The following is a 144,179-nucleotide window of genomic DNA, read 5'->3' as shown; positions in this document are numbered from 1 at the left end:
ACTAGTTTCTTTTGAAATGGGTTTACATCCTGAAAAAAATAGGGCAAAAAAATCTCAACACTAAGATTTGTATTCTCTTCAAGATATGAGATTACATTGCATCAAAACAGAACAACCTAAGTTTAGTAAATATTGCTTTCAGTAGAAAAAAATTGATTTCTGAATTAAAACAGCTGATTGTTTATTGCAGACAGAAACAGCTGTGGAAATTATCCTCACGCCCAAACGTGACAGATAAGGAGATGGAGATTATGAGCTGTCCTAGAGACGAACGTATCAAAATGCTCCTTTGGGAGGTGAATGAGACACAGAAGGGGAAATGGCTCTGAGGATTTGACCACTTAAAAACAAAAGTTATTCTCAAAAAAAGATTGTTGAAATTTTATGAATTTTAATATAAATGTAAATATAAATGTATATATTTACATTATACTTATGACATATATAAAAATATAATAAAATGTATATACAAAATATAAAATAAATGTAAAAATTCACATTGTATCTATGGAAATATGAAATTTAAGTTTTAATGCAAATATAAATATTATTAAAAGAAAAAATATATATTATGAGATGTATTGATGATCGCTATCTTGGTCAATAACTCTGATTATTCCAATGGAATTTCTAAGTGTGTTAGGGAAATGGGTAATAAAACAACCAAGATTTCTATACAGAGGGTAAAACTGAGTGTAGTCAATTACTCTTGATGTGGTAGAAAATGGAGTTTTAAACATGCTTTACATATTTGTAGGATATAAAGAAGTTTCATTCAATTCCAGATATCTTGGAGAAAACAAAAAGAATTTCAGGAAGACTTGAGAAGCACATCAGACTGTAGGAAAAGTGTGAGAATTAATAGCAAGAAAGCCTGAAACAGCAAAACTGAAATTGTAACTATGATGACAGTCGTGATATATACCAGCTATATTTATTTTCATGATATTAAAAGACAAAATGTCTCATATGGAGTAAGAAACATGATATTTACTTACAAAGAGATCTAAGAAAACAGGACATAGAAAAGATAAAAATGAAAGGACTAGCAAATATATACTAAGCATATGCAAGTAAAATAATGTATTGCTAAAATAAATTGGAAAATGTAGAATACAAGGCAAAAATCTGATCATCTCCAATGAAGACAGAATATTTATGACTGTTTTATAAATATCATGGCGTCAACAAGAAATATTAAAAATGTTAAACTATAAGCATAATGGAGTTCTCTTTTTCTGACAGATCTAAAAAATAAACCATGTAAATTAACAGCAGAAGACTAGGTACTGTAATTATTAGGCTCAGTTCAGAACTTCGTACAGTGTAAAGGGAATACACTTTCTTTCAAAGTACAGTACTTCTGGAACATAAACAAAAATTGGACTCAAAGAAAACATGAATAAATATGCCAAAGTGGGAATTGAATGTAGAAAACATTCCTTAGCCATAATAAAACTAGCAATTAACAACAATAAAATAAAAAAGAATTGGTTAGGATAATTTTGAAAAAAATATCCATTTCTTGATTCAAAGAGAAAATAGCAATTGCAGTTATATACAAGGTAGGCACTAACTATAATAATACTGTGTTTTAAGCATATTATTCAGTAGAAATTGTACTCCAAAGAAAGCTCATGTTTAGAGATCTTACTATTAAACTAAAAAGAATATATATGAATCACAAGAATATATATGAATAAATTCAGTTTTTTCCTGTAAAAGCAAAAAAGATAATGCTAGGAGAAATGAATAAGCATATATAATATCAGAAATTAAATTAAACAGAAGTCAGAAAACATCAGAATTAGGAGAGGATTCCAAGAGCTGATTTTTGGAAGGCAGTCAAAAAGGTACACACACATGGACATAAAGTAAAATTCATGTTCAAGATTAAGGTAGCAAGACAACAATTTTGAAACATTGCTTTAGAGGTCTCTAAACACTGCTTTCCATGCAGAGAGGATGTGAAAATCATTTCCATGCACAGGACAGAAGATTGGTGAAAAATCACGCAAGCGTTCAAACGAGCTGTTTCTCTTTGCATCCGTGCGCTTGAAAGCGTGGAATGGGCGAGGCTGGCCATCAGGTAGAATGACTTACAGATCCTCTGAATCTTCAGCGAGCAAGTGTCCTGGCGCCACCACAAATGACACTTTCAGGTCTACAGAAACTGGAAATCTGACCCAATCAGAGGAACTGGGTGGAGCTGCAGCCTCGGTGGTTGCACACGTGCCATCCACAAGCAGAGTCCCCTCTGAGGCGCTTCCCAGAGCTCTCAGGAGGTTCGATCCCTGAGCTACTCAGCAGGAGGATGAAAAGGGAGTTTGCAGGAAGGACTGACTGTCTCGGGGCTTTACTTCCGCCTGATTCACGTGGTGTTCGTTTTGTCACAGGCACCTTGAACTAGTATCAACTCTTTGTGTGACAGTGACTGTTGGATCGTAGGTTTTGCTTCGGTAAAATCCATTATGGAGGAAATCAATTCACATTGTGTGGACACAATGTCCAGTGCTCAGCACTGGGGCAGGGACCAAACCCTTCTGCGACCAGTCATTTCTGCTCCTGATGTGCTTTCATCTTGCTCTGGGGGACACCTGGCTCTTTACTGAGGATGCTCTTTTTCCAGAACCTTCCACAGTGAGGGTCCTTTGTCTCTCCTGGGCCTGGAGGAAGCACCATTGTCTTCTTGTTCCTCAGTTGAGACTTGAAGACCTCTCTCCCTCATCCTTCCTAGAACGTCCAGCTTCCAATACCGTGTCGTTTCATTATGTGGCCCCTGCACTTTGGTCAATCCCTCACTTCTCAATAATTTTGGTGCAGATCTTTCCAAGACCACCACTGCTTTAGTTCTGTGGTTTCGACATACACGAAGGGGAGCTTCAGAGCTGTTGACCCCTCCGCCCCTCTTGTCCTCTTTGTCAGCCATCTCTCCCTTGCTGCCCCTGTCACATCCAGACGCTAGTCTCTCCCACCAGCAGCTGCTGACCTTGTGCTCATCCCACCAGGGACCCTCACACCAGCATCCTTCCCCTTTGCAGCCCCCACCCCCCCGACCACTGAGTCCCGGGCATCTCTTCTTTCCGTCGCCTCTGATGCCCTTCGCCACCTCCAGGTTTCCTCTCTCCTCTGAAGCTTGATTCCACGTTCAGTCGTTAGCATCATTTCCTTGTCACTTGCTCTCTTCATTTACTTCTTGCTTCTACTTATCCCCGGATGGGGTGGGGGTAGGGCAGGGCAGGTGCCTAGCCTGGCCTTCTTCGTCCAAACTACAGAAAATTATTTGATGAAAAAAATGTCAGCAATTTCGAACGTGGTACTTAACTGGTACCATTTCTGATGCAAAGAAGAGACGTTAGTTCAATAGGTGTTTTAGAGCATTAGGGCTGATTCTGTCTTGGAACCTGGGCAGAGAGCGGTATAGCCTGAGTCAGTCTTTTACAACCTAAGATCTCTGCTCTGCCGTAAACCCTGCAACGGCTTCCTACTTCACGTGGAGCAAAAGCTCGGGTTAAAATCATTGTGTGGTCAGCCTCCCCCACATCTCTTTACCCTTTGCTTTCATCCCCCACTACCCTCCCCTCATTCTTTCATCTGGAACCACGCTGGCCATCAGGTCAGTTGCACCCAACGCTGCCCCTGTCGCCTGGGAAGCCCGCCCCACACTCACCCCACAGGTCACATACCCCCTTCTTCAGGTCTGGTGAGGCTGGCATCCTCAGTGGGGACTCTTACTGCCCTATTTAACTTGCTCCTGCCTCTGTCCTTCACCCCTGGTTCTTTCACCTGGCTTTTGTCCTTAAACATACCGTATGACTTACTGGCTTAAGATGCTTCTATTCTATTCTATTTTCCTTCCCTCCTGCTAGAATGTAAGCTCCATGTGGGCCAGGATCTCTGTCCATTGGATTTGCTGCTGTATCCCAAGCACCTAGAAGGGCGCCCTGTACACAAGAGGTATTCAATATCTGTTTGTGTCAAGAATAAATGAAGACTGGGTTTTTGAAAGGAGACCTTCTGTGGCCCACTGAGGTCACAGCTAAGTGAACAGGCATGTGGCATGTTTAGTATATGGAGTATTCGTACAATTTTTTTGTCTGTGTAGAAATAAAATGTGTCTCGTATCTATCATGATTCCTGTAGAAAATGTCCCCAAGATATGAATATTCAGAGTGGTTTTCTCTGGTTGGTGGAAAAATGGGCAGCCTTCATCTTTTCATGTATTTATTTATTTACTTATTTATTTTTGCAATGAGCATAAAGACAATACGACCCACAGAAAGCTGTCTTCAGGAAGAGCTCTAATTCAATGCTTCCTTTGTATGTGTTGGCCCCTATACTGGGCGTCCTACCCCAGCTGCACCAGAACCTCTGAGGGTCTCTGGGAATGTGGGCTCTAGGAAACTCTATTTAAAATAATCCCCAACATAATTTGGATGCAGCCCATCACCTCCAGAGAAAGTATTCAGGTTGAAGTTTGAGTCAAGATCTGTGGGGACATCACACGGTACTTTATTATTACCCCTGCCTCTGAGCTGCCCGCAGCATGCGCTCACTTTGGGGCCAGTCGCTGTAAAATCTACAACAGAAGGAACCCACAGCACCATCCCTTTCCTCAAAAGCCCATTGAAATCCTTGGTTTGTGCTGATCCCTTAGCACTTGGTCCACCGCCCCTTGCAGGCTTCATTACCACTTACATAAAGAGGTTTCGTCTGAATAGCTTAGGGAAGCTTGTCTTTGTAGCCCAGATACCCAGCAACCAATAAACATGTGATGATGATGAAAACTGGACAACATGCTAAGGAAAATGTTTTAAAATGGATTATGATGGCTGTCAGAATGGCTATTATCAGAAAGACAAGAAATAGCTAGTGTTGATGAGGATGTGGAGAAGAGGAAACCTTTGTGCACTGTTGGTGGGAATGTAAAGTGGTGAAGCCATTGTGGAAAACAGTATGGAGGGTCCTCAAAAAACTAAAAACAGAACTACCCTATGATCCAGCAATTCCCCTTCTGGATATTTATCCAAAGAAAACAGAAACTCTAACTTGAAAAGTTACCTGTACCTCCATCTTCATAGCTTCACTATTCACAATAGACAAGATATGGAGGCAACCTCAGTGTCCATCAACAGAAGAATGATAAAGATGTGGTTACATATTTACAATGGAATATTATTCAGCCTTAAAAAAAAGAATGAAATCTTGCCATTTGCAACAACATGGAGGGACCTTGAGGGTATTATGTTAAGTGAACTAAGTCAGGTGGAGAAAGACTGTATGATATCACTCATATGTAGAATATAGAACACTAATAAATGAACAAGCCCAAAAAGAGGAAACCAAACCAAACAAAAAACAAACATGCAGATATAGAGAACAGAGCAGTGGTTACCAGAAGGGGAGGGATGGGGGGGGAGGGAGAAATGGGTAAAGGGGATTGGCTGTAGGGTGATGGATGGAAACTAAATTTTTAGTGAGCTCACTGTAGGGTACACAGAAGTGAAATATAATGTCGTACACATGAAACGTATACAGTGTTTACATTCACCGTGGACTGGAACACAGAGAAGGAAGGCTATCAGTGTGTGTGTGTGTGTGTGTGTGTGTGTGTGTGTGTGTGTGCGCGTGCGTGCAGGTGCGTGTGCACACGATGGCAGGGGTGGCAGGAGAAGGAGACAGGCAACCCTTAGGCTAATTTATGGGCAAGATGGAGAAGGCTCAGCGTGGTGGGTCTTCTGAAATGTAATTGGCCGTGAGATAAACAAGTTCATATTCAAGGCTGCGCAGAGGCAGCCGTGGAAGCTAATGGCAGCCGTGTGATCAAAGGCATTGAGTGTGGTCCCAGCCAGCTGACGACCTCGTGTCCATGGTGACAGCCTCTCCTGCCATTCCTCTCACCACCGAGCAGGGACTCTGAAATTCGTCTTTACAAATTCTCTTAAAAACTGATTAAAATAGAAAGTGACCCAGCTTTTCTTCTCTTTTTACTTTATTCCAGTTGACAGGTTGAAGAAAAAGTCTTACATGTAGATCCCTGATTCATACGGAACCTAGTAATATAAGTAATTTCTTCACTTCTTTGAGTCTATTATTAGGGTTAACAAGCCTAAAATGGGAGTCACAGATGCCTGATTAATGACTGAAGTTTTCTCCAGCGCAGAGGCATGTTAGGTGGGCCTGAACCTGAGGATGACACGCCTCCTATGCGGGGCAACATCAGGCCGACGGCTGAGAGTGTTCAGCAAATCTTACAGTGGACACGGCCAATCTTGCTGTCCCCTGTACCCACAGAGCTCTCATGGCTGGTCTTGTTCCCTTGACAGTGAACCTCCCTTGGGACAGCTCCAGGGTTATTGTATTAAATACCTTTTCTTCCCCTAAAAGTTTTCCATGTGTTTGTTTGTTGCCTCTCCAGCTGTATAAGCTTTGGGAAGTCACAGCTACCGGTGGGCATCTACCAGGTTTACACATTGTCAGCTCTTCTAAAATACAGTAATCTACCATAGAGACTCGAAGTCATCACCAAACTCTAACATGTCACTCTTTCCACTAATAAATATATTTAGTGTTTGCTATGGTTGGAGTGTCCATGTCCCCACAAATTCACAAGTTGAAACCTAACCCCCGATGTGATAGTATTAGGAGGTGGGGCCTTTGGGAGGTGATGAGGTCATGAGGGTGGGGCCCCCATGATGGAATTAATGCCCTTATAAAAGAGACCCCAGAGAGCTCCCTCACCCCTTGCTCCAGGTGAGGACACAGTGAAAAGACTCTGTCTATGAACCAGGAGGAGTCCTCACCAGACACCCAATTTGCTGGCACCTTGATCTTGGACCTCCAGCCTCCAGAACTGTGGGAAATGAATGTCTGGTATATATAAGCCACTCGGTAGATGGTATTTTGTTAAGGCAGCTAAACAGACAGAGACAGCCTTTTAGGACTGTCATTAGCACTTCACACAGTGCTGTCATCTGAGGTCTGCTCCCAGCTTCTAGAAACTGTGGCACTCCTGGTTCAGCCCCTTTACCCCATCTGCTAAGCCAGCAACAGTGGGTCAGGTCCTTCTCACCTTCCAATCTGTCCTCCTTCTTCTCTGTTTCATCTCTCAGACTCAGATGGTAAAGCTTCTGTGTTTGTAAGGAACCATGTAATTAGGTGGGCCATCCGGGTAACCCGGGTCATCTCCCATCTCAGGGTCTATACTTCTAACCATACCTGTAAGTCCCTTTTGCTGTGTAAGGTAACAAACTCACTGGTCCTGGGGACTAGGGTGACTCTGACTCTACACCCTCCTCTTTTGCTTATAAAGACCCTTGTGATTACATCCTTGCCCACCTGGATAATCCAGGTTAATCACCCTATTTAAGGTCAGTTTATTAAGTACCTTAATTTCATCTGCAACCAGAATCTCCCCTTGCCCACATCATAACATAGTCACAGATTCTGGGATGTTTTATAAATGAAGAAATGGAGGTTCAAAGTGGGTGACTGACTTTCCCAAGACTTGTTGGGGGACATTACTCTGCCTTCCATCCCTGCCTCATAGTGAAGAAGTAACAGTGAGTGGCACAGGGTCTTCCGGGATGACCATGTCAAGCGACATTCAGAAATACGGGCTCACAGACACCAGTTTGGACACTTCAAGAGGTGCCAAGGCCCCGGCCTAGGCGAGACACCCTGCTTGGATGAACCAAAGTTAGCTCCGGGGGTTCTACTGTGGTTCAAGGTTTTCCGTGCAGCCCTGTTTCATGGAGAGAAAATAAATATGGTTTTTGAGAAGGAAGAGAACATTTATACAACCTTGTGCTTTTTAAAATCAAGACTACTGGCTTCAGATGGTATTGGCTTCAAAAGTCTACCATAAAAATTACAAAATTAAAAAAAAAATTCTGTGCATATCAGAGACTTCAGTGGAGAAAAGCACTGTTCTGTGCAACAAGGGACAGACATGGGACTGGCCCTCTCGCCTTGACCCTGGACAACCCACTTGAGGATGATTATTCCCACCCTAGAAACTTGGCTCTGATCATGTGGAGGCCTTGATTCCCAGGAGAGCAGCACTTCAGCCAGGCTTCGTGGAAGTCATTACGTCTCAAGGGAAGCTTTGCCTCAGGAAGGTGAAATTAGACCGTTTTTATGTGCTAATGACCTATTTATTGATTAAAATTAGTAACATGACAGGCCCTGTATTGTCAAGCTCTTTAAATAAGCTATAATGTCTCATGTACTGAGGACTACATCACCCTTCCTCTCTCTCAATAATAGACTCTCCATCTTGACCCGAGTCTTTGATGTGTTCATTGAGGAAATTCAACCGGGTCATAAAATAGGTCACTTTTAAAAATATATGTTTTCCAGGTCAGAGTTATTTTAAAAAGGCAAAATCGAGGTCAGACACATGAGCCATTGTGCAGTTCTTTACTTTAGGATTCTGCCTCTGAGAATGTGGCGACCTAAATTTCCAAAGTTATTTACGCGGCAACATGCAGGCCGTCCCCATCCCCTCCTCATTTGCATACCATGGAAGGGTAACTCCAAAGGCAATTCTCTTTTCCTTAACATCCTTTTCCCAAGGAGATGTTGTCACATTACAAGCCTATTTATTTATTTCATTCAACAAATAAAACAATTCCACATGCCAGGCACTGGGCTGGTTGCTTGTTCTATCAGTCAGAAAAAGAAATCATCTCCAAAAGAGACAGTAGGCACACGCGAATGGGGTATTTGAAAGAGTGTAATAAAGGAACCATTTTTAAAAGTGTGGGCAGATTGCAAGGAAAAAAAATCAAACAAAAAGACAGTCAGAGCCTTGTAAGAACAGGGCCAGTGAGCACCTAGATGTAGAGGTCTGGTGGTCAGGGTTAAGGTAACCTGGAGTCAGTCCACCTGTGTGGAGAAGGCCACTTGCTCACTGTGACTGTCCAGGAAGTTCCCACATAGAGGGGCAGAGAGAATGAAATCTTGCTATGGACCAAATGTCTGTGTCTTCCAGTTCATATGTAGAAACCTAACCTCTGAGCTGATGGTGTCAGGAGGTGGGGCCTTTGAGAGGTGATTAGGTCATGAGGGTGGAGCCCCCAGATGGGATTAACGTCCTTATTAAAGAGACCCCAGAGAGCTCCCTCCCCCTTTCTCCAGGTGAGGACACAGCTGAATACATGGTCTATGAACCATGAAGAGGGTTCTCACCAGACACTGGATTGCTGAAACCTTGATCTTGGATGTCCAGCCTTCAGAACCATGAGAAGTGAATGTCTGTTTATGTAAGCTGCCCAGACTATGGTATTTTTGTTACAGCTGCAGGAGCTGACTGAGACATCTCTCTAAACTTGCTCCCCTTCCTTCTTCCATCTTCTGGTGCCTCCTTCTCCAGGTCCAGCTGGAGGCCAGTGAGAAACAATGCAGGTCAGCCCCTGGGACACAGAGAAGGGTGGGGAAAGGTGGAGGCTGCCTCTGGAGGGAGTAAGGAGAAACCACCAATCACAGGATGCTGCTAAAAAGTGACCAATCATGACAGTCTAGTGATGCAATAGACATGCACACTAGTAAACACTGTATCATAAAATCACCAGCACCAATAGATATAACAGAAAGCTTAGGTTTTAACAACAGTTCTGTGGCATAGCAGTGTGTGTGCTAATTTACTGTCCTTTGTCACTGCAATGTGATAGGGTATGTTTGGGAACAAGAAAAGGACCAGAAAAATGGAGGCAGCAAGTTCAGAAAAAATGTGAAAAGTCTTTTTAGTGCCAGCATACACCAAGAAAAGGCGTTTAAGAAGAATAAAGCAGTAATGGTATCAGATGATGCATTGGCTTGAAGTAAATCAGTTAAAATAAACTAACTAAAATAATTTTCACATAAGCAGAAGCTAACCACATATTAAAAATATGATGAAAATTAAGAAATCCAGAATCTGATAAAAATGAGGGCTATAAGTATTATAAAATACTATAAGTATTTAGTCTGGTTTTCTACCAGTAAAAACAAAACAGAGTAAAGAACTGAATATATTAATAGTATCCTACAGATTTACATTTTGCCATAACTCTGGAGGTGTAATTCAAGTGTCTTGGTAAGGAGAAATGGTTTCAAAGGAAAATAAAACGAAAAAACCTTAGAAGTATTTATTAAAAATCCGGATGATCCAAATGGATTAATACTTGTTTGTAATTCATACTCTAAAAATATCTTACTTAGTGTTTGTAAAACATCCAGAGAAGAAATTTGTAGCAAAGTTCAGGTGGGCCAGTTGGACAGGTGTTCATTATCACACTGTTTGCATCACCCAAGAACGGTTCGTTCTGTTTGTTAGACTTTTCTGTGTTGATTCTTACCTTTCCTGTTAAACTCTAAGTTTCTTGAAGGCAAGAATTCTGACTTATTCCTTTAGTGCCGAGACTTGTAGATGCTAAGTGCCCTGTAAAGGTTTATTGAGCCAAATGAATTGTCCCTGAGTGTTTACAGAGACCAGGCTCCAGAATACAGTGCGGATTCCTTGTTGGAGGGCGGAAGCTGTCAAAAAGACGCACACAATTCTTCCAGAGTTCTTCAAGTAGCTGGCAGTGGTGGAGAGAAATGCGCTATCATCAAAAACACTTTGACAGTGATGTGTGAAAGCTGCTGTATCCAAGGCAGGATCTGATGGGACTTACAGGGTTGTGCTGGTAAATAGAAAGTGATGTGAAGGAAAAGAACGGGGAACCTGCAGGAGAGACAGCTGAAGTCTATCATAAATGCGAACATAGATGAAGATACGATGCATCGAGTCAAGAATGATAGCTGGAGAAGGAGAATAAGAAAGCAGTTTCCTCATATCCCAGCTCTGACTGAGGAAAAAAATGGTAAGTTATCCAGCAGCTATGAGGAGAAAATTGTGTAAAGATCCAAGGGGAGTAAAGGTGAATTTAAAAGAAAAGAGTTTATAAAGATGCCACATTAAATATTTATTATGATTATTCTAGCCAGGAGCTAGAAAACTCATTCCAGCCAAATTAATCTATCATTCTATTGGGTCATGGCAGTAGCTTCCAAGAGATTTTAACAAAAGAGCCATGGTCATGCATAAGTACAGCCCGGATTCCTTTTTATTAATCTAACACATTGTATTTTTAGAGCATTTCATAATTAGCAAAATGTGTTTTTTTTCTCCAGTGCCACCTTTAATCCTCATGATAACCCCGTGAGAAGGGTATTGTCTTTATTTTAGAAATAAGAAAATGGAGGTGCAGGAAGGAAAAATGAGTCACATTTAGTATTCATTTTACAACAAAAAAAAATGTGGTTCTGATGACTGTCTATTGATTTGTTAAAGCCAGCCATAAAAACAACTAGGGCTTTTGTTGATATTTCTTACAGAAATGTAATGCAGAAACATCTTTTTCTCGTATCAAAATGATGGAAAATAAATCTTCTTTAAAGAAAATGAGTCAGAACCCAAGAATATTTTTGAGACTCTCATTTAGAAACCCAATACCTAGGGAGACAGTATGACACAGTGGTTAAATACAGACATAATACAGAGACGTAATCTAAGATCACAGAGACCCTAGTTTGAATCTGGATTTGTCATAATTGATTCTGTATCCTGAATCACTGGACGTCTCCAAATGTGCCTCCTCAGCTGTCAAATGAACTTCCTGATATGTAGGTGAGGCTAAATGTAAAGAGCTTAGCAGGGTTCTAATGCACCATTCAATAAATATTAGGTAATATTATTGTATTGTTATTTTCAAACCTTTGTGGAAGAATATTATAATGACCACCCCTGATGAGTTGTGCCTCCCTGTGTGGCCCCTCCTCCCCATACTGACCCTGTACTTGGCCATGTGACTTGTCTTAGCCAATAGCAGAAGAGCAAACTTGAAGCAAGCCTATTCTTATTTTTTCCTGTCCAGCTTTCATGAGCTGTAACTGATGAGTAACAGTGTGTCTGAGGTGTACAGTGTGACGATTGGATACATGTGTATGTTGCAAAATATTCACCACAATAGGGTTAGTTAACATAGTCTTCACCAGACAGAACTGGCATTCTGTTGTCGCTCTTGTTATGGTGAGAATATTCAAGCTCTACTCACAAAGCAACTTTCAAGTATATAATACACTGTCGTTAACTGCACTTTTGAGCCCTGGGATTTATTCAACTTGTAACTGAAAATCTGTTCCCTGTGACCAACATCTCCTCATTTCCTTCAGTCTCCGCCAACCACCAACCAACCCTCTGTTTCTGTGAGTTCAGTGTTTTTCGATTCTATGTACAGATGAGATCATACAATATTTGACTTTTCTGTCTGACTTATCTTACTTAGAAAAATGCCCATTATATCAGTTATTATTTGCCAAATATATTTAGGTATTCTGATGTTGGGTGCATTTATATTTATTACTGTTATAATCTCTTGATAAACTGACCTTTTCATCCTTATATAATGACCTTCTTTCTCTCTGGTTACGGTTTTTGACGTAAAGTCCGTTTTGTCTTATATGCATATAGCTACTCCAGCTCTCCTAGGACACCATTTATGTACAACATCTAGACTTTCTTTTTCTATCCCTTCACTTTGAGTCTATGTGTGTCTTAGAGGCTGAAGTAAGTCTACTGTAGGCAGCATACAGTTGGGTTTTCTGTTTTTTAATCCATTCAGCCACTCTATGTCTCTTGATTGGAACATTTAATCCATTTATATTTAAAGTAGTTATTGATTGGTAAAGACCTACTATTGCCATCTTAATTGTTTTCTTGCTGTTTTGTAGTTCCTTTGTTTTCTTTCTCTCTGGCTGTCTTCCTTTGGGAGTTGGTGATTTTCCATAATGTTATGCTTTGATTTGCTTCTCTTTACATTTTTTTTGAATCTTTGTGGGTACCATGAGGCTTTAGCTAAAATGCTAAAATATCTCTAAAATGCCATGTAATTATCATTTCTTTTGATGTCATAATTTACCCCCTTTTATGTTGTGTACTCATTAACAAATTATTGCAGCTATAGTTATTTTTTATACTCTTGTTCTTTAGCCTTTTTATTAGAATTAAGTGGTTAACACATCACCATATTACAGTAGTAGAGTATTATGAATTTGACTGTATACTCACCTTTGCCAGTGTTTTGTATATTTTTGTATTTTCATGTTATTAATTAGTATTCTTTCATTTCAGCATGAAAAATTCCTTTCAGCATTTCTTGTAAGGCAGGTCGAGCAGTGATGAACTCCCTCAGCTTTTGTTTGTTAGGGAAAGTCTTTATCTTGCCTCTATTTCTGAAGGACAACTTTGCTTGTCTTCCTTCCCCCACCCCTTCCTCCCTTCCTCCTTCCTTTTTTTCCAGCCGTCCTTCCTTCCAGCCCTCCTTTCTTCCTTCTTTCCTTCCTTTTCCCTCTTTTCCTCCCTCTCTTTCTAGCTCCCTCTCCTCTTTTTAAAGAAATCTCACAAGCAAAATTTCAGATGTGACTCATTCAAAACAGCATAAGGGATGCACTCCTCTTCTCCATGGCAGTAAATGCAATGATTAACATAATAAAATTATTCATCTTTGTCATCATCGTCCAGATTAAATAGCCATATGAACACAGAAACAGCACTTTTGTGATTAGGTTGATTGGTATTTATGATCCTTAATGAGACATAATACAGTCGTTTGCACAAACCATGAACATATCCTCAACCCAAGTTGTCATGACTCCAAGTGGAAATTACATGGGGTAGAGATGCATCATAGCAGTACTACATATTGCAGTAGCAGGATGTCAACAGCTGCCAGAAATTGAATGCATCCTTTCATAATTGTCATTTGCTTCTATTTGAGATCTTTGGATCTATCCAAAAATACCTTAAAAACTGTTTTCAATTCACCTTTTTATTTTGAGATAATCATAGATTCACATGCATATGTAATAAATATTACAGAAATCCCATATACCCTTTACAGAGATTCCTTCAATGAGAACACTGAGCAAAGCCATAATGTAATATCACAACCTGTATACTGGCATTAATATGCTCAACTGACCTTGTTCAGATTTTCCCCATTTCTACTTGTACTTATTTATATATGTGTATATTTAGTTCCATGAAATGTTATCATGTGCCTGGGTTTGTGTATCTACCACAGAGTCAAGATACATAACATTTCCATCACCGTAAGGGTCCCTTGTGCTGTTACTTTATAAAAGCATCTACTTCTCTCCTCCCAGGCCCCTGCTACCCTTTCACCCCCGTCTTTAACTCTTGGAAACTACTAATCTGTTTTTCACTATTCAGATAGTGGTTTAGAGTAGTGATATCTCTATCACAGTGATATCTCACTGTGGTTTTAGTATTCATTTGCTAATGGCTAATAAAGTTGAACATCTTTTCCTATACTCATTTGCCATCTGTATATTCTCTTCCATAAAATGACTGTTCATGTCTTTTGCATATTTCCCAATTGGATTTTTTCTTTCTTACTGTTGAGTTTTGAGAGTTCTTTATATATTGTAGACACTTGTCCTCTTTAGATGTGGTTTGAAAATATTTTCTCTCATTTGTAGCTTGTCTTTCATCCTCTTAACAGGGTCTCTTATAGAGCAAAAACTTCTAATCTTGAGGAAATCTAATTTATCATTTAAAAAAAATCAATTTTGCATCTGGTGTTAACTCTAAGTACTCATTGTCTAGTTCTCAGTCCCCCAATTTTTTCTGCTTTTTCCCTAAGAATTTTTGTCACTTTACACTTTACATTTAAATCTGTGATCCACTTTGGGTTAATTGTATAAATTGTGAGACTTAAGATGACATCATGCCATTCATTTTCTTTTTCTTTTTGCCCGAGACTGTCCAGTTGCCTGAGCATCGTTTGTTGAATAGCTATCTTTCCTCCATTGTATAGCATTTGCACCTTTGTGCAAAATATACCAACAAATGTGGTATGTCTGTGTGTGTCTGTATCTGGATTCATCAACGATCAATCATATCAACCATAAATACAATAGAAACTCTTTTATTCCTTCCTTTCCTATATGCATACATTTTATTTCTTGTTCTTGTTCTATTGCAGTGGCCAAAACATGCAGTACTATCAATACATTGACTCAAGAATAGTGACAGGGAGTATCGTTGCCTCATTCCTGATGTTAGGAACTGATATGCAGTCCTCATTAAGTTTAACACTTGCTGTAGGTAGTTTTTAGTTGCTTTTTACCAAATTGCAGTAGTTCCCTGCTGTTCCTAACTTGCTGAGAGGTTTCTGTTTTTGTTTTTGTTTTTGTTACCAGGAATGGATGTTAGACTTTGTCAAATATTTTTGTGTGTGTCAACTGATATGACCATATTATTTTCCTTTTTTAACCCATTGAAATGGTACATTACATTGATGGTTTTCTAAATATTGAATGAGCCTTGCATACCTGGAGTATATCCCACTTGGTCATATTGGTATGTAATTATTCTTCTACTCTAGTAGATTTGATTTGCTGATAGTTTGTGGAGGATTACACCAGTCAGTAGTTTTCTTCTTTTGTACCGTCTCTGTTTGGTTTTGGTATCAAGGTAATATTGGCCTTTTAAAGTGAGCTGTTAAGCGTTTCCTCCTCTTTATTTTCCAGGAGATATTGTATAAGATTGGTGTAAATTCTCATTTAAATTGTTGGTAAAGGTCTCCAGGAAAGCCATCTGGGCCTGAGGTTTGATGGGAGTATTATAATCAGAAATTAATATTTAATGGTTTTAATTTTTTAAATTTTTATAATTTTTAAATAATTAGAAATCAATTTTTAAACTATTCTTATTCAAGTTGTCTATTTCACTTTTGTTAAGTTTTGTAGTCTGTTATTTTCAAGGAATTGTTTTTTTCTAAGTTGTCAAATTTATTAGTGTAAAGTTTTTTGTAATATTCTCTTATTATTGTTTTAATGGCTACAGGTCTGCTGTGGTGTCCCGTGTTTTACTCCTGCTCTTAATAATCTTTAGTGTTTTTTTCTGTCTTGCTAGAGTTTTATCAATTTTATTTGTTTTTTCAAAGAATCAGCTTTTGGCTTTATTGACTTTAACGTTTTCTTGTTTCAGTTTCAGCGATTTCTGTTCTTATGTTTATTATCTCCTTCTTTCTGCTTGCTTTGGGTTTAATCTCTTTCTTTTTTATTATTAAAAAAATTTTTTGGTCTTCTTTTTTCAAACTTTTAAATTTGAACGAGGCTATTTCCTTTCCCCCTGAGTTAAAACAAACCCAACCTGTTCCCAGGGGCATGAGTGGCAGCCATGTTTCACATTAGAAATTTAAGCATCCAGCAGTAAAGTTTTTATTGAGCAACAGCTAGTTATTCAGCACAGTTTCTGCTTCATTATGTATGTTGGTCGACTGGATCCAGAGTTATAGAATGGCCAGGGTCTGTAGTAGCACTAATAATAAATTTTTAATTAATCATTTGAACATATAATTCTAATGTGTAAAATTGAATTTTTATGGCCTTATGGTTATTCTTCGACAGGTTAATTAAATTTAATATTTCATATTCAAACTAAAGTGCCATTAGGGAATGTGTGGATTTTATCATTTATAGGTTATTTCTTCCAACACAGAACTAACTTGGATTGGAAGACAACTTGAAGATATGACTCAAACTTTTCAGTATCTTCTTTATCTTTTTCTATGTCCCAAACTATTTTTGATGGAATTAATCTGTGAATAAAATGCATATATTAGTTTGAAAAGAATCACTCAATTATCTATGAGTAACTGTGGTGTTTTTATCACATTTTAGTTCCCCTATCAGAACCTTAAAATTAAAAAAAAATAGCTACAAATACTATACTTCAAATTACATGTAATTATTTCCTCAAAGAAACATTTTTTCTCAATGATTTATCTAAATACCTGACTCCACTCAGAGTTCGCTGAGAAATGTGGTATTTTAAAGGCCATGAGTACTAACATTATCTTGAAATGACATTAGGGAATGGGTAGATTTGATCAATTACAGGTTAATTCCCTCCAATACAGATCTTACTTGTATCAAAAAACCATTTGAAGATATGACAGCTCAGTCTGATGTTTGAAAATGTTATCCTTTACTGGACATATTGTATTCATTCTTTTATTAACCAACTCATTTGTTCCTTTATTTAGTACATAAAGGAATTAACAAAGAGGGAAAAAGCAGTTTTTCAAACAGACAATATCATGGCTTTCATAAAATTTACTGTCTAGTGAGGGAAGTAAAAACAGTAAATAGTTCTTAAGTGCTCAGGATGTGTAGACACTGTTCTAATTTACCAACACTTATTAACTCATTTCTAATCTTATGGCAACCATATAAAGCTGCAATTATTATCTTCATTTTAAAGACTGGGGAATTGGGTCACAGAGAGCTTTTAAGGGGCAGTTAATAGACTTACGCTATTAAGCTAAATGTTATGAATACATTAAAATTGGGTATTTATAAAAAACCATGTTGCAATGGGATGTAAGGATTTATTTTGTTTAGATGTCTCTGTTACAATCCCTGTCAAGGCTTCAGCAGCCTCTCCCCACTCCTTTGGCAGTTTCACAAGGAATGTAATGAGTACAAACCTGCAGTTTTGTAAATGCATGGGAAGCAAGTTACACCAACTACTGTTGAGAAGTCCTTCAGTGCTTCACTTTACACGTGAATCTTCTGCTGATGGGCCCTGGTTTCCTCCCCATTTGTCCTGCACAAAGATATAAGTATGTACATACATGTGTATATAGGCACATGCACCAGTTTTAAAGCAAGACGAATTTAATCTAATCAGACAAAAGCACAAATTCATGCTTGCCAAAGAAAAACAACTTAAAAAAAGTGAACTTTGTAGCTTAAAGGAAAAGAGAAGCTAGTGGGAAATTATACCTGTTTATGAATGTCCCATAATCTCAAGGCAAGCTATAGAAAAGCAAGTGGAGAGTTTGTCCTTCGTTAAGAAATAATTCTCCTACGATTGCTTGTTTTGTCATCTGCAAAATTAGGCAAATACAATTGGTTTTGGAGAAAGATCATGTGTCAATAAAGGTAGGAAATAAACTCTTGATTTCACGGTTGGCCTAAGAAAAGGACCTTTTTTCCCTAAGTCATATGGAAGGTTTTTATGCATAAACAAACAGAACTTTATCAGCAGAGTAATGTAAATTTGCCAACATGGCTTAAGGGACCTCATGACATAATTGGGAAGTGATGAAATTTAATTCGTAAATTATTAGTGAATTTTCCATTCAATTCAGTAATAATTTACTGTCTCTTCAAGGTCCTATCAGACAATGTGGGATACATGAGAATGGAAGAGAGAGTCTATGCACCAGATAAGGCTATGGTTTTCCTGGGGGTCCTGAGCAATTACACATAGGCTTCTCCCTGTTGCCAAAGCTCCTGTCCAGGGATGCAGGAAGAACACCTCTTTCCAAGTATCCTGATGGGCCAGGGCTTCGAAGTGGCCCCAAACCTGGAGGACATTCTCAGCAGGACAGCTCCACCCCACAGATCTCTCTGGCTCAACCTGTCCTCTGCCCCCTTTTCCTTTCCCTCCCTCACCTGAGCACGTGGGTCATCACCTGTAGGAAATGATGCAGATGCTGCAGATGACTGACTGTGCTTATCCTTCATTTCCTTTCACTATTCTTCCTGGTCACCTGTTGTCACCTCTGATCCTAGTGAGGGCTCTGTACCTGCTGTGCCCTTGATCATTCGATAGGTGTTTGTTAATATCAAGGTCTAATTTATGGATGAGAGATGTTTGGATTTTCAATAAACAGAGGAGAGCTAACTAATGTAGGTCTCTATAGCTACTCAAAACTATGAATAAAACCATGAAGCAACTCAAGACTCGGTGGTAGATATCCAGTGTGTGTGTGTATGTGTGTGTGTGTGTATACACACATATATATACACACACACATTATATATTTACATATAATATGTATATGCAACACATACATACAATATACAGAGCTATGTAATATACAATGTTATATAATAGTATATATTAATAATATACAACATATAGCTATATAATATATAAAAATAAATGTTATATATAAAATTATATATATTATACATAATATATAATAATAAATTACACCACTGTGGTGACTTCAGTCCTCAGGTAGTTGTACTTTCATGTAAATGGAATCATATAATCTGCACAAGAGGTCTGTAAGGTCCATGGATGCAGCTATGTGAGATTTACTTATTAAAAAGTTGCTACCTCCACAATAAGGAAAGAAATAATTGTTTAGAAGGAGCTATCTATTTGTGTAGCTTTCTACCATCTGCAGATTTCTTAACAATGGGTGAGAAAACCAAAAACCAGGATCTGCTCTCCCTCCCACCTCCAACTCCAGCAGGTTGGGGAGAGCCCTCCTCATTAGGAAGGAATTCAGGGTCCTCACTGCATCATGGCTGGTCTGCATCCGAGCTGGGACCAAAGAGAAGGTGCCTCCATCCTCCTGAATAACTTGAGGAACTTGCCTTGGATGTTTTTTACTGTGATGTTCACTTGTCTTCAATGAAGGTAAGGAACAGGTTGTTTTTGATAGTTCACTCTTACAAGTTTATTGTCTTGTATGATTTATCATCTTATACAGTTTATTTCCCTATTAGGGCTGAAAGGGGATTATCTTTGAAGTTTAAATTTACTCTGTTTCTTTATTTGGTGAGTTTATTCATAACTAAATGAGATGTGCTAATCCCCTGGAAGAAAAACCAAAAACCAAAACACAAATATCAACTTTAACCCCTGGGTAATTGTTTGTCTTTTATGTTGTTCGGCTCTGTAAATAAGATTATTTTAGTTTTGTACTTCCCTCGGTCTGGAAATAGACTGTCTTTAAGATGAAGTCATGTTTTTCTAAAATAGAAAGTTGACACCATCTACCTATAGAAATACAGAACTCACACTGGGTGATATAGATATTGGCCAATTCAGTGACCCATTTTTCCTTTTTGGTGCAATTCTTCTGCACTTATTTGGAACTTCTAATGAGGTTATCAACCAGCTGGCCTCAACTTAGTAAAATCCTCCTTTGCCTTGATTCATCTTGGTGCTGGTGATATCTGTTATAACGCTGAAGTGTGAGAGAGAGAAATAAGTTTTAGGTTGGTCCAAAATGTCTGAGGGAGCCTTGTGATATTTCATAGAGGTGAATGATGGCACGGTTCGTATTGTGTCATTTCATTCCTTTTTTATTGTTTGTATCCTCGGCATAAATCTTCAGTCAGGACATACTGCTTATCTTTGCATATTAATTACAAATTATGACAAGTTAATAGAGTACCTCATAATTCTGGAGACAGTAGTAAATCTCTTCTCAACTCTTGGCTGAAGATTTCCTGAGGTATTAGTTTTACTTCTTAGCAGATATATGTGAGTTTTCTGCCAGCACAATAATCCCATGTCTATGTATTTGTGGCTGTTGGTTTGCTTCCCAGGCTTAAAAAAAAATGAAGCAATTGCATGCTAGAACAAAATATTATGTAATATCATGGAATCTTCTTTCTGGAAAATCTTTAAAAATAAGTTAGCTTTGGGGCTTCCCTGGTGGCGCAGTGGTTGTGAATCTGCCTGCTAATGCAGGGGACACGGGTTCGAGCCCTGGTCCAGGAAGATCCCACATGCCTCGGAGCAACTAGGCCCGTGAGCCACAACTACTGAGCCTGCGCGTCTGGAGCCTGTGCTCCACAATGGGAGAGGCCGCAATAGTGAGAGGCCCACGCACCGCGATGAAGAGTGGCCCCCGCTTGCCACAACTAGAGAAAGCCCTCGCACAGAAACGAAGACCCAACACAACCGAAAATAGAAATATATAAAAATAAATAAATAAATAAGTTAGCTTTGTTATGTCTTTACTGGTTTATGTGGAATTGTCTGAAAGTGTACTATGCCATCTCTTTATCAATAGCCCATTGAATTCAGAATTCTCGGTATTAATAGGGTATGTTTTATTAAACATCATAGTTGTTCCGGGGGTTGTTAATTAAACATCACTAATTTCTTATTGCCCCAATATGGGGTGTCACCTTTGACTAATTTTAAAATTCTCTTGAGCGTATGTCAGTCCTCACCTTGAAATACTTTTGCTTGCATAACAGGTAGTTCCATATATTAGGCAATAACACTGTCAAACTAAGTAAATGTTCACCCTTTCTTCCTGAAACTATTTTCTTTGAACTTTGATTTCATAGCTCAGGTCTTTCACAATGTAGTGAATTGTTTCTTACTTCTTTATTTTGAAATCATTATTATTATTTTTTGCAGGCTGCTAGAATCAGAAGGCATGGAGCAGAGAGAAGTTAGAACTTATTTGTGATCTCACTAAAATTAAAACATCCATATCGCTCATCTTCAAAATTCTCTTAATGGGCTTTTTCTCCATGTGATTCATTGTATCATGTTCTAGTGAGAGTTTTACTTTTCTTGATGACAGGGAGTTGAGATCATCAAAGTAACATCGATCTGTGCAGGTGCCAAAGAGGGACTCACAGGGGAGGACAGGGGTGTAGGAGAAAGAGCTTTCTCAGCATCAGAAGAAGTGATTATGTCTGTAATCAGATTGCCTGTTTACGTATTTTATTAAGCAAACACATGTAACAGTATATGCCAAACACAGGCCTCGGCTCTTTAAATATTAAAACGTTCATCTTTATATTTTATTATCACTGCTATGCATAAAATGAACGGAGTCCAGAATTGTTAAGTAGCTGCCCAAGGTCACACAGCTACTAGTTTGGAGAAAGATTAGAATCCAGCAAGGGCTTCAGAATCCGTGAGCTCACCTGCTGTGTTACGTTCCCTGACCTACCTTTTCTAACCTAGAGAGTGATCGTTCTAACTGGGTCAGTGGACTTCATAACAGGTGTACCTATATTCCTTCCCCCTACCAAAAAGAAAATCAATACTGAGTGTTGCAGAAGAAAATGTTACTACTAGGCTGAATGTATTTACAAGGCAAAGAGAGGCACTACAGATGAAAACCTTTTTTTTTTTTTTTTTTTGGATTTGTAACTGGAAAAGGTTTTCAAAGAAGTTCTCAATCTTTCAAAATGCTTTCAGTGCTTTTCAGCAGGTACTGAAAGTAAGAAAAATGAAGCTGATGAAATTATGTTGATTGCATTAATGCCATCGCCTCAGTGCTGGTCTCTCATAAGCCATAACCAGTATCATCTAGGGGAAGTGAAAAAAACACGAGAGGACCAGAATTCATTATCTGAATAGACTTCATCCATACCCGGTGTTCCATTCCATTAAAAAATGCTACCTTTTCTCTTCCTTTGTGATAGAACCAATAGGAAAATATATTGATATAGTCACATATATCATGTCACTTTATTTTTTTTCTGATAAAAGATTCTACCGAAGTTACAGCCACCAAAAAGTTACAATTTCCCTCATGGTTTTGAAACTTTGCTCAGCTATCACTGATTTACTGGTAAGTATGAATAGAACATTTTAGATAATTAACTGTAACTTCTGAGATGGCGAAATGTTTGAAACTCCTGAGTTGCACTCATTTAATTTTCTGGGTTGAGGATTGGCACCTGGTTGGAAGTCAGTTTTCCACCTGGTTGTGTAAGGGACGCATAGAAAAGGGGACCCGGGGAGGCAGAATATCTTCTGTTGTCAGGAAGCTCTTTCCTACGTCAGGACTCTTCCTATTATTGCCAATAGTAATATTTTTAAGTTCTAAGAAAGTCTTAGTCAGCCTGGGCTGCCCTAACAAAGTCCCACAGACTGGATGATTTTTTTTTGTGTGTGTGTGGTACGCGGGCCTCTCACTGTTGTGGCCTCTCCCATTGCGGAGCACAGGCTCCGGACGCATAGGCCCAGCGGCCATGGCTCACGGGCCCAGCCGCTCCGCGGCATGTGGGATCTTCCCGGACCGGGGCACGAACCCGTGTTCCCTGCATCGGCAGGCGGATTCTCAACCACTGCGCCACCAGGGAAGCCCAGACTGGATGATTTATAAAGAACAGAAATATATTTCTCATGATTCTAGAGGCTGGAAGTCTGAGATAAGAGCGCCAGCACCATCAGATTCTGGTGAGAGCCCTCTTCCCGGTGTATAGACATCCGTCCTCTTGTTATATCCTCACGTGGGGGGAGGGAGGAGAGAGACAGAGAGTGACAGAGACAGAGAGAGACCTAGAGAGAAAGAATGAGAGAGAGAAGGAGTCCTCCGATGTCTCTTCTTATAAGGGCACTGATCCCTTCATGGGGGATTCCACTCTCAGCCCAATCACCTTCCAAAGGCCCCACCTCCTGACACCATCACTTTGGTGGGGGAGGGTTAGTGCTTCAATATATGAATTTTGGGGGAACACAAACATTCTGTCCACAGCAAAGTATTGAAACCTTTTGACTTTTCTTTAGTTTTATAATTTGTGGTTTCAACGCAGAACCATAACTTTTGGAATCCTGGCCAAGATACAAAATCCTATGTTTGATTCATGTTCTTATGTTTAGTTTCTTTTCTAACAATAAGGAATATTCCAGGTGTTTCTTACTCCATACCTTTGTACTTTCCATCTCCCATGAGCGGGAAGGGTTTTCTGCAGACATGTATTCATGTGAGTGAGGAAGGATGGTGAGAAAAACAGTGGAATTGAGGTCAGAGACCCTGGTTCTCATTTGAAGTTGGCGATGTACCAGCCAGTATTATTTATTCCCTCTTGAAGTTTATTTTGCCTGCCTGAATTTTAAAAGTAATACACATCCTGTTCACCTCACAGGGTTGTGATGGGAATCAGAAGAAATTGTGTATGTGCAGCTGCCCTGTAACTGAATGTCTAAAATGTGTGCCTGCAGGTGTTCACACATAACATGTGTACGAGTCACATTATTAGTGTTCTGAAAGGATGCAAGAAGCCTACTCATGAAATAAGGTGATCTAGCAAGACAAGGACCACAGGGACAGAAGTGGGTACAGGACAGGAGTGAGGAACACTCTTCATCACCTCCTCCCCACCAGGTGACATCAATGGCACGGTCCTCCTTCTCTGTCGTGCAGACCTGGTGTCTCTGTTTTCCACCCAGGGAGTACAGACCTTGTCCGTGGCTGTTCTAAGCCAAGAATCATGACACCAGATCCTTATTAGTGGCCAGAGAAGGAAACCTGAGGGGTCCAGGTCTCCTGTGGGCTTCTGGGAAAACACGTCTTGGTCCTAAGATGGAAATCCTGGAAGAGGCAGTGTTACCCATGGACCTAAACTGTGGATATTAATTCAGAGAGTTACCTAGAAGAATACCCAAGAAGAAGAATAGTCATTATCTTTGGTTGGGAGGGTGATACTTCTAATGATTTCTATTTTCTTTTCAGTACTTTTTGATACTATTTGGATTTTTATAATGAACACACATCACTTTTATACAACTAATAACATCCTTTTAAAAATTGGACAACTTATAAAGACTAAATTTTTGATTTGAGGATTTTTATTTAGAACCTTTCTTTCTGATAATAAATTTGGAAAAAATAATCAGTGGGTTGTTCAGGCAATTTATAGTTTGAAATAATAAAACCATATAATTTGGATACGTGAGAATTCTGGCCTTTTGTTCTGTATCACAGGGGGAGTGCGTGGATCTAATTCAGTCCAAAGCAGTATCATATTATAAGGACAAGCCAGGTTTGATCAACAATCAGGACACAATATGAAATTCATCTTATTGACCTTAAATATCTAGATGACTGGAATGTGGTCCAATTTATTTACTAAATCAAGAGATTGTTTTATAGCAACATTTTGTCTGTGTATTTTAAGCCCAGCATTTCTGATAATTTATTTTTAAAAATTACCTCATAAATATCATGTCAAGTATTTTTTGTCGATAGCCCACTCATCTTGATATATCTTCACTTGTGTCATGGGCACAGGTGTGCTGTAAATTTAGACGACATCTTTGAAAAATTTCTAATTACCATGGGAAATAACCAACATTCACAAAACTGGTTCATCCTCTGATCTGTTTGGCCCATAATTATTGGCAGGCACTGCAATCTCTAAGTTATGTCACTTTCTATTTCAGTAGGTCTACACGTGCCTCTTTTTTGTAGGAGAACAATTACTTTGGAGAGAGGCAGATCCATTTAACCTAGCTTCATTACTTACCTTCCCTGTAACCTTGGGCCACTTATTTAATGTCTTTGAGCCTTCCTGTAAAATATTGATAATGACACCATTTTAAGATTGATGATAATGTACATATTTTGTCTGAAAACTGTGTGTGTGATCAATAAATACTAGCTATTATTCCTGCAAAAAAATGAAACTGATGATGGAATGCTGGATTAAAATCAAGAAACAAGACTTGAGTAAAGTCTTGTCATTTTTTAGACAATGAAGAAAATGTCATTTAGGCACAAACACGCATCTTCTTTGAAGCAGGAGATGGTGCTTCCACTCACCTTCTAAACACGAGTGGAGCAGTTAGGAATAAATGAGATGGTCAGGGGGGGATGCATAATCCCATCTGAGAGCAAATCATCTTTTCACAGGGATTGCTGATCATTTAACAATGCTTTTTACACATTTCTCTGTTGATAAAACCTGTGGGTTTTCATAGTTTCATAGAACACATGGAACTGCAACCTAGTCCTCCTGAGTTATGTAGTTGATTTCATGTTCTGTTGTGTTTTGGACAATTGTGTCATTTTCGTTCTCTTTTGGGATAGCAGATCTTACCCTGCAGGAGCTGGGGGTGTAGACCCCGTTTGATACAGAACAGTGTCTTAGAAGCATCTCTCTTCCCAGCCTCTGTTTGACACTGACTCTTATTTTCATTTGGATGCACCCAGCACCAACAATGCCCTTCTACTGATACGCATAGACATCACCTGTAGCTCCTTCTGTCAGGGCTGCCCATCCTTGCTTTTCCTTTTCCCACTCTTACAGGCTGCAATGGAGTCATGGCTGCTGGAGCTCAGTGACCCAGGTGGACCATAGGTACAAAGTCAAGGTTGATGGTTATGGATCACAAAATAGAAGAACTAGGGAACATGGAGCTGATGTACCAGCCTTGGACGGTATCTCCAGATTGTTTTTGCCACGAGAGGTAAAAGAAAAGAAAACATATTTCCTATTTGGTTGCTGCTGTTTGGGGTTTTCTGTTATATGGAGCTGAGCCGACTCTTATTTTAAACAGATCACTCCTTCACTGCATGCGATTATCATTCCTAATCATCATCACTGTCTCCGGGTGTCCAAGAACATGCCTTATGTCTCATTTCCTCAGCATTTCCGTGATGACACTCTATTTATAAATGGACCTGTTGGGACAGTCAACCTTGCCTTCTCTCCTTCACTGTCAAGAGTGAAGGTCTCTATTGCTCAAGATAAATTCTTCTGGTTTTTGACTTTGACCCTTTCTATTTTCCTTCGGGCACTGAGTTGCCTTCTGTCTCTGTCTCTCTCTTTTGCCCTTTCTTTGGATCCTTTTCCTCTATTGGGAGACATGCATGGCGCTCTAATTGAAGCAACAACAACAATGAAACACTCCTTTAACCCCGTTATTTTATTTCTCCACTTACTCCTCAATCTCTCTCTCTTTTCAAACTTCTGGAAACAATTGCAATCTTTGTTTCAAAGCACTCTCACCCGCTTCAGCATGACTTCCATCTTCACGACTCAGACAACCTGTTCTTGTTGAGGAGACCAGTAGTCTCCTAATAGCTGGACCACCTGGATGGCAATCTGTTCCTATTTTACCAGATGTTTCGGTAGCACTGGATACTATTAATCACTTGATTCATAACAATATTGGTAATAATGACGTGAATATAAACAATAATAATGATATTTAAAAACGTGATGATTACCCCGTCACCTCTCTCACAAAACCCATCACCCCAGTCTAATCATGATAAAGTCATCAGACCCATCCCAAATGAGAGAAATGCTACAGAATACCTGGCCAGGTACTCCTAAGAACTGTCCGGGTTGTCAGGAGAAAGAAAATATGAGAAACTGTCACAGCCAAGACAAACCTAAAGACACATGGATGATTAAATGTAACACAGTGTCCTGGATGGGATCCTGGAACAGAAAGAGGACACTAGGTAAAATCTAAGGAGATCTGACTAAACCATGGACACTTCTTTTTTTTTTTTTTTTTTTTTTTTTTTTTTTTGGCGGTATGCGGGCCTCTCACTGTTGTGGCCTCTCCCGTTGCGGAGCACAGGCTCCGGACGCGCAGGCCTAGCGGCCATGGCTCACGGGCTTAGTTGCTCCGCGGCATGTGGGATCTTCCCGGACCAGGGCACGAACCCGTGACCCCTGCATCGGCAGGCGGATTCTCAACCACTGCGCCACCAGGGAAGCCCTGGACACTTCTTTAAAATGATGTATCGATATTGGTTCACTAATTGTAACAAATGTACCATACTTATGTGAGATGTTAATCAGGAGGAAATGTGTGTATGAGGCATATGGAAACACTATGTACTATCTTTACAAATTTTCTGTAAATCTGAAACTGTTCTAACTTAAAAAGTTTATTATTTTTCTTAAATCTGATGATATAAGGCTTCTGGATATGACCTCCTTTAGCAAAAGCCTGACTGGCTTCCTCACATAAGAAGATTAATGTTACCGAATTGGGAATGCGATTGAAGAGGTAAAATCAAGAGTATATATATATTTTTTGTTCCATAAATGATTTTTTTTGTGTGTGTGTGTTATCAGCTGATTATATATATCAGAAAAAAAATGCTGATTAAGTTAAAATGCACAAATGGGGAGTAAAAATTATGTAATTTCTTTTGTTTTTTTCTTTTAAAGAAGGAAACATTCTTCAAGGAAACGTAAGAATTGACATTAGAGTCTAATCATACTTTATCATGTACATGCATATTTATAATAGTTTTAAAAGGTGGATTATGCAAATCATTTTAGGGACATACAAAAAAAAATGTAGATTATTTACCAACCAGAAAATCATGCATTTAGAAACATGTTGAAAAGCTTATTCTTCAATTGAGAGATCATAAGTGCTCATCCTAGTTGGACTGGTTGATCATAAATAAAGCACCATGGCTGTGTGCTTTATTTAGACAAAATATGCATAACATTCTTATGCAATGAGAATCTAAATGTGCACAACAGCAGCCAATTTCCAATGTTAAATGTAATCATTGTTTTAAATTTCCTGCACAACTTTCTTCAAAATAATCAGCTCTATTCTTGGAGATGTTTCTAGGATTTCTTCTCTAGAATATGGGAAAACATTTACTCACTTAAGGGAAATATATATGGGGATACATTTCCAATGAGTTCTGCTCCAGGGTTTCCCACCTGTAGAGTGTTCAATTTTCCTTTCTGTCTTGTACCTTTCCCCCTGAAGCCCAGATACCCATGGGGGCTGGGGAGACAAGACCATGGCCAGCTCTGGGGAACTATTCTTAAAACTATCCTCTCTAGCACATTGGCATTTGCTTCTTGGCTGCCTTGAACATTGGTTGGTATTCCCTGGAGGTGATGCAGGGGTGGAGGCAGGAGATCTTGGAAGCAGGTGAGGCAGTTAGCTGGATGAGAGCTCTTTTAAGAGTTAGGGGAGGGGCTTTCCTGGTGGCACAGTGGTTGAGAATCCACCTGCTGATGCAGGGGACACGCGCTCGTGCTCTGGTCCGGGAAGATCCCACATGCCGCGCAGTGGCTGGGCCTGTGAGCCATGGCTGCTGAGCCTGTGCATCGGGGGCCTGTGTTCCGCAACGGGAGAGGCCACAACAGTGAGAGGCCCGCGTACCGCAAAAAAAAAAAAAAAAGAAGAAGACAAAAACTGGGACATATATATAAAAAAAAGAAAGACAAAATTTTCTTTTCCTTTTAAATATTAGGTTTATTTCACCAGTTTGTAAGTATGTATTTTCAAATTAAAAAGAAAATTTAAAGGAATTTACGTAATAAATGTTTACTGGGAAATTAAGATCGGACACTATAAATTTAAAAGGCATAAAATATGCTTTTTGCATTTACCAGTTATTGTTTTAGGCCTGTGTTTCAGTGAAAATCTCTTCCTTAGCTATTTAGAAGCAACTTAAAAGCAATTTAGAAGTTCTTCCTGTCTCTTGCCTTTCAAATGAGATGGTGCTATCTCAAATTTTGTCCATCTTTCATCCAGATGTTATCTAAGTATCTTGAGTTGTGTGTGTGTGTATAACATTGTTATATATATTTTATATTAATTTAAGAAGTGGTAAACTCTTTAGCTACTTGAAATCACAAAAAACTTTAGAGAGGGTTAAAAGTGATTTCATATTTTTTGATAGATTTTATTATTTCTAGCTGTAAATGCATAACTATTATGGCAATTATTAGAAAAATCATTATATATGAATTAAATTATTTGAACTTTTCTGGAGAATCTTAAATAAATATTGTTTTAGTATATCTCTGATTTCCTGATGGATCTTTAGTAATTCAATCATCAGTTAAGATTTAATCCTAAATCCATGAAGGAATTATAACTAGAATTTGATTGTTATGTGAATACATAAATAAAGGAATTCTGACATATGTTATATACATACTTTGTATTTTCTAAATAGGTACTTTTTGTCCTTTGAACTTGAGGAGGGTAGTATGGCTATTAATAACACACGAAGTGACCACTTTGATTTTGGACACAATTCAGTATTTTTTCCAACTTGGACAGATAAAAACCAAATTGTCATAGACATTGTGATAAATAAGCTGAGAGGAATGGAAGAACATAAAGTTTGTGGGTAAGTGTCTAAAATATGTCCCTGTTTCTCAATATACAGAAAAAAATTCTAAATGTGAGTGATCTTCTTGTAAACGAGCTCACTGTGAAAGTCTGCTTTCCCCACGACAACACTGGCATTGATTCTGAGGTGCCTGCCCCCTCCCCACCATTAGGACAAGGTCTGCTCCCACCAGACACAGAGGTGAGGAAGGGGGAGGCTGGCACTGCCCTGCACTGTGGGTTCTGTGCTTACACGGAAGCTCTTTCATAGTTTCCTTGACTCACAGCCAATGCGAGTTCTATTTCTGAGCTCTGGACGACAAAATGGCATTGACTAGCCAGTAGCCAACACCAGAGATGGATAGAGATGCTTGTTCCAAGATCTGGGCTGCCTGGGAGGTCTCTGTGAGTCCACACCTGTGACTCCCACCAATATAAGGAAGCAAAGAATTCACAATAGCCATGGAGAACATCACATAATCGCGCAGCTATTTAGTGGGGAGCTGGAGAAGAAGGGTGTTTCCTGCATGGTGAGTGGAGGATGGGGCATGGAACTCCACTCATAGCAACACAGAGAAGCCTGGGGCACAGTGGTTGAGAGGAAAAGTCTGCAGCCCCCAGGCTTGGAGTCCATAGAGGAGGTTCAATTCCACCTCACTTTTTTCTTTCTCATTTTTTTAAAAAACAACCCCCTTCTGTTAAAAAGAGTTCCTCTGCCATCTTGAGTATACATTTCTAAGTCATGTTCCTTTTCCTAGAGGATTACTTGCCATGTAAACTCAGACACAGGAGAGTCATAGTGATTTCTGTCCTATGAAAAGTGAGTAAGATAAGGTGTGTATTAGGCACTGGTGCTACTAATCATAGCTCTGATAATTCTAGCATCCCTGGCATAACTGAATGTAGTTCTGATGCTCACTTGTGTGTTTTGTCTTTTAATTGTCTTGTGATTTTCTGTTGAAAGCTGGACATGATGTATTGGGTAAAAAGAAACAGGTACTTGTTCCTGTGGAGGTTTAGGCTTGTGAGTTTCTACTCTGGTGAGTTGTGATTCTCTGTGTCCACGTCTGTCTCTCCAATACTGAGGGCACTAGTTTTCCCTGTGACCTCAATTCTTTGCTGACTCTAAGAAGAGTTGTTGATTTTCAGTTTGTTCAGCTTTTTTATTTTTCTCATTGTAAGGATGGAGTGATAATTTTCAAGCTCCTTACATGTTGGACCAGAAACTGGAAGTCAGTGAGTGAGGTCAATTTTGTATGAAACAATTGTGGTCACTCCTTAAGCAGGGGTGTAAAAGGCCCTTGCCATAAAAACATAATAGCTGGTAAGGACACATTTTGGTAGACACATTAAACAGAGACTATACATATAGATACATGAACAGATTCATTTTATTCTTCTCTCCAACACTGCTCCTAAAGACTTCCCAGATAAGTCACCTATTGGTAATATGGAAGCTGGTTAATGTTAGAGAAAGAAAAATAGTAGGTGTTGATAGGTAAGCAGAAGTTTATTTTTGAACAATTCTGTGCTATTTTCTTTTTAGTTTGGCCCTGTAAACTTTGAGAGGAACATTGAAGAACATTGAGCACCTGGGACACTTCAAAATTTGAAGACTACGATCTTGGAGACATCAGCAGAAATCTGGAGGTTGTTCCATCTGGGAAAGGTAAGTCTGGTTCTCCATTACAATATTATCGAATTATGTGCTCCTCCAGAACAGAGTAAAATCTAATTGCAAATACAGATCGTTTTGCCTGTTACATAGTGTCACTAATACACATAAGTGATGATGGTGAATATTTAGCCCTATTATCATTGCCTAGCACAGTGCCTGGCACACACTTGCTAAAGAAAAAAAAAGACTATTATGTAAATCACACTGCCTGGGTATTCTTTCATTGCTCCAGAAAATAAAACTTGAGGACATGGTCTTACATCAGTACACTTAGTTGAAGTTAATTATGAGAAATAATCCTTCTGGTCTTTCTGAAAATGTTTGCTGGGAAAAGTCAAGCACTTTCTTTCCTGTCAAATATTTAAGATTGGAAAGACTTAATTTTAATCCTACTTGAGAGTGCTTGGGTCAACTATAAAATTATAATATTTAAAAATCACTTCAAAAGACTTTTCTCTTAGGAAGATTATTCTGCTAGGCTTAAAAAAAGAAACATATCATTATTGGAAGGATCCTTCTATTGTTATACTCTCTCCATAGCTTTGCTAAAGACCATTCACCTTGTCCCAGAGATAATCCACTTGTAACGTTCACTGTTTCCCTAGCTCTTACAGTAAAAGATGAGTCCATTTATCCTTAGTTTTTTTTTTTTCTAATGGTTTCTTTTTAAAAAGAAAATTCATCTTTAGAGGTGGAAATATCTTTTCCTTTAAATTTAAAAAAAAGGGAGCAGGCCAATAATGAGACCTGAAAGCAAAAGTCTGGTGTCAGAATGCTTGCTGAGCATCTGATAAAGGTGCCTCTGAAGGAGTTAAGTAATACAGCTCTCATAATTAACCAGTAGATTTCCAGAGCCAGCTCTGACCCAAGTTCAAAGCCAAGACAAGTTAAAGTTAGTCAAGTGCAAAAAGGCTTCAATTAGTCCATTGAAAACCGAGTGACAGACCAAGTAGAAGAATCTAGCTGACACTCGTCCCCTCCCTCCCCCCCTCAACCCCCCCCTGAGCTTTGGTGGGAGCTGCTTGGAAGAGAATTGCCATCAAGTCCTCACTCTGGAGGGACTTCAAGCTCCACTGCCCCACCCCACATGCGCGTGGAGCTGCTAATGAGAGAGGCCAGCCGTAAGGGAATGCAATTCCACGTAGACATTTCCACCAAAATGGATTATTTCAGCCTCGTTGGTCACAGATTCTGTAGTTTTCCAGTGATTCATCTTACTATTAATAATGTCAGAGGATTTTAGGCCCTTGAATTAAATAATGACAAATAGGAGTCAGGGCTGTGTATTTCAGCATGCAGCACTGTCAGGCCTGATAAATCGGATCCCTGAAATAGTTTGTAAAGTCCTGAATTGATGTGGCCATTGGTGAGGGAGAGAATTAATGTTACGAAATAGGCCTGCAACCTAGATTGGATGAAAGCTCAGGAAAGCCTTTTATATAAATGCCACGTCCGTGTAGGAAACGGTGGCAACGGGAAGTGAGTCACACTGGAAAATAATGTGGTTCTGTGATCTTGGGGAGGGTGGTCAGCAGCGGCAGGGGCTAGGGGACCCAGGGCTCTCGGGAAAGGGGTCACTGGTTGCTCATTTATAATCTGGAGAATGAGGACCCCTGCTGCAGACAGGATGAGGTCTTTGCAAAGAGGAGGGATGCCTTCAAGCTCGGCAAGGCTGTGTTGACAAGTTTCTTGTTGAAAAGAGGCTTTGTGAGGTCCTTTCTCATCCCCCTTCCCAGGTTAGGCTCCATCAACACAGCTGCCCAGAAAACCCTCCTTGTCCTCTGATCCATGCTATGTGTAATAATCATCTCATTTGGTCTTACAGAGAAAAAAAAATGCTCATTTCTCTTTTTCTAAACATTTCTGTAACCAATGACATTTTTGGAAATGCTCAGATCACAGGAGGAACAGAGAGCTTTGGGAATGTGCTAATTCATGTATACTATTAAGATATTATTTCAATTATCAGTGATACTTCCCTACACTTTAAGGTTCGATTCCAATTTGCTTGATGTTGGAAAAGGTCAGTCTTTCAATGTTTCCCTAATGAGGTCATCATGGACTTGATTAACCAAGTAGATCTTTGAGTATCTTCGGGACGTGGCAATACTCAGCTTGCTATGATTTATCCTCTTTGTTCTTATCCATTTAAGAGATTTTTATCCATGTTTCATCTTGAAAAGATTAAAGCAAATAGACAGACAAACTAAACCCCTCACCTTTTGGTCACTTCTCACATCTCTATGATATTTTTAAAAAGTAAAATGTGTTACATTTTTGTTAAAGTGGGTTGATCTAGTTTGTCTTTTACCAAGTTTTTATGTATACCTTATTTGACAACATGACAGGGCTTTGGGGTTTCATGAAAGATTTGCTCTTTTTGGTGGGACCATTGGGGGATTTTTAAGAAAGAAAGAATCAGGTATGATTATAACTAGGTGCTTCATTTCTCTTAAGATCTTAGCAGAGTACTTACGGAGACCAGAAGTAGAACCATCGTGAGAGATAGTCTCCATAAATAAAGTCTTGTCTTAATTAGAGAGCTGTGATTATACTTTTTCTCAGTGCAAAGAACCCGGAAAATCAGAGCATCGTTAGGCAGAGAATTCCTGATGGGAGGGCTGACCCACAGGAGGCTGGATCAGATTCTTCATTTGTGTGTTTTTCCATATATCTGATAAAGGATTCCCATAAAGCCCACCATGATTTATCTGTGATTAAAATAGGAGGATGAGCAGGGATTTTAACACATTCTTGGGAAGAAAGCAAGAGTAAAGATACCAGGAATTTGGCTTTGTCCTGGAGAGATAGGGTTCCCACCATCTTGGTTCCCCAGCTTGAAGATGGCCAACCATGGTCAGCCACAGTCCCTTCCCTCCCCTCACCTCCCCCGCCAGCCTTCAGCCCCAAGGAGGAGTCTGTAGGGACAAAGACTTGTTCCTTCTTGGTTCCTTTTTATTTTCATCATCTCCTCATGCTTCATTTTCACTTTTTAAAAACTAAAAGGCGTTTTCCCTCATGACCACGTTCAGGTACTTGGTTGGATTAGAGATGAAATCAGAGCTCTAATTCTCAACAGATAGTACTCTTCCAGTCGTAGGGAAGCATCCCACACTTGCTTTGTCACGACCAGCAGGGTGATCCACTCGCCCCGGTTTGCCTTAACCTATACTGGGTTTAAAACCGAAAGCCATGTTCCTGCCCACGTGGATCGGTCACCCCAAAGTGTAAACGTTTCCCTTATTTGCGACTTGTGAATTGCTTTGAATTTGGAGGACCACCGGCTTAGCTTTGTGTTATTTTGGCCAGCCTTTATATGTGTTGGGTAGAGTTGTCCTTTTAAAATCATACTGTGACATGTAAAGGTGCAAACTGCTTACTTCTTGTAATGACGGAGTCCAATGTGATTTAGCTTCTCCATGACCAGAGAGCGTTGTCACAAACAACACACATGACTGTACAAGGTTAACGTGAAGTCTTGCTCTGGTGTGTACAGTTCTCCAAGACCCACCCCGAGGGTCAGCTGTTCACTCCTCTTTTTACCGTCAACAGCCTCATTGCTAATTTTCTGTCATATTCAGTGGGGGATGCTAATTGAAGAGGGCTCAGGTAGGCAGACCAGTTCTTCTCTGCGGGAAAAGTGTTCATTTTTTTGTGGCAGATCTTTCATCCTTAGAGAAGCTTTTCATTTGCTTCCTAGCTGGTGGATATGTTCGAGATGATTGGAGCTGCTAGGAGTCTCATTTCCAAATCAGCTTAATAATCCTCAACTATGATTTACTTAAGGTGAAGATAATCACAATGATCTGGGATTTAAAATCTTAGAGAGATACAGGGTTTGGGCAATTTTTCTCTATCTGAGTTAATTTGGTTCAGCTGGTAGAAGTCACTATCCGGTAAGCTTTTCTTAGTTAAAGTAGTCATCTCCTCAGATGTTTGTGAGCTATGCGATAAGCTGGAGAAAAAAATCCTAAAGAAAAGGTGATGCAATCAAATATATAATTTTCTTACCTAGATATGCTACTTGTGATGGAAAAGCAAGGGGATGTCTACTCTCTGCTTGTCAGTGATGTAGATTTCCCTGATCTCTGAGGGCAGGGCTGATTACAAGTGCCATCGTTGGGTGAAGATGGAGCAGGCTGGATTGAACACCGTCTGCGCTGATTGCTCTAACTGGGCTGCCGACCCCAAGTGATGTTTTACATATTCAATCTGAAGCATGTGGTTAGGTTAACGGGAAATGCTCATTCTAATGCTTCAGAAGCAAAACTCCTGATCTTTCTTGACTCCTTTTCCCCTGACTGTGGCAGAGTTCTCTAAATTGGGAGTAATCTTGCATAACTCGTGGGCTCCCTCCATGTGGTCCAACCTGGTGTGGTAAGGATGAAATGTGGCTGTGAGGATGGGGTTGTTAACTGTAATGGACGTGCCGTGTCAAGAGCAATAAAGCTGCGGGGGACACACAGATTTTGAGGGCTGCTTTCATGAACACACCTAGAGCCTCAGTTGATAGCACTTGTGGGAGTGGGGCACAGTAACACAGGGGAGGAGGAACAGCAGCCCGAGAGGCTTTCTCAGGAGGGAGCAGACATCTGCTTGTTCCCGCCAATTAATTAAAGACCAGATATGCTCCCAGTAGCGTGGGATGGACATCAAAGAAGTTTCAGCCCCTTGTTTGGGAGGGGTTGTTTAATAATTTAGAAGGGAGTTAAGATTTATACATATTTATATAAAATAACCACAAAGCTAGAAAAAGACAGCATATGAAGTGGGTAGGATTTGTCACACAAGGGAGTTAATAAGCTCAAGGAAAGTGGCCCCCAAATAGATCCTCCATGCTCAATATGAATAAAACCCAAACAGCATCTCGTAGCCCACAGTCCCCTGTGGTGTAGCCATTGACTGCATCTCTGATTAATCTCACCGCCCTGTCCCTCCCACACATCACGCTGCAGCCACATCAGTCTGCTCACATGTGTGAAGATTTTCCTGCCTCAGGACCTTTGCACATGATTTCCTCCATGTGCTTTCAGCACTCCTTCAAGGGCCCACTTCTTCTCATCTTGAAAATACATCTCAAGTTTATACCCAGGGGAGGTATTCTCTGCCCCTCATTATACTCACACAGTTCAGAGAACATAGCAGTCTGTAGCTATTTTATTCCCTTTACATGCTTTGTGTTTTAAATACTATGTAAAATATATGAGGAAACATCTGTTTTTTGTGGGGTTTTTCATTTTGTAAAACTAAATTGAGCACAGTGCCTGGGACATAGTAGTTACTCAGTAAATATGTGTTCTTGTGTGATATTATACCATCTAGAGATTCATCTGGCTGAAGAAACATGATTTAAAAAGGCAAGTATCATGAGGAGGGTACATACCTTTACTGGACTTTATTGTGGACTTAATCAGATCCATTTTTCTGCCAGCAACTGAGATTGCTTTCATTAATACCATGAGTAGGTATAACTATGCATTCTTAACATTGTTCCCTCTTCCCTCTTTCCATCTTCCTTAAACAGTTTTTGGAACATAGATTTTATATATATATATATATTCTTTTTCTATTTTTTAACATTAAAATAAATAAATATGGTCTTACTATAAAAATGCAAGTTATAAATAATAGGATATAAATTGTAACAAAATACATATGTATAACATAAAATAAAAAGTCTCCTTTTTATATCTCACCTCCAAACTCTGACCCCAATTTCACTTGTTCCTCTAAAAAGTGGCAGTTGCTGTTATCAGTTTGGTATATATACTTGCAAACAATTTTCAACTCATTTGTAAGCTTCCTATTGAATCCCTGTATTACTATCTATTTTATTGATTTCTGCCCTTTTCTTTATATCTCCTATTCTCTATTTTCTTTGGGTTTCTCCTGTTCTTTGGCTGTATTCTGAAGTTAAATGCTTCACTCATCAATTTCCTGCCTTATCTTCTGTGTGAGCACTGAAGACGAAATTTCCCAAGTGTGCTTCAGCAGAGCACCACAATTTTTTATTTTTAAAATCTTAGTCCAGTCTTAAGTACTTCTCAATGATATTATGACTTCCTCTTTGAGTAGTGAAATACTTATAAATGGGTTGTAAAACTTTTAAATATTTTGATTTACTTTTAGCTCTTTTGTGATTCATTCCTCAATTAATTGCACTGTAGTCAGAGAATGCTATTTGTATTCTTTGGGGTCTATTGACACTTGCCGTGTGTCAATTTTCAGAGGTGCCAAAATGACCTTATGTTTGCTAGTTTTCCACTGGATAGAGATATTTAGTTGCATTTGTCACATCTTCTCTATCTTTATGGATTTTCCTTGATCTATTAATTACTGAGGGAGGGATATTATAAAAGCTTCCACCAGGAAGGTGCATTTTCAACTTCTCTTTGAAGTTGTATCAGGTTGGGTTTTGTATATTCTGATGTTTCTGGTTATATCCGAGTTAGAATTGTCACTTCTCAGTGAATTTAACCGTTCTCAGTTGTATATGGAGAAGGAGGGGGAAGTGGCAGCTCAGACCTTGGGCTCCAGTGACCCTTGGGCTCTTAGTGACCTGGAGTCCAGTGCCAGCTACGTCAGGCAATCGCCATGCAAGCCTGGACAAGCTCGCTATCCTCCCAGCATCTCAATTCCTTCCTTTATAAAATAAAGAAAACACTAGTTCCAACCCTCATGCTGTCCTTGTGAAAGTTAAATGAGTCACCATATGTACATCACTTAGCAAGGCCTGGCTAAGGCAGACATCCTAAGAATGCTAATTACTACTGTGACTATTACTAGTATCACTACTAATTATTACTATTACTACTGTTGCTACTACTATTACTACTACTCCGTCTGCTGCTGTTGCTCTGTCACGACTCTTTTTTAACTTTCAATGCTGACTTTTGCATCTATATCTATGTCTGATGGAGCTAGATTTACTAGCAGGATCACTTTGATTAGAATTTACCTGGTACATATTTTTCAATCTTTAATATTCAATCTCTAAGGTTGTTTTTTCTCTTTACTTTCAACCCAGTAACTTTGTCTTTTGTGAGTGGAAATCAGGAAGGTTTATGAAGCTGAGCAAATCCAACAACCCCTGTTTTCTATCTATTTAAGCTTAATCTATTAAGGTTCACTGTGTTTGGGTGACAATATTAGTTTTACCAATATCGGGGGTCTCTCCCAGTGGGAGACTGATTATGCCTCCCTGCTTGTTGAATTTGGGGGTGGCCTTGTAATTCACCTGAACCAAGGAATATGGATGGGACATAAGAGTTTTTGTGCTGAATTGAGGGGATGTGGTTGGACATTTCAGCTAGAATAGGGGGTGCTGGAAAGATGGTTGGTTCTTCAGCTTCTGCTGGAAGGGGTAGGAGAGGCCCAGAGGTCGGGCCAAACAGGAGGATACAACCTTGCCTCACACTGGGGTCAAGTGGGATGGACAGAGGCAAAATAAGTCCCAAATCTTCACAGGTGAGAATAAGACCTTAATAATGCGGGACCACTAACTGAAGACATCTTTGGTTATGTCTATTTTTTCTATTATCCATTTGGAGTTTATTTTCATGTATGGTATAAAGTAGGGATCCAAATTCATTATCTTGTGTGTGGATGTCCAGTTGTTCCAGCACCACTTAGTGAAAAGATTATACTCTTCTCAGTGAATGATCTGAGCACCTTTTTGAAAATCAATTCACCACAGATATAAGGATTTATTTCTGGACTCTTGTCTTCCATCAGTCTTTGTGTCTATCTTATACCAGCATCACACTGTCTTGATCACTGTAGCTTTGTAGTTTTGAATTGGCAATTATGAGTCCTTCATCTTTGCTCAGTGTTTTCTAGATTGTTTTTGGCTATTCCATGTTTCTTTCATTATCATGATAATTTTAGGATCAGTTTGTCAATTTCTGTAAAAACAAGCAGTTGGAGTTTTTGTAAGTATTGCATTGAGTCTGTAGATCAATTTAGGATGTAACTTCTTCTTAATATTGTTTTCCAATCAATCCATGAACATAGGATGTTTTTCTTTTTGTGTCTTCTTTAATTTCCTTCAACAACACTTTGTGGTTTCCAGTGTGTGAGCCTTGTACTTCTTTGGTTACATTTATTCTTAAGTATTTTATTGTTTTGACGTTATTGTAAAAAAATTGTTTTCCTAATTTCAATTTCATATTGTTCATTGCTCGTGTATATAAATGCCACTGATTTTTAATGTCAAACTTGAGTCCTGCAACCTTCCTAAATTCACTTATTAGCTTTAATAGTTTTTTTGTGTGTGGATTCCATAGGATTTCTGTATAGAATATCATGTCATCTGCAAATAGAGATGATTTTACTCTTTCCCAATCTTGATGACTTTTATTTCTTTTTTACCCTGCCTAAAATCCCTAGTACCATGTTGAATAGAAGTGATGACAACGGACATTCTCGTCTTGTTCCTTAAGGGGAAAACATTCAATCTTTCATTATCATGTGTGATGTTGGCTGTGGGTTTTTGTAGGTACTTTACATCAGGTTGAGGAAATTTCCTTGTATTCCTAGTTTGTTGTATAGTTTCACTATGAAAGAGTAGTGGGTTTTGTTAAATGCTTTTTCTGTGTCTACTGCAATAATCTTTCTTCCTTTTTTTTTTTACATTATTCTATTAATATAGAATAGTCCCTAGCTCACTGTCCTCCTTTTCATCCAAAATTCTACTTCTCTGTCCAATCTGGAAATGTTGGCGATCGTCAGGGTTCATGTATAAGCTCTTTCCCATTTCACTTTTACACATTTACCTTCAGTAATTTAATAAATTCCCACAGCATTAAAAATATCTACTCACCGGCTCTTCCAGACTAACTTACATTTCAGCCCAAATGCTTCCTCTGGTCCAAACCCATGTACCTGGTTCCTGCTTGGGCTGGGCTGTGGGCAAATTAAAATGAACAGTTCAAAATCACACCGTGGATCTTTCATCCTCTCTATCTATCTGTTCTTCCAATTGTCTTCTTCTCAGTAATGGTTTCTTCACCCACCCGGTCTCTCATGACAGAAATCTGGGCATCTTTTTTGAAATATCCGTGTTCCTTACCATGCTTGTTAAAACAAATTTTAAAAAAGCTATGTTTCTAACTTCAGAATATTTATTGAATTCACTGCTTTGCCACCATCACCTCTTTGTGCTATAGCTCCACATGGGCCTTCTTTCCGTTCTTGGCCCATGACAACCTCTCTCCCCACTTCAGGACATTTGGACTTGCTACTTCCTCTTTCTGAGATACTCTTATGCTTCCTCCCTCTTTTCTTTAAAAAAAATTTGTTTAATATATTATACCTACTGAAGAAGGTAAGAAAGAATGTTATCAAGTAGGCACTCATAACATCATTCATCAGTTTAAGAGCTGACACACTGACAGTTTCTGGAAGATCCTGCTGTGCTGGCATGATGCACCCCCTCTCTGTCCTGTAGGTGACAACTGTCCTGACATTAGTATCACTCATTCCCTTGACTGCTTCTTATTTTCAACACACACACATCCCTAAGCCATATATATAGATTGCCTGGTTTTGGACTGTATGGAAATAGAATATACTGTATATATTCTTCTGCGACTTGCCTCTTTGATGCAATATTTTATTTTTGAGATGCATCCATATTCACTTACGTAGTTGTAGTTCATTTATTTTCATTACTGCATTCTATTCTATTGCATAGTTATACTAAAATGGATTTGCTCATTCTGCTCTCAATGGATATTTATTGTTTCTTCTAGCTTTTTGTCTGTTTTGTCTCCTAGTGTGTACACCCTCGAATGAAACATGAGATAATGCTTATTAAGGGAACTGAAAGTAGACTAGTGCTACTGGAGCATTCAGGGTGTGTGTGTGATGACAGGGAAGGCAAATGCAGTCACCAGATCGCAGAACGTCTTGTAGGCCATTCTAAAGAGCTTGGATTTTTAGCGTGAAGCTGCTCTAGGTCAGAGGACTAGATCAACGAGTCTTGTGTTTACACACAGAAATAACTTCATAGCTATAGAGGATCTCCTTGGGTTAGTCTATACAGAGAAGGAAGCTGACCAGGAAAACAAACCTGGAACTTTGCACCCTGGGCAGCAGACAAGATTCAAAGGCATTTCTTCTGCTTTTTCCTTTCCCATCTCTTCACGGGTGGGAAAACTGAGCAAAAATCATAAACACTCAGGTCCAGCACACATCCTGAGGGCCCTGCCCCAGGGAATGGAAGAGTTATTTTATACTTGCAAACAGTTCTTCTTATCATAATACAATTATAAACATAATAATATTAATTCCTACCTACACCCTCCAGAGATAAAGTAGTAACCAACACACATCTTTGAAATGCACAAATATACCTGGAGAAGAATCCAAGGGAAACTTTAACAGTTATTACCTCTGGTGGGTAAACTGCTATTTTGACTTAAGATATTTAGTGAGACTTTCTCACATCATTAATTAAGATCATGAAATTTCCTTTTGAAAGGCTACATATATTTTGGTGCATGGATGGACTCTCATTCATGGAACCAATTTTCTTATTGTTAGACAATTTTTATAAGTAATTTAATAAGGTTGTTTTCAACTTTTATAAGAAAAATCCCATAATTCTTCTTTTTCATAGATCTCTTGCTTCTTCTCCAAGAATGATTTCTAGAAGTGGAATTTCTAGCCCATAGTATATAAACAACAGACATTTTTTTTCTCATGGTTCTGGAGGCTGGAAGTCCAAGTTCAAGATCAAGGTGCTGGCAGATTCTGTCTGGTGAGGACCCCCTACCTGGTTCACAGATGGGGTTTTCTCGCTATGTCCTCACCTGGAGGAAGGGGTGAGGGAGCTCTCTGGGGTCTCTTTATAAGGACACTAATCCCATCATGGGGGCTCCACCCTCATGACCTTATCACCTCCCAAAGACCCCAGCTCCTGGCACTATCACATTGGGGATTAGGTTTCAAATGTTGAATTGGGGATGGGTTACAAACATTCAGTCTGTAGCATCCTTCTTTCAGCAAATCTTTACCACCTTCTCATTTGGGGTCAGTCATTGTAGTAGGTAACAGGGAGACAACAGTGGAACACGCAGACATGTGGTAGGGATGCAAATATTTGAGCAAAATGCTTTGTGAGTAAGTGTGTAATTGCTGTTTGGTGAGATGGGTCATGAGGAACGTACAGGTAGATATCAACCTTGGTGAGGAGGTCGACCTCTGCTCCTGGTCTGTGGGCAGCTGGAAGTCAGAGCGTGGCTTACTCATGCTTCCCCTAGATGTAGTGTCAGAGGGACACAGTGAGTGCTTAACCAACGTGCTTGAATCAAGGTCCCAGAGTCTCAGAGAAGGAAGGGGTGGGGGTGGGAGAGCTCAGACTGCATGGGGGAAGGGGTAAGAAGAGTTGCCAGAGAACAAAAATCCCCTGAGAAAATCTCTACTGTCCTTTTTGGTATTCTGTGGTATTTCTTCTACTACTTATACACATTACACATTTAAAATAAAAATTGTGGAGCAAATTTTTCTAAGAAAGTTTGTCACCTTAGAAAATCCTCAGGTACAGTGGACACTGGAAAGAATAAAATATGCTTTGAGAAATCCATATAATGGAAGGAATCTGGATCACATATACACTGAAAATGATTTACACATGTGTTGGTATTTTTGAAATTTTCATAGCTGCTTAGATATTTTAAAAATAATTTAAAACATATCATTATGCTTTTCTTTCACCAGAGGTAACATTTCATAGAGATATTTTAGAATCATTTTTCCAGGAATAACTGGTATAAATGGCTCTCCAAATATCTTGTTCAACTGTGTTTTGAACTCCAATATAATTGTTACAAGGATACTTATAAGTTCAGACAATTTGTCCTGAATCCTTCTTGGAATGAAAAGTTGAATCATTGTGTTGCTTGAATTTGCTGTCCTGTCTATCACATCAATCTGAGAGGCAAAGTTGAAAAGAAACAAGTAAAATCTTCTAGAGAATGCTATTTTTTAGTGCTAGAGGATAAAAAAAGGAAAAAAGGAAATAGGAATGACTGTCTGCCTAAACTTGGCAATAAAGTTTATCAGCAAGCAATGCTCAACAGAGAGCTTTCATAAGGAATCAATAAAGCTGGCAGTGTGTGATTTGCAAAACACTGTCTGTTTAACCTTAAGAGCTATCACTCACCCTCTTCATTAGAATAGTAAATTAAAAGGTTCACAGGAACAGCTCAGTTTGGCTTAATTTAAGTCCCTTCTCAGAAAATGTGAAGATTAATATGATATAGAAATCAATATTTTTCAGCTACAGAGACTAGAAGCCTTGGCATATTTCCTTCCACCCTCCTTTTCCCTGTGGCTGTCCAGATTCTATTCCTATAATCCTTAAATCCCCAGCTTATTCCCATCACCATAGAAACAGCTGCTGTGTGATCAGTTTTGATCAGTTGCAGGCTAACCCTCTGTGGCTTCTGCCAGCCAAGCTGTTCTGGCTTCAGCCCATGCTCTGCAGGGCAAAGGGCCGAGGTGGGAGCCTCTCCAGGTCCGTTATCTGACTCCCTCCTTGGGGAGATGTTTTCTTCCTGCTTGTATTAGCAAGGCTTGAATGCCAAGAGCCATAGTCATTTTTGAAATACCTTCCATAAATTTGGACAGATCTAAATCCTCTCTTCCCTCCCTCCCTTCCTCCCTCCCTCCCTCCCACCCTTCCTTCCTTCCTTCCTCTCTCTTGTCCTCTCTTTCTTAGTGTTCTCTTTAATTTCCTTCTATCTTCTCTCATTTTAAAGTAGTCGTTGGCCTCAGCCTAACACCCAGATTTTGAGAAAATAGTAAACGTTCTGAAAGACATTTTTTTTTTTCTGAGTGTTTTAACCTTAAACCAAGACCTTCATAATTGCAAACATCAGCGTTTGTCAGGGTGAAGAGTGCTCACAGTGGGTGGAACTGATGGGTGTGCTCTTTAAACTCAGCTCTGGTCTCTGGTACGACACAGAGCAATGTGTTTCTATAAATTCTGGATTATACACAACCTGAAGTTGTGTCTGAAATCTACAAATACAAAGAGAAGGAGACTACATGGAGGCAAGGGCTACGCTGAGCCATTAAATTGACTTGGTCATTTCCAGCCCCCTTCACGATCGATGAGCATTGTGTCAGGATTGATTCGGCTGTAGCAAATAGTATTGATCATTAAAATAGCAAAAGAGATTAGATCCCTGTGTCAGAGTACAAAATGAAGTGGAGATTTGTCAAATATCCCATGAATTTGATCCATGCACTGTTGTCATTGTTTCTTTTTATGTCAGCACACTCAATTCTCTTTTGGGAATGAAGTATTTTCAGCGTTTGTCCTAAAATGCTCATAAATTCCATCTGATCTCTCTTGCCAAATATGTCTCAAAATTTTAGACCACTTTCAGCCAATTTGAGTTAGACAAAGTGGTGAGGAGATAAAGACAAACATGTAATTACAATGAAGCTTAACAATTATGCCCAGGGAGGGAATAAAATACAGACTACAACATACAAACACAGAATACAAATACAGAAAACAAAAGGGGATAGAATAAAAATTCTTTTGTTAGGGAGCACATTCTTTTAGACAAAATAGCTCATCTTCTGAAAAAATTTGTTCTTTCATTAAAAGGAAAAAATAGAATTGATTTGTATCAAGTAGCTTTATCTGATTGCTTCTAACCATGCAATGTAAATATACGAATTTGTCATATTCATTGAGGAGGAAGGGAGAATTTTGATTGTTTCAAGTCCTGTTTTGGGTTCAATTCTGCTTAGCTATTTGGGTGGGTCACGCATTTGCCCACACCGGCGGTTCACGTGGCTAAACCACCAATTCGACCATGAACTCTGCCTCCTGTCTTCTTCTCTTGACTAGATATACCTTCACTGGATCAGAATTTCCAAGGAGTAAGTGTTATTAAAGACGATCTGTTGCTTCTTTTCCTCTGTGTTATTGAAGATCACAGCTCAGGCTACTTCAGGGTACGGGTGCCTCAGTGAAATATTATGTCTTACTGTTGTTCTATCACTTGCAAAATCACCTTCCCCTCCAAAAAAATCCACAGATTTTTAATATTTTATATTTGTTCTAAATATTTACAGGTCTTCATTTTTAGATTGGGAGAGATAGTGCTAAGAATTTACAATTAAAACTCTTTGGTTACATTAGAACATAAATACCAATTCCTATATGTAAACGCTGTTCAAGATGGGTTTAGATTCTGTTCCAATTGCACCTATTTGTGAGACTTGACAAGCAAGACTCCTATATTTCCATTTACCCCCAAATGTCTTTCCAGCCAGACCACCTACAATTTCTATCATCAGCATCACTACCGTGGGTCTCAATAATTTACATAATCGATAGCGATTAAAATGCAAATATTATTCAAGGGGAAAGAATCCATTTGTTAGTAATGTGGGACTTGATTTATCAGATTAGATATTAGTGAACAGATTAGATGTTAGTGAGCAGATTAGATATTAATAAACAGAACCCACAGAAATGGAAAACACTTTTCTTTGCTTGTCCCTGGAGGAGCCAAGAACAGAAGACCCAGTCGAGGCCAAGGGCAAACAAAGGCATCGGAGAGCCTGCAGTGGATGAGAATGACCAGATGGGGAGAGAGAGAGAGAGAGAGAGAAAGAGAGAGAGAGAGAGAGAGAGAGAGAGAGTGTGTGTGTGTGTGTGTGTGTGTGTGTTAACACAAGGGCAGTGGTACAAGATGCAGATGCCATAGGTGTTTCTTTTTCTTAAGAACCAGCCTTACCTGTTTCTTCCACTCCTCAGGTGTTTGTGGAACAAAATAAGGATGGTTTCCAGTTTTACTAACCTGTTGTATATTGTAACTCTTATCCCTTCGTTTGAGGTGTGCTTAGAGCAGGCAAATTTTTCTAATGGTCCTGATGGTTTTCTTTCATTCCAGAGACATAAATTTAACCTGATTTCTTCTGGATCCCAAAGGGAAACGAGTACCTCTGGAAAACCCTCTCGCCATCTCTAGGGGAAGCACATACCCTGGTTAAGTATTCCACAACACAAATGGTACAGCTGAACGATGCTCTTGTGAAGGGGGTCCCAACATTTTCACTCCCGGGAGGGATCGGTCTCAAAACCAATCAAGAGATTACGAGACAAATCTATTTAGGGGCTCCCTGTCAGTGACTATGGAGATGATACAAGGCACTGACCATGTAGGATTATTCGTATGTTGCTCTTTTAATGGAAATTGATGGATACTTATTCTTACGACTTCCTGGCGATTGTGTTGCTTCTCAAGCCCATTTGGCTAAATCGGTGCTGAATGAAAAGGCTGTTGTTGGAAGCAAATGCTACAAACTGAATTTCAAACACCTAAAGATACTGAAAATTACCTCAAGCTTTCAAATGACACATCCTGTAAAAATACCAGTGAGGCTACACATTGCAGCCCAGCCATGATTAACGCTATACTATGTTCAAATAGTCAAGTTCCCCCTCCACGGAGTCTATTGGAGGAGATTATTATGAGCGATCGTTCACTAATCATTGTGTGACAACTGTTCCTGTGGCATCGATCTACTCTGTCTTGTCTGTTTCGTCGGCACCACTCACATCTTCTAAAAAAGTGATGCTTTCCCCACTCAGAGATGACTCATCCAAGAGCTCCAACTGATGCCAACCTTTGTTCATAGCTATCATCTGCACACAGCCAGCCTTCACTTTAAATCAGGGCAGCAGAGAACAATAACATTGGATGGCTTTCAGTTCCAATCACGTCTTGTTTTACTTCACTCCAGCCCATACGTTATCAGGAAATAATGGATTTTCATCTGTGAAAGTGAAAAGAGCAGGTTTAAGATTTTCAAATTTAAAAATGTTCTCCTTCTGCAGTTTAGGTGGTAAATGGAAGGCTCTCCGGATGGAAAGAGGAACGTTTCATTTTATTCTAACGTAAAAGAGTTCTTCCAAGGTGGAAAATCCTATTAGTTTTTATCCCAAGAAAATACAGCACTTGGTCTGCGTGGAGGCTTCGTAGGGAAAGTTAGGATAGGATCCTAAGATGTAGAGGGATGGTGCCCACGGCTGCTACTTTCTCACGCAGAGGAGTCAGAGGTACTTGCACGACCCTCCCCAGAACTTGCTATGTCAGACACCAAGCCTTGAACTTAGTGAGGGTGTGGCTCCCCTGAGCTCAGCCACCTGCCTGCTGACAGCCCTGAAACTGCCTCCAGTCCATCTGAGAACATGGTGCTTGTCAGCTCTCCCCGGGACAGATGTGGTGTGAACAGAAACTTTTTTAGGACTATTGTTTCAGAGTCGTTTTAGGTTCACAGCAAAACTGTGGGGAAGGTACAGAGATTTCCATATACCCCATGTCCCCACTCACGCACTGCCTCCCCCATTGTCAACATCCCCCATCAGGTGGTACTTTTGTTACAACTGATGAACCTACTTTGATGCATCCTTATCACCCAGAGTCCAAAGTTTACATTAGGGTTCACTCTTGTTGTTGTACATTGTATGGGTTCGGACAAATGTATAATGACATGTGTCCACCACTATAGTGTCATACAGAGTATTTTCACTGCCCTTAAAAATCCTCTGAGTTCCACCTGTTCATCATTCTCCTTCCCTAAGCCCTGGCAACCACTGATTTTTTTTTTTTTTTTTACTGTCTCCATAGTTTTACCTTTTACAGAATGTCACAGACTTAGAGTCATACAGTACGTAGCCTTTTCAGATTGGCTTCCTTCAGTCAGTGATATGCATTTAAGTTTCCTCCATGTCTTTTCGTGGATTGATAGCTCATTCCTTTTTAGCTCAGAATAATATTCCATTGTATAGGTGCACCACAGTTTATTTATCCATCACCTACTGAAGGACGACTTGGTTGCTTCCAAGTTTTGGCAACTATGAATAAAGCTGCTATAAACATCTGTGTTCAGGTTTTTGTGTGGATATACATTTTCAGTTCCTTTGAGTAAATGCAAAGGAATGTGATTGCTGGATTGTATGGTAAGAGTATATTTAGATTTTGTAAGAAACCACCTAACGGTCTTGGAAAGTGGCTGCTCCATGTCGCATTCCCGCCAGCAGTGAATGAGAGTTCCCGTTGTTCCACATCTTCACGAGCATTCGATACTGTCCCAAATTTGGGGTGAATGGGTGATTGCAAGTCTGAGACAAGATGAGTTCAGGGCATTTTTTCATGCTTAAAAGCAAGAGTTTATAGAGAAAGACAAATACTGTATGATCTCACTTGTATGTGGAATATAAAAAATAAATAAATAAATACAAGTTCATAGTTACAGAGAACAGACCTGCAACCCCTCATCCCCCAACAGGGCTCTTGACTGTCATGGAAGATAGTGTTCAGGGACTGACATTCAGGCCCCAAAGGGCTATGGCTGCAGCGTGTTACTCAGATTTGTCAGAACAAGAAAAACATACTCTTTGAAAGATAAAATAAGTCATGAGCTCATAGAGACAGAGCCAATCAAACAAAGATGAGAAGATTTTTACCTAACTTAGCTGACTTCTTATTGTAACTTTTTCTCTTTGCACGAAAATCTTTCTTTCCAATGGCACGGACATAATTACTCATTTGTTTATAGTTTTCAAATAGTGTTCAGAATAGTCTCAGAATAACACTGTTACTGGTATTACTAACCAGGATGCCGAGTGCACTTTATGATTTCTTTGTGGTTCTTTTCATGCTTTTCTCATACTAGGGATGTGCAATTAAAATACTGCATTTTTTAAAGTCACTGGAAGCTACTCTTCCTTTTGTGGTTAAGCCCCCAGCTTGCAGCACATTGGTTAACTGGTTTAATTTGTGTTCGACTTTCTATGGTATAGCTTGGGTGGATTTTTCCCTTATTTGATTTATTTCGTTTTAAAAAAATTAAGTGGCGTTTTAAAATTTCTGTACTTAAAATTATAAAACGAGATACACATAGACAAATCTACTTTCCCCTCCCATTCCTGCCTCTTTCCTCCCTACAGGCAACGCTTCTAAGTTAATGTTCAGTGGTCTCATTAGCTCTTTTGTGACGAAATTTAAAAATATTGTGGCAAATAGCAAGAGCTCAGGTTATTATCACTCTCTTTATTTGCTACTCAGCTGAATCAGCAGAGCCTCCCCCCCACCCCCCACCCCGAGGTGAGGGATTTGAGGGGGCTGTGGTGGGCTGGCTGCAAATGGAGTCTTGCTTTTCGACACTGTACCAGGCCTTTCAAATACCTCAGACTCTCTTGTAATGAAGGTAGAGGGACTGGGGCATGGTGGACATGTCTCTTTCTGTACCTTTTCTTATCACCGTAATCCAGTATTTTCCTCTTTCACTACGAATGCAAACCTACAGGATTTCCATGACAGGTAATGAGAGGGTGAACATTTTCTGTAACGTCCTCTTTCATATATATTTGATGTGTAGAAATAAACAGTGAAAATTGTTCTGAACTAAGTTCAAGCCTGAAAATTGGTCATTTTTGACAGTGAGTTAACTTCAGCTCAGCACTTTGGCTAATAAATCCTCTTCAACTCTTGACAGACAGGTGAAGGTGACCGTTGTACCGCGTAACAACCTCTGGTAATTGGGTTTTCCTGCCTGCGGTGAGTCTGTTCTCCCTGGGACTTGAAGAAAAGATAATGTGTGATATGGCCCGTCCCTCTGTCCATGGGGCAAGGTGACCTTCCTTTGTGCCATGATCTCCAAATTAATTTCATAGTCAGATGACAAAGTCACAGAGCTTCTTCTATCTCTCCCTTTGGTTTTTCATTTTAATCCACTTTTCTCTTTCGAAAAGTTAAGACCATACCCAGAAGTGTATGTATGTAATTAAGAAACAGTATTTTTCTGCAAAACATTCAAACCCTCCCATTTTACGGCTGAGGAAACTTGGTTCCAGATTCTTCCTCTGCATTTTAACCCATTTGGATTTTTAAAATTGGATCAAGATATAAACGTTCCTGGGAGTACTACTTACTCCTCAGTGGTGACTGAAGCCCATCCAAACTTCCAAATTTTTCCATCATCCTGTCTCCTAACCATTATGGAGCACTACCACGCCTGCCCTCCGATTGTCTCTCACCATCACCAGGGTGCAAAGTTTACTCTTGGTTCCATATTTATGGTGATTATTCACTTACTGTCACTTTTTTTTTAGCCCCTTGTATGATTATGCTCCCCTCACCCCCAAGATTCTAACTTCTCTCTAATTTATTTGAGGGTGTGGACTTGTATTTATTTTGGTTGCTTTTTGTTTGCTTTTCATTGGGAACTCATTTGCTTGTTATTTTCTCATTCTCCATGTTACTTATTTTAGCTGATTTTCCATAGTATCTATGCATAGATCCATGGTGGTCCCTCTCTGGTTATAGACGGGATGACCGTGTTGGCTCAGTTCTTGGTTTATGCACTGGTATGGGGGACTCCAGGGGTAGCCCAGGGATTGCCCTGGGATGTCATCGTTCTGGCTGGGTGTTTTGACCCAGAACATTATGCTTATCGGTCTTCTGTTCTTCCTCCTGCCAATTCCGAGTCTGAAAGGCCCATCTCTCCTGTCCGGTCACCTCCTTCCAGCCACACCGGGGCTACCCTGATCCTGCAGTTTTCCCTGGTTACTGCCGCAGGCTCCACCCTTCCTTTTTCCACCATGCTTGTTACTTCAGTCAAACTGATTCTGCTCAGTGTAAGCCTGGATGTCCTGCTCTCCAATTCAAAACCCTTGAAGGGCTTCTACTGCCCCAAGGATCTAGTCCAAACTCTTCAACATGGACCAGGAGCTCTTTTCGGTTCTTCCAATGCTAACGTCTCTGAACCCAGGCATCATCCTCTCTGCTGTCTTGGGGCAAACACACTCTGTGCCTCTGTCTAATGAGGTTCTTCCAGTTCATGCTTCCTCAGGCATCCAGGCTTTTGCACACCCCATTCTTATGTACAGAACCATTTTCACCACATAAACTTCCCTCTGGCTCATCTTTCTGAGATGGCTGTCACTTCTCTAGGATGACTTATCTGACCCAAATCTATGTCTCTCCCATCTTCCCTACTATTGAATTTAGCAGGTTCTATTGTAACAACTTGCTGGATTTTTGTCTTTCATGTTAGCTAAGCTGGGTGAAGGGTGAGTCTGTATCTGCTTTTTTCTCAATATCTCACACTAAATTTTAATAAATGTAGGTTGAATAAGTAATAAATAGCTATGTAAAGTAGCAAGAGGTGAGCCTGAGTAGCTGATCAGGGACAAGATCACAAAGGCCTTGTGTATATCATGCCATAGGTGTTCGGACTTTTTTTTTTTTTTCTGTATGGGATGCCACTGAGAGATTTTAAGCAAGAGTATCACATGAGTAGGTTTTCACTTTATAAATATCCTCCCAGTATCCTTGTGAAGGCATTTATTAGCACAAAACTGTAGGCCTGGGGATAATGGCTAACAGACTATTGAAAAATGTCTGTAAGAAGCTGAGATTCTGACCCATGACAGTGGAAACTGAAGGGATAGATTTGAAAGATATTTATGAACAGAACTCAGAGGGCTTGATAGTCAATAGGATGTAGGGACAGAGACACAGGGAGAAATGCACAGTGACTCTCTGCCTTCTGCCCGGGGTGATGGCATGGGTGAGGTACTCCTGAGACAAGGTTCATGGGAGGAGAGGGCAGTTCTGGCAAATTCAGGCTGTGATCCGAAGACCCAGGTGTGATATAAGGGAAACATTCTGAGCAGAAAGGAAATGCACAAAGGTGTTGCTAAGCAAGTGGACAGGGAGGCAGGTAGATACTAGGTGGATTTGGTTTTGGCTCTACCTCTTGCTGGCTGTGTGACCTTTGCAAGTTAATCACTATAAGCATCAGTTTCTTCTTCTCCATAATGGGCACAATAATAGTACCTCATCCACAGGAAAATCTACACATTCAAAGAGAGGGTGTATACAAAGGGTTTAGCATAATGTCTGACAGTAAAATGCTAACTACTGCTGACCCTGAAGATATATTTGGTGGTGTCATCAGTTTGTGGGTGGGTAGTTGTAAAAATGGGAGTAAATGAGAAAACTCAGGTCAAGTGTAAAAAATAGGAGGGTTGATGATGGAATTCTGTGGGATCAACAACATTTAAAGGGGGCTGAATGAAGAGAAGCCTGCAGAGGATATAGACATTAGTTTGGACACACAGACCAGATGGGAGTTCGGGGAATCTCAAGGACCTGGGTGCCTGATGCACCCTGCCGTCACTGCACTGTGTTGGCAAGGCCCTACCAGCTGTCCACAAACGCACTTTTGGATTTATTTTCACATCTTTACATAGTAATCAACCTTCCATCTTAAAACAGCTCCCTTGAAGTCGGTAATAGCATCACAAACGAATCTGACCCTTTTCCTGCTATTTGCATTGTGAAAATGGACTTTCTCCTTATGTCTCAGTATTTTTTCTCCACTGTGCACTGATGCTATCTGAATAACTGGTTAGGGGGAAAAGACCCCACAAGTAGAAGATGCTTGCATGAAGGTCTCTTAGTGGTCATCGGGGAATTCTTTAAAAAGCCAAAATCAATGTTTAATAACCAATTTAATAAGAGCTATAAGGAGACGCTACGTGCTTTCTCTCATAGTTATACTTTGCCAGACTTTACAGGAGTTAATGTGTTTTATTTAACCAGTAACCTTACTTTGAAATACGGGTCTTTCAGATAAAATAAATAAGTTGGACCAAGTCTCATGATCACTATTCCTATCTTTTGAAAACTGAAAAAATATCTCCTTTATTCTAATCATTGCCACTTGGGAAAAGGCTTAGATTTTTTTTTTTAAATGATGTCTTGGAAAAAATATGATTGAAGCTTACAATAATTAAAGATGTAAGGGATGGTACCCTGGATTATCCAGCAAAAGAGTGATATAATCAAGTCTGGAGTCTGCCAATAAACAGCTGTTTGATTAATGTCGGCATTTAAATTCTCTAAATCCCCTTTCTTCTCTTATGAAATAAACAGGTTAAATTGGATGGTATTTAAGACTCTTTCTAGTTTCTTGTTATATTTCTAGGACAATAAACAATGTGGTCTGAATTTATAAGACTCGCTCACTAAGTCTGGTGTTGCTAACCTTAGATTCACCTTATGAAGTGTGAAAGAAGTGGATTTAAAACCAAAAAAATCCCTACCCCAGTGATAACGCTATTTTACAAAGTGAGTAACGACCTTTTGGAGCTCGTTATTTCCACACGGTGTCAGATTTTCTTCCTCTTCCTGGGATACCCACTGAAGTCATAGTAAAGAATAAGAAAAGCTCAGATGCTCAAGGACAAACAGTAGGCAAGCAGGGCGGTTGGTATACAAGAGGTCAGCTGAGCCGATGGATGGGAGGTGTCTGTGTTCACAAAGGGAAGGAAGGAATTCCATAGCTCCTGCAGACTGGAGTGTTGAGGAGAACAGAGGCACCTCACCAGCAGATCTCCCCAAACCCTCCCACCCCCCGTCGTGGTCCAGGAGCTGGAGAGATGCTCTGCTGAGTCACCAGGAAGCGTGGGGGCAAGGGAGGGGCTGATGAACATGTGTTGAATGGGTGGTAGGACCTCCAGCTCCCTCCCTCCCCTAATTCCTGAATCCTAGCAGCTGAGGAGGAGATTGCAGAGATTCCTCTCTGGACTAAAGTCTAGAGATACTGGATAGTGCCAGGCAGAACTCCAAGTGCTGTCTTTTGAGGTTCCCCCAAACCTGCTCACACTCATCATCCTAACTGTGAAATCCAGATATTGAAAAGTGGTGCCCACATACACACAACTTCCAATCAACATCTAGGACTTCACCCCTAATAGCAGATAACCAAGGATAGCCAGACGTGAAAAGAGAGTTTTCAAACATGAAAGAGAAAGACCAAATTAAACAGAGGATGAAATCCATAGGAAAGGGCTTCCCTGGTGGCGCAGTGGTTGAGAATCCGCCTGCTGATGCAGGAGACACGGGTTCGTGCCCTGGTCCGGGAAGATCCCACATGCCGCGGAGCAACTAAGCCCGTGAGCCATGGCCGCTGAGCCTGTGCGTCCGGAGCCTGTGCTCCGCAACGGGAGAGGCCACAACAGTGAGAGGCCCGCATACCGCAAAAAAAAAAAAAAAAAAATCCATAGGAAACAGCCATAATAAAGGGAGAAGAGAACCCTATAATTTTTATGCTTAGGGAAATGAGGTGAGCAAGATGCTATAAAATAAAAGAACAATCAGACCATAAAGAATGGCCCTTGGAAATTTAAAATGTGATAGACACAATGAAAGGAAATCAATTTAAAAGTTGGAAGATAAAGACTAGGATATCTCTCACATACTATATAAAAGAGATAAAAAGAAAATGTATAAAAATTAGAGGGGCTATGTGGAGGTCCAAGATCTAACTAATAGCAATTCCAGGAAAAGTGACTAGAAAAGGGACAGAAAGGAAATTATTAAATTTTAATTTAAGGTTGAGTATCAAGAATCTGAATTTTCAACCTGAAAAGCCTCATTAGGTATTTAGCATATTGAAAGAAAAAGAAACCCAATGAGGGCATGTAATTATAAAATTTTAGAACTTGAAAAATGAGTCGAACACCCTCAGAGCTTCTGGGGAAGTTGTAGCATTGGAGGACAGGTGACACACAGAAATAGAAATTGGCATGGACTTGGATAGCTCAAAATTAATTCTGGCCGGCATCAACGAACGACTCATAACTAAGAATTCTATACCCACATAACTATCCTGTGAGCATGAGAAATAGGTAAAGGCATCTTAATGTTGCAAAGAAGAATCCATTTTCTCGCCATTCACTTTTTTCTTGGGAAGCTACTGCAGAATTTGTCTCAGAAATAATAGTTATTAATCCAAAAAAGCCTGGGAAGCAGTGGCTCTCACTCAGGAGAGCAGCATGAGCCGTTCCCAGGGTGAGAGCAGAGCAGCAGGACCGGAGAGGGCACCTTCCAGTTAGTGGGGAGGAAGGCTCTCAAAGGACTATACTGAATATCTACTGATATACCTGAGTATTGATATACCCAAGTATTGGAAAGTACTGATCAGTATGGACTGATCTGAAGGAAAAAATAAAGAGTAAGTATATAGAAGACTAGGCAAGTGAAAACTAGGAGGTAATCACTAACTTCAAGAAAAACAAATGCTATAAAAATACAATTATAATCCTAGATCACTACTTGTGCTGCAATGGTCAACATTTATACAATTAAGATAATGTAAATACGGATTTAAGCAAAAGTTGTCATATAACACTGTACGAAAATGAGAACTATGGGTGTAAAAATCTGTATTTTCATATGTCACCAGAGGAAGTTAATCAATAATGATTAAAATTGATAAAGAGATGACAATATAAATATTTCACTTAAAATGAATACCATAAATCTGAGAACAAATCAAGGTAAAAGTCTTTCCTCTGTGATATTATCTGTAGCAGTGGGGTGGTCTGGGCTGCTGTTTATAGTGATATACTTTGTAGTAGTCAAATAAGATTAACAGCTAACCACTGAAATCTCAGAGATTTAACGCATTTGAGTTTATTTCTCACCCAAATTCCTCTACAGAAATGGCAGCTCTCTGGGGAGGATCCCTCAGAGTGGTGACTCAGATTCAGTGGGCTCCATCTCTGGCTCTACCACTTCAATATGGTGCTTCAAGGGGTGCCAGGCCATCTTCAAGGGGTGCCTGCTGGAGACTCTGCAGGTGCCTTTACCTCCTCATATTAGAAAGAGCACATCCGTTCATCGACCAGAAATTGTGACGTGTCCCTACCTAAACACAGGGCGACACGTCATTTCATTTTTTATGCCCAAGAAGAAAGGAGGACTGGGTATGGGTAGTGTTGGTCATCTTTACCACGTGCCTTTAATACTGTTTGATTTTTTACCAATATGAGTGTGCTGTTTGGAGCAAAGTTACAATAAAATATACTCTAATAAACATAAGCCCATAGATGTTTATTAAAGGAGATTAAGGTATCGAAGTAGATTGCAAGTCATAATCATGCCATCCTTGAGTTCTTCCTCCGTGTCATCGCTACGGTCAGGGTGCCCTGGATCAGAGTTCTAACCCTGTTTGTCACTACTGCTATCTGTATAAAATTAGAATTGCTTGGCCCATAGTTAGAAAAAAAAAAAAAATTCAGCTCTCACGTGTCTTATCAGGTGAGAAATAAACCATACAAATAAGATAAATGGGGCAGATCATTTTCTTTACTATTATTGTTCCAAACTATTAGTGGTCGCAATAGTGTCTGCTCACGTTTCACCTAAGAATGGTGCAGCCCGAGCTCCATCCCAATTGAATCATTCTCCGCCCTTTCACACCAGGCAATTTGTGATACGCATGAATTTGAACTCATCTTTATCCCATCCCCCAAAATGACCACTCCCACTTTATGAAAGACTTTGCATCACATTTTCTTTCTAAGATACTAGCGGTTGGATGCTGAATCTTATAAAGCACAAATGCTTCGTAGGTAAAAATCGGCTGCTGCCGTCAACGCTTTTCACAAACTCTTCTGAAACTCTTGATCCATGAGAGAAAAGAGAGGAAAAAGAGGAAGGGGAAGAAGAGTGATGTAGTTAGGGAATGAGAGAGAGGGGACGGAAGTGAGGGAAAGAGAGGAGAGGAGAGGAGGGAAGAAGAAAAAGGGCAGAGAGAATGTCGTGTGAACTCCAAAGCCAGTGCCATAACCCCGTGATGACATATTCTTGCTCCTTAAATATTCCTTACAGACACACAGGGACACTGGGAGGACAGAGACAACACTTACATTTGGATGGATGGAGAGATTTGCTCCATTTTGGCAGAAAGCACATCCAGTGTCCTTCTGTTGGGGTCAGTGATCCCTTGAGGAAATACACTTTCAGTTTCAGTGACTTTCCATAGTTTGGCCATCTTATCACCATGGCAACTTGAGCTTGATGTTGGGAGTGGCTCCCAAAGAAAAAGTTTATAAGAAGTAACTTAAGGTTTCAAGGTCATTAAAGATGACCTTGTATGACATCAAGGCAGGAAGATGGAGAGGAAGCACAATACACAGGAGCAGGGTGGACAGGGCTTGGGGACTTCCTCCCTGTGTGTGGGTGGCCAGGGAGGGGAGATGGTTAGGTGGCTAGAAGTCTTCCATGCTCACCTCCCTCTATTATATTAGCATCCCCTCGTGCCCTCTGCTCTAACCAGGGAGTTATGCAATATGAATAAATGTTTAAAATATTTTTATTGTGGAAAAACTTAGGCAAAAATAAGCAGAAGTGTGCATAGATTTCCTGCACACTTAGTACACCGCTTCAACGTTCTTCCTTTCTTACTGCGTTTGTGCTGCCCTGACTGTCTCCCACTGACTGCTTATTGCTTTTATTACTGTTTTTTGTGTTCATTTATTTTGGGTGGTCAGGTAAAATTTACATACACGGAAATGCAGATACAATCCCCACTCAGCCCCTTTCCATTGCTCACTGCTGCTTTTGCACTGGGATCCCTGGGCGACCCACCACACCTGTGAAGTTTAGTTGTCAACCAGGGATTTGGATCGATTTTACATGGTGATTCCAGGGCTCACCCTTATGTAGATCATTTTTTCTGGAATCCCCCTAACTTTCTGGTTACTCTACCAGGAGAGAGCCCTATGCTCTGACACATCAGGCAGCCAGACACCAGTCGCCCAGAGCAGCTGGTGGATTGGAAAGTATGCTCAGAAAAAGGGCTAGAACCCTAAGTTCTCACCAGTTACAATCTCTGCCTTTCATGGATAGACTCCCCTTGGTTTCTGCCTGTCTCTGTTTTCCTATGTCTTCAAATAAACTAAAAAAAGAGAGACTACCTATGAGATTTACTACCTGCAAGACTAAACTATTTGTTATTCCTAGAAGCTGGAAGGCCACCTAATAAACTTTTGGAACTTTAAGTATTTCATCTGGAATTTTAGTTTTATGAGGAGTAAAGTTTCCAAGCTCTATTCTTTCCCATTGGACCCACATCTACATAGATGATCTTAGCCTGTAGGAATGTGTTTCTGGCAATACGATTGCTTGGGGAACTTATTTGTTTTCTTTCGCTTCTGTAGCAAGTGACCACAAATGTAGTGGCTTAAAATATATGAATTTATCATCTTACAGTTCTGTAGGTCAGAAGGCCAACATGGGTCCCACTGAGTTAAAATCACACACGATACATGCACATACTGCTCTAATAAATTTTAAAATCTTTTCAGAAACATGCTCACAGACAAGTTATGACTGATTTTCCATGTAATTATGATGAAATTAATTAATATGACAAAGGGCAGCTTTGAGTGGGTTATGATTATACTTGAAGACCCTTTGGAAGGGAATATAGAAGAATGAATTTTGAAAAAAAACCCTCTGAAGCCCATGCATTTTCTTTTCTATTGGGAGCACCGACCCCTCCACATGGCGGGTCACCCTTATTAACCTGATGTGTTGTGTGGCAGCCTCCTGTCACACAGGGAGGTGTCTGAAGCAAGACAAATACATAGTGGATTTTCGATTCGGCCCTTTTCTTCCTTAATCTATAAGATTTTATATACTGAGAAGGGAGCACAAGATTGATAGATGTGATTATCAGTTGGTGGCTTAATTAGGAAGTTTGTCTTAAGGAAATATCCTAACTGGTGTCTAAAATTTGGACGTTGGCTTCTATGAAGATTTTTATTATTATTAACTTTTTTGTGTGTGATCCATTGTCACTTTTAGGATTACTTATTGTAAGAAAAGTTTTGCACTTGGAGACCCTGACAAGTTGTATATAAATCAAATCAACTGGCTCATATTAAGTACTCATAGAAGCCTCATTATTTGAAGTAAATGCTTCTCTAAAATGAGCTATTGTAAAACATTAACCTTACCCTTTGCTATTGGTTTGTTTGGTGTAGATAATCACAGACTGTGGAAAGATGGGACCAAATATTGTTAGTTACTTCTGATTTATTTTAGCAAATTGGCTTTAAAAAGTGACTTTGATAAAATGGCTAGATATCAATGGGGAGAGATGGGGGACCCTTGGCCATGCCATGACTGACTTTTCTCTCTGACAGTGATGACCTTAGAGGTTTTGGGGCTGAGGACTTTGCTGTTTCCACTCGTACCCTTCACCCTGGTCCACATTGGTTCAGCCCATCACTGGAATCCACTTTAATTTTCTCACAGCTGACCCGCCTCCATCCCATTTTGATTATTTTTTTCAATGAAGAGACTCCTCTAATGGCTCTGATTTGTTAATAATAGGTTTTGCTCAAAACAGAAAATTGGCCCTGCAAAGGCGGTGACCTCGTTTAATCTCCTCTGAGAGCCTGTGTGGTGACAGCGGCTTCCTCTGTTACTGGAGCGCCCTTCACCGGGAGAGGTAATTACAGGGAAAATCAAATCTATGGACTGTGTCCCATTGCCTTTTACCTGCACGATGCCTCAGGCGCCAGCTCCTGAGCTCTCACCCCTTGTTTAGAAGATTCATGTTTATCTAATGGGAACTCAGTGCTATTGTCCGGGAAATAGCCGGGATGTTGCTAAGGACCCATCAGGGACAGCTCCTCCAGGGCTCCAAGGCCATGCTCTGGCGGCTCAGAGACCACGTGGTGACTCCTTCACAGGCCCGCCTGCAGCATCATTCATTCAAAATGTTCCACGTAGACCTATGTCACAGCGTCCTAAGAGTGGGCAGAGTTGAGACACTGTCCAGAAAGAACTGTGGTGATGGGAGACCCCACACCGGAAGTATCGCCAGGCTGTGTGGAGTCTAGACTTTGCCCCCCGTCTGAATACGGAGTGGACAACTGCGGTGGGTGGAGGAGTCCTGAGCACAGCAAATGAGCTTGGTTTGTATTTCACAGAACCACACATCTTAGCACACTACAGCTCTCTTTCCTCTAAGCTCCAGTTTAAGATAGGAGATGCAGTGTAATCTATAGTTTATACTGAGGCAATACTGTAACACCATGTAATATAATACTGAACTGTAATGTAATAGAATTCTTATTTATACTGAGGCAACACTAAGGTGATACAAAATATCATGTAATAAAATCATATAATAATGTAATTGATTCCACATTTATAATGAGGCAGTACTGAGACAAAGAAAGACTAGAGGACTTGGTGAAAATTATGTGATTAAAATTATATATGTATCTTCATATGGTGTTAGTCAGGGTTCACCAGAAAAACAAAACCAATAGGAGATATATTGGTCCAGTTTAGGAAATAAACTAAATATATATAAACTAGAAAATCAGAAACTATCTATCTATCTATCATCTATCTAGAGAGGCATTCATTCTAAGGAATTGGCTTACACAGTCATAGAATCTGACAAGTCCTGAGATCTGTGGGTGATTCCATAAGCTGGAAGCCCAGTAGAGCTGATGGTGTAGTTCTAGTCAAAGACCAGCAGTTTGGAGACCCAGGAAGAGCCAGTGTTTCTGCTCAAGATCAGAGACAGGAAAAAAGCCAATGTCCCAGTTCAAAGGCCATCAGGCAGGTGAGGGACTGTCGACCTTTTGGTCTATTCAGCCCTTCAACTGATTGGACAAGGCCCACCATATAGGGAGGGCAATCTGCTTTACAGTTTATTCATTCAAACGTTAACCTTGTCCAAAAACTCCATCACAGACACACCCAGGATAATGTTTGACCAAATATGTGGACATCTTGTGGACTGGTCAAGTTTAACACTAAATTAACCCCCATGTGGACTGTTTCCTGATTTTGGTGAGCTACCCTATGTGCCTGAACCTCAAGGAGCACACCTTCACCCTCTCTGAATTGTTTCCATCAGGGCAGAATGAGACAGTGTATGTAACAGGGCTACAAATAGTCCCCTTTTCACATGGTCACACCCATGTTCCAAGTCTGGCTCCTTAGAACCCACTCATCCTCCACCTGTAATTAACTCTCCTCACCTCATCTTTCCATTTATGGCGTATTATGTACACAGATGCTGTCTCTGCATCTTACAAGCCCATTAGCTCCATTTCCCAGGAACAGGACCATATTTTACAGCTGGTGACAAGTCGTGTCCTGAGGCTTTTGTATGCTGGAAGAAGTTACCCAGTATTGATTCCTCTGGATGATTAATTAATCTCCATTCCTCCTCAGGGGATCCGGTTCCCCACTATTTCTACCTACTGTTTATTTCTTATGGACTTTGGGGGAGATAGGGCCTCTGCATTCAGCATCCTGCTTCCTTGTGTAAGGACTCTGACCAGTCTTGGGGCACCTGCTGGACATACAGAATCCTGGGGAGGGAGGGGCAAGAGTCCAGAGAAATGAAAAACACCTGCCTCTTTGCCCACTTCTAATACAGACCAGAGGAGGTTGGGGAACACAGTGGCAGCAAGGTGACCTGAGACCTGCAGGGACACTGACTCAAAGCTGCAGAAGGTTTTCTTGGACCCAGTGGTCATCTTGCAAACAGGAGGCCTCAGCCAGTTTGCTGACAAAGGAAACACACAAGAACAGACAATGTATGGACAGATTGCAGATTGTTCATGACAGGATAATAGCAGAGAACCTTCCCCCTTTTCGAATATGTGACAAATCAGGAGTTCCAAGCAGGAAAACCCCTCAGAAGCGGCAAAAGAGGAACAGCAAATAATGGAAAAGAAAAGAGGATTCCCAGGGAATTTAAGAAACAGACAGAAAGAGTGAAATGTTAAGAATGGAGACTTCTTCAGGAGGAAAGAGAGAGGCATGTGAACAAACGTACCCCTGAGAGGCCTGCAGAGCTCAGTGAATCAGACCCCTTCCAAGTAGTGAAATCTGCTCCCTGTCTGTACTGAGATCTCTGGGCATACGCACACCCCAGGGAAACTCCTGGCTCTCTCCTGGGCCTATCTGCTCATCCTGCATTAATCATACACGCATGGCACTTCCTGTTTAATCACTTGGCAATTATCTGGTTTATATCTTCTGTTTTCATCTCCTAAACAAGATTTGCCTCATCAGATCTTAAAATTGCATTTGACATGGTAACAAATAGTTGAATTATTTGTTCCCTACAAATGTCATTATTTACCATGTAATTTCCAGGAAGACACAGCTTCCTAGTGTCCATATAGAATTTACTGGGCCATTATGACACGCACCGCAGCTGAAGTGGCTGATGAGGGCAGCCAAGCCAAGGTCCAGTTTAAGAAATAGTGTTGTGTTGCAGGTGGCTTCCTGAGAGCTATGGCTATGCTTTGTGAGCCTCAGGGAGACCATTTAACTTCTCTTTGTGTCAGTGTCTTCATGCAGAAAATGAAGTAACAGAGAGAAGGAAGGCTGTAGTGAATAATTAGAAAGAACAAAGAAGGATGAGGAAGGAACACAGATGTAGTGGTGGGAGAGGCTCAAGGTTTTGATACAATTCTCCCCCAGCTAAGGGGGGAGAAAAGATAGGGTTCTTACAAGGGCAGACAAGCTGGGAGATGCCATTTCAGAGTCTCTCTGAGGAGTACAAGGGGCTGGAGTGAGACCATCCAGCCTTTGGGGCAAAGGGGGAGATGGGCTCGTGGGACACTGAGAAAGGCAGCAAGGACATTCCCTTTCCAAGCCTTGAGGTTCCTCGCCTCTGTGGACAGGCTGGGCTTAGGGAATTCATCCTGGAGAATAATAGCAGAAACATCTCAAGCAAGTGTGGTATGGCTCAGCAAGTAGACACAAAGAGCTTAGATTTTTTTTTTTTTTTTTTTTTGCCTTTGTTTCCCTTGCCTGAGGAGACATATCCCCCCAAAATATTCCTAAGACTGATGATGTCAAAGAGCATACTGCCTATGTTTTCTTCTAGGTGTTTTATGGTTTCAGGTCTTACATTTAAGTATTTAGCCACTTTGAGTTTATTCTTGTATATGGTGTGAGAAAGTAGTCCACTTTGATTTTTTTGCATGTAACTGTCCAGTTTTCCCATTACCATTTATTGTAGAGACTGTCTTTTCCCCACTGTTTAGTCTTGGCTTCTTTGTTGTAGATTAATTACCCATATAAGTGCATGGGTTTATTTCTGAGCTTTCTATTCTGTTCTATTGATCTATGTATCAGTGTTTGTGCCAATACCATACTATTTTGATTAGTGTAGCTTTGTAGCATAGTTTGGAATCAAGGAGAGTGACACCTCCTGTTTTGCTCTTTTTTCTTAAGATTGTTTTGGCTATTTTGGGTCTTTTGTGTTTCCATACAAGGTTTAGGAGTTTAGATTTGAATTTATGAAAAGTAAGCTGGGCAGTGGTGGTTATTGAAACAAATAATTCCAATGCCGTCATCCATCACCATTCATCACAGCCCCAGTTCCTTCTCCAGTTCTTTTTACTGTTCTCTCTTATATTTGATTTCCTGGGAATCCTAGTGTCATGTACATATACGTGGTACACATGTATGCACATGGAAAGTGGTCTAAAGTGAGAGTCTAGCCCTCAGGCTTTTGAACCACAGATGCCTGGGTTCCTTATATGGCTCTCTCATTTTCTAGTTTCCTTGACCTTTGGACAATGAATGTCTCTCTCAGCTTTCTACTTTCATTTGTAAAATGAAAATAATAATGGTGTTTTGTGGTCAAGGAGATAATTAGGTATAAAGTGCTGATTGCACAACATAATAAATGTTTAAAAATATTTTATTATTATTATATTTAGTTTGAAATATTTTTCATGAAAATTTCACGTTTCGGGCATTTCACAGGAAAATGAGGTATGGGACCTACACTGTTTTTTTGTTTGTTTGTTTTGTTTTTGCAGTACACAGGCCTCTCACTGTTGTGATCTCTCCCATTGTGGAGCACAGGCTCCAGACGCGCAGGCTCAGCAGCCATGGCTCACGGGCCTAGCCGCTCCGTGGCATGTGGGATCTTCCTGGACTGGGGCATGAACCCGTGTCGCCTGCATTGGCAGGCGGACTCTCAACCACTGAGCCACCAGGGAAGTCCCCTACACTGGTTTTGACTTTCATTTTATTATTCATTTCAACCTACTTAAGGTCCTTCTTGCAAACATCTGGTTGATTAAAGTGGTTTTCTACCCTGAATCTAAATACTCTTATCACTTCCTTTTCTGCCCCATCATTTCTTGATTGGTCCAAGGTTAGGGAAAAACTACTAACTGACCTCCTAGACTCCCATCCTTCACACTTCAACCTACTCCACCTATTTCTTGGCTGTGGATTTCTGAAACAACCATGATCCTGCAGTTCAGCCACCTCATTGCCTGTTGACTAACACTGCAGGTCTCAGGGCCACTCACTCCACACCCACTTCCATCCTTCCTTTCTTGCCTTCCCAACACCTCGGAGGCGAAGTCATCATTTTAACAGCCTCCCTTGCATCCAGGTCGACCCACAGCAACCTATGAAAGATGGTAAAGTCTCTCTAAGTCCCACGTCCTGAGCTGCCTGGCTCCCATGCTCTGTACCCAGAAACTCTACCTTCTCTCCTTTCCTTCAAGATCCATGTTTCTCAACTTGGCTACAAATTACAAATACCTGGGAGCTTTTAAAATGACCAGTGTTCAAGCTGCCCCCTAAGCCAATTAAATCAGTCCCTGTAGATGTGGGTTCTTGCCTCAGAACGTCTTTAGAGCTCTCAGAAAAGTCCAGTGATCAGCCAAGATTGAGACCACTGTCAAAGTGTGGTCTCCATCCAGACCACCAGTGTCAGCATCACCAGGGAACAGGTTAAAAAAATGCAAGATTGAGGCCCCATTCCTCTCAGCAAAACTACTTTAAAGACTTGCTTATCATTCATAGGAACATAAAGTAGAATGCTGGTTACAGGGGATGGGGGAGGGGGAAATGGGGAGTTGTTTAGTGGGTACAGTTTCAGTTTTTCAAGATGAGAAATTTCTGGAGATCCGTTGTACAGCAATGTGAACACGCTTAACACTACTGAACTGTACACTTAAAGACGGTTACTGCAGCAAATTTTGTTTTTTGTTTTTTACCACAATTATAAATAAAAATAATTTTTATTTATTTTATTTTATTTTTATTTTTGAAGGTGGTCCAAAGGTATACACCTCCACTTATAAGATAAGTAAGTACTAGGGATGTAATGTACAACAATAATGTAATTAACACTGTGGTATGTTAGCTATGAAAGTTGTTAACAGAGCGAAGCCTAAGAGTTTTCATCACAAGGAAAAAAATTTTTTTCCATTTCCTTTATTTTGTGTCTATATGAGATGATAGACGTTCACTAAACTTATTGTGGTCATCATTTCATCATGTATGTAAGTCAAATCATTTTGCTGTGCACCTTAAACTGATACAGTGCTGTATGTCAATTATATCTCAATAAAACTAGAAGAAAATAATAAAAATAATTTAAAAAGCAGAATTGCTTATTCTTGTTGTCAGTAGTTTTTAGGCCGGTCCTCTTTTAAATGTCCTCATCGTATTTCTCCTCTATCAACCCACTAAAAGTTTTTTTTGCCAAGTTTACCAGTGACCTCTATCTGTCACGTTCAACACTCAGTCCCCAGCTCTCGTTATACTGGACCGACCAGCAGCCTTGACACAGCTGGTTACCCCTACTCTACTTTGCCTTGGCTTTCAGGGGTTGTACTCTTGGTGTTTCTCTCCCAAACAGTCTCTCTCTGTATCCTCTGTGCTTCCTTGACCTCCAGGTGATGGAGTTTGTGGCGTTTCTCCTGACACTCACTCTTTTGGTGATTTCATCCAGGCTCAGGATTTAATCTTTGCGTGTGAACACGTCCATGTCTAACATCTTTCTGGCCCACACTCTCCTGAGCCCTAGAATCATCCATTCAGCCCTCTCCCTGAGCCTTACTCGGATGACAACTGAACATCTCACAACCAGGATTCTCTGCAGAAACTTCCAGATCTCAGCCCCTTCTCCCTCACTTGCTCACATTTCAGCCTTCTTTTTCTTGGCTGGTAGAATGTTTTGGCTTGTTTCTCAAGACAAAATGTGTAGCTTCAACTCCTCTTGAATTTGTCAAGTAATCTTTATGGTTGTACCTTAAAGACATACGTGGGTCTAGTCTCCTCCCCCCTCAGCTATGGAGTGTTGACACTCTTGTCAGGACCACCTTCTGCTCTTGCCTGAATTATGGTCCTTTCCACAGAACAGTCAAAATGATCCCTTTCCAGATCCTGCAGGTTCTCCATTTCACTCTGAGCAGAAGCCTTACAGGGGCCTTATAATGAGTGGGTTCCCCGACAGCCCCCTGACAGCATCCCTACCACACTCCACTGCCCTCAGAGCATGCCAGCCTCCGGCCCTGCCCGGGCCTTGGCATTCCCAGGCCTTTGCCGGAAACGCTCTTTTCTATCTTTCTCCATGGCTTTCTGCCTCTCCTTCCTCAAGACCTTGCTGAACTGCCAACCATCTCGTTGAGGTTTTGCCTGGCCGCTGCCGATAAATGGCATCACAAACCCGCCATGACGTAGCTCCTTCCCTCGCCAAGGCTTTCACATGGCGTTTACCATCTAATGTATGGTCTGAGTTTTCTTTTTCTTTTTGGTCATTCCCACTGGAATCAAAGCTTCCCAAGGGCTTTGGGTTTCTGGTTTGCTAACTGCTTTATCCTGGAGCCTAGAACAGCCCCAAGCTCCAATCGAGCGCTGTTTGTTCAATGAATAAGTACAAAAAAGTAAATTTAAAAAATGAAAACAGAATCAATCATCCCATAAGCCAAAGCTGATTTTGGGGGGAGGAAGGGGATAAACTAGGAACAGTGTCTCAACTTCTAGGAAGCAACCAAAATGCTGTCCTGCTGACTTCCGGCCTCCACTCACCTGTTGACCTGTCCCATCCAGTCCTGCCATTAACCTGCTCGGATGTCTTCCTTAGCTTGGGAGAGAGATTCTCCAGCTGATTCTCGTTTTATGGGATTTACTCTAAAATTACTAATAACTTGATGGGAAAACTAAAGAGAAAAATGCTGAGGGCTGCACGGTCTCCCTTGCTCCCTTTACCCAGTAAATTGCTGTGGGGATGTGTTATTTTCATCTCTATTCTCTGCACACACACAATTTACTCTACTTGGAAATGTTTGCCTTGGACAGGATTACTTAGATGAGAAAACAACTCCTTATCATATGTGTGTGTGTGTGTGTGTGTGTGTGTGTGTGCGCGCGCGTGTGTGTGTATGTTTTACTTCAGTTATTAAAAGCCTAAAGTAGTAGAGAAAGAATCAGGATTATTTCTCTATGTGTGTGTGTGTGTGTGTGTGTGTGTGTGTAGTTTTCAGTTACCTTTAAGAAATGAGTCCCTTATTCCACTAGCAGCTGTAACTGTTAAATGCCTTTGATTTTTAACAATGTCACATTCAGGAAGACAATGTCTTCAAACACATTCTATTTGGTTAGCAAACAGAAAGAGCTGTGAGATAGCATATAATGCAAACTATTTCCAAATTGGGTTCAGGAATTAGAGTGACAGAGGGAATGAATTCCAGGTTTGAAGAGCAAACATTAAATGTGGCAAGCTCATCATCGGCTGACTCGATTAGATTAAATGCCGTATTTTTATGCACAGTTTAAATATTGTGCTTCAGCTCTATTTTTCTGATTAAAGCTCTTTGCTTGACTGTGATGATTAAATAAGGGTTAATAAATATAACCTTTGTTTAATCTATTGTAACCAAATTTCTCTGTCTTCCTGTATGGGAGAAATAGCAGCTAAAGATGGATCTGTGAAGCAAGACTGTTAGTCCTATAATTTTATGAATTTGAGGATTAGAAATACCATTTTGTGCAGTGTTCTTTATAACAACAAAACAGTAGGTATAATCTAAACTCCTCAACAATAATAGAACCATGAGAAAGTATAAAATTCTTTGAAGAGACGTAAAAGGTTGATTTACTATGTTCTTGATATATTAACTGAGGAAATTAGGTTTATAAAAATTACACAATTTCATTTTTGCAAAATAATCCATCCGTCAAATCGAAGACTAAGGATGGATGACTTTGACAGCAAATTGTCAAAATTAAATTATATATGGTCTTCCAATAACAAGAGAATTTTATTTGGTTTTTTTACAATTTGATTATTTTTCAAGTGAAAAAAATTAATGGCATAATTTTTTAAATTAGGGGAATATAAGACTCCATAATGTTATATGCACACTGAGGGAAAATAACAGTTTAAATAAGAATCATACTGACCCAGATTGCTGGTTCTATCACTGGCCCTATTTCTTGGTCGTGATAACCTCACCGTTGTAATTTGCAAAAGTACTCTCAAAGTTTTACATACGTGAATTTGTCTGCGATTATTGCCTGGGAGAGGACGTGACAGCCCATCAAGTTAACCCATCCATTGAGACTGGCCTGTTAGTAATTCTGCCTAATGCCCTCTTACCATGAAATCACTTCTCGGTAGCAAGAGTCTTGCTGCTCTAAGACTGGAAACACAAAAGCCTTGGCTTCAAGTCTATTTTCAGGTCAGGGAATGAAAGGTCAAGGTCCTTACGAAGAAGCAACTAGGAATGCTCCTGTTGCTGCAGAATTAACATGCAAAGCCTCTCTCTGCAAGGCTTCAGCTGGAATTATTAGTAAAACAAAGTCTCAAACATCTGGGGAATTCCAGCCACATCCCAAGCCAGTCCCAAGCAGGACATTCTCCTCCCGGCCAAGTTGCAAAATGGATGTGGGTGGCTCTCTAAGAGTTTCACTACAAACAATCCATTTTTTTCAGAAGTTATGACTCCATTTTCCACCTGTGAAATTTATTTTACAGTTTGTTTTTTTTTGTGAGCAGTGCTTGATTTAGTAGCATTAAAAAAAACCAGTTCTTATATACAAAACAAGCTGATTTTTGTTTTCAAGTGTTAAAAGCACTCCTTCAAAATTAAATAAAATTTAAAGCATGGATTAATGAATTGTTTTTCCGGGAAACATTTAAGTGAATGAATATTCAACAATGGAAATATCAAATGCACACCATGTAGGCACCAGACGGTCATGGAGTCCAGAGGGCCTGCTCGTCACAGCGTCTGACCCAGTGGACACTGACTGTGGGTGCCGGCACATATCCCCATTTGGGCACAGAAGTGAATTCCCGCTAAGACCCAAGTGGGCACTACATGTAGAAAATTCACTTGCACATTAGAATAACAACTAACTTCAGCTGCATATTAAACCTTGCTTCAGGTCCACTGCAGCTAAATTGATGAGTTGTCACATTTGGGGCAGCCGATCAAGGTTTGCTGGACGATCTCTTGTAACTGTCAGTGCTCAGTCCCACATGTGCAGTTTCCCTCCTGCCTCTTCTGTAGCTGTGGGGTCTGCAGCAGCCTCAGAGCCCGAGGCACAGGACGCCACGCTCTTCCCTGCTGTGCATGGCACTGTTGCTCAAACACACCGAGAGCAGGGGCAGGCCCCTGCTGGTGGAGCACACACCCAATGAGCCCATTCCCCAGAGGGCGCTGGGCTTTGTCCTCGGTCCTCAAGACTCTGGGGACCAGAACCCATGAAGCAGCCATTGCCTCTTTGCTTGCACAGATCAGGACAAGGGCATTTAAAACACTCGGGCTGCCTGGGACCGTTTTAGAGCCACGATTAAAAATGAGGACGGCAGCTCCCGTATAAAAGGAGGTTTTTTGAGCTGGTAGAATCATGTCATAATTGAACAGGATTGGACATTAAAAGACACAGGCTTCAGGTGTGAACTGGTAACTGACCCTGAGATCTCACTCAGAATTTCTACGTGCAACTGGGATGGCCGGTTTGCTCGCTGGCCGTTGTGCTTTGAAACACTTTTCCAGTCGAAGACACACTCGGGCCTCTTGGAGGGCTGGGGGCTCTTTTATGTAAGAAGTGTGTCCAGGAGCATCCCAACAGAGACGGATGGGGTGTTCTGGTGAGTCTCAGGCCTGAACTGTGGCCACAATTGGCCATGGCCACCAACAATCAACCCCAAGGGCAGAGACGGTTGGAACCAAGTGTTTGCTGATCTAAGACTTGTGCGGAGACCACGGAAAACTGCCCCGAGGAATGCCCTACAAAATCCAACAACGGTATTCACCAAAAATATTTTTTACCGCACTTTAAATAATTTACCAAAAACCTACAAAAGTCATATTTACCGGGACACATTTGTTAAATAAAAACATCCTTTCACGTTAGTGTACAAATCTACAGGCTGTACAGGGGCCTCCAGGGCTCCCCACCTTTCATAATGGGTGTGTGACATTTTGTACAGTCATTTTCCTTGCTTTTTTCATTTCTTTCAATTTCTTTTTCTTTCCTTTCCTCGTATTTCTTAATTTCTATAGTTTTCTTTGCTTTTTTCCCCTCCCCCTACTCCTCTTCTTCTTTTCTCTCTTTTTTTTCAACAGCTACATGTTGCACTTGCTACTTTCCACCATGGACCTTTATCTTTTCCTTTTGTCCTGCTATCTGTATTTATTTTTGTTTAATTTCATAGTTTTGTTAAATGTTTCTTTGGTCAATCTGAATTACACTTAGAGAGAGCCAGGGTATACACAAATGACAAAATACCTATTTGTCTTTCCAGAATTCCTATTGAAGAATTAAAGCTCGTGTGTACACTGAGTATATAAGAATATGTTTATTTCTAAAGCCAAATTCTTGAAATTTAGCACTAGCGAATTTGGTAATGGATACATTTTATCCATATATTGTTACATATGAACAAATTAGAAGTAAACTTGCTTATATCCCACCATTAATTGGGATTCAAGAAATAAATTCAAAATCAATACTTAGACTGAAATTGCCATCATTATCATCCACTAGCATCTCATTTTGGAGCACTTAGAAGCTATTAAAATGATAACTTCATAGCTTGAAATACCTAGACCTGTCATTGAAATATCATTATTTGTCTGTTTTTTCATCATTTGCTGATTGCATTTTAAGAGCCACCATTATTTATGAATCTCAAGTGAAGAAGTGAGTTTTGATTTTTAAAAAAATAAATTTAATTAAGGTATAGACTTGCAACAATTGCAGTGGATTAAAGAAGCAATAAAATTTTGCACTGTTCTTTTAAAGCCTGAGTAAGGAGAAAAAAATAGTATCTTAATCAGTTAATCATTTTTATAAAACTTCTAAATGCCTTAAAGTTAAGGTAAAAGCTTAAGACATTGGTGATTCAAAAATAAATGCAGACATAAATGGGATATGCTTTTATTTAGATTGAAGAAAAGAAAGTGCCATTAACTGAAGTTGCTTTTGGTTCTAAAATAAGAATTACCTGGATATATGAAATGAATTTGAAAAATGCATTCAGAAGTTTTATCTACCTGTTAAAATGATTGCTTTTTTATTTGTTATCAACAAGAAAAGCACTGCAGACAAGGTGTTGAGGCAAAGAATACAACTTTATTCAGAAAGCCAGCAGACCAAGAAGACAGCAGACTAAAGTCTCAAAACTAAAAACTAAGCATCTTATTGGGGTTGGGAATGCCAGTTTCTTTTATGGCACAGAGAGAGGCAGGAGATGAGGAAGTAAAGTAAAAAGGCCATGAGTTTTGCAAATATCCCCTGGAATGGCCAGCCTCCGGGAGGGGATGTGTTAATTTCTTCTTTCTTGCAGCCATCCACAGGTGGGGGGGGGGGCAGATGCTTCCCTGAACAAAGGCACTTTGATTTAACATTCAGGCAGAGGGGCAGGCTTCCCTGAGGCAGGGAATAGACAATATAGACAGTATCCTTTTAGTGAACAAAAGCAATGGGAAGCAAAGATTAAAGTAAAGAAACAGATGTAACATGTAGTCAGATTTGGCTCTTCCCTGTTACACTTGGATGCCTAGTAGCTATTAAAAGTTAATTCTGAAGAAAACAAATGTAATGGACACTGAAAACAAAGAAGTAAAAAATGATCCAATCATAGAGTTTCAAGGATTGAGTAATTTTTGTGATTTTTAAAAAAACTTATCTATTTATTTACTTATTTTTAAACTTTTCATTTTATATTGGAGTATAGCCGGTTAACAATGTTGTGACAGTTTCAGGTGCACAGCAAAGCGACTCAGCCATACATATACATGTATCCATTCTCCCCCAAACTCCCCTCCCCTCCAGGCTGCCACATAACATTGAGCAGAATTCCCTGTGCTATACAGTATGTCCTTGATGGTTATCCATTTAAAATATAGCCGTGTGTACATGTTGATTACAAACTCCTTAACTATCCCTTGTTTGTTTCTGTTTATAGTGACAGGTTGCTTCTAAAATGGTTCCAATGGAAAAGGGAACCCTCCTACACTGTTGGTGGGAATGTAAATTAGTGCAGACACTGTGGAAAATAGTATGGTGTTCCTCTAAAAATTAAAAATAGAACTACCATATGATCCAGCAATTCCACTCCTGGGTATTTATCTGAAGAAAAAAAAACTAACTCAAAAAGATACATGCACCCCAATGTTCATAGCAGCATTATTTACAAAGCCAAGACATGGAAGCAACCTAAGTCCCCATCAATAGATGAATAGATAAAGAATATATACATATATATAAACATATCACTATATATTTAATAGACTATTACTCAGCCATAAAAAAAATGAAATCTGCCATTTGGGAAAACATGAATGGACCTAGAGGGTATTATGCTAAGTGAAATAAGTCAGACAGAGAAATACCATGTGATTTTACTTATATGTGGAATTTAAAAAACAAAACAAAGGAACACACATGGCAAAACAAAAACAGACTCATAGGTGTAGAGAACAAACTGGTGGTGGCCAGAGGGGAGGGGCGTAGGGGGCTGAGTGCAATAGGTGAGGGAGATTAAGAGGTACAAACTTCCAGTTACGAAATAAATAAGTCACAGGGATGTAATGTACAGCATAGGGAATATAGTCAATAATATTGCAATAACTTTGTATGGTGACAGATGATTACTAGACTTATCTTGATGGTCATCATGTGATGCATATAAATGTTGAATCACTATGTTGTACTCCTGAAACTAATATAATATTTTCTATCAATTATACTTCAATAAAAAAATTTTAAAATAAAATAAAATGGTTCCAGTAATCCTGCTTTCTGGAATTTATTTCCTGTGTTACCTTCTTCCCTAGGATAGTGGAGGCTTGACCTATTGATTTGCTTCTAAAGAACAGACAATGGCAAAAGTGATGGGATGTGACATCTCAGATTGACTTCTGTTGTGCTCACACATTCATTCTGATGAAGCAAGATGCTATTCACCATACGATCTAGCAATCATACTCCTTGGTATTTCCCCAAAGAAACAGAAAACTTATGCCCACACAAAAACCTGTGTACAGATGTTTATAGCAGCTTTACTCATAACTGCCAAGACTGGGAAGCCTCCAAGTTGTCCTTCAGTAGGTGATGGATAAATAAACTGTGGTCCATCCAGATAGTGGAATATTATTTGGGGCTAAAAAGAAATGAACTATTGAGCCATGAAAAGACATGGAGGAATGGTAAATATATAGTACTAAGTGAAAAAAGCTAACCTGAAAAGGCTATGTACTGTATGATTCCAAATCTATGGCATTCTGGAAAAGGTAAAACTATGCAGACAGTAAAAAGGTCACTGGTTTTCAGCTTTTAATCGGGAGGGTGGGATAAACAGGTAGAGCACAGAGGATTTTTAGGGCAGTGAAACTTCTCCGTATGATACTGTAATGAAGGATACATGTCATTATACATTTGTTCAAACCCATAAAATATAAGACACCAAGGACACCAAGAGTAAACCTTAAGGTAAACCCTGGACTCTGGGTGAGGATGACGTGTGCATGTAGGTTCATCAATTATAGCAGATGGACCATTGGGCAGGGGTGTTGATAGTGGGGACACTGCATGTGAGGGGTCAGGGGTATTTGGGAAGTCTCTGCACCTTCCTCTCAATTTTGCTGTGAACCTAAAACTGCTCTAGAGTCATCTATTTTTTTTTTTTTTAAGTCAGCTATTTCAGTTTAGTTTTAGAGTCACCAAGTTGTGAGGAGCTGTCCTTTGGAGCCAGCCACCTGGCAAGTGACATAATAGTATCACACACAGAAGGACATCAGTTCTGGAGGAGTCATGACTCTATGAATATACCACTGAATTTTAAAAACAAATAATGTCATTGTGAAAACCATGACATCTCTTGGTAGAATAAAAAGAGTAACATAAGCTACTTATGTTCACACTGAAAGATTAGTCTCACCAGTTGACAAATGTTGATCTTTGCGATACTACAATTAAATGCTCACTTTTCCTTTAACTGTTAGCAGCTTTCAAAAATTAAAAAACTAGTATACATTCACATACACACACACACACACACATACACACACATATATATCATGGGAGAAAAATGTAAACGTTGAAAAATAATTGTATGGTAACCATCTGGCGGGTTTTTTCTCTGCAAATTGGAAAACAACTTAGTTTTTAAAAGTGTAACATTCCAGAAAACACAAAACCATTGCTTCAGGAAAATATAGTGTCAGAATCAAGTTTGCATTAAGAATGGGAAAAATTCTCCCAATGATACTGTTTGCACCTAAGGTGAGAATGCTGAGCTTGTTTCGTGGAGACAGGGAGAGAGAGAGAGAAAGAGGTCATTTGAAGTAAAGCTGCAGAAGGGGTATCTGATCAGATATCCAAGTTCTCACCTTTGGCCAGGATACATGTAGCTGGAAGCTTCCAGCTCGCTTCTGAGTCAAATTCATTTCATGAATACCTAAAATTCATATCAAATTCTCACGGGGTTCCATGTGGCCAGTATTAGGTGTGTGTGTGCAGGAGATTACATATACATGAACATCAATCATTTGGCTTCATGAAAAGCCAGTCATTTTGCTGTATGTTTCCCTTCCTCTCTCCCAATCTCTTCCATAAAGCTGGATTGTTTCAAAATGCTAAAGCCATGGAATCATTTAATTACATTTCACAAACTTGACACTTGCCTATGGAATTTAATTCTATTTATTAGTAAATAGTGGACCACTGTAGCAAAAATGCACCTGGGCATTTAAGGTCATTCCTATATTATATGAGTACAGAGGTAACCATCTTTGGTTTGCTGAAGTAGCTTTACATAAAAATAGCTAATTGGAATCCTTGCTTTCCCTCTGATCAAAGTATCCTTTAAAGATTTAAAGATATTTGTTACAAACGAAAGCACACGTGTGTGTGTGTGTGTGTGTGTGTGTGTGTGTGTGTGTGTGTGTGTGTGGTGGAACACAGAATAATGAACACGTGGGAATTCATCAGACAAAAGGGGGCCCTAGACATTTACCAAATGCTGCTGTAACCCCACGTGCTTCTCTCCAGGCTCTGGTTCCCCAGGGTGGTAACCACCAGCCAGAATTTATCATTCCCTCATCTTTAAAAAAAATTATTCTTGTCAAATATATGTGTATATGTTATAGGTTGAATTGTATCGTCTCAAAATTCAAATGTTGAAGTCCCAACCCCCAGGACCTCAGAATGTGACTATTTGGAGATAAAGTCTTTAAAGAGATAATTAATTTAAAATTAGGCTGTAGGGGTGAGACCCTAGTCCTATGTGCCTGGTGTCCTATAAGAAGAAGTTATAGATACACTTTTTATGGTTTGGTTCATTTGTTAGGTGCATGCGATGAAAAGGAAAAGAGAGAAAAGTGAAGAGAAAAAGTAAATACATTTTCCATTTTGTATAATCATTCAGTAGTGAGGTAACCATTCACTGAACCATTGGTTAACCAGTTAACCATTCAAAAGCACCCATTCAGATTTATCTCTTTATATGAACTACATAATTAATGTGATTTTTAGACCTTTTGGTAACTTAAAATACTCATGTTTACTAACAAGCAAAGATGTTTTTAATTAAAAATTACATTAATTGGGCTTCCCTGGTGGCGCAGTGGTTGAGAGTCCGCCTGCCGATGCAGGGGATACGGGTTCGTGCCCCGGTCCTGGAAGATCCCACATGCCGCGGAGCAGCTGGGCCCGTGAGCCATGGCCGCTGAGCCTGCGCGTCCGGAGCCTGTGCCCTGCAACGGGAGAGGCCACAACAGTGAGAGGCCCGCGTACCACAAAAAAAAAAAAAAAAAAAAAATTACATTAATTAAAATCATATATAATCTATATTAAGTTATATATTTAATCATTAAACATGTATTTATTTAATGATTAAATATGTATTCGATACATGTTTAATTTTTAAATTAAGAATAACCTCAGGGGCTTCCCTGGTGGCGCAGTGGTTGAGAGTCCGCCTGCCGATGCAGGGGACACGGGTTCGTGCCCCGGTCCGGGAAGATCCCACATGCCGCGGAGCGGCTGGGCCCGTGAGCCATGGCCGCTGAGCCTGCGCGTCCGGAGCCTGCGCTCCGCAACGGGAGAGGCCACAACGGTGAGAGGCCCGTGTACCGCAAAAAAAAAAAAAAAAAAAAGAATAACCTCAATAGGCAATTCTTCTTCAGATGACAAAAAAACTATGAACTAGCTTGTCAAAAAATAACCAGGCAGTAAAATCATATCTTTGGGGATTTTTCCCTGTTGTCTGGGGAACAGAACATTTTGTGGGAGGGTCTTCACCCCCAGTTTAGTTTCCCCAGTCATCTCCCGTTACACTTAGTCTAAATTACGAAATCCTTACAAGGGACCCACGAAGCTCCACGTGAGTTTGGTCCTCCTGCTCTCTCCAGATCATCATGTTTGGGTCATTTTGGTTAAGCCTCTGGCACTGATTTTGTTTCCACACTCACTCTGATGTCAAGGCCTTGGTGACCAGTCCCTCTGCCTGAACACCTTGCAGAGTTGCTTTCCTGCCTGGTGGCTTCAGGGCTCGGTGAGGCTCAGGGGAGCCTTCCCCAGCATCCGGTGTGGACGGGCCCACCTCTCCTAACCCTCGGCAGACACACCACCTGCTTGCTTTATAGCACCTGCAGTGTCTCAGTTATTGAGGTCACTCTCCTGCGCCGCCTATCCATATGCCCAGAAGAAAATCAGTCCCGAGAGGACAGGACCTCGTGAGATGTACCCCCTGCTGAGTAGCCAGAGCCACGTGTAACGCCTGGCACACGGTGGGCTCTGCAGTAGCCCCCCCCGGTGAATGGGGTCCGTGCACACATCAGGGAGCATTTCCTCAGCTTGAACAACCCGCCTGAGTGGCTGGGATGAAAGTGGATACATTCAGTTTACTTTACTGAGGTCTCTAGTTTCAGCATTTACATTCTGCCTGATGCTTAACATAAAATTCGCCCTTATACCATTTCATTTCATTCTGCAAGGTTTTGGAATAGAATAGACTATTTGTCTTTGCAAATGAGGACTCTGCATTTCAGAAACTGCACGGATGGCTTAGTTCATTCAGCTGGTGTAAAAGCAAAAGGAAGGACTGACATGGGTATTTTCCAAGAGCACATTTAGGAATTATACCACACAGCTCCTGTGTTTAAGTGACACATACAAGAATTTTCTGGCTCACTAAAATAAAAGTATTGATTTTTTAAAAAATGAGATAAAATGGGAAAATAATGGAAGTAGAAAACAATGCTACCTATATGGAAAAATCCAGCGGGCACTCATATTTTAGCTGTTATCTCTTCCATTCTCTGTTCAGTAGCTTTGATTGGGTGATGGATGATCTGAGAGCCAGCGATACAGATGAGAAGTTAATGCAAAACTTTTCTCCCCATCCAGTGCTGAACTGTCACAGGCTGTGTGCCAGGTTGTGGCTTACAGGGTAAGAAGGACGGGGCAGGAGCTGCCTTCTGTCTGAAGGCAGAATGGGGTCTGCTCTGGATGGCTGCACTATCGGCTGCATCTTTAGAGAAGTTAAATGGAAAAGAGTGAATCTACCCAAAAGGCAAAACCCACATATATTTAAGGACAAGTGTGACTGTCGACTAAAAAAATATATGCACAACCTAAAAGTTGAGAGTTATGTTTTATTCAGGGGACACACTGAGGACTTCAAGCCCAGGAGGCAGCATCTCAAGTAACCCTAAGAGAACTGCTCTGAGGAGGTGAGTGGGGGAGCCAGGATATATTAGGAGTTTTGCAACAAAGGGCAGGTAGTAGGAACAAAACATTCCTGTTAATAAAAGAAAACTAGTTATCTCAAGTTAAGGAGTTTAGCGCTTTTCTAGGTATGGGAATATGCAAGAGTCTGGGCTCCCTGAAATCATTCCTTTGATATGCACCTCAACTATCTGGCGCCAGTATCCTCTGTTTTCACATCCTGAGTTTCCTTGGGACTCACTGTAGGGGGTGGTTGCAGTCTGATGGCTGCTAGATGGCAGGTATTCTTTGTTTCCTTCCTGAGTTCCCTCAGGGCTCGCCAGCTCACCATTGGAGGGCTGCAGTCCCTGATGACCGTGACATCCTTGTTTATTGAGACAGCAGGCAATGTTTTATTTCTTCTGACCATTGTGTAATCACATAGAAGATACTGTGTGTATGCATCTGTATTTGTGTGTAAACCTTATTTTTCCCAAGGACAGGAGTTGTAGCTTTCCCCAAATCTGTATAGCTTCATGACCAAATCAAAATTAAGATCCACTCCAGTTTTGATTCTGCTGTTCTTTGGGAGTTAGTGCAATACAGAAAATAATTAAGGGCTTCCCTGGTGGCGCAGTGGTTGAGGGTCCGCCTGCCGATGCAGGGGACACGGGTTTGTGCCCCCGTCTGGGAAGATTCCACATGCCGCGGAGCGGCTGGGCCCGTGAGCCATGGCTGCTGGGCCTGCGCGTCCGGAACCTGTGCTCCGCAACGGGAGAGGCCACAGCAGTGAGAGGCCCGCATACCGCAAAAAAAAAAAAAAAAAAAAAAAAAAAAAAAAAAAAAAAAAGAAGGAAAATACTTAAGAAGGGACTGTATGTGCAAGGCAAGAAGAAGATTATCTGAGGCCAACTGAAGAATAACACAAGGATCATAAGAAGGGGTTTATAATTGGGGAAGAAAGATGCATAATACACAATATAAGGAAAAATTATCCAGTGGGTGGTGGGAAATGAAGCCAGCATGTCAGGAGGGCAGTACTGAGCTGGGCCTTGGGCCATGAATGGGACTCAAAGAAGATGCACTTAGGCAGACGCACATTGTGGGCAGAAGCTGGGATGAAGACAGAAAGGAGTTGTGAAAGAAGATTGAAACTAAGGGGAAAGGGTGCAAAATATCAGAGAGAAGTTTAGGAAAGTAGGTGAGAGCCAAAATATGTAGATTCTTGAAAGCTCTACTAAGGAAACTGCTTGATCCTACTGGCAAGTTTCAAGGAGCAGAGTCACACGTGGGATGTGACTTAGGGAGATGATGAGGCTGGAAACTGGGAAAGGGGAGGGACAGAATCGTACTCTCCTCGAAGGCCAGGAAATTCACCTACGAGATAGCAAACGCGACTGAATTCCCTCACACATTGAACCAACATCTTTTGACCCCTGTCCTTTTGTCAGGCACCATGTTAAGAACAAGGAGAAGGAAGGCGATGCAGAAGTGCTCAGGGGACGGGGGGCCCAGAAGGCGTGAGAGTGCAGTTTCTGAGCAGGGACAGCAGAACATCTCTGGGTGTCCAGGGAGGCCCAGAGAGCTGGTAAAATTATCTCTGCGCGTGTCTGAGGGTGTTTCTGGAAGAGGTGAGCGTTTGAATCAATAGACTGAGAAAGGAGGTGGTCCTCCCGTCGCGCTCAGGCATCAGCCAATCACTGAGGCCTGAGTAGAGCAAACAGGAAGAGGAAGGGCAAGCTTATTCTCTCCAGACTTACTCAGATATTGTGAATGCAGCTTCCGCTGGAGTCTGAACTCCCACACCCATTTCTAGGTCCTGCTGTCAGATTGGCTCTGCACGGCTTCCAGGGTTGGAAATTTGGGGTCACCAGGTCCGTCAGATGCCCCATTGCTTCCCTGTGCTTTTCCTTCACAGATGCTGCAACATGCAAGCTTTTATGTTGATGCTTTTCCCCATCTGCTTATATTTTGTGGTGCATGTGGAAAACTTGGCACTTGGTTTTGTTGTAGCTGTTGTCCATGGACATAAGGTTTGGTATTTGAGTTCTTCTCTTACTTTATGGGGAGAGGTGGAGAGAGGCAAGAACTATGTAGCTGCGATTATTTTCCTAGACTCACCTGATTTATTGTATTTTAATAGGGGACTTTGAAGACCATAGACCTTCAAGACTTGAAGAATTGTTTGATTTTTCATCACATGATGGATAGTCAGGGAGCTTACAGAGCACTCATCCAGTCATGGTTTGTGGTCACCCCTGAACTCAGTGCACGGCTCACTTTAGCTGGCACCGTGGGGGTAAAGAAAGGCTCCCCTGCAGGAGATCCAGGTCCACGTAGGTGGTTTGAGGTCATCCCTTCCTGATGTTAAGCACTGGTGTTCTTTCCTGACGTGACCCTCATTTTGATAGTTCATATTGTTCTAAGCCAGAGTAAATGTTCCCTAGAGATGAAAGATATAAAGCTTGTCAAAGAGTCTGTGTCTGATTCATCACCTGACCTACGTTCCTTGTGCAGTGCTGTGCACCCTATGGGTTCTCAATACATATTAATTGAATTGAATTGAATTGAATTTACACTCTGCTCGTTTCACAAATAGGTTAAGTGAAGATTAACAACTTCACAGCAGTCCTAGCAACAGAATTAAAGAATATCTGTGTGTATCTGTAATGTCTTGAATTGGTCCAACAGGAGTGTCTTAGGATGGAAAAATCTATACTTAGGGAGAAATTGTCCTTTAGCTTGTACTGCTACTTGCTCATAGAAACAGCTGTGAATGTTCACACTGGGCTTCTCATTTTCCCCTTGGTAGCAAGTGTTTGCAAAAATCCCTTAAAGATCTAATGATTTCTTATTTTTTCCTATTTTATTTTATTTTTTTTTTTTGCGGTACACGGGCCTCTCACTGCTGTGGCGTCTCCCGTTGCGGAGCACAGGCTCCGGACGCACAGGCCCAGCGGCCATGGCACACGGGCCCAGCCGCTCCGCGGCACGTGGGATCCTCCCTGACCGGGGCACGAACCCACGTCCCCTGCATCGGCAGGCGGGCTCTCAACCACTTGCGCCACCAGGAAAGCCCTCCTAATGTATTTTGACAAGAAGACAAGGTGAAAACAGACATGGCCGTACCACAAACTAGAGAATGTAAGGTCATGCCATTCATACCATCTGCAGAACAGGCTCTGAGGTCAGGGATCTCCGTGAAGAATGAGTGGCGGTAGACGGGAGGCTTCTTTTCATCTTACTTTGATTTACATCTTTCTACAAATGAAGCAAAGGATAAAATACAGGCTATCTCTGACTTTGATGCATCTAAATTTTATAAGGACAGTTTTCAATCTGGGGCTGCAAGAGCTTTCTAACTACCAAAAGAGAAACTGACTGGGCTTATGAAACTGTCACATGTGGGAAAGTTATAGAAACGAAGTATCAAGAACATTTTTAAAATTTCATAGTATTTCCTAGTCTAACATTATTAAATGTCCTACATTTGGTTTCCTCTTATGTTTTTGAAAACCAAAACGCTTTCCCATCAAACCCCCAAACTTTCTAAACTTTCTAAAGATAAATATGTTATCTTTTCCCTTCATCAGCTGATAGACATGCCTTGTGAAAGTGATGAAGAAAAATCGAAAAAAATGCATCCTGGGGCTTCCCTGGTGGTGCAGTGGTTGAGAATCCGCCTGCCGATGCAGGGGACACGGGTTCGTGCCCCGGTCCGGGAGGATCCCACATGCCGTGGAGCGGCTGGGCCCGTGAGCCATGGCCGCTGAGCCTGCGCGTCCGGAGCCTGTGCTCCGCAACGGGAGAGGCCACAACAGTGAGAGGCCCGCGTACCTCAAAAAAAAAAAAAAAAAAAAAAGCATTATGTCTCAACTTGGTAGGTTTATAATACATATTATTATATTAAAGTCTCTGAAAAGATTGGCAGTAAAGAAAATGTAAAATTACTTCCCCCACACCTCAACAGAAAATACTTTATCATGAAAAGTATAGGACTATTTTGTAAAACTGTGGTCTGCTCATTTGGGAAATGTTTTCTGGGTCTAAAAGTCCCCTTTTCCCATAAAGTCATTCATTGTATATGGACCACTGAGCACTAATTCAACAGCTCTCTGATTTCAACTGGGAAATTGATAGCTCAAATGTTGTGAGTTCAGGTGAATTTTGCACGATCAGATCCTATTTATCTGTTTACACTCACATTGGGTGTCTCTTATACTATTGCTTATCGGGGGGGGGGGTTACGTGAAGATACATCCTGACATTCTCAGCTCTTCCTCCTGCCCCTAAACAGTTTTAAACAGGAGGCATTGATTTTTAATAGCACATCTTTTAAAATAAAAAGTTCTTGAAATCTCAAGGGAACGTTTTAATGGTAGGGGCTTCTGCTTTTTGCTTCCCTGCCCTGCCTGACACATGAGAGAAAGAATGCTTAGCTATCACTTACATGTGGAATCTAAAAAAATGGTACAAATGAACTTATTTACAAAACAGAAATAGAGTCACAGATATAAAAAAACATACTTATGGTTATGAGGGGGAAAAGCGGGAGAGGGATAAATCGGGAGAGTGGGATTGACATATACACACTACTATATATAAAATAGATAACTAATAAGGACCTACTGTATAGCACAGGGAACTCTACTCAATACTCTTTAATAACCTATATGGGAAAAGAATCTAAAAAAGAGTTGATATATGTATACGTATAACTGATTCACTTTGCTGTACAGCAGAAACTAATACAACATGTGAATCAACTATACTCCAATAAAAATTTTTTAAAAATTGGATAGACATACTTGAAAATAAGTGAGCTCGTTAACAAAGTGCAAAATATAGTCTAACAAATGTGATGCAGCTTCATGGCATGTTTTCTTCATAGCAGAAAGTTGAAAACCGTGTAAATATCCAAAAATAGGGATTTGATTAAACAAAAGATGGTACATTTATACACTGGATTATTCCTGTGCTATTAATAACACATTGTGGAAAACAATTCCCTGATGTGAAAAAGTATTCTAATTGTATTGTTAAATGGCAAAAGCAGGATGTATAACCGAATTTACAATATAAATCTTTAAAAAAATTTTTTTAGAAAAGAATGCTTAGCTATCAAAATATTTAGTGAATTAATCCCTTAGAAAATTGGGATTGGATTTGGCCACTTCTGACACTTTGGAGAATAAAGTTGACCCTGGCCAAAGTTTTCACAATTTTCCTGATAAGTGAACTCAATTGAGAAGTATTGCACAATAGGAGCATTCTAAATATGGTACCCTGATGGAGACATAGATATGGATGGATATATACGTGAACATCAAAATATACATGAACCTAACATGTACATTTGTTGTAATATTACATTATGATGGCACTGCAATTGGAAATTTGTATGGGTTGTTCACTGTATGCTTTATGCTCACATCTCAGATTAGAAGGATTTAACAAAGTTCAAAGACATGTGTAGTGTATGATATTACTTTAATTCTTCATATTAAACATGGAGCATGAGGAAATGACCTATTTCTGGATCTCTTCTGAGCTCATCTTGAGGGTTTGTGTTTATTGCTCATTTTAGTTCTGACAATTCAGCATTAGTCTAGAGCTGGGAATGTCAATTCTCTCCACAATTCTTGGACTCACTAGGACACGGAAACACAGCATTTAACCTGCGTCTTTGAGAGATCTCTCAGTAGTATGAGGATTGCTTCTTTTCAAGTTGCTGTTTCATTCAATTCAATAGATATTTATTGAGTTTTCCTAATTATGTTGTGTGCAGGGGATAACAGAAGTGGAAGAAAACCTTTGTCCTCAAGGAAATATCTATCTAATGTGCGAAAAACCATTAAAATAGAGACAAACACATCTTGCTATGGTCATAGAATATGTCACCTTGCTCAGCCTGGTTTGGGGGTAGTCAGCAAAGACTTCCCAGAGGAAGTGATGATTCATTTAAATGGTGACCGGGACTTCCTTGGTGGCACAGTGGTTAGGAATCCACCTGCCAATGCAGGGGACATGGGGTTGAGCCCTGGTCTGGGGGGATCCCACATGCCATGGAGCAACTAAGCCCATGTGCCACAGCTACTGAGCCCGCGTGCCACAACTACTGAAGCCCGTGCACCTCTAGCCCGTGCTCTGCAATAAGAGAAGCCACTGCAGTGAGAAGCCCGTGCACCGCAACGAAGAGTAGCCCCTGCTCGCCGCAACTAGAGAAAGCCCACGCGCAGCAACGAAGACCCAACACAGCCAAAAATAAATAAATAAATAAATAAATAAATAAATGGTGACTGATGAAAGTGTGATCTAGAAAAAGAGGGGGAGTGAGTGTTACAAGCAAAGGAGAAAATATGTTCGAGGACATGGAGGCATAGGAGAGCACGAATCTTCTCTTGGAGAAATCTCACGTTCTAGTCACATGGGCGGGGGCACCTGCCACCAGATTAAGGGGGGTTGTGGATGAAGATCACCGGTGTGGGGTGGAGGGGCCTGCAGGCACTTACAGACTAAACGCGGGAGAAGAGTACATTCAGAACTGCACTTTAGAAAGACCAGTCCCAGCCTCGGAATTTTAAAGAAAGTAAAAATTAAACTAAATAAAAACAAGATTAAAAGAAGACAATTTCCTCTCAAAGATACATTGAGAGGAAATTACAAAAGAAAGAGAGAGATCACCAATATCCTAGTGAGATCCATGATCTAAATTAAGTGAGAATAATATTTGCTTAAAATAGTGTCATTAGGAGTCACCCTGGCGGCTCAGAGAACTGGAGTTTGTTAGTTTGCATTTTGCACAGGACTGCAACAGTGGCCGTGCTACCGGGCCTCTTTCTTTGGGAACCAGTGTTTGAAAGGGAATAGAGCCCCAAGACTGGTCCCTGGAGAGGAAAGTGTACCAGCCTCCCCAGAGCCCAATCTGCTTCTCCTAGTTGAATGTTCAGAGGCCTGGGCTTGGGTGTGAAACAAAAGATTTACAGAATCCCTTAGTTTCTTCAGGTGTAAAATAGTGGTGGCTACTTACCTTTGAGAGTAATTCTGAGGGTTCAGTGAGCTAATTTCTAGGAAACCCTGAGAACAGTGCCTGACACAGCAAGGGCTTGGTGAACTGTTAAGTCATTATTAGTAGTAATAATATCACCATTACAAAGAAATACAATAAAAAGCAAATAACATTATATAAATTGATATTTTGTCTTAAAAGTATCATCGACTGAAACACGATGAGTTTTCCGTTTGTCCTACCGTTGTGTGGGCATTAGTGGTGTTGGCTCTTTACAGCTGACATCTTCATTATAATCACATTGTTTCAGGAAAACGTTTTCTACAAAGTGGTGGGAAGGAAATGAATACAAGAAAGGGTGAGGGGAGATGGGCTTGCCATTGATTGAAAGCAACGTTTTTTCCCATCAGGAACGAAGAGCATCCAGGGAATTCCACCCTCTGCCTTAGAAAGTTTATTAAAATCTCCATTTAAGAAGCTTGTAGCTTCTTGAACAATTTCAAATAACTGTCTGTGAAAAATCACCAGGCAGCTGCCTGTTATGCTAGTTTCTGGCCAGAGGGAACTGACTTCAATACATGCTGACACGTTAGGAACAAACTGTCACCTTTAAAGAAAAAGTATTCTAAGTGACACAGTGAGAGTGTCAAAGACTTTGCAGTTTTTGTTTGTGCTTGTCAGGAAACAAGCAAGGCCTATGTCTCTATGTCTTCCTGATACAATAGATTACAGAGTATATTGACAACTTACAAAAAAACGATCCATTTTGGATTTCCTGGTTTGGGTCTTCTTAAAAAAATAAAAGCAGCAGATTTCAGACAAGTATATTTTTTTCAAGAGTCAATGAGGACCAATCTATCATTAATGTCAAGGAAATATGCATCTGGATTTTTCTGGATTGTTTGTAAAACCCGTGGTCTCTGTTGTTCTGTGTGTGTAAATCTGGTTTCCTAGTAAGAACTACTGAAAACACGATATTCCCATGTGTTTTTTTTTGTTTGTTTTTTTTTTTTTTTTTTTTTTTTGTGTGTGTTTTTTTTTTTGCGGTACGCGGGCCTCTCACTGTTGTGGCCTCTCCCATTGCGGAGCACAGGCTCCGGACACGCAGGCCCAGCGGCCATGGCTCACGGGCCCAGCCGCTCCGCGGCACGTGGGATCCTCCTGGACCGGGGCACGAACCCGCGTCCCCTACATCGGCAGGCGGACTCTCAACCACTGCGCCACCAGGGAAGCCCCCCATGTGTTTTTAATATACATCTGATAAGGGGAAATTACTGCCCAGGTCCTGAACCAGGGGAATAGAAAGGGCTGCCACCATCCCTCAGTCACCACCAATTTCTGAAGGCTGTTCTGCATCCATCTTTGGAGGAGACACATCTCCAGATGCTTCTGGTTTTGGGAGAGCAGAACACCACTGGTCCCTTTCTGTGGAATGGAAAACCCACTGAATGAACAGATACATCTGTGTTCATCCTTTCAGTCAACCAGTACTCGCCTGCCTGCCAGCTCTGTGTCAGGTGCCTATTTTCTGACCAATAAATAATTCCAGACAAAATACAAAATAAGGCAGAATTTTAATAAACTGTACGTTTTAAGTAACTCCACCTTGCATAGATTATAAGGTTATGGAGAACGTTTTCAAGGCGGATTTCATGACATCGGTGTGCCTAGCAAACATATTATGAGCGAAACTTGGTTTGAATTGTTATGAGTAGATACAGATGGCTTTTAGACAAAATCGTTAATTAGGTTAATTATTTCTTGCACAGATAACCATTTACATACCACTGAGGAATCTAAACCTGTAAAATATTTTATGTATTTTAAATAATTAGAGATTGAGTAAAAGGCCCTGGTTCTACCATCCATTAGGAACAATGATATCTATACTTTAAAAACTTGGTGAATTAGACATAGCAAGGCTTCAGTGAAAGGAGTTAGAGAGCTTTAATGACAAGATGATTTGTCTCTTAAATTTAATAGGCTTCGAAACTTGATTAAAGGCCTCAGAAACCTACCTGGATGCACCAACCTTATTTTAGCCCATGATTAAATCACATTACCGAAAAGACCTCAGAAAATGCCTCTTGATGGGAAACTATTCAATTTATCATCTGAAAGATGCATTCCCACCCTCATGAAAGTGTTTTCTCAAAACCCTCAGAGAGATTTTTCCAAGGTAGGCAAAAATTGTAATTATGTGCATCTTCTCCAAAATTATAGATAATATGCCAAGTTTTTCCTCAAATTTTAAGCCAGCTTTATTCCTTTTTTTTTTTTTTTTTTTTTCGGTACACGGGCCTCTCACTGCTGTGGCCTCTCTCACTGTGGAGCACAGACTCCAGACGCACAGGCTCAGCAGCCATGGCTCATGGGCCCAGCCGCTCCACAGCATGTGGGATCTTCCTATACCAGGGCATGAAACCGTGTCCCCTGCATCGGCAGGCAGACTCTCAACCACTGCGCCACCAGGGAAGCCCAGCTTTATTCTTAATAACGACAATCCTTTGTGTCAAATATCCCACATGAAAACAGAAAAGATTTAGTAACAACTTTTCTGTTCTCTATCGTCATCACATCGTATTTCTTAATTGACACCATGGCTTAGAAAATTTTAAAATTATTTGTGGCATTAGTCAAATAATCAGTTTTTGGTATTTTAGAGAGGCCAAACTACTAAATAGGCAAATATCCCAGAATTTTAATTAATATTTAAATTTTGATTAACATTTAATTTAAATAACACCTAATTTAAAATCTTTTTTAGAGCTTTTGTTATAATATCACTTTAAAATTCAGAGGGTGATTTTCTGGATTCTTGGAAGAGCAACTTCCAACCCCCAAATTATGAGGCAACATTGCCCCTTTATCCTTCTCCTTCTTGTACTGGAATTCAACCCATGTCCACATAAAGCTTTCTGGCCACATCTACTGGAGGATAGATCCTCTTCCCATAAACACATTTTTGGGTAAATTGTCCCCACTCCTATGGGAGGGGCGGGCCCAGGTGGGTGCTACTGTGACCCCTCCCAGTGATGGCAGAATAGGGCTGAAACAAGCCAGTAAAGGAAGCAGGGCTGGACCTTCCTCGTCTCTTCTGAGAAATGGAACTTTACAACATGTATTAAGATGCTCGGAAGCATTTGAACGAATGGTCCCTTTGAATTGGGCTCACCTGCTCATTTTTGGACACTGTGAGTGAGCCAAAGAGCAGCAGAGAGAAGCAGAGGAAAGTCTTGCTGGCTCTATGGTGAGTGGTCAAGACCTCAGACAGCAGCTTCAGGCCCCAGACTCCTGTGCCTCTACCCTGTCTTCTTTACAGGAGATGCCCCAGCTTCTGCACCTACACCGCACTACTGATCATTGAGCTATTATTTTCTCCTTCGAAATTATGAAAAACCTTGAGAAGAAACATCCTTCTTTAAGTTGATGATACGGTCTTGTTTTTGTTCCCAGGGGATGGCTCAAGAAGTATTTGAACCTGTCGACCAAACTCTCTCAGACAAAGCAGCTCAGTATGAACTACGGTGTAGGCTGTAAATACTGCGTGTCTCGGCCCCCAGAGGGACCACAAGGGCTGATTTCAGGCAACAGCTTTAGTCCCTGATTTATCTGGAGATGTGTTTCGCAGTTTGTTCACCCCCATGTGTCTAAGCATATGAAGTTCTAACAATGCTGACATCCCACCCGGACCACACTTTGTAAAGTGACAATCAATTAGTGCCTTTTGACCTGGGAGGAGGCAAACCATCTTTCTTTCAATAAGAAAGCTTAATGTTGACAGAGACACGGCAAAAACTAGCATTCTGATAGACTTCTGGGGCAATAGAAATTGCTCCCCTTTATTTTGGAAAAAAAAAAAAAACCCTCAACTTGTATTAAAAGCTTCAACTTTTCCAATGATTTAACCCAGGAGTTTTATTTGGGCATTTAATACATTTAATACAAGAGCATGTTTCCAAATACAGAACAGAACTTATGTACCAAGATGTTCACTGGGAAATCATTCATTCATTATGATAGGAACAAGGAAAGCAGTAAATCCATATGATTGCATATTATGTAATTTCAATGGCTATTTGGAAGAATTTCTAACTGCATGGGAGACTGCTTATTATATAGTATTATTAGGAAAAGCAAGATACAATACTTCATGAACAATAGCCTCATTCATAATATTGGTAATAGGAGGGAAATTCCCCAGAAAGATAGCACTGGTCATTTCTGGGTTGTGGGTTATGGGACAAATTTATTTTCACACATACACACACACACACACACACACACACACACACACACACACAGCATATACACATATACATTTATTCCAAGTGACTTAATTGGGCATGTATTTATTTTACAAATGAACATATATTTAAAAATAAAGCTTTTTCTTTGTTTCAGGTGAAGTTCATAACTGTTGCGAGTATCATTGGGAATTTCATGCTTCATCCTAATATTTATACAAGCATTAGAATCTACCCAGAGCTTTTTTTCTCGTGAAAAAACAAATTTTGTTTTCATTTACAGGGACCTTATTAGCCAATGTCCATGCAAAGGTGGCTCGAACCTATATTGGGGCAAAGATACTAGTCTGCCTCTTCCTTGATGATCAGGACTAGTAACTTACAGCTCATGAGAAACACCAAGTATGTGTAATGTCCACTTTCTTCAGCAGTTTGATTTAACTATTTGCTGACCAACTTCTGCTGAGACGTTGAGTCTCTGAGAGGAACCATAAGAGATACAATGAGTCCCCCTTTCTCTATCCTCCAAGTTCGTGCTAAGTAAATTTACTGTCTTGAATCAGATTACTAAGATGTCAAATGTATTATCCGAGGTTCTTGAAGAAGTGCTGATATTTATTCTCCAAATATTTGGTCCAAGTAGTTGTACATGTTTTATTAAGTGCTGGTTTGCGAAGTGATTTTACAAAACTCACATCAGCTTTTCTGTCCTAGCAGTTTTGAAGACTCATTGCATTTTTTTTTTTTTTTTTTTTTTTTTGCGGTATGCGGGCCTCTCACTGTTGTGGCCTCTCCCGTTGCGAAGCACAGGCTCCGGACGCGCAGGCCTAGCAGCCATGGCTCACGGGCTTAGTTGCTCCGCGGCATGTGGGATCTTCCCGGACCAGGGCACGAACCCGTGTCTCCTGCATCGGCAGGCGGATTCTCAACCACTGCGCCACCAGGGAAGCCCGACTCATTGCATTTTATTTCTTAATGTCCTTTAAATTGAAAGCAGTGGTCCTCTATAGGAACAAAGTAAAACAACGGTTTCCATGGACAAAATAGGATTCTAGTAGGTAATGGAGTTATAGGGACACTGTTCTTGTTAGACTTTCCTGAAAAACAAAACAAAACAAAACAGTTACTTTGAAAATGCTTCAGAAAGTGGGCTTCAGCCAAGAAAATGGTGTTATCTGTGAATCACATGTATTTTTATAGTTCGAGGCTATTTCCTACTGCTGACAGTGGTGACTGTAAATAATTTATCAGACTGTAGATGATCATCTATACATGCATCTCATTTATATATTTTCTAACAATTATTTATGTTTATTAGCTGGCATTTAGTTGTAGCCGATTTAAAGGAATATCATGTATAGACATAACAGAATGATATTAACAAGAGTAGTTTTAAAAATTCGGATGCATTGGGTCAATAACGAAAAAAAATTTCCTGTCATTCTTTTGTATGCTGAAGGGTTTGGATATATTACACTTTCTCTCTACTTCGCCCGTAATAAATATTGTGGCCAGAGGCAATGCGCTCAGCCCCTTTTCCATCCATTTTCCACAAATATTTCTCTGTAATGATTGGGTACGTGAATAATGATTATGCATCACAAACATTCCCTCTTGTTAGTCTTACAAGCGTCCTGGGAGATGTGTGAGTTCAGAAATAGGATTATCATTTATTTTCATAATTTTTTAAAACTTGTGGTCTATTTCTCCAGTAGAACATGAACTGTCAAATGCTAATTGTTACTTGAAGTTGTTTCTTTCCTCAAATTAAGCTCGCAAATATTCTTTTCCCCTCCTCTCTTACATATAAATGTGAACACACACTTGCAGAATAATGGGGCTTTGTTGTCATAGAAAACTATTAAATCACATATCTTTTATTTCTTAGGTTAAAAAAAAAGCATAGATATGTGAGGAAAAAGTGAATGAACAACGCTGGGACTGTATTGGTTGATTATTTTAAGTCAGAAGTTTCTGAGACAGTTTTCCTACTGGAAGTTGAGAGGCTACTATTCTAAAGAATTTGCAGAGATCGTCCTGGCTGAATTCTTACTTTGACTGACGTCTTCAATCACAAATTGCATTGCAATAAAATGCCATCTACTGTGTGAGAATACTTTGGGAATATCACTGAACATCACAGGAGACTGTGAGCTCTGACTAAATGACAACTGCAATCGTGCCAAGATCTTTGAGGAAATTGAACCATTTTATTAAGTGGCCCCTTAAACATACACCAGGCTAATAGTGAACTTTTAAGCTCACTATACATTCAAAAGATTAAAAATTTTAAATATTTTGAAATTATTTAATGTAACTATTTTGAAGAACTGTGGTATACGTCAAAGGCATGTATGGAAGCTATTTTCAAGAGCCAGTCCTAGCCTAAGAGGCATATTTAACTTTTCTGAGAATCATTCTCTATTCTGCAGAATATAGAATATATTCTATAATATAGAATATATCTGCACCCCTCAGGTGCCTGCAGGGGCCGTGAAGGTAACATAGGGAGAAATCATGCCAGAAACAAGTGCTGGTGCAGATATTGTATTGGGGGAGGAGGGGCTGACACACTGGGGGCACGTATTCCATCCAAAAAATTAATCAACCCCTTAGACTTCAGCCCTGGAGGAGTAGGGGGTCGCTGTGGTTGGACTCAAGTTTTAAAGAGAAGCCAGAAGTTTATGTTTTTCCTATAAAAATGGAAAATGTTGGTTTTATTTAGTAAAACATCTGCGTGTTCTAAACAAAACCTGTCCCAGGTCTTACTTGAATTCAGGCCTTTAGGTTGTGGTCTTTCAACAACAGAGCTGAATAAAACTCCTAGTAAGAAACAAATATTGTAACTTTGAAATACAAATAGGGTGAAAAATTGATCCTATTTGGGGAAAAATTGTCTAAAATATCTTATAAAAACATATACTCATATGTACTCAATCTTTGTTAGGAAGCATAAGCTGCATTACTGATGGGTTCATTCCACAGGTATGTATTGAGTACTGGCTATAACTGTAAGGTTTGGCTTGGTAAGGTGAGGGGCTCAATAGGAATGTGAAACAAGATTCTTGCCTTCCAGGAGTTTCTGATCTGTCTGTACACACACACACACACACACACACACACACAAATTATAGCTAACTATTAAAAGGAAGCAGTGTAGCAGATCTAATAATAATTCTGTGTTTTCTAATCTTTATACCCATTCTTTCATATTATTTATTTTTATATCATGGATGTTAAAACAAAAATAATATACATTCTCTGACGGGTTCAAGTCCTCCTCCCCAACCCTCCTCTCTCTTTGGCTTTGCTGAATTACTTTCTACTTTCTTCTCTTTTTTTCCCCTTAAATTCCAGGGTCTCTCTTCTAATATCATCTTGCATTCAAATATCTTTGCCTAACTTATTACAATGGTTACACTAGTTACAAATCCTAATCTATTCAGCAATTTAACCATACAATAGAGTACATGGGTTAAAGTTTCCCTGAGTTCCCTACCTCACATTAGGTTTCCCTGGATGCCCCCATCCCCCCAGGCACCTCTTCTTCCCGGCAGCTGCAGATCTGGCCCAGAGTACCCATGGTAGTGAATTGCAACCAGGAATTTTGAAGCTACTTCCTTTCTCCATCCAGTGTCCTTGGGCAGGCCACAACCTGCACAGCTGTACATGAGCAACCCTGTAAGTAGTGAACTTCCTGAATTCTGGAATAACCATATGACCATAGATGTAGAGTCTCTGACTCAGTGTATGAGCTTTGGGCCTATACAGAATCATTGGATTTCAGCCCTTTTCTCTCATTCAGCTCTCCTGCCTTGGATGCTGTGTTATTCTAGAAAGCAAGATAAGAAAGGAAGAGTTAGAGAGATGCAGCCACTCTGCATTTTTCCTTGATTTCCACGTGTAAAAGGATAAATTGTGTAAATTGAGAGGGATAGTGAGCCATGTGCAGAACCTAAACACTTCACAGCTATGGGGTCACCCTGGCTTGGGGCTTCTTTTGAGCAGAAATAATAATGATGGAAAAAACACAAATGTTCATTTCAGATGGCTGTCCTGTGCATTTTACATATGTTGAGCCTATTGAGTCTTTAGTCCTCAATACAGTCAAGCTTGCTTTGGCTACTGCTATGGTCTTCGTTTTCTATTATAGATGAGAAGTTGAGCCCAGAATGATTATTTCCTCAAAGTTAAGTGGGGGACCTCAGATTCAAACTCAAGGCAGCTGGCTTCTCAGTAAAGCCACCTGCCCTGCCTGATGGTCTACTACCTTGTGTCCAGGGTTGATTGAAAATACCGGGAGGCTGATAGACGTTTTATTCCACAATTCCACAACCAGTTATTCTGTTTCATAACACAGAGCAGGGTTTCTAAACAGATCATCTATTTACATCGATTACCTTACACATTGGAGGTGAGGGTGACTCTCCAAAGGCAGCATTTGAATTAATACATTTTCACACAATCAGATAAATCTGCCGCGTACTGAGAACTTACCTGCACTGAGGTACTGTGCTGAGTATTTCACACCCATGATTTTAAATCCTCAGATTGCATTACAAGGAAGAGGTGATTCTCCTTACGGAAAGGGGAACGGAAGCCCCAAGATCTTTTAAAATGGTGACTTGCAGTGTCACCTGTAGTCCCATCATGCGGTGATACGCAGGGCTTCCAACCCTGCTTTACAGGGTGGGAAAACCCCTAAAGGAAAGATTCCTCCTAAGATTGAGACTGTCCCGGGGTTCTGCCGAGGGCAGCTGTGACATAGCATGGGAAGAAAGGTCAAAAAGCAAAAGAAAACAAAGGCTTTAAAGAGCACAGTCGTGAGTTTAGGAGGCAGGTCGGAGCGGGAAAGGCAGCCTCGCTCCCTTCCATCAGCTGAGAACAATGCAGGAGCCAAGGATGTCCGGAGGCTGCGCGCCCTGATCAGAGGTCGCGGGCGAGATCCCTGGTCGTCGGGCACCGGTCTGTAGTCATTAGTATCACGGGGACACGGAGAGGGGCTGTCGCAGCCCGGCTTCCTCTCATTGCTGACGACTTCCTTAAAAAATGAATCACGCACACCTCCATCGCGTTTTGTCAGGATAATGATAAGCCTTTTTGAAGTTACCCACTGCGACTGTGGGTCAGCCACGCGTCCCACCGAGAAGGAAAAATGCCCAGGGACATCGTCATTGAGCGGGGATGGACAGGGAGAGACAGCCCCACTCCTGCTGAAGGAGACAGTTTCCTGAAAGCAGGAACTGCATCTAACGTGGTGACAGTTCCCATTTTATTTACAGCTTCAACGCACCTGTAACAGACCCTGGATTAGAGAAGGGGGCCCCATTGTACATATCACTCAATGCTTTTTAATTTTTTTTTTTTTTTTTGGAGGGAGGAGCTGTGAGCCAGAAGGATTTGCCCAGATCGTTTAATTAAATGACTCATTTTCGAAATGACCCATAACAATAATGAAGTTGTTTATAATCTTATCTCTGGGAAAAAAAATGCTATGGAGACATTCAAGAAAATTTAAGGAAAATATTTAGATTATGTATATACACATAAAGCTAGGATACAGGATTTCGGCGTTTGGGATTTTCAGAAAATAGTTTTGCTCTTCTTATTTTAAATCCACAATGGAATTGCAAAATTGCATTTCTGCACAGTAAAATGAGTGTTGGGAGGAGGATGGCTCTGTCTGCAATGTTCTCTCCTCATTGGAAATTGACATTCATGTCCATTGAAACTCTGAGCCAAAACATCAATCAATCATGGTGTGTCCTTCACGTTTCCCAGGGCGCAGGGAATATAATGCACAGCAAGAGAATAAATGGACAACAAAGTTATTAATAGTCACAAATTATGTACATAATAGATGTTATGTGGATGAGTGTATGAAATGGTATATTGGGGTCATTTCTAAACAGTTTCTAGAACTAATGGTTGCACCCAGGTGTCTTCGACCAAAGTGGTCAAGTTCTGGAACTTACTGCACATTGATGACCCCCTTCCTGACCTCACAAAATCTAGCCTGTCAAATGCACCCCCTTCACCTCATTTCTTGCTGTCTGAGCCCTGGGCTGGGCACTGCTGTGGGTGCAGAGGGTGAAAATTACAGATTGATGATAACATCCGGCTAGAGCAGGAAATGTGAAAAACAGCCATACCTCCAGGGACATGAGATGGAAACCAGCAGAGTGGAGCTACCAGCATGTGGCTCTGGGGGTGAATCAAACTTGATGAGAACATGTGAAGACCTGATGGAGGAAGTGGTGATCAGGCCGCGTTGCTTCTCTCTTCCAGGTCGTTCCTCCTGGTCTCTGATGGCCCAGGGAACGCCCCAGGATTTTCCAGGAAGCCCTGCTTTCCCTCACTGGCTCCCGTGCATGTGCACACACACGTACATGCACAAGCACACCCAGCAGGCCCGTCACTCCCCTTCCCTCTCAGCAGTGCCTGGTCTCCAGTACCCTCTTGTCCCTCTTGCAGTTGAGTCCCTGTGTCTTCCTGGCCAGGACCGTGGCCCCCAATCAGTCTCACAACCCCTGACACCCCGACCCTGACATCAGAGCGTGACCCCTGAAATGTGACACTGACCTTATCACAGCCGACCTGGGACCTTCAGTGACCGTTCCCCCCTTTACTTACAGAACAAAGTCAAACCCCTTCTCTACCACACCCTGGATATAATGGACATCCTCCTGTGTGTGTGCACATATATGTGCATGTACACATGTGTGAGTTTATGTGTGTGAGTGTGCACCCCACACGCATGAGCTCACGCTTGTGTGTGCACTTGTGAGTGTGTACGTACACACGAGTGTGTGTGCTCACACCTCCCACTGCATCCCATAACCATTTATTACCTTTGATGGGTGTGTCTGTCTGGGTGTTGAGGGTGACGTGTCACCAGGAAGAGTCAGGAAACCATGGGCTGCCAGAGATCTGGGGGAGGGGGGAGGGGATAGTTTTAAAAGGGACAGGTAAGGAATCAAAGGTTTCCCTTGATTTATGGCTTCCCTGGACTGCTGTCCCCAAGGGTGTCATCCTGCCCCCAGGGGTTCCAAACGAGGACGACAGGGGGATGCAGGCTTAGGAGGAGGGGGCAGGGAACACACGAGCCACCCATTCTGTGCTTAACAGACAGTCTCCCTCTGCCACGATCCCTGGACTTAAAATGCGCTTTCATGTGACAGAAGGACTTGGAGATTAGCGGTGTCTCTTCTGAGTCTTTGATAACAAGGATGCTTTTCCTCAGCACCCTCTGGAAAGGATTAGGAATTGCCTCCCTCTCCTGCCTGCTCCCTAATTTCACGCTGCCTGGGCTGGCGCTGAACGCCTTCGTTCCCTGCACACTAATTGCTTAACTCACAATAATTGATATCTTATGAGGTGCTGGGTAAATTAATCGGTTAATGTTCACGAAAGGATGTTGTCCTCACATGTAAGGCAGTATAAAATGGGACTTTTATTTAGTACCTGCGTCGCAGCTTGATTCGTGCCTCCTTCCAGCCGTTCTATCTCTACCACATTAATTGTCTCACGTACCCATAAGTGGCTTGATTTGCAGGCAGGCTCAGAATGTAGTCTGGTGGGTGGGACCACGTAAGGAGAAGCAGGTTGGTTGCCCGAATTTGCAAACCCCCATCCTGTCACTTTCTCCATTAAGGCCTCTTGCCATTTGGAACTTAAGGTTTTTTTCTTCATCAAAAGTTTATTTTTAGCCTGCAAATAACTCCTAAGAGGCATTGTGTTCGCCCAGTAACACTTTATTCTGTTAAAACCTTATTTCCCAGTGGTGCTGAGTTTAGCAGCCAGCTGAGAGTTGGAAGTTAAGAATGGAGGAGACATTTAGTGCTTGCTGAAGGCCCAACTCTTCACAACACCTGCTTCCTGGTCACCTTGTCCTTGGGCAGGACCCTGCCACTAATTCTGGCTCATGAGTGATGGGCAGGAAAGTGCAGAAGCTTCCCTGGGACCCTCTGATCCTCCCTCCCAACCCCACTGGCAACCGGGAAGTGGAGGCTCGGTCAGCCGGGGGGGCACCGAGAGGCTGTGTCGAGCAGAGCCCTCCCCACTGGCTCCTGGGGAGACGTGCTGCGGACAGGAACTAACCCTTCCTGCAAGTCACTGAGATTCAGATCAGTTTGCTTCTAAAGCGTAACCTGGCACCTCCTAAATAATAATAGGAATATGAGGGGCAGGATGTTGTGCAAAAAATATCCAAAGGCGGTGAGGATTTTGCGTATGTTGTCTAGGAATAGTCCTAAGGGTTATATTCTTTCCCCTTCCTTCCTCTCGTCCTTCCTTCCTTCCTTCTTCTCTTTCCCTCCCTTCCGTCTCCCTCTTCTTCCTCCTTCCTCTTCTCTCTCTCCGTCTCTCTCATTTAGGGACTGGATATTGGCTCCTTTTCTTCCTTTGTGTCATCCACTCATTCTCCCGAAAAATATTCCTGGGTGTCTGTCATATGCTGGGCACCAGGTTAAGGTATGGACGTGACTAAACATATTTTCCATCTGCAAAGCCCATCAGTATAATAAAGACAAGAGATAAGTGCAAAAATAACTAAATTGGTGTCGAGAGTGCTACGGGAGATGTGCATAGAGTTGTGTCGGCGCCAAAGATGGGAGGAGAGGCAGCACGATACAAAGAAATGAGGAAACTGAGGAGTGGTCTTGGAGGAGAAAGGCTTTATCAGCGGAGGGAAGGGTAAGGATGCTCTGAGGCGGGTGCGAGTAGCAGAAAGGACTGGAGAGCCCAGCCAGGCAGAAGATGACAAAGTCCCGGCCCCCTGGCCGTGAGGCTCCTGGCGGCGGCACCAAGGGTCTCCCGAGCCCTGCACAATTGCCCTCCTCGGCGGATGTTCCTCCTCCACGTGGCCTTCCCTTGGCTGACCTAGCTTCTCTTCAGCCACGCCCACGGCTCACCCAGGTGCCGTCGACGCCAGTTTCATCACGTCCTCCGTCCCACAATCAGCTCTGGACTCCAGGCAGTCCCTTAGCCCTCTGTCGTAGCCAGGGTTCTCCAGAGAAACAGAACCAATATGATGGATACATGATAGATAGATAGACAGATAGTAGATGCTAGCTAGCTAGCTAGCTAGCTAGGTTAGAGTTATTATAGGAATTAGTGCATGTGGTTATGAATTCTGAGAGGTCCCACCATGTGCCGTCTGCAAGCTGGAGGCCCAGGAGAGTTGGGGGGGCGGTGATTCAGGCCAAGTCCAAAGGCCTGAGAACTGGGGGCCAATGTCCCCAGGCAGGAGATGGCCGTCCCAGCTCCAGCAGAGTGCGGACTTGCACTTCCTCTGCCTTTCTGTTCTACTCAGGCCCTCAGAGGGTTAGACGGTGCTGCCCGGGAAGGTCAGATGGTTGGGGGGGTTGATCTTCTTCACTCAGCCTCCTGATTCCAATGCTCCTCTCTTCCAGACACTCCCAGACGTCACACCCGCCATCTATCCGGGTGTCCCCAGCCCCGTCCAGGTGACCCGTAATTCATCCATCCTGACTCCTGGCTCTAAAGGGCCTCCCCTGATGGGGTTGAGGATGAGGAATTTGTTGAGCAGGTTTCCATATTCCATGGACATGTAGAAGGGACTATTGCTTGGATGGTGTTACTGGAATTCAGAGGGTCCAGCTGTGCCATCATCTTACAACATGGGGTGCCCCTAATAGATTGTATGTCCCCAAGTGCCCCAAGCAGCAGTTTGAACCCTGTTCTCCCCCCGGGACTCAATCTCTGCAGAGGCTGGTTTTCTCTCTCCTGCCCATCCCCTCTGGCCACGGGGGCAGGGTGGGGTGGTGTCCTCACCTCTCTGAGTGTTCCTTTCTCCTTGTCATTGCTGTAGCACATCCCCGTCCCCAAAGCCTCCAGCACGGACTCTGGGACCTCGGTCTGTGCTCTCAGGCCTGGCTCCTGGGGGTCCTGCCCTCATTCCCTCTGTGAAGATGGCAGTGCCAGGCTCGCTGTCACTGTCCCCAGCCTCATTCGTGGCTCAGTTCTGGTGACATCGAGATGTTTTCTCCAGTGCCCCAGCCTCTCACTTCTTAACCTCTCATCCTTCTAGACCATGTCATGACCGGTGACAGAGGGCCCTGCAAACTCAGGCTGAGCAACCCCCTCTCTGACCACTGCGTTGCCCGCCCCGTCCCCGGCTTGCTCTCTCTGAACCCACCCGTCCTATCCCCCTTTGCCATCCCTCCCAAAACTCACACCTCCTCCTTGACCAGTGGACACCGTGGTTCTTCACACCATCACACCTTCACACACACACCCCCACCCCCTTTTCTCCCTTTTCCTGCGTATCTGGATGAGACCCACTCAGGAGCCAGGAATAGGACACGCCCATGCCAGCAAGGCCATCACATCCATGAGCATGGGCCCATGCGGCCCTCGTTCCCAGAAGATGGATCCCCCTTTCCCTCTCTACAGCTCCTGTCTCTTCAGCCCCACTCTGAGCTTGCTCCCCATTTGGTTACCCAATGGGTAACCTTGCTCCCTATTTCCCTGAGAAACAGAGCCTGTGGGAAGAGACTCCTTTAGGCTCCTGACATCAGATCCGCCCAGGTCTCTGCACTCAGCCCCTCGTCCTGATTTCTCTGGTGACCCTGGAGGAACCGTCCCTGATGTATCCAGGGCACCCCCTCTGCTCATGCGAAGACCTCTTCCCTCCTGCCCCTCAAGGACAGTCCGCTTATCTCATCTGATTTCCATGCTTCAGAAGCCTGTCACTTCTTATTCTGTTTACACCCTCCTCCCCTCCTGGGTGCTGTTATGAAATTATTCAGTTTTGTTCATAAGTGATATTCAGATATGAGAATGTAAATGCACTTGGACCAGAGGCATGGGGCATTTTATCCAGCTCTGGCGGGCATCGTGTGCTTTTTAATTTGGGGGTTATTCTAAAAAGTGCTACAATAAACACATCTTTGAGCAGAGACACCTTCCCCATTAGATAGATCCACAGACATAAATTGCAACGTAAAAATGTGTAATTACAAAATGTTGACAAACATTGCTAAATTGACTTCAGCAAGATACCCCCCCTCCCTGTTTTCCAGCTTCTGTACCACCATAATACATTCATGTTTAGCATTTCTGACAATATGGTGAACCAAAGATCTCAGTTTCATTTTATTTTTCATTCCCCTTTGTATTAATGAAATTGATCATCTTTCATGTGACTGTTGGCCATTTATATTTCTTCTTCTAATCGCCTCTTTATAGCCTTAGACTATTTTTCTTTATTTCTTTTTCTTGACCACTTTCCTTTTGTGGCAACTCTTTAAATATTCTGATTATTAGTGCTTTTTGTATGGATTTGCTGCAAATAACCCCTCCCAGTCTGTGTTGCCTGCCTCTCAACTTGCTTGTTGGTATTTTTTCATGAAATTGTAGCAACTCAGTGGGGTTGCTCATTGGAGAGGACACACACACACACACACTCACACTCACACACTCACAGCCTCAGATACAGATCTTAAGGGGAGTGAACTAGAGCTAGGGACCAGGAGAGGCAGCGACAGCCTCCACAGCCGCTTTGGTTCTCAACTACTAAATATGTAGTTTTCTTTTATGTACCCTTTTACAGGGATTAATATCAAGCTTCTATTATCTTTCTAACACGAACCAGGCAACTTGATTTTTCTATCTTCGGAAGAGGTCAGAAGTCAAGGTAATGTATGAAATTTTAGGTCTTGAAATCCACCAGTCAGCCAGTATACAGACTCATGAGAAAAAGCAAATGGTGATGGTTTCCAGTCATTATGTTTGAGATCTGTCCATTCTACAGCAGCAGCTGGAGGAGGAGAGAATGCGGGAGAGGTTGGAGCATCTTAGGGAGGGATGCAGGGCTTTGGGCAAGACCCAGGAATCTGGGGTTTGTCCTGAGACCTCTGGGATGGTCCAAACTGGGAGAGACAGTACATGTGGAGAAGGCAGAGGTTTCCACGTAGGGTTAGATTTAGTTAGAAGTGTATCTGAGGAAGGAACATACTATTTAATAAAGGTATGCTAATTCTACAATTAACTTTAAACGTTATTCTGAAGTATGCCCTCAGCCATTACAAACAACTTATCAAGTTCCTCTTTGTGACCTTAGATTTAACCTGCAGTTATCATCCCTTCTTAACTGCTCTGGACAGAACAAAATCTGAAATGTAATTTACTCTAAGAATATAATCACTTATTGATTACTCTTTTTCTCCAGGAGATAGAAACAGTGTGCAAGCTTTTATCCGAGAGAGCCCAGGACGGTTTTTGCACTCCACATTCAGTTCAAATCCATTTTAACTCTCCTTATAAAACTAGCATTTCAGGCATTGTGTTGCAGATAATCATTATTTTTTGAAAAAGATTCATCATCCTGCTTATGTGAAGATTGCACAGTAGGCAGACAATATTTAATAAGTAAATCAATAATATTCATTTCAGGAAAAAATTAGGTATAGAATATAGCTGGAGAAGATAATAAAACACGATCAAATACTAAATTTCAGACCTGATAAGCCATTAGGGATAATGCAATGCACTGCGGTGCCGGGTGCAGGGGATTAAGAAGCTGACATCATAAAATGCTGTGTAAATGCAAATTTAACCTCATTTGTCAGATGATTAAAGCACAAGGGAAAAGAAATCCCACAGGCTTTGAACGTAGCACTTGTTCCTTTAATGAAATGCCACTGGGAAAGGGAACTTCCTCTACTCAGGAAAGTTTTGACGGCAAGTATATTCCCAATTTGCAGAAAAGTTAACTTGCTAAGAGGGTAGGCATTCTACGCATGAGGGCCTCTAAATACTTCTGACAAAGTCCAGTTAAAAACCTTAAAACGGAGGAACCTTGCATGTACCTTTCAGTCTAACCCCTCCCTTTTCCTGCAAGGGCACCATCAAGGTTATTGTTGATGGGTGACCATCTTGTTTCTTCATAAATGTTGTTTCACAGCTGGTGTTGTCAAAATGCTTTGTGTTTTTATGGGTCTGAATATAATTCTCTACAGCTCCTACTTGTTAATACTAGTATTCGTATTGTCAGGCATTGATTAGAATATGTATGATCCTTTTTCTGTAACACACTACCAAATATTTGCAGCAGATACCTCATCTCTGTCTTTTCTTCTCTAGATTGGACGTCCGCAGATCTCTTAACAGTCCTTCATTTAATATGAGTTTCCGATCTCTCACTGTTCTTTCATAAAACGTTTATGTTCTGGGCACTGTCATGCTCCAGAAATGTGTTCCCATTTGTCAAGTATCATCCTAGAACACTGTCCATAATTAAACCCAATGCTCCCTATGAGTTCTGGCCAGTGCTTGGTGGCTGGTCCTCCCACCATCTGTATGTTGGATGTCAGCTAAGGCAGCTTCTCTTACCCTGGGCTGTATTAAGGGTGTTGAGGATTAATTGGAAGAAGAAAAGCCAGGACCAGAGAAACAATCGCCTTTAGGAGGTGATTCTAATAGCCAAGGAGAGACCTTGAGGGTCAAGACAAAGGTAATTCCAGAAGTAAGACAGAAGTAAGACACAAGCAAAATTTAAAGGTCACATATCAAATATCTTCCGAAATGCTTGGTGACTGATTACATATGGAGAATTAGGGAAGAGTAGAAAAGTTATTTGGAGGTGCCTCGCTTGGGGGACAAAGTTGATTGATATGCTGAGCTTGGAAGTAGTGTAGGAACAGTTTTATGCTAGATGATAACTAGCATACCAAAAACAATACCAATTAGGTTACAAATGATAAAAACATAGGTAAGATGCTTACAGAGAAAGTTGGTCAAGCATGTAATTTGTTAGCCAAACTGTGGATGATGATTTCAACCATGAAAATATATGGGCATACCGCATTAGAATCTGTAGGGTAAAAAAGAGAGGAAGTCAAGGAAAAGGGATCAAGTCACCTGTATTTCAAAGAAGCCAGAGAAAGGGAGAGGCGAGGCGGGAATACAGAAGTTGGTGACCATCCTGTGTCATTTGGCAATTAACTTCTTTTCTTTAGCATTTGGCTTTCTTAGTATACAAAGTAAAAGTAGGAACCCACAGCCAGTAGGATTTCTGGCTGGTCTCTCTTTTTTTTCGTTTTGAGTCTATAAGTATTTGCTACATTTTATGGATGATTTCTCTTCTATGCTATAGAGATGTTTGGTTGCTTCTGGGTAATTTAACTTTCCATAAGAATTTTAATGGCTTAACTTTGTCTGGATCTTGTAGAAGTATTCCCTTTTTAGCCTATTCAAGGGGGAACAGAAACTTGTCAATTAAGTAGTTGGTCTGATTGCAGAGGATGTTATAGAAATAAGTACTTCACACTGATGAATATTTTAATCATGGGCATATCTTAACTGACTCAGAGCTGTAGTTACATCGAAAAGTAAACTAAATTTAAGTGTGTCTCTTCCTCCAGAGCAGAAAACTCTTAAGAAAGGAGCTGTGCAGATTTGTCTGTGATGATTTATATGTCAGCTTTGTAGTCCACTAGTATTTAAAGTACAATAAAATCCTCTGAACGAAAATCCTACTTGTCAGAATCCCGAGGTCATTAGAGTGTATGAAATACGTAAATATGTGTACACATTTGTCTACATAAGGTATTCACAGGCACACACTGCATGATTAGGGGAAGCTGAAAATGAGTTTAAACACTCCACCGTTGTACTTTTTCCTGTTTTGATAGGGTTTTTTTAATCATCATCACATTGAACATGGCATGTGTATTTATTTGTCTTATTGGTTTTTCTCTTTCTGCATAAGAATGCAAACTCTATGAAGAAAGAGGTTCTATTAGTTCATTACTACATCTTCAAGTCCTACATCATCACAGGCATAGAGTAGGTCCTCAATAAATAACCATCATTGAATGAATTTGGGAGTGAGAAGCCGTTTATGGAGAGTTTATTGTATCCATGTACAACTCGGCCTGGTCTCATGTACTTTGTTTGTTATATGGCTGAGTAATTATGGGATTGGAGTCAGAAACCCTGGTATTGAGTTCTAGTCTGCTACGTCGTGGGTGACTTTGTGTGGTCAACGACCTCACCTGAAAGGATGACAGGGTGGACATGATAATAACGCTTTTTCCTATTTCATAGGCCAGTTTTATGGAGCAAATGAACTAACTTATTGGCAATTATTTTGCAATTTTTCAGGGACTCGATTATAGTAATTCATTAACTGCCATTGTTTTGGTAATTCCATGTCCTGAGAGTAACGGTTCACCAGAACAAACTGTAATCCAGGACCGCTGAGCAAAAATGTGAAAAATTCCATCTGCTGTCCTCCCTCACCCACCTCATCTTAGTTCCCCCTGACCCGTCTCTCACTCGGAGCCCCCATCCTTTGTTCGGTGCAGGTGGAACATAAATAGCTCTGTGTGTAATCCAGCCACATTCTTCAGGTGCTTCCAACTCCACTCCACTCACTGCAAGCATTTCTGAGAGCAGGGAAATGTGTCGTTTAAGACACCCACACAGCATATGAGGCTGTTTGTAAGAACTCAGCTGCTCAGTAGATACTGAGCAAACCAGCCATTCTCCATTGGCTGTTTTCCATTTTTTAATATCACCGACCACGAATTTATTCCTTGCCCCCCCATTCCTCTAAGTGCTCATGGAACAAGATAAAGTAAAATAACAAAACAAATAACCTTACAGACATGTGTTAAGAGAGCATTTCAGTAGCGAAGAATTCAGACTTCATGCAGTGAGCTGTTCTAAATAACCGAGGCGTCCCAGGCACGGTGACATTGGTGACTATCAACAGCAACAGACTTGGAGAATATGGTCCTTCTCTCTCATTTACAAAACATCAGTTTGAAGGGCAGGGACAGGGCTGGGATAAGATAGCAAGTGCCTACTGTATATTAACTGTATAAATTGACCTATTAGGTTGAAAAAAGATCTCCCAACACAAAATTTCTTTATAACCTCAGTTTAACTGTAAGTTATAGTTCCTTCATAGCTTTTTAGAAAATTGGTTGACTCTGATTTCAGCTCAAGATTGCATAAGACTCAAGCACAAATTATGAGAAGACATTTAAAAAATACGCACGTACTTATCCATGCAACACATTTTAATCTACCTGATATCTTCTAGGTACATTTGACACCTGGTAAGAACAGCTTGTCCATCTTCACGTTTTTTAATTTTAAAAATGTCACTGGACTTATACTCAATAATTCTAATAAAAGATGGTTGCCCACTCTTAAATTTAGCATAAATCTAACATTAAATGGCAAAATGAATTCAGTCATATATGCCCTCTTAGAATCAACAGAATCTACCTACAAGGCTTTGTTTTAGGCAATAAAAATAAAGATTGCATTTTTTTCTTTATTGCTGATGCCCTTTGTCTCCTTAGTGCATGAAAGGGACTGTCGGAAAGTATTTTTAGCCGAGTCTTATTTAATCATTTTCATAGGGCCTCCCTTCTGACTGGATCTAACTTAGGCAAGCACCAGGCCAAATATGCATTACTCTCTCCAGTCACACCTTGGTCCTCGCTTCTGGCTAATGTCAGCTCTGATCAAATTGGACTTGTAGCAAGGTCTTTTGTCTGCAATTGCTTCTTAGAAAACTTTTGCACTTCAATATTTTTTTGCCTTGGAGACATATACAGAAGAAGCATATCTCCTTTCTTTTGTTTTAAAGCAAGCTAAAATGTGTTTGCTTCTAAAGCATTCTGTTCCTGCAATGCCACAGGTGAAGTTGTTTAAAACAACTGATCTTGATTATAGCATATACTAGGCTATGGTGGAAAACAGTAACAACAGTGATGATTATAATCACAATTAATATTTATTGAGTGGTTCCAATAAGCAGGCACTGAAGTGATAGATTATTACAAGACATGGCCCCTTCCTTCAGGAATCTCACCATCTATTGAGTACATAAAACAATTACAGACTGATGAGATAAGTGCAATGATAGAGATTTCTTGGTGTGTTGGGAAAGCACGTAGTTCACGCTATCATTACAAAAAAAAATTCTGTATTTGTCAAAATCATAAGAAAAAGGTCAAAAACACATGAAAGAAATTGCAGATTTTGTGTCCCAGTGTCAACGTCCTTTTTGCTCTGGGATGGTGTAAAAGGCAGAACAGACTTTTAATACCCAGCCTTTAACTATGCAGCCTGAAATTTCCAAATGCCTGTGTACCATAAGTTAACTTCATATTTCTACTATTAATGGACTTTTTTTCCACAAAAAATGGACATTTATGCATATGCAAGAGACCTGTCACATTTCTTGTGAATTAAGACCAGACTAAGTTGTCCATTTTCTAAGAGATGCACATACACAGACATTAGATACTGTCAATCCATATAACAAAGAGACGTATTTCCAGTCATTCAAGGTCACTTGTATGTAGGATTTGGTTTTGTGTTTGTATGCAATTCTTTGTTCTTAAGCAGGAGCGTGTCAGCAATATTATTCAGGAAAGAGCTGGGTGGTAAATATTTTAGACCTTAAGCTATGCTGGCATGTAGGGACACATAGAACTATTTAAAATTAAAAAAAAAACATTTTTAGCTTGATATCTTAAGAAAACAGGCAGCAGACTGGATTTGGCCCTTGGTCCAAGCCTAAGTTTTACCTCTATAGATTATTATAATGCATGTTATTTACAGATTCAGAATATAAATTCAGAATATTTATATTCAGAATATGTATACGATATTAAAAATATAGTATTCATAAATGTATCAGTTTTAACATATCAATAATAATTTTACATACTGCACTGTATTTAAGAGCAATGGTTTTAGGGACTATTTAGGAACTATTAGTCTTTCCCTCTTGGTAGAAAATATGTTTTAAGTATCTTCCCCAAACAATCCATGTTTTATAAAATTTTTATAAGATAGGTTTAACTATGGACAGGGTGTCTGTATTACCATTATGTTTTTTAGCCTTACTGAGAGCATTGCTTTGGTATTATGAACACAGAATATTTGAAATTGAGAAACTGTGAACAAGAAGGATTTGCCGTATTCAACAAAGCGGCAAAATCAATTAACAGCCCTCAACCCTGTTGAATCTCTCTGTGACACCTCAGCAAAGGCAGTCACTGACCAGCTGAATCAGCTTGAAGGTTAAAAAATTCTGCATCTCCAGATGCCAGCAGCTTTTAAAAGAACTAACTTTGTGCAGAGTGGGACAAATATATCTTCTCTACTTTAGAGGGAGAAGCATAAGAATTTTATTTTTTCTTTATCCACGTGAGCGTGCGTGTGCATGTGTTTGTGTGTGAAATTATACAAGTGCATAGGGAACAAACACCCCATATTAAAGAAGAAGGAAGGTCACAGAATGTAAGTGAGGGAGGCTCTGTCATAATCTCCCCTGAGATTCTTTGCTTTTCTTTTTATGAAAATAATTTCCAATCTTTCAGCTATTTGTCAGCATGGGATGTTGTCATTGTTATGGAGATGATCCTTTCCCCTACCTGTCTTTCCATCAGTGTAGCTGAAGCTAATTCAGTGCACTGATGTAAGATTATTATCAGATTGAGCATTTATCTGACAGAATTTATGGTGATGAGTCTAGTACACATTGGATATGCCAACGCTCCCTGATCATGAGTTTTTACAGCATTCCCATTAGTTGGTGACAGCTGTCAAAAATGAGGTTGTTATCATTTTATTTACTTCTGACATTTGAAGGTCACTTAAAGTTTCAATTAAATTTTTCCTTTGTCAACTCAGAAATACCACTCAATTTAGCTATTTCTCTTGAAACTGCCATGGCATTCCAGGAGTGATTGTATCATCAAACTAGTTATTGCAATGATAGTGATTATTGAATGCCACAACCATACTGGGAACTACATACAATAAAGAAATACATTAGTCTGTTCCACCAGGTGGACCTGGCATCTGAGTGGAAGACACACCCTCTGTCCACGCCCTGGTGAACTCCGGACACTGGTACTTGGGCTGGCATTCCTCCAGGTCACTAAGCCTGCCATATTCTCCCCTGCTCTGGGGCTCTTCCAGCTGAAGTGATGCCCTTTGTTTTAGGAGGGGACTGTTTCTTCCCCACTCTTGATATTTTCTTTCTGTGCACTGGCCAAGAACATTGAGAAACATGGAAAAGTACAAGTTTGTGAAGCAAATAAAAATGTAGAGATTATGGCTTTGTTGGGGCTAGGGTATTTTGACCTTGTGGTTTACAGTGATTGGCATTGTAAGTAGTAGCTGTTTTACAGTAGTGGTGTTGGGCTGTGGATGTTGTTGGTCAATAAGAATTTTGGCCATACAACTGTGTTGTAGTTTATGGCAATTTTCATTGTATGTGAGTGATTCTTGGTAGCCTGAGGCCAAAATGGGGATGGGGTGGTTGGAGGATTAATTTTGTATTACATGGGTTCATATTTTCCTAAGTAGAGTAACTCAGGCAAAGATTTGACCCGGGGGGTGGGTGGCTGGGAAACGTCTTTACAGCAATAGGGCTTTTAGATTTCAAGGATGAAACAATATTTGCTTGTTTTAAATTACAAGATAGTTGAAATTTCCCTGTCTTCCTCATTATTATTTTTGAGTTTAGCTTTCAATGGCTAAAGCCAAGTCTAGCTAGTCAGTGCCAGATGGGCTGCTGCAAATTCCATTCTGAATTGAGAACCAAGGAAGTGTGTGTGGAAGGCTTAGGGTTAGATTCAGGTACTCAAGAATCACTCCCTATCATGTGATACCCAGTTGAGTCTGAATTAGTTAATTACAGAAGAAGGAGAACTCTGCCCTAAAAAGCAGATTTCTTAAGCCTGAGCAATTCCCAGTTAGAGGCAGTGGAGGCCACAGTAGCACAAAACTAAAAATGCTGGCTTATAAGGAGTGAAGACGGTATGTCATTAGACAGATCCCACTCTCAATACATATGTGGATTTCTCCACCAGATATGGTTAACATAGCACCATAATTAACTTCTTCATAGGACATTTCTAGGACATTTTAATGTTACAATTCATAGGCTTCAGACTAACTCTGTCCTGGGTGGCTGAAACCAAATGATATGCTCTATTCACATTTTTTCCAGTGATATACACAAAATAAAATGAGAGAAGAATCAAACCATGTCACTATAAAAAAATCAACTAAACACAAAGAAAGGCATCAGATGAGGAATTAGAGGACAAAAAAAACCTGTATGACATACAGAAGGGAAAAAACAAAATTTCAAAAGAAAGTCCTTCTCTATCAGTGATTACTTTAAATATAAATATACTAAATTCCTGATTCAAAAGACATGTTGACAGAATGGATTTATTAAAAAAAACAGAATCCAGTTATATGCTATCTGCAAGAGACTCACTTTAGATGTAAGAATAGACTTATTTTGAAAGCAAAAATATGGAAAAAGATATTCTATGTAAATATTAATGAAAGAGAGCAGAGGTGGCTATACTAATGTCAGACAAAATAGACTTTGATCAAAACTGTTACAAAAGATGAAGAAGAAAACGACATAATGATAAAAGGGTCAATTAAACAAAAGAAATAACAGTTATAAACATATATGCAACAAACATTAAATTTCCAAAATATATGAAGCACACATTGACAGAACTCAAAGGAGAAATAGACAGGTCTACAATAACTATAGGAGATACTTATATTATACTCAACTTTCAATAATGGTAAAACAACCAGACAGATGATCAATAAGGAGCTGAGACCTCAAACACTATAGACCACTTGGACTTAATAGACATTACAGAGCCTTCTACCTAACAAAAGCAGAATACACATTTTTCACAAGTGCACACGGAACATTCTCCCAGATAGGTTAGATATATTAGGCCACAAAAGAAATTTTAATAAATTTTCAAGGTTTCAAATCATATAATGAATATTTCTAATCACAATGGAATAAAACTAGAAATCAACAGAAGAAGGAAAAATTTTAAATATGTGGAAATTAAACAACACACTCTTAAAAAAAGGGTCAAAGAGTAAATCTCAAGAGAAATTAGAAAATATCTTGAGACAAAGAAAAATAAAAACATAATATACCAAAATGTATGGAATACAGTGAAAGCAGGGCAAAGATGGAAATTTTCAGCTGTCTTCAAATATTCAAAAAGAAGAAAGATCTCAAATCAACAACTTAACTTTATGCCTTAAGGAACTGGAGAAAGAAGAAAAAACTAAACCCAAAGCTAGTAGAAGGAAGGAAATAATAAAGATTAGAGTAGAGATGAATGAAACAGAATAGCGAATAATAGAGAAAAATCAATGAAACCAAGAGTTGGTTCTTGAAAAAGATCAACAAAATTGACAAATCTTTAGTTAGCTAGATAAAGAAAAATGAGAAGACTCAGATAACTATGGTTAAAAATGAAAGAACAGGGAGACGGCTTAAAGATGGCGGAAGAGTAAGACGCGGAGATCTCCTTCCTCCTCACAGAGACATCAGAAATACATCTACACGTGGAGCTTCTCCTGTAGAGCACCCACCGAACGCTGGCAGAGGACCTCGGACCTCCAAAAAGGCAAGAAACTCCCCACATATCTGGGTAGGGCAAAAGAAAAAAGAATAAACAGGGACAAAAGAATAGGGACGGGACCTACGCCAGTGGGAGGGAGCCGAGAAGGAGGAAAGACTCCCACACACTAGAGGCCCCTTCGCGGGCGGAGACTGCGGGCGCCGGAGGGGGAAGCTCCGGAGCCACGGAGGACAGCTCAGCCACAGGGGTGCGGAGGGCAAAGCGGAGAGATTCCCGCAGAGGATCGGTGCCGACCGGCGCTCACCAGCCCGAAAGGCTTGTCTGCTCGCCCGCCGGGGCGGGCGGGGCCGGGAGCTGAGGCTCGGGCTTCAGTCGGATCCCGGGGAAAGGGCTGGAGTTGGCAGAGTGAAGACAGCTTGAAGGGGGCTAGTGCGCCACGGCTGGCCGGGAGGGAGTTCGGGAGAAGTCTGGAGCTGCCAAAGAGGCAAGAGACCTTTTCCTCCCTCTTTGCTGCCTGGGCGCGAGGAGAGGGGATTAAGTGCGCCGCTTAAAGGAGCCCTAGAACCGGGCGCGGAGCTGCCGAAGAGACAAGAGACTTTTTCTTGCCTCTTTGCTTCCTCGGGTGTGAGGTGAGGGGATTAAGAGCACCGCGTAGAGGAGCTCCAGAAACGGGCGCGAGCCGCGGCTGTCGGCACGGACAGTAGAGACGGGTGTCGGACGCTAAGGTTGCTGCTGCCACCACCAAGAGGCCTGTGTGTGAGCACAGGTCACTCTCCACACCGGCCTTCCCGGGAGCCCGTGCAGTCCGCCACTGCCGGGGTCCCGGGATCCAGGGACAGCTTCCCCGGGAGAACGCACGGCGCGCCTTGGGCCTGTGCAGCGTCACGTCGGCCTCTGACGTCGCGGACTCGCCCCGCCCCCGTGCCACTCCCTCCCCACAGCCTAAGTGAGCTGGAGCCCCCGAATCAACTGCTCCTTTAACATCGTCCTGTCTGAGCGAAGGGCAGTCGCCCTCGGATAACCTACACGCAGAGGCAGGACCAAGTCCAAAGCTGAACCCCAGGAGCTGTGCGAACAGAGAGGAGAGGGGGAGATCTCTCCCAACAGCCTCAGAAGCGGCGGATTAAAGCTCCACAATCAACTTGAAGTGCCCTGCATCTGTTGAAAACCTGAATAGACAACGAATCATCCCAAGTTGAGGAGGTGGACTTTGGGAGCAAGATGTACTATTATTTTCCCCTTTTTTTTCTTTTTGTGGGTGTGTATGTGTGTGCTGCTGTGTGAGATTTTGTCTGTATAGCTTTGCTTGCACCATTTGTCCTAGGGTTAGACCGACCCATTTTTCTGTTTTTTGTTTGTTTGTTTGTTTGTTTGTTTTGTTTTTTTTGTTTTTGTTTTTTAAAAGGAAATTTTTCTTCTTAATAATTATTTTTCATTTTAATAACTATACTTTATACTACTCTGTCTTCTCCCTTTCTTTCTTCCTTTCTTCCCTCCTTCCCTCCTTTCTTCCTTCCTTCCCCCTTCTTTCCTCCCTTCCTCTCTTCCTTCCTCCCTTTCTTCCTCTGCACCTTCCGTCCTTGCTTTCTTGCTTCCTTCCTTCATTTCTTCCTTCCTTTCTTCCTTCCTTCCCTCCCTCCCTCCTTCCTTCCTTCCTTTTCTTTCCTCTCTATTTATTCTACCTTTTATTTTGAGCCGTGTGGATTAAAGGTTCTTGGCGCCCCAGCCAGGCACCAGGGCGGTGTCCCTGAGGTGGGAGAACCAACCTCAAGACACTAGTCCACAAGAGACCTCCGAGCTCCACGTAATATCAGACGGCGAAAATCTCCCAGAGACCTCCATCTCAACACCAAGACCCAGCTTCACTCAAGGACCAGCAAAGAACAGTGCTGGACACCCTATCCCCAACAAAGAGCAAGACAGGTCTACAGCCCCATCCATTAGCAGAGAGACTGCCTAAAATCATAATAAGGATACCAACATCCTCAAACACACCACCAGACGAGGACCTGCCCACCAGAAGGACAAGATCCAGCCTCATCCACCAGAACAGAGGCACTAGTCCCCCCAACCAGGGAATCTACTCAACCCACTGAACCAACCTTAGCCACTGGGGACAGCCAACAAAAACAACAGGAACTACGAACCTGCAGCGTGCAAAAAGGAGACCTCAAACACAGTAAGATAAGCGGAATGAGAAGACAGAAAAACACACAACAGATGAAGGAGCAAGATAAAAACACACCAGACCTAACAGATGAAGAGGTAATAGCCAATCTACCTGAAAGAGAATTTAGAATAATGATGGTGAAGATGATGCAAAATCTTGGAAATAGAATAGACAATTTGCAAGAAACAGTTAACAGGGATCTAGAAGAAATAAAGAGGAAGCAAGCAACGATGAGCAACACAATAAATGAAATTAAAAATACTCTAGATGGGATCAATAGCAGAATAACTGAGGCAGAAGGACGGATAAGTGACCTGGAAGATAAAATAGTGGAAATAACTACTGCAGAGCAGAAGAAAGAAAAAAGAATGAAAAGAACTGAGGACAGTCTCAGAGACCTCTGGGACAACATTAAACGCACCAACATTCGAATTATAGGGGTCCCAGAAGAAGAAGAGAAAAAGAAAGGGACTGAGAAAATATTTGAAGAGATTATAGTTGAAAACTTCCCTAATATAGGAAAGGAAATAGTCAATCAAGTCCAGGAAGCACAGAGAGTTCCATACAGGATAAACCCAAAGAGAAACACGCCACGACACATAATAATCAAACTGTCAAAAATTAAATACAAAGAAAACATATTAAAAGCAGCAAGGGAAAAACAACAAATAACACACAAGGGAATCCCCATAAGATTAACATCTGATCTTTCAGCAGAAACTCTACAAGCCAGAAGGGAGTGGCAGGACATATTTAAAGTGATGAAGGAAAAAAACCTACAACCAAGATTACTCTACCCAGCAAGGATCTCATTCAGATTTGATGGAGAAATTAAAACCTTTACAGACAAGCAAAAACTGAGAGAGTTCAGCACCACCAAACCAGCTCTACAACAAATCCTAAAGGAACTTCTCTAGGCAAGAAACACAAGAGAAGGAAAAGACCTACAAGAACAACCCGAAACAAGTAAATGGTAATAGGAACATACATATCGATAATTACCTTAAATGTAAATGGATTAAATGCTCCCACCAAAAGACACAGACTGGCTGAATGGATACAAAAACAAGACCCATATATATGCTGTCTACAAGAGACCCACTTCAGACCTAGGGACACATACAGACTGAAAGTAAGGGGATGGAAAAAGATATTCCATGCAAATGGAAATCAGAAGAAAGCTGGAGTAGCAATTCTCATATCAGACAAAATAGACTTTAAAATAAAGACTATTACAAGAGACAAAGAAGGACACTACATAATGATCAAGGGATCGATCCATGAAGAAGATATAACAATTGTAAATATTTATGCACCCAACATAGGAGCACCTCAATACATAAGGCAAATACTAACAGCCTTAAAAGGGGAAATCGACAGCAACACAATTATAATGGGGGACTTTAACACCCCACTTTCACCAATGGACAGATCATCCAAAATGAAAATAAATAAGGAAACACAAGCTTTAAATGATACATTACACAAGATGGACTTAATTGATATTTATAGGACATTCCATCCAAAAACAACAGAATACACATTTTTCTCAAGTGCTCATGGAACATTCTCCAGGATTGATCATATATTGGGTCACAAATCTAGCCTGGGCAAATTTAAGAAAATTGAAATCGTATCAAGTATCTTTTCCGACCACAACGCTATAAGACTACATATCAATTATAGGAAAAGATCTGTAAAAAATACAAACACATGGAGGCTAAACAATACACTACTTATTAACGAAGTGATCACTGAAGAAATCAAAGAGGAAATCAAAAAATACTTAGAAACAAATGACAATGGAGACACAACGACCCAAAACCTATGGGATACAGCAAAAGCAGTTCTAAGAGGCAAGTTTATAGCAATACAATCATACCTTAAGAAACAGGAAACATCTCGAATAAACAACCTAACTTTGCACTTAAAGCAATTAGAGAAAGAAGAACAAAAAACCCCCAAATTTAGCAGAAGGAAAGAAATCATAAAGATCAGATCAGAAATAAATGAAAAAGAAGTGAAGGAAACAATAGCAAAGATCAATAAAACTAAAAGCTGGTTCTTTGAGAAGATAAATAAAATTGATAAACCATTAGCCAGACTCATCAAGAATAAAAGGGAGAAGACTCAAATCAATAGAATTAGAAATGAAAAAGGAGATATAACAACTGACACTGCAGAAATACAAAAGATTATTAGAGATTACTACAAGCAACTGTATGCCAATAAAATGGACAACCTGGAAGAAATGGACAAATTCTTAGAATTGCACAACCTGCCGAGACTGAACCAGGAAGAAATAGAAAATATGAACAGACCAATCACAAGCACTGAAATTGAAACTGTGATTAAAAATCTTCCAGCAAACAAAAGTCCAGGACCAGATGGCTTCACAGGCGAATTCTATCAAACATTTAGAGAAGAGCTAACACCTATCCTTCTCAAACTCTTCCAACAGATAGCAGAGGGAGGAACACTCCCAAACTCATTCTATGAGGCCAACATCACCCTGATACCAAAACCAGACAAAGACGTCACAAAGAAAGAAAACTACAGGCCAATATCACTGATGAACATAGATGCAAAAATCCTCAACAAAATATTAGCAAACAGAATCCAACAGCACATTAAAAGGATCATACACCATGATCAAGTGGGGTTTATCCCAGGAATGCAAGGATTCTTCAATATACGCAAATCAATCAATGTGATACACCATATCAACAAACTGAAGGAGAAAAACCATATGATCATCTCAATAGATGCAGAGAAAGCTTTTGACAAAATTCAACACTCATTTATGATAAAAACCTTGCAGAAAGTGGGCATAGAGGGAACTTTCCTCAACATAATAAAGGCCATATATGACAAACCCACAGCTAGCATCGTTCTCAATGGTGAAAAACTGAAACCATTTCCACTAAGATCAGGAACAAGACAAGGTTGCCCACTCTCACCACTCTTATTCAACATAGTTTTGGAAGTTCTAGCCACAGCAATCAGAGAAGAAAAAGAAATAAAAGGAATCCAAATAGGAAAAGAAGAAGTAAAGCTGTCACTGTTTGCAGATGACATGATACTATACATAGAGAATCCTAAGGATGCTACCAGAAAACTACTAGAGCTAATCAATGAATTTGGTAAAGTTGCAGGATACAAAATTAATGCACAGAAATCTCTGGCATTCTTATACACTAATGATGAAAAATCTGAGAGTGAAATTAAGAAAACGCTCCCATTTACCATGGCAACAAAAAGAATAAAATATCTAGGAATAAACCTACCTAAGGAGACAAAAGACTTGTATGCAGAAAACTATAAGACACTGATGAAAGAAATTAAAGATGATACAAATAGGTGGAGAAATATACCATGTTCTTGGATTGGAAGAATCAACATTGTGAAAATGACTATACTACCCAAAGCAATCTACCGATTCAATGCAATCCCTATCAAATTACCACTGGCATTTTTTACAGAACTAGAACAAAAAATTTCACAATTTGTATGGAAACACAAAAGACCCCGAATAGCCAAAGCAATCTTGAGAACGAGAAATGGAGCTGGAGGAATTAGGCTCCCTGACTTCAGACTCTACTACAAGGCTACAGTAATCAAGACAATATGGTACTGGCACAAAAACAGAAATATAGATCAATGGAACAGGATAGAGAGCCCAGAGATAAACCCACACACATATGGTCACCTTATCTTTGATAAAGGAGGGAAGGATATACAGTGGAGAAAAGACAGCCTCTTCAATAAGTGGTGCTGGGAAAACTGGACAGCTACATGTAAAAGTATGAAATTAGAACAATCCCTAACACCACACACAAAAATAAACTCAAAATGGGTTAAAGACCTAAATGTAAGGCCAGACACTATCAAACTCTTAGAGGAAAACATAGGCAGAACACTATACGACATAAATCACAGCAAGATCCTTTTTGACCCATCTCCTAGAGAAATGGAAATAAAAACACAAATAAACAAATGGGACCTAATGAAACTTAAAAGCTTTTGCACAGCAAAGGATACCATAAACAAGACCAAAAGACAACCCTCAGAATGGGAGAAAATATTTGCAAATGAAGCAACTGACAAAGGATTAATTTCCAAAATTTATAAGCAACTCATGCAGCTCAATAACAAAAAAACAAACAACCCAATCCAAAAATGGGCAGAAGAACTAAATAGACATTTCTCCAAAGAAGATATACAGATTGCTAACAAACACATGAAAGAATGCTCAACCTCATTAATCATTAGAGAAATGCAAATCAAAACTACAATGAGATATCATCTCACACCGGTCAGATTGGCCATCATCAAAAACTCTAGAAACAATAAATGCTGGAGAGGGTGTGGAGAAAAGGGAACCCTCTTGCACTGCTGGTGGGAATGTAAATTGATACAGCCGCTATGGAGAACAGTATGGAGGTTCCTTAAAAAACTACAAATAGAACTACCATACGACCCTGCAATCCCACTACTGGGAATATACCCTGAGAAAACTATAATTCAGAAAGACTCATGTACCAAAATGTTCATTGCAGCTCTATTTACAATAGCCAGGACATGGAAGCAACCTAAGTGTCCATCAACAGATGAATGGATAAAGAAGATGTGGCACATATATACAATGGAATATTACTCAGCCATAAAAAGAAATGAAACTGAGTTATTTATAATGAGGTGGATGGACCTGGAGTCTGTCATACAGAGTGAAGTAAGTCAGAAGGAGAAAAACAAATACCGTATGCTAACACATATATATGGACTCTAAGGGAAAAAAATGTCATGAAGAGGTTAGTGGTAGGACGGGAATAAAACACAGACTTACTCGAGCATGGACTTGAGGATATGGGGAGGGGGAGGGGTGGGCTGTGACGAAGTGGGGGAGTGGCAGGGACATATATACACTATCAAATGTAAATTAGATAGCTGGTGGGAAGCTGCTGCATAGCACAGGGAGATCACCTCTGTGCTGTGTGACCGCCTGGGGGGGTGGGATAGGGAGGGTGGGGGGGAGGGTGATGCAAGAGGGAGGAGATGTGTGTATGTATAACTGATTTAGTTTGTTGTGGAGGGAAAACTAACACACTATTGTAAAACAATTATACTCCAATAAAGATGTTAAAAAAAAAAAATAAAAAAAAAAAAAAATAAAAAAATAAAAAAAAAAAAAAATAATAAAAAAAAATAAAAAATAAATAAATAAATAAAATAAAATAAAATAAAATAACAGCATAGACAACATAATATTGTATATGTACTAATTAGCTGAAGTTTTAACTTTATAGGTATTTAGGTGCCCTAATTTAACTTTACAAGAGAACACAACAAAAAAACTGATTTCTGAATGCAAATAAAAAGATTGGTACTTCTTAGTCACTTAATTCCACTATTTACATTCCTATATGATCCATTGGCCATATATGACATACCAGAAGAAAATCAATATAATACACTAATTCTCCTAAGTTAGTTCTCCTTGCCATAATTAATCTTTTGGAAAACAAATGTAAGCTTCCTGTTAACTGAAATATCACTCTGTTTACTTCATGCCATTTTTTGCTAAAATACATAATAATGAGTTTTCTGGTTTCATGTAAAATTCCCTTCACTTACCTCAAGTATACATAAATCACAAAACTGTACATCAAGAAGGCAACTCTTAATATTACCTAATCCAATTCCTTTTTCCATAGAGGAAAAGACTGAGATCCAGACTAACTAAATGACTTGTGCCACGTCTCAAGTTAGTTAGTGGCAAAGTTGGACACAAAAGCCAGTGCCCTGGCTTTCTCCTCCAAGTTTTTTCATACCATCACACAGAGCCACAAGTGTATCCCAAGCACACATTTAAATACCGAGATTGCAAAATATGCTTGGCCAAGAGGCAGGGATAAAAAAAAAAAAAAAAAAAGAAAAAAAAAAAAAAAAAAAATGAAAGAACAGACATTGCTACAGATATTCCAGAAATAAAAATAAGTTTTTAGAAGTACTATGAACAGTTGTATGCCAATAAATTATATAATCTAGATGAAATAAAATTACTGTACACACAAAACTTACTAAGACTGAATCATGAAGAAACAAAATCTGCATAAACATATAAAAAGTAAGGGTATTGAATCAGTAATTAAAAACTTCCCAGCAGGGCTTCCCTGGTGGCGCAGTGGTTGAGAATCCGCCTGCCGATGCAGGGGACACGGGTTCGTGCCCCGGTCCAGGAAGATCCCACATGCCGAGGAGCGGCTGGGCCCGTGAGCCATGGCCGCTGAGCCTGTGCGTCCAGAGCCTGTGCTCCGCAACGGGAGAGGCCACAACAGTGAGAGGCCCAAGTACCGCAAAAAAACCCCACCACCAACAACAAAAAACTTCCCAACAAAGAAAATCCTAGGACCAGATAGCTTCACTGGTGAATTCTACCAAACATTTAAAGAAGAATTAAAACCAATCTTCCACAAACGCTTCCAAAAATTGAAGAGGAAGGAACATTTCCTGACCCATTCTGTGAAGATAGAATTCCCCAGATACCAAATCAAAGACATTACAAGAAGAAAAAAAACCAGACCAATATCCCTTATGAATATTGATGAAAAATTCTCAACAGAATACTAACAAATTGATTTCAACAATATATTAACAGGATTATACACCATGACTAAGTGGGATTTACTCCTGGAATACAAGGATGGTTCAACACATTAAAATAAATCAATATAATACACCACATTAACAGAACAAGGGAAACACACACACATATGAAAATCTCAATTGATGCAGAAAAATAGTTTGACAACATTCAACGGCTTTCATGATAAAATTGCTCAACAGCATAGGAACAGGAGGAAACTATCTCAACATAATAAAGATCATATATGGAAAGCTCAGAGCAAACATTGTACTCAAAGGTGAAAGACAGAAAACTTTTCCTCTAAGATCAGGCAGAAGAGGAGAAGGCCCGCTTTTGCCACTTCAAAGTCAGGAAACAAGGGACAGGAGAGACACAAGGGCTATTTGTTAAAATGGAATGTGGGGTGCCATTGGATTCAGGGGAAACTTCAAGATTCAATATTCCTCTATTCAAGAGGAATAGCTCCTTCGTAAGGTGATGCATTAGAATAAGCCAGGGATGCAGTAGATGCTCCATACAGTTCAATTCTTATCCTTCTCAGGCCCTCACCATCACCCAAAACCCTATTTTACACGAAACATGTTTCCAGCAACTCTCACTTATGCTCTATGTGAAACTGATTTTCTGAATGAAAACACATTTTCCCCCATTTATTTACCTTAAGTTTTTGTCAAAAACTTACAACATATGATTCTGTCATCCTGTTTATCAACTACCCATTTCACCTTTATGGCACTGAGTCTGAAAATAAATGAAATCAGAGGTATTAAAGGGAAAAAAAGTGTAGCCCAACAACATCTCCTTGAAAGAAAATAAACCCACTTACCAAGATGGGGAAGGACAGTGCTTCTAGGAGAGCCAATGGGATGGTTGGCAAAATTGGCAAAACGTTTTGAGTTTTAGCATCATCAGCTATGCAGTCAGGTGTGAGCTTGCAAAATCACCACCCCTAAGTTATTTTACAAGGAATTCTGCTAGTAAATGTCCCACCGTCCATGGAAGCCTCAGGGATGTGTCTGCTGTGTGTTCTCCAGTGAGCCTCCTGCTCCAGTAATCTATAGTCAGTTACACTGGCACTTGCTCAATTGTTTTTCCTTCTAAATGCCATGCTATGCTTCAACGCTTAAAGCAATCTCTCCAATATTGCTTACATTTAAATATTTGTTTATCTGACAGAGATTCAAACAGATGCAGTCCTCTCTCTGAATATGCAAAACCCTCAGGAGTTCAGATTTGAAAAGAAAGCAACCCAAATCAGTTTCTTTAGTATGAGTCATATGCATATGCGTCACACACCACCCATGCACGAACACACACATGTGCACACATACATATACATGAAACTAAGTGCACAAGCAAAATAGCAGCTTTTCTTTTTGTACCACAGAGCAGGTCTGTGCAGGTAATTTCCTTAACTGTTAATTATCATAATAATTACTCACCTGGGGAAGTCTGGAGGTGATGGACAACCCATAGTTATATTGTACTGTGTAGACAGGGGAAGTGTGAAGGGATTAATTACACTGTGTTAGGCTGGCAATGACATCTTTGTGTGGTTGGAGCTGAGTTGGTGGAGTTGGAGTTTTGCATTTCACTTGTAGTCTAAGACTTTCTAAAGGTGGATTATCAAGAGAGCAGAGATCTCGCCCATACCCTACCAGAAGCAGACAAGTCTGTAATGGGTCCCAAATTACTCATTTATCAACTGAAACAATAAATTTTGAGTGTGTTGATTGTGCATATTGCACCCTAATTTAGTTAAATGTTTTTAAATATTCAGATACAGTTTTTATGGTTTATGGCTTTTTCTTTTGCTGAGTTATTCTTGGTCTTAACTTCTCTTTGTATTTTTAATAAGAATTTCAGTCCTTGCAGACAGGAATGGACTATCTCATTAGGGAGGGAACTAAAGACTCAATGTCTTAACTTCTTAGCTACCCTGAAAATATGCTGGTACTTTTTCACAGCAGCTTTTTTTTTTCAAAGCAAATAGAACCATGTACGTCTTTCAAATATCCTGAAAGCATTCAGTGACTCAACTCAACGCAGGACAAAGAGAGTTATAACCAGATGGAAAAAAAATATGTGAGAAAATATTATGCCTATTGGTCACTCTATTTAAAGATAAAATGTGGATTAACTAATGATGAAAATGAAAATTCTTGAGACTTCCGTTGATTTAAAATAGCCAAACAGACCCTCTCCTCTATAACTCCCAGAGACTGAGAAATTTCTTTATAATGCTTTTTAAAATTCTTCTCACTTAAAAATAGTCTAGGACATCAAGTTCCTATACAGAGCTAGTTTTCAAAAAATTATGAAGCATGCAAAATGCCCTGCATGTCCCCTGCCAACATCCTTTTCCTCTTTGGGTATCCCTGTCAGGGTTTCCATTCACTTATGGTTACTAGATCCCATAAGGAGGGCTGGGAGGGGACCAGAATCAACAGGGGTCAGAGTAAATAACTACTTCCTCTCCAGAAATATACCTCAGCAGACATTCTCTCTGTGATTCTGAACGTTTGCTAATAGTGTGAATGGTGGCTAGTAATTTTGCCACTTGTCTCATCATTTTCAAAACTTCCAAAGCCCTAATCATAGCGAGGAGGAGTGATGGTCTGGTGTGCAGTTATGTTGGACTGTGCTGGGTTCAGCTCTGAACTGCAGTGTATGTGGTACATGGTCATTCTTTGAGACCATCTTCTGCTTTGGTGCCTCTTGACATCAAGTGTAATTGAGTAGATAAATCATCTACACTTCTCTATGAAGAGTCACTGCACCTTTTATCTTTCTGTGGAAGTTGCTGGAAAAAGTCTGAAAAATGTGTGCTCGCCTTGGCTACAGTTCCCAGATATTTTGTCTCCAATTCTTTTGACAACGTGGAGAGATTTTTTTTTCAACTCATGCTGATGCAAAGAGAATCTGAGGATCTCTCTTTTTTTCTTCAGCCCTCAGTTTAAGTTGTGATCATCTTTACCTCCATCCTGAACGGTAACTAGAAATCTGTCTTCTGAACAGTGATGTTTGCTTCTGACATTTGAAAAAGAAAAGCTGTCAAGACAGCCAGGATTTTTTCATATTTAAAATATCCCCTAGGTTATTCTGAACTTGACTTTCATGTTCAATTTTTTTTAACTGCTATGATATTTGAGGTCAATTGAAGATCATTGTAAAGAGGAGGTGGTGTCTAAATTGAGGGCTCTTAATGCAAGTTTTCCCTCGGCCATTGTCATCCTGACAAAGTCACTATTGATTAATATCTTTTATGACAAGATTTTTAGGTATGAGTGGTAATTTTCTTAGCACGTTTTTGGAGATTTTAGAGATAGATCTGCTTTGTGAACAAGTGAGCCGAAATTCCTTCTGTTTTCTGCCTATTTTCTGCTCCTATTTTAGCCTCCTGTTGTATGCATATCTATTCATAATGCTTGGCATTTGAACATCTTTGTGAAATAAGGTAGAATCCCCAAACAAAGCAATAATGAGATCTAAATTAGAATATGCTGAGGTTCAGTCTCAGAGAAATAGGGGGTCAAATATCCATGACCCAAATTCAAGACTTTCCCTTCCACCTGCTGTCAGGGATTTCTCCTTCATGGTGCCCCATGTGAGCTGGTGGAGAAATGCCCCGGGGACAGTGGGCCTGGGGTCTGGGTGACCTGAACACGCAACTTGCTGTGGACGCCTGCTGAGTCCCGACATAACATGTCTGTCTTAACGAGGGCTTGTGCTAGGCATACCAGCCTTCTGACTTGCTGGGTTGACAGACCCCAGCTGGTGGTGGCAGTTCTGGCTTCATGGTCACTGTGTGTGCCCTCTCTACAGGGTCCAGCAGTATTCCATGAGTTGTTTTGCAAAAGTTGAGTAATTCCTTGCTCTCATGGCATGGCTTTGCTCTAGAAATTTAGGGATTTGCTCTGTGATCTGCCATCAAGTTCTGCCATAACCCCCACAGGACATCTTCCCTCTTTCCACACCATCCTGATGCCATGGGGTCCTGTGGACCAAGAGGAAGGACTGGTTTCCCCACAGCCTGGACCTGCTTCAGAGACCCATCAGCTCTGACCCCACTCAGAGGTGATGACAGCCTTTCGAGTCACCCAGCATGTGTGTGTCTGAGGAGTGTTCCCAGGTGTGGAATATGTAGCTTCCAGATTCCAAAGAGAACCTGGCACTTGTTCTCTTCTTCGTGATGCAACGATTCACTCTTTACTTCGATAGGATGTCCCTGTATGCATCTCCCCACCGATATGATGGCCCCCAGGGCTCAGTGGAGTTCAATTACCATCTGTGAAGCTCGTGACGCTATCAAGGGTTGTAAGGCATTAGCCACTGCGTGATCATCCAGGCCTATACTGCATGCCGCCATCCACAGATTGGCTTGATGTGATGTGAATCCAGGTCCAGATGGCACAGGTCTCTCTGGACTCTATTATGAAAGAGGCAAGAGTGTTTCACACCATGAGACAAATTTCACCTTCCATTTGGCTGTTCCACGTTCATGGTCTCTGATCCTCTTATCTGATAGGTACGAAAAGCAATGTGCTCCCCAAATCAACAGCCGCTGCCATGTCACAGGAGCCATGAAAACCAGCTCTAGTAAAAATCACGTCCGATATGGGGAGCAATCGGGATTTGAGTTGGTGGAGGTCTGTCCAGGATCTGTGAGATTTCTGCTGGGGTCAGACTCTTCCTCCATCATTGAGTTCCTGGTCTCAAAACTAGCTCCAGCCCGGAAAATGGGTAAGGGATGGGAACTTTATTGGGGTGATTGATTTTAGCTTCCTACTCATCGCCCATCTTGATTTCTTTTGTTGGTACAAAGGGAGTGGTCCTATGTTGCCCCTGGGAATGCTGTGTCCAATTAACCTGCTCCATAACTCTCTGTGGATCAGGCACTGCTAACCCCCCCAGCGCCCCCATAATTATGCTAATCACATCCACCCACTTCTAGCTGGTAAGTGCCACCACCTGGCCATGCCAGGCTTTTATTGACAGTATTTTTTTTTTTCTGTCAATAATAAAGCATCTCAGTTTCACTAAAACACAATCATAACTTTCTTTTTTCAGATTTTCTTCTTTTTTTTTTTTTTTTTTTTGTGGTATGCGGGCCTCTCACTGTTGTGGCCTCTCCTGTTGCGGGGCACAGGCTCTGGATGCGCAGGCTCAGCGGCCATGGCTCACGGGCCCAGCCGCTCCGCGGCATGTGGGATCTTCCCGGACCGGGGCACGAACCCGTATCCCCTGCATCGGCAGGCGGATTCTCAACCACTGCGCCACCAGGGAAGCCCTCAGATTTTCTTTTAATGATAATATCAGTTCTACTTTTGAAGTATCATTTCTTTTAATTAATTAATTTATTTATTTTTGGCTGCGTTAGGTCTTCGTTGCTGCACGCGGGCTTCCTCTAGTTGCAGCGAGCGGGGGCTACTCTTTGTTGCGATGTTTGGGCTTCTCATTGCCATGGCTTCTCTTGTTGCAGGGTACGAGCTCTAGGCGCGCAGGCTTCAGTAGTTGTGGCACTCAGGCTCTCAGTAGTTGTGGCTCACGGGCTCTAGAGCGTAGGCTCAGTAGTTGTCGTGTATGGGCTTAGCTACCCCATGGCATGTGGGATCTTCCCAGACCAGGGCTCAAACCCGTGTCCCCTGCATTGGCAGGCGGATTCTTAAACACTGTGCCACCAGGGAAGTCCTTTCTTTTTCAGACTCTTTAGAAAACAAATTTCAATCTTCAACACCCTAAGATAAGGTACCCAGCTTTATTTACTATACTCTCTATTACGTTCTCAATATTGTCTTTAAGAAGAGGTATTCTCTTTGATATGTGTAGTGACAGCTCTCCAAATAATATTTTTTTACATATCTTTATATAAAATTCTTTTCTATAGATATTATAAATACATTATAGGTAACATTGTAGTGTATTTCCTGATTTACTTACTCTGTTGGAATATACAGACAGTATTTTCCTGATATCTAATCCAATAATGATAATATTAATACCATTAATGATAATGGTGCTTAATATTTATTTGTGAAGGTACTTTTTTAAGCACTTGACATGTATTAGTTCTTTTAGTGTTTGTAAGACTCTGATACATAAATGCACTTGGCCCACGACATGCAGACGCATGTACACTATTTTTTTGGTTGAAACAAATGAGACGCAGAGAGATGTTAACTTGCCTAAAGATTCTACAGATTATATGTGTGCTCGGAGATATCCTAGCTGAAGATCATTATCCTGTGTCCTCCTGTAGGCTGTATATATTGTAGAGAAAATCTCTATGTTGAAATTTTCTTCTATTGAAGTTATTACAAATGGCAAGATCCAAGTGCCAGTCAAATAATTGGCCTTATATTAAGTGTCTTTCAGTGTTATTCTTTCCAGACGTACAGTCTTTTCACAGCTCATTACATCTGATCTTTTTTTCCCTTTTAAATTAATATCTTTCTGAGCCCAGTGCTGAACTCACTCAAGTCACAAGTTATGAAAAAGCATAATGAGGTTTCATTAGGGGACATGTTTCCAGCAAGTCATTTAAATGAAGGAGATGATCATTTAAAACATAGAAAAGAATAGATCATTTTGAATAAAAAAGAGAGTTGCATTCAAATGTTTTCCTTGATCTTAATAGTCCTTCAAACTTAGGCAAAAATGTGAAAGGCAGTGACTTAAAATCCAGAGCTGCCATCTGGGGGGACCTCACCCGTCACTGGTGTGTGCAAGAATTCGCCATGGGCCTGGCCTCTGCCAATATTGCCATTGGAGTTACTTTGTAAAGTGTCTGTTTTCCTTTCGATTGTGCAAAGAATTCATGTGAATTGAGGGACGTTTGGAAAGACAAAAAGAAAACTAAAATTACCCTTAATTCTATTGGTCCGTGGTAAACACTCAACAATTTGACTTTCTCTCCTGTCTGGCAGTCTCTTCCCACCAAAGTCATGCCTTAAATCTCCAGTCCTGCTGTTGAAAGTGGAGAAGAACCGGAAGAGATGAAAACCAGAGCCCACTGCACAAATACAGGGCCCCTCACTCCCCCTTTCTCCTCTCCTGAGGCTGCACACACGCAAGGCACACATGGAACATTAACTGATGCTACACGTTATTAAAATAAGTCACTAATATGTAACATGTACAATAAGTGATGAAGGAATGAAAATATGGCAGAAAGTAGGTATATATATACTCACATATTCTTTAGGTGAATTGTGTGTATATTTGTGTATGTATATATGCACATGCATATGTGCATATACACATGCACATGCACGTGTAACTGATGTTATGATGGTACCTCATCTTGCAAAATGATGAGAAAGGACATGAGAAAGTGGAATACACTAAAAAATATAATTAATGCACATATTATCATTAATTTTGACTGAGCATACAGTCAAAATATTTATTAAATTCACTTGATAACTCTCATGTTCCCATATTTAATAATGCTTTCACCCCAATAATCCTGTGTTTGTTCTCTTGCGGTGAACTTTTTTATTATATTCTTGGGAAGATCTCTTAGAAGTTATGGATTTGCTTTAAAAACGGTTAAGAAGCACTTTCTATAATGTTCTATTCCATTATAAAAAAATATGCACAATTTTGAATAGATTTATGAATCTATCCTTCAGAAGGGTAAGAAAATTCCTAGTGCTGGTTTTTAGAGTGATTGCAGGGAGATGTATATTACTGAAGATAACATACTGCTTTAACGAATGTTTCATAAGAAAAGTCCCAGTTATTTTCATTAATTCTAAAACCACAGGATCTTGATGATCAACAAATGTATGTTAAGTCCTACTATACTTAGGCACAATTCTCTGCATAAAATTTATTTTCCCCACCTGCTCTACCTAAAATTTCAGATTCTCCAGAGAAGAAGATGTATATCTCATATAACTCTCACTAAATTTCTTTGCATACTCTTTAGTTTATGTAAAAAATGCATAGTGCAGGGCTTCCCTGGTGGTGCAGTTGTTGAGAGTCCGCCTGCCGATGCAGGGGACACGGGTTCGTGCCCCGGTCCAGGAAGATCCCACATGCCGCGGAGCGGCTGGGCCCGTGAGCCATGGCCGCTGGGCCCGTGAGCCATGGCCGCTGGGCCTGCACATCTGGAGCCTGTGCTCCGCGGCGGGAGAAGCCACAACAGTGAGAGGCCCCCGTAACAGAAAAAAAAAAAAAAAAGCATAGTGCAATAAACAATAGCTGGATTAAATTCTTAAGCATGTCTACAGAACAAGACTGAAATATAAATAATTGACAATAACACAGACTAATTGAATGCTCAAAATTAATCAAATGGTTCACATTTAAATGTCAGCCCGCTTTGTAGAGACAAAAGTCACACATCAGAGTCCTGGGAGAGAAGCCAGAGGGAAATCAGTTAATAAAATGCTGTCTACAGTGAATCCTGGGTCATCCTAATAAAACACAATAATATTTGCGCACACTATTTGGAGAAATGCCTGACTTTATGGTCTGTTAACAAGCTATCTGTTGATTTCTTTGATAAGATATGTGGCTAAACAGTCAATTAAGATAAAATAAAAAGATCTTTATCTTTGTTGAAAAAATAAATCATCTCTAAGTTCATGTAATTTATTTTTGCTTAGAACAGACATTTAAAATATTTTCAAGGACAGTATGTCTTCAGGCTTTAAAATATCAAGTAATTACTAAATCAATGATCGTTTGGGGAAAAGTAATGAAGTATGGAAAATAACCACTTCAAATTATATAAATCGTTACCACAAAGTATTTAAAACTGGTGTCATTAGAAAAAGCACTTTAATAGTGAGGGTATAGAATGTCTTCAAAGTTTGATAAGAACTGAAATTATATTACAAGTAATATTCAAGAAAAAAAATGACTTGAAGTTTTACACTTTATTGATTTATTTTTGTTTTTTCTAGAAATTACTTCTTTAAGTAAATAATCTTTATTATAAAATATGCACAGTAGACTTCATCTCTATCCTCTTTTGTTTGGCAAATATGTATTTCAAGTATTATCAGGGAGAAGTTCTTTTAAGCCTGTGATTATGCTTATGAAAGGAATTGTGAAATAAAATTGTTTTATTTTAATTGTTTATGTTTTTCTCATTGCTCTTAGAAGTAGCTGAGCAGGGTCGTTAATATTGCTTGCTAGAAAAAAATCTTGTGCTCTCTGAGGAAGCTTTCCCCGTTAATCTGGCACAATTTTGCTCATTTTTACCCAGTATCCTCTTAGCATCCATATTTCTTCTCTGTAGTTTCTGTAGGTAACTCTCTAGTAATTTCCCCCCTTGTCTACTTGTATATTTACAGCCAGACCCTCTCTGTTCCCTGGTGCCTTTTCCCTAGGTCCCCAGTGGTGAGCAGTAGGTGCCCTGTCCTGGCCGGACCCACTGAACCTGGGAGCCACTGGGGGAGACGCAGCCACCACTGGGTGGATGGGCTGAGCCTGACTTCTGGTCACCAGGCACCTGCTCAGACGCAGTGTCTGTGCAGCTTTTAAAGATCACAGATGAGTATCTCAGGCTTATTTGGTGTCTGAATCAGGGTGGAGGTCTAAGTGTAGTGGACAGTCTCTCAAGAGGCTGAAGATTTACATTTCAGCTCTGCTGGAAAATGACAAAGAAGGGCAGGCTGCTCTTAAATCCTTTGTCTTAAAGAAAGCGTAGGAGCTGGCGAACATGAAGCCTCCCAAGCTGATGAGCAGAGGCAGTGCATTTCTAGTTTGCTTTAGGACCCAGGAGACGACTTGATTTGGAAATGGTGTATAGACACACCCCTTACAAGGATTTATCTATATATTCCCTTACCAGTATATATGGGTGTATATGTATGTATATGTGTGTATATACACCAGATATATACATATATATATATATATATATATATATATATTTTTTTTTTTTTTTTTCTTTTTGCGGTATGCGGGCCTCTCACTGCCGTGGCCTCCCCCGTTGCAGAGCACAGGCTCCGGACGCACAGGCTCAGCGGCCATGGCTCACGGGCCCAGCTGCTCCGCGGCATGTGGGATCCTCCCGGACCAGGGCACGAACCCGTGTCTCCTGCATCGGCAGGCGGACTCTCAACCACTGCGCCACCAGGGAAGCCCTACATATATATTTGTATGTGTATCTGTAAGACATGTATTTCCATGCTTGTATATATGTCTATATGTCAATTTATATGACACATATTTCCACACTAGTATATGTGTATGTATGACAATTATATTCCCAATTAATATGTGTGTGTGCATGTGTGTTTTATCTATCCCCATACCATGTGTATCACATATATGCCCATGCTGGGAATATATATGTCTTACTAGCACTCATTAGTATAGTTGGAGTGATTATATACAGGTGGGAGGTCTGACTTAGAGTCCTGCCTTAGTGATTCTCACAAAGCCATTGAATATTTCTTAGTCATGATTTTGCCATGGTTTCCCTCATTTTTAGAAACGGTCCCTAAGTAAAATAAGAAATAAGCCAGCAAAGGAAATAGGAAAGTGCTTTGTAAAGTTAAAAGGGGTGTGCAAATGTAGCCAGCTTTTTACTTTTAAATTCTGGAAATTCACATTGAGAGACAGAATCACTGTGCTTCCCGATATGCAGGAGAGTCATTATCTAGACTGAAGATTCTCCAAGTCCGTGGTGCAGACGACCCTCCCGCAGCTGTGAAGTTGGGAGCTTCTTTATCTATTTCCCACCCACCCCACTCTGGCAGGCAGTTGTTAAGCTGGTAATGGAAAGGTAAGCAGTTTATTGCAGGTGGCAGTGAGCAAGCAGTCAGAGAGCTTGAAGATTATCCTCACAAGGGAACATGAGTAGTGACCCTGTGGACGTCCTAAAGGATTTCGGAGGAGCCATTTCAGGGATCAATGGCAGTTCCATTACTGTTTTCATGGTTAATCAATGGAGCACACACTGTGACACGCGGCAGTTCCTAGACACCTGGCCGCGTTTCCCCGGCAGCAGAGGGGTGCACTAGGGGGAAAGGCGCGTCTGAAAACCTCCAGAAGCACAGCAGCATGGGTTAGTAAATTTCTCCTGCCACAGCAGAGGAAATCTACAGCTCAGCATGTTTTCCTTCAGTACCCAGGGAAGATTAAAACAGAATTGATGATACAGCCGGCAACAAATTGTACTGATCTTTAGTGTGGCTGAATCATGCACATGTCATCTTTGAAAATAAAAAAGCCGTGTTTTAAAGAATAAAAATCAATGAATCAAAAACAAGGTGCATTTTAAACATTCTAAATGTGTTTTTTTTGAAAAAACATCCTTTGTCTTTTTTTTCTTATCGTCTTGGAATGTAAATCTTTCATGTATATTTCAACGAAGCAAAAGATACTACTTTAACAAGTATCAGCTTGCCGAATAGATCTTATATTCCCACTCTTTTCCATACAATTACCATATAATTTGCTTGGAAGATTAATATTTAATTGTGTGTCCAGGAGGTAGAGAAGGCCATGTTGCTCTAACACAACAACATAATGAGTATTTCTATAGAATTTGCGATTTAAAAATCTTAACTATGTCTTTTAGAATCTAGTATAAAATAATAGTAGACTGTAGTATTTTCTGTCCAGTCTTGAATTTATTTTCTAGAAAGACTTGGTGGGATACACAGAACTATAACATGGAGTTTCTTTCTTGCGTCTTCATTTCTCTGGTGCTGAGATGTATGTGACTCACGGATGATATTTTGACAATGAAGCCAGGGCAGACTTATTCCTGAAACTCTCACCCATACGAGCATAAATGTGTTTTGTTAATGTCATAATCACATGTTCGGTAGGTTACTGACTTTCCATTTCAATAGGTGATGTGTGCATGTGTGTGTGTGTGTGTGTGTGTGTGTGTGTGTGTGTGTAAGGAGAAATTTTAAACCGTTATTATGTGCTGAACACTGTACTATGTATTTTTATGCATTATTCTCAAGAGCTTCCTATGAGGTGGGTGTGATTCTGATGCCTGTTTTATGGGCTGGGAATTGAGCACAGAGAGGTGATGTAATTTACTCACTTAAGACAATGCAGCCTCAGGGGCTCAGCTGCTGTAGTTGATGAACCCACATGGACATCAGGGTTCACAGGTTTCACTATTGGTGAACCTGAGCAAGAGGGGAAAGGAGAATCTTATTAGGCGAGAAGTGCAAAGACGGAGCATTGGTGATTGAGAAGGTGAGCAGAATTCAGGAAGCTTTCTGGGGCCAGGATATTAAAAATTGCAGTTCAGGAAAGGGGAGGGGTCTGGCCAGCACCCCACCTAACAGGGAATAAACCAGTTTTATTGAGATTAAAGCTCATATTTGGATCAATTCAATCCCAGACTCGATTAAGGTGATGTGCACCTACCTTCCCTACTTTCCAGAAGTAAACTAAAATCCTATCTAGGGGACGGTAACATAATTCAGTGTCTAAATTTTTTGTACGAGGTGTCTGGAATTTAATTTTTTTAAGATACTTGTCATACTAGAGATGAAAGCAAGTGTCTGAAAACTAAAAGAAAGTAAACACAGTAAAAAGGATATTCAATTATTTGAGTCATTAGGGATATAAAAAGGAAACTAGATGGAGGATTTTGGCATATAATTAGAATATTTAAGAAATAATTTGATTTCCTGATGAATACACAGGCTTTGAGCAACTGTTATTTCAGAATTCATCTGGATTATAAATGTAGTTTATATTATTTCAAGTAATTTTGGTTTAGGCTATGCAGCTAAAGTAGGATTCAGAGACATTTCACTTCATAAATAATTTAGGATGGGCTAGTATACCACAGTGATCAAATCCTTCCACTTAATCCTTCCTTAAACTAGATTCCCCAAACCCACCTTCAAATCAGTTCTTAAATTTTCTCCCCCCCCCCACTTTTTTTTTTTTCTGGAAACTGCCCTCTGGACTCCAAAGCAAGGAAATAGAGAAAATGTGTAAGAATTCTCCTAGTCTCATTATTTCCACAAACCAGGTGCCAATCTGATCAGATGGGTTACTTCTGCAGGTAAGCATGGAAAACAGCAGCAGGCCGTGGAGGGTGCCACACCTGACCCCTCACACCTGACCCCGTGGTCATGGGGAAGGTGGGAAAACTTCAGTGGCTTTACAAAAATAGCAAAAGTCAACAGAAGGGGCCCATGGAGGCTTTCCTCAACCTCCTTGAATTGTATTTCTCCAGCTCTGATGGATATTCTTATTTTTGAAGTGAAAAGGGGAACCATATAATAAGAATGCTCTCTTGGTATTTTTATAAAAGTCTTAAGAAAAGAACGAAAAGGAAGAGGATACACAGAGCTATATGGTTACAGAAACAAACAGACACCTTTAACTCATTTGTACATGTCTTACTCAAGTAGGAGGGTGAGTTTAACAGACATTGCCAGCATTGGGCCAGGAGAGCTGAGGGCTGGTTTTGTCCATGTGTTCCCATAGGATGCAGTCCGTGTGCACTGTGGGTACTTTCACTTTTACATTTACTGGTAAAGACACAGGTGAAGATGCAGAATTAAGTCTTGTCTTGATCTGCTCATCATGTACTTACAAGAACCCTCTGCACACTCCTGAGTTCACACTGTGTTGTACAAGAATTTAACACAAAACCTCCGGGCTGTGTTGCTGTTCACATGCCCTCTCTGCAACGTTTGCATTCCCAAGTGATGGTTGCCTCTTTTTAAAAATAATATTGAATGGAACCGAAATCCTCAAATCGTACCTACTAGAACTTTTGTAATTCACATTTCAGGTGGGGCAGTGAGCAATACACCTGAATCCAAGAAAAATTTTGTTTCTCTGGGTTACAACACTTCCACAGTCATTTCCATATTTGGTTTTTAAAAATTACGTGTTTAATGGCAAAAGTACAATGGATACAAGTGCTTGATTTACTCACGATTTCCTTCAATTAATATGCCTTTACCTGTAAAACGGGCCTATGTTATTAGGAAACCTAATTACATTATGCATAGAACGGTTAGATATTTTAGGACAGGGTCAAGTGTTATGTCCAATTCTCTGCTGAAAATATGAACAAAGGAAAATAAAGTGACATATTTGCCCTAATGATTTGAATACAAATTTTTGAAACAGAAAATTCATTTTAAGAAAAAAACAATCATGTTTCCTTTTTCTGCTAGATGCTACATAGTTCGCTGAAGGCTATCTTGTATGGTTCCACATACTTGCTGAAATCAGCAAAATAAAAATTCTAATGATTAATTTTACATGCATGATTAAGAAAATTGAGTTCTACAAACCTATAGATTCTAAAAATTAATGAACTGCAGTAAAAGTATGGTTTGCAAGAATGAATAATTTAAAATTGAGAAGTAGTAAAACATAAATAGGCTTTTTCTAACAAGCTTGTTTTCTGAGAATTCCTAGAGGATTTGAAAATGCTATTCAATAATTCTATGGAAAAATAAGTTATACTTTTTATCAGGATTTTCAATTATAGCCTCTCATTCTAATGTTAGCAGAAAATATCTTATAACTGATTTCCAGTAATCTTACCACTATTACTGAAAACAATATATTTTTATATTTTCAAAATAGTTACCTAATTTAAGCAAAATAAAATATAACAGCAAAATAAAACATGTAAATGTTAGCAATGTATTTTTTAATAGAAAGCATGATTTTTCTCTTAATGATCAATGATACCAAAGCAAGGTTTATTTACACACATTCTTCCATTTCTTCTCTTTCAGACAACTCTAGAATGATAAAAATAAATAAAGCACAAGTTGATACCAGGATCTGGATATTTAATACCAATACCGTTGAACCCTAGTAAGAATTTTAAAACTGCATAATGGCATTCAAATAGATAATTTTCACTGCTTACATGCACTAGCCAATTTTTTAGTTTTTAATTTTTTATACGAACCCTTTCCTGATATCTTGTACCATCTATGAAGCTCAGGTAGGGCTGATCGCTTATGTCCTTGTGCCTTATGTTTGGTTGTAAAGTACCAAAACCAACTCTGATATTTTAAGCAGAAAAGGAATTTAACAGCAAGGCCAGTAAGGGGTCTGTGATGATGCTGATATGATGATGACCCGGTTTTAGAGTGTTAACTCTGGACCCTCCACCACATGGATCTCAACTTCACAGAAGGCATGGCAAGTAATCTTGAAATGTCCCTATGCTTTTACGATTCCTCAGATCGAAATTACCAGGGAGAAATGTCTAATCCGCCTACTTAGACTAGGAACCCAGGCTCTGACCACCAGGGTGTGGGGAGTAGCAGCCTCCTCACCCTCGGCTACCGTGGCGGGCGACTCTGTGCTCCCCACCTATCTTAAGAGGCCTCCTCAAGAGGATGGGTATTTGGATGCTCAAGTGCTTAGAAGACAAAATGATGAAAATGCAACTGCTGCCAGACATCCATGCATCCTTCTTTCCAAACCTAGAGTTCAAAACAATCGCCGACACCTGAACCACTCTCTTTTTTATCAACTGAAAAACCACTCTTTTTTTATCAACTGAAGGCACTATTTGTCCCTCTACAAGGAGAGGCAGCCCAACATTTTATAAGTTGACACTCACTGTATCAAGTCTCTCTGGGTCGTATCTATTCTTCCTTGAGTTCTGTCAGAATTTTTTTTTGATATAATGAAACTCACAGATTAAATTATAAACTTATTTACCACCAACATATCCTATAGAAAATGGCAGAAGAGAGACAGAGAGAAACATAGCAAATTAGTTAAACACACACACACACATACACACACAGAGTTACGTGAAACTAGTGAGAAAATGTTAAAATCCTACTTTTTATGACTCATCATCAGATCATGGTAAGTCTTTGTACTATTCCTTTTCCAACATGCGTTAACATTCTAATTGCTTTCAGCCAGCCATTCAGATGTCAGGTTTCTGTATCACGTGAGGTGACACAAAGTTCAATTTCGAAGGTCTCTGAGATCTTGGTGTTCCTGCCAGCACAATTATTGGGGTCTTCCATTACCCCTTTAAATCTTGGACATGGTCACATAGGAATTCTTCCAGGAACTTTCTTGAGCCCCACCTTCTTTCTCCTGTTCTTCGTGGGCAGTGGCAACCCACTTCCATGGTGTGTCTCACGAGATGGTCGCGAAGTGCCCTCGTGTCTGTATGCACTCCGGTTGCAAGGTGTGTTACTGCTGTCCCATCCATGGGTGGGGTCTATTTCTTCACATTCTTGAGTCTAAGCTGGCCTCAGCGTCTGCTTTGACAAATGGACCAGGGCAGAAGTAACGGTTTGGGAATTTGAAGTCCAGGCTTCAAGAGGCTCTCAACTTCTACACTCACTTCCTTGCCACCACGAAACTGTTACCTGGGTTGGTCGGCTGTAGCCTCATGGAACGCCTGTAAACGATCTCCACCCTGGGCGTGGTGCAAAGACGATCTCCTTTCTCTCTTTTGTGACATCTGCTTGGTCACCGTCCCCGAGAGATAGAATCTGGTTGTGCAGCTAAAGGTGTGACAGAGCCGTGCTGACGGCCAGCTAGGAGGGGACACTGAGGAGAAAGCCCGACTTCCCCCAGAGGGGATAGCATTCTCAGCTTCACAATCCCCGCAGGAGAAAGCATGAAGTTCTTGCAATAGGCAGAATAAATACCAGGAGCTCTTTAATTTAATACTAAATTTTACTTGACCTCATTTTAGAAATTTCAAATTGAATACATGTCAAGTATTCCTGTAGAGCAACCTGAAAAGGGTGATATGGATGTTGTATCTGGACTCTCGGAATATTGGAGCAGATGCCGGGGAGTCTGCAATTAGGAGGCTTAATCATCAAGAACCAGGAATTTACCCTAAGTCTGAAGAGGGCAGACTAAGATTTTTCACAGCTTCTCCTTCTCAAGTGTGAAAAATTGAAAAGACAAAGTTAATAAGAGCCTCCCTCAGCCCACGGTGCACTCCTTGTGCTGGACGCTAAGGTTAAAAGTCCACAATTTCCCTCAGGTCTGGCGGAGAATGGCCCCGTGGCTTGCACGTGCATTCCAACTGTGCAGTGCGAGTGGCTTTGTTTCCTCACTTGTTGTTAGCCGGGGGAACGTTACATAATTGGAGCCTTGCAAAGTGTTTGGCAAGCCCCTGCGTTTGTTTTTTTTTTTTTTTTTTTTTTTTTTTTTTTTTTTTTTGCGGTACGCGGGCCTACTCACTGTCGTAGCCTCTCCCGTTGCGGAGCACAGGCTCCGGACGCGCAGGCTCAGCGGCCATGGCTCACGGGCCCAGCCGCTCCGCGGCATGTGGGATCTTCCCGGACCGGGGCACGAACCCGTGTCCCCTGCATCGGCAGACGGACTCTCAACCACTGCGCCACCAGGGAAGCCCCAAGCCCCTGCGTTTTGCTCAGACCTCTCTCTTTATTTGGGACTGCGATCACACAGCGATCCAGAGCAAAAGAAACAGGCAGCGCAGACGTGACTGACGGTCCTAGAGCAGCAGTCCCCAACATTTTTGTCATCAGGGACTAGTTTCAGGGAAGACACTTTTTCCACGGACCAGTGGCGGGGGGCATATTTCAAGCGGTAATGTGAGTGATGGAGAACAGTGGGGGGCGGCAGATGAAGCTTCGCTGGCTCGCCCGCCACTCACCTCCTGCTGTGCGGCTCGGTTCCTAACAGGCCGAGGACCAGTACTGGTCCGCGACCCGGAGGTTGGGGACCCCTGTCCTAGAGCACCTCTATCAGGGAGTGAAGAAGAGCAGTTATTCTGAATGCATTGAAATAAGAGGATCCAAGCTGGAAATATTTTAGAAAAAGTTTTCTTGCTCATCTGAAGGGCTGAGATTTTTTTTTCCCCCAGAAATACCCATGATGCCCACACCCTGAACATCATCCCATCTGCACTTACTGCAAATTGCCCGACGGCCCAGTGTTCACGGCTAAGATTGCTGTGCTTTCAGGAGTCCTAGACCAGTGACCACGGATGCCTGAAACGACAGCACAATTCTGCCCTGCAAGACAAATCGCTAATTGACTGGTGGGAGACGGTTTCCTCCACAGCATTCCACCACGTTTTAATAGGGAGGAAAATTGATGAGGTGAAAATGGAAATTCTGAAACTCGGCAACAAAATGTTAACTTTCCTCCTCTTGATTTTTTGCAGTGAGAATGTCTCCATGATTGTTTTCATGCAGCCGTTGTTTTCTTATTGTAAAAAGAAAAACATTTGGCATCTAGGGCCGTGAAGAAAGAGAAAGGACAGCAAAAGGAGGTGGCGTTGGGGTGAATATAAAAGGATGAATTCTGCTTTTTGTGATCTCTTTGTCAGATACTTTTACTCTCTGGACTGATCAAAATATAACTAATAGAACATGTGAGCACTAAAAGAGTGCAAGACTCTCTGAATTTGATTGGTTCTCATGTTTATTTTCCTGTAATATATAACAGAGTAGATTCCACGAGTAGAAAAAAATTTTTCCTTCCTCCTTTCTCTGGATAAAGCAGAGAGAACTGTTCTGCCTTGTACTGTAGAGTTGATTCATACTGTAACCCCTTTCTGCATTTTAGCACATCCTTGGGGGGAAATTGGAGACAAAGACGTGCGGTTCACTCGGTTTCTGGGAGAACGTGAGCTGGTTTAGAGGCAGGACAGGCATTTCCAGGTCCTTGGCAGTCAGGGGTCAGTAGAGGTAACTCTCCTCACCTCCCTTTGCTGGTCTAGGTGATGGAGTAAATTTGTGGGAGAAGAAGCTTTAAATAATATGCATGACTATGATTAAAAGTCTCCAGAGTATAAAGCACCTGCCACTGAGTGAGATGTTCCTAAGTTCCCCATCCTAAGTGGTCCACATATGAAGTGCTTGGCACCAAGGGAAGTGGTGAAGAGGTACGGGTGGGCTAGAGGGACAGCTCGTGTAGGGTTAATTCATCCTTAATTACTGAACCAGCATCCCTGGAAGAGAAGCGTGAGCACCCAAGTCTCTTGCCGGAAAGGTAAGGAACTCACCTTGGTGCCCAAAGTTGGGGGGCACTCTGATCTTTCCTGTTCAGATTCATCTACTCTTTCTTCTTTTAATTTTTTCTTTTATGTAGTTACTGTACTTGAACATTACTGTCTAACCTATCAACCGCTGATCAGAGTGCTTATTAGGGACCTCATGCCAGGGAAAGTGGCCAGTCTCACATTTGTGTCTTACCAACCACAGTGCTATTTACCTCTTCAGGGTTTTGAGTGTTTTAATATGGAAACAACTTGAGAAGACTAGGGAATTAAAGTGAGATTTTTTTAAATCAAACTTTTAATTTTGTGGTCATGGTAGATACACATGTAGTTGTGTGATTACCCTTCACCCAAATTTTCCCCCCGGGGCAGCATCTTGAAAAACTACAGTAGAATATCACAACCAAGACACTGACATCTCCATCCCCACAAGCGGCCCTCACATGGCCCTCATATAGACAAACTCACTTCCCTTCCACTACCAGATACTTTGTAGCCCCTAAAACCCATCAATCTTTTCTCCATTTCTGCATTTTCAGCATTTCAAGATTATTATGTAAATACAATCATACAGTATGCAACCCATGGGATTGATTTTTATCCTGCTGCACATAATTCTCTGGAGATTCACCCAGGTTTCTGTACCAATATCTTCATTTTGTTGCTGAGAAATATTAGATGGTATGGATGTACCACAGTGTGTACATTCACCTGCTGGAGGACTTTTGGGATGTTTACAGCTTTGGGCTATTAGTAATGAAGCTGGTACACACGTTCACCTAAAAGTTTTTGTGTGAAACAAGTGTTCCTTTCTCTGAGATAAATGCCCAGGTGTGCAGATGCTGAGTCACATGGTAACTACATGGTAGGTAACTGTTTAGATTTTAAGAATCTACCGAATTGTCTTCCTGAGCAGTTCTAGCAGTTTACATTCTCATCAACAAAATATGAAGGTCCAGTACCCCCGCAACCTCAGTGGCATTTAGTGGAGTCACTGTGTTTTTATTTTGGCTGGTCTGATGGGTATGAGGTGCTATTCCAGGGCAGCTGTAATTTGCATTTCCTACTGGCCTCAGCCATTATTGGCTAAAAGATTTCAAGACTGCCCTTTTTCAGGTTTTTGTTGGGGCTTCTGTGTTTGTACCAATTGGTGTTTCTGGGTTGCTGGGTTTTTTTCATCAAGTGTGGAATGTATGCGGCAGAGGGAAAACCCAGGGGATCACCACTGGGATTTTCCTTGGGTCCTAAGACCCCTGGCTGGCCTGCCTTCTTCTCTTCCCCTTTCAGAGTCTTTGTAGGCTGGTTTTATATGTAATATCCAGGATTCTTAGTTGTACTTGGTGAGAGGAATAGGGAAAAGTAAGACTCATTACGGTCTTATTTTTGCATTTCCCTGGGGTCTTAGTTGGCCTGGGCTGCCATAATCAAACACCACAGACAGCAGCTTAACCAACAGAAATCTCTTTCTCCCAGCTCTGAAGGCTGGAAGTCTAAGATCAAGGTGTAGGCAGATTCAATGTCTGGTGAGGACCCATTTCCTGGTTCATAGATGGCATCTTCACACTGTGCTGTGTCTTCACCTGGAAGAAGGTGGGGGGAGCTCTCTGAGGTCTCTTTTATTCTGAAACTAATCCCATCATGGGGCCTCCATCCTCATGACATCATCACCTCCCAAAGGCCCCACCTCCTGACCCCATCACACTGGGTTTAGGATTTCAGTATATGAATTTTGGGGGGACATGAACATTCAGTCCATAACAGACCTATAAGAAAGAGATACATGAAGCATCTAGGTAGATACCCAGAGTAGGGGCAGCTGTAGGATTTTTCACAGCTTATGCCTGTGCTGGCTGGTTACTATGTCTGTTCTGATTGGTGTTTACCTGAGCACCATCTCCTGTTAAGTATTTTAAATGTCAACTCAGGCCTAAGGAAATATTTAGTGTGTAAATAGAAAAGGTAGTTTAATTCTGATAAAGCTTTGTGAAAGGACACAAGACATGGCAGTGACATCTGGATAGTTGGTGAGGTAAAGATCCATCAGTGGGAAAAAAACACCAGTCTGAAACTTGGACTATATTCTACAGGAAAAGGAAAGGTGAAAGTTTTTGAATGAGAAGGTGACATGGTCATAAGCTATAATTCAAGGTACAGTACTGCCTGAAAAACAAACATGCTTTTAATTAGAAAATTTAAATTAAGAAAACATCAAATCCCCGAGTTCCTGCAAAAATGCATATACTTAAACATATTTTTGAGGTTTTGTAAAAATGTAAGAAAATACTTTTTTCTTACTCAAGTCTTTCCATCGCTTTCACTGAGGTTTAGGCAGAGAGATTTTGACATAGACACATCCTTACTCTTCAATATAGCCACACATTAGCAAAGTAGGTGAAAGTTCTTTAGAATTCTGAATATCATGCTCAAGTTCAAGGAGTGACCTGCCTTAAAAATATCAACAAGAACATGAAACATGCTGAGAATTTGAAATATTATTTAGAACTTTTTAGGCTGTTTCATAACGCTGTCAACATCTCACGCAGGTAAGATGGAGTAAGGCAGATTGAAAGAAGAGACATTTCACTTTTGTCATGCCTTATGAGTTAGCTCTTGATAATGAAAACAAATCTTCTATGTGATGACTAAATTAAAAACAATGATTTATAGTCTATTTTCTGTTGGACAATCAAGTCCTATTTTTCATGGAATTCTTGATTTTTCTCAACAAAAATAATACTTAAATTTTGGGTGATGTTTTATATAAATGATCTTGTTTTCCTATTTCACTGTACTGCCAAAACTTGACACATTCAAAAACAGCCCACCTTAAAAATAAAACAAAATCCAGTTAAAAATTGATTATATATGAAAAAATTTTCTGTATTATCAACATAATATATTGCTGACAGTATAGTGCAAAGATTAAATCTGAAATGGAACACAAGTGCCTTGTCTGTAGCAAGTTTTATTTTTCTGAGACTTTATACCAATTACTGACTCCCAGTCAGTAATTGAATAATGAGAACAAAAAGAGCATGCAAGATCATAGTTGATAATTTTAAATCAAGCCTAAGAAAAAGATCTCTTTCACACATCCTAGATAAGTGGTTAAATATAATGATTTTATATTGATAAATAGAACAATTTATTTTTCAAGTTAGCAACATAATAAATTCTATTTTCTATTTGTATATGTTATGTATTTAACATTTACCAATGTCTTTGTTCTATTACTTGTAGGGAATAGTTCCCAGATATTTGTTTATTACACCATGAAAATAGAGGACTGGTACCTTATTCATATGTTCATCAAGCCTATGATTATCATTTTATGGTAATCTACAGAATTTACTTTGCTATGTTACATAATTACTATGCTTTGGTGGAATGTAACAGACGTAAGTAAAAATGATATAAATCAGATGAAATGAACACCTGCTGGAGGCCAGCTAGTAGCATAATCTTCAAGGTGACCCAGTGCAATTACTCTGCCTACATGAAGATTTTTAATAGTTCCCGTATTATTAGAAAAGGTGTAAATAATTATATGGTAAATATTGGCTCATCACAGATAACAATGAGCTAATAAAGTGCCTCGGTGATTCATCTGTCTTTCAAAGTGCACATATTCTGGAATAACTTCAGAAATTCTGAAGTACATGCTCCAATAGGGCCATCGAACAAATAAGTAAGTGTAGGGTAATTTCATTGAATTTGTCAAAAGATCATTTGTTTTTCTTTGAAGAAAAACATTAAATAAAATATGACTCTTTTATACTGGCTTCCCTAGAAAATAGAGACTGAGGCAAAAACGTATGTGCTAATGCTGTAGAGGTGAGTGCAAACCCAGGGCAGCAAGAGTGAGGTAGGACAAATGTGAGAGGAGCAGGTGGGAGATAAAACATGCAGGGAATCACTTCCTGGCTGGCCTCTCTTTAGGACAAGAGCAGCTGACCTCTCAGTCACATGGGACATCCCCAGATGGGTGGTAGGAACTGCTGAAACTTGGGGCAGTCCAGCTGAGGAAGACACGGGAGAACAATTTACCTCTGGGCTCCTCTCTCCCTCACCTCTCCAGGTGCCCCCTCTGTAGAGTGTGAAGTCCTGCTTTTCCAAGACGTATGAGCCCAACTTCCCAGCAGCCTCTAGGGAAGCATGTGTCTCAGTGGGTCCAAGACTGATCAGTTCTGGGTGCAGCAGGGAGCCTACCTGGGTCCTCAGCATCATGTGTTCTGCCTTCGGAAGGACGGTCTGGGGCCAAGGTGTTGGGTTAGAGGGAACGTGACCACGCAGGTGTCCACTGGAACATAAAAGTCCACAATAACCCCCTTTTTCCCCCTCTCAAATCTTGCCTACATTTACAATGTCTCCTTCTCTACCAGATGTAATTTATTTAATGAAATGGACAAGTTTCCAAAGCTTCAGGGAACTTTAGGATTTTTAAAATATGTCCAATTGTCAATTGGTTAAGTCTTCAAGACCTTCAAAAGAGGATTTCATAGGTGTTACCTTCAGTAAAAGCCACCAAGAATTAATGACCAGGAAGGATAATGTTGATACCAGTAAATGTCCATTCATAACATCTTGTCTAAAAGGGAAAGTCCCAATAACTGCCTGCAGGAAGTAGACCCAGACACCCATGTGCAGATGGGAAGTTAGTGTGTGAATATCTGTCAGGATGGCGGGGTGGGATGGGGCTCTGGTTTCTCCAATTGTATGAACGATGCCTTCCAGAATTTTGCTCTTTTGTGCAGAAGAAGTGAATTTTGTATATTTTCAGTGACTGTTTGTACTAGTTTATTTAAAGTGTTGATGCTTTAGCCTCATTATCATTTCTTGAATGTGGCTGCGATTAAAGAGTATCTCAAACAAGAAAGAGGAGTCAAAGTGTATGTGAGCATTTTTTTTCCACAAAGAGAAAGGTCATAAATACCCAGCACTTTTTCTGACAGCAAGAAGTAAGACGGCTCCACTTATGGGTGTAGGTGACGGTGTGGAAGGGAAGAAACCAAGTGGTGCGTCCTGTGAATGCTATGACTCCTTGGGACCAATGTAATTTTTGCAGGATCTAATGCAAGCATTAGAGCAATCCCATTATTTTTGTTTGCTTTTTATGAATTTCCATTTGTTAATTTTGCATAAGTTTTGTTTCTAATTGGAGAGCTTGTTTCATGTAAAACAAAGGAAACAGAATACAGGGGATTTTGTGTATACTTAGTGAAGAAGGATTTAAAATACAAAGACTTAAAAAGGAAGATAAAAATTACCAGAAATACCTGAAAGCGTTTGCTCACTCATTTCTTCTCATGTGAGATGGTGGTTTTATTTTAACAAAGGACTCAGTTCCTCTTTATGGCTGAAAATGAATTTGGAAATGATATTTTGCATGAACGTCCCTCACGCATGCCGTGAATGTTTGAGAGGCTCCCACAAACAGCCTCCCCTTCCTTGCTTCAATTTAGAACCAACTGAAAGGGACAGAGAGACAGGTGGAGAACAAGCTGTCACTCACCTTATGG

The sequence above is a fragment of the Kogia breviceps genome, chromosome 3 (genome assembly GCF_026419965.1).
Source record: "Kogia breviceps isolate mKogBre1 chromosome 3, mKogBre1 haplotype 1, whole genome shotgun sequence".
Lineage (NCBI taxonomy): Eukaryota > Metazoa > Chordata > Mammalia > Artiodactyla > Physeteridae > Kogia > Kogia breviceps.
The sequence above is the reverse complement of the archived record's forward strand: the minus strand, read 5'-3'. Positions refer to the sequence as shown.